The following is a 127,746-nucleotide window of genomic DNA, read 5'->3' on the forward strand; positions in this document are numbered from 1 at the left end:
TTTCTACATTCACAGGTTTTTGACTAAAGACAAAAAAATCATTTTTGTTTCCTTGCCAGCTGGCAGTAATTCCTCTGCACTGACAAAACAGATGAGTATTTTATCTTTCGCAATTTGTATGGATTTTTTTCAAGTTGTTCCAAAAATTGAATGAACACATCCATTAAATTTAATGTAGAAGCATGTTGCTGTCCATAATGATAAACTATGCAGCAAGACAGGAAGGAAGGCACCACAGGGATTCAAATCCACAATCTCTTGTATAGTAGGCAGGTGCTTTAACCAACTAAGCCACAGCATTCTCTCATCCTAGTGTTAATCCCGCATCAGCAGGGTCAGCTTGTCGGCACACCCGTCTCCATTTGGTGGTTTGAGCTGACGCTGCCATGACGTTCCCATTAAATGCGACTGAGAATACTCCAACCGGCGCGCCGCTACGCCTGCTGTCGGAGAACTAAGCCACGGCACTGGCATCAAATATCCCTTTTACAGCCACTTGGACACATCTCAATTGCTCTGAGACACCTGCATTCAGTGTGCGCTGAGCCTGCTCGCTGAGCAAGTGACGAGAAATGGCTTATGTCCAAGGAGCTCAATTTGCTTTTTATGTTCAACGGGGTGTCCACTACAGCCGGCACTGAAACGCAGCACGGGCTCTGTGGTTTGACATCTCCCAAGGTAAATGTTGAAATTGTAGGTGGAAGAGGAAAATTACCCTCGAGCATGGGGAAAGAGCCAACTCATGTCCGGAAGGCGCTAAAGTGTGTATGGAGGTGGCCTAGTGGTTAAAACAACAACTTCTTAATACATGATACTCTGCACAAGTAGGTTTGAACCCCATCCTCGTCGAGGAAGGGCTTTGACATGTTTTGACCTTTTTAAACTTGGTGTGCTTTCGTTTCGTTTGTTCGCTCCTATACTGTAACAGTAATATTTCTAGATGTGCATGAACATGGTAGGCTGACAGCAGGAACATGTGGCTCACAAGCAGTGACAATATCAGAGGTGTCTGCAGTGTGTTGGTTTGTGAGCAACAATAAAATAACTTGACGTGGAAGCAGGTGTGCCTGCATTAACACAGCTCCATCGAGCAGAAAAAGCAACACAAGAACAGACTTAAATTCAACAGCGAGTTTCTGTAGCTGAAAACAGAAACTACTCCATGTGATGATTTAACTCACAACCTCAACATAACTACGCTTTAAAAGCACCCCAACCTGACCAATTGCGCTACTGGAGCAACACAGCACAGTAGCACATTTTCCTCAGTGCACTCAAACAGTGCTTCTTCCCTAGCCTACCAGTTTCAAGACTTTTTTAAATCGATCGAAGATTCATTGGAAAAGGTTTGTCGATGGATCAGGTGGGAATCACACCCAGATTAACTGCTTTCAAGGCAGCTATGTTCAACATTATACCCAGGACTGGCGCCAGGTGAATGATCTGTAGGGGGGCATCTGAAATCCTGAGGGGGGCAGTGATATTTTGGTTTAAACGGAGCCGTTGCAACCATCCAAGTGAATTCTCACAAGCATGCCACAGATTAGTATTTCATGTTAGAAGATAACGACAAGCAATCTGGTATTTAGTGATGAAGAACAGTTCCACGTTCATCAGAACTCACGTGATTATTTTTGTCTGGAGCATCAACCATATGTGTTCATTTTTGCAACAACATCAACAGTAACGAGGTTCTGAATCATTAAGAAATCATTGTAAAACCAACAGAAAGTACAAACTTCTATAACTACAGTCCTAGTTATATAACGATTGTACTATAAGTATAAGGATAAACTACTGCAAGGCAGTGGTCCACCTGAGCAAATAAGGTCGTAATAATGTTGACACCCCAAAACATAGACACTATGTAACATGCTGTTCCTGGACGGATAGCCCTCCTGCACATCAAACAGTCCGATGTAGTAACTGTGAATTCGGGGTTAGTGTAGTTATCTGACCATTGACAAAGTACAACTATTTTTTACGGGGCAAGTTAAGTGAAAGTGTTCAAAAACTTTTTATCCAAACCTTTTATCCAAAACTGAGGGGGGTGGGACTGTTCAGTTGAGGGTGCAATTTTGGCATGCCAGTAACATTTTCACAAAACGTCCTAGAGTTACAAAAACACTTACTTTGTGTATAAAGTGCATTGTGTACACACTGTAAGTTCACAACACGATAAATACTGCTCAATATGGGATCCTGTCCAGGAATATCAGGGCTGTAGAGGGTCAGATCTACAGATGTAGTAAACACATTATTGGAGTCGATGTGTCTGCTCTCTGTGTGAGAGCCAGACAGGAAGAATAATCTGTGGTCTGGGAAGAAGAGACCCTCGTTGGAAGACCGGCATCCTCACAGGAGAGAATGAAAAAAACACTTTTTCAGGGACGCTGATTTTTCTCCTTGGGGGAATTAAAAGCACTTCTACGGAGTGACCTGGTGGTGCAATGGTAGCACATCTGACACCACCTCAGAAGGTTGTGTGTTCAAATAATGTCGAGATCGGCTGATGTGTTTTCAGGTCCAGCTGGTGCTGAACCCAGACATTACACCATGCAGTCCAGTTTTATCTGTATACCACATAGATAATCTAAATGAAATAACAGAGCAGTACAGAACACACATTCAAGAGATTGCACAGCAAGTCATTTTGAACACGACAAGAGAAAAGGCACACTGCACATCTGTGAAACATCACATACGTAAGACAGTTACATCACAGAACGGTTTCAGGCCCCTTTTTTATTACAGGTTCAAGCTAACCTGAAAGTTACAGAGTTTTAGGTCACTTTTGTATTAAATAAAATAAATATTATTTGCCCTTTTTTAAATTGTGGATGAAATCTACTCCCATGTACCAAGACCTTACAGTATATTCATGTTAATTAAAATGACCAACGCTATTGGACATTAGCTGGTGCTTTTTGTAACAATTTGCTATTTCATGCAGGAAAGAAAGGAAACCTGACCCAACGTTTGCTTTCAGGTGCGGTTCATTCACATAATGGACATCTATTTCTGAGGAGCCTGATTTAAAATCACACGAATCCGGTAGAAGTCGAACCTACAATCTCATGATGCAAAAACAGATGCGTTTTCCATTAAACCACTGGCCAATCATGTAACAGAATTGCACCATGGTGAGTTTAGCGCTGCAACTAGTAATATACCACCCCATCTAAAATTTCTTAGTGAGAAACGTGTTTTCTACATTTTTATCAGTTTTAAAATATCATATCTTTAAAACAGACAAAGGGTTTGTGTGTCATTCTGAAATTCTGATTGATTTAGAATTCAAAGAAAAAATGTTTTCTTCAACAAGGCAGTGAAATTATGACATCTTCACTCTACTTCTCTCTTGTAGTAAAGCAGACCTTGCAGTGTGAGCATTTGCTACAGTAAATTAGGTCATGTATCATGTTAAATCACTTCTTCAAAACAAAACATTTCCTGGTGCACATTTTCTCCATGAAAAAAAATACATTTTTCCCTTACATGCTTTCTCGTTTTTTTTCCATCAGAGTACAGAAAGAAGAAAAAAGGGAAAAGCAGTGTCGCAAAAGAACTCCATCACCCTTGGGAGATGTCAAGCTCATCGGATATGAAAAGTGCCCAATAAAAGCAATTTCTCTTCATTTATCTTAGCTTCGGGGCTGCTATTGTGTGTGAGGAGGCAACTTGCTCAGCCAGCAGACTCAGCGCTTACTGAATACAGGTATGTTTTGAGTGTCATGCTGATCATCTTATAAATGCAAAAGAAACTTTTAAAGCTGATGAAGTAATTTGCATGTGGCTACAACATCCCTGGAAGAGAGATTTTATCAGTTGCACATAATCTGTATTTTTTACTTTTTGTTCAGCACTGGAAATATATTTGTTTAAGTTTTCTTAAGAAGATCTCATGAAGTATTGCCAGGACCTACCTTTAACACTCAATAGCGATATTAATGGAGTAGAAATATAAGATAAATTGATGATCTGAGCTAAAATAGTCCTTATGCGCCTCATGTAACAGTGTTCGTATTCATAGCAAGTAATATTCTTTTTCAACCCCAAACGTTGCTATTGCATTAAGCTTTGTGCGACCATTAGAGGTTTCGGTAGCTTCTGGAGAGCGCACTTTTCCAAACTGAAACCTATAAGAACATTATTCAAGGTACACCATGTCCCAGAATCGTTCATCGGGACTAGGATTAATATCAATGGAAATTACTTCAAGATTTAACTGAAATATTAAAAGAGTAGGAAAGCATTTAAAATAGAAAAAATCAGTTTAGATGATATTTAATTTTTGAGAAATGGGCACATACTGTACATCAGCTCAGTGAGCAGTGCAAGGTGCTCTCCTGGAGATGATGTTAAATTAGTTAAAATCATGTGATAGTTGAAAAAGCTTAATACTTAGTGAAACAGCCAGCACAAATGGTTGCGTTTGTGATTATGTCGTTTCTCTACTATAGCAGCGTCGATAAAAGACCCTCTGAAAGCAGTAAAGCACTGCACAACTGAATTCGTTGCTATTTGGAGAAATCCACAAACTCGTGTTTTTCATGTGCTTTAAAAGACAGCCATACTCACCGACAAAATAACGACACTGCAGCTGATTTTTTCCGAAGCACAGTTGACCTTTCTGAGCCAAATGATGAAGCTCACCCAGTGAATACTATAGCAGAAGGTGGAGGAAAGTGCAACTTTGTAACTACTCCAACCACAGGAACAACTGCAAGAAGCAGAATCAATTTCCCATCGAATGGTGGTGTTGTCTGAGGTACGCGATGTGAACGTGTGCAGAGAATCCCACAATCTCTTCAAAACTTGGACAAAGTATTTCTGATGGAGCGCTGTGCGGAAAGATTGAATAAGCTTTGCTCCTGCCGATGATTCTGCGTGAAAAAGCACAGCATTCAAGTTTCACAGACAAATGCACCATGCCTACAGTACCAATTTTAAAAACAATTGCGGCACACTTCGATTCACACTGACTCAAAAGTGATCACGGCAGATGTTGTTCCCTGCATAATGCTGAAGGGACCTAAGAGCATTGCTGTTGGGAACACAAAATGAGGCTTTTTTATGCCTTGATGTTAAGTTGACAAAGACTATCTTGAAACACCTAGTTCAGTCTCTCGACAGACTGTCAAGCAAAGCTTTTACCCATTGAAGTCGCAATAGAAGGAAGGTCTTAACCCACCAACACTTAGCAGCGGCAAGATTCAAACCTAACCCAGCGAAGAAAATGGAGCACAACCCCAGCACTTAGACCACCCAGCCACACTCCCAACACCTTACTCTTTTGGAGAACGTCGGGTGTCAACAGAGAACACCGTTGAAATCGCTGAACTGCCTAGCGGACACTTTGTCGCCTTCTTCTGACCTGTATTTAATGCGGTTCTCTGAAAACTTGGCACGTTATATCTGTGCTACCTTTATGGAGGGCACACTCATAAGAATCATAGATTCGATCACAAGCATCTAAAAATGAGCATGAGAAAATGACATCACGCTATAAGGCTGAATGGCACAAATTCTCCTGTTACTTCTGCAGCAAATGTGTGTTTTTTGCTTCTTAACACTGAGATAGTTGGAGATATTTGGCAGCAGTGGGGTTCCAACTCACACCAAGAGACTAGAGCTTTAATCCAGCTCTAAATTAAAAACTGGGTGACTTGTAAGGGCTGGTAGGAGAGGAAAGGAATAAATGCTTCTTTTTTGGATAAAGTCTTTATCTACTAAAAGAAGGAAAGAAATATTTGATTATTATTTTTTCACCAGTTGTTTTGATCAAATTATTGTAACGCAGTGACATATTAGGGTATAATATGTACATGAACGTCATGTCTGAGTCGATGATGGCAGCTGAGTATCGCTGGAGTACAGTTCATCATGAGTGGGTAAGCCTGCATAATGAGGGAGAAGAGATCGGCCTCTCTGACGCAGTGTCCAGTGACACTAACCTTCTGTCCTACTGTTCTCTGCTAATGTAGAGGGTGAATGTAAGGTTTCATTCTTGTAAAATATTTCCAAGCACTTTTTTTGTTGCTGAAAATTAATCTTGTGCATTTGAATGAATTCCGATATTGTCACCTAATTCTATACATTGTTTCATCAGACTAGAACATTGCATAGTGATAGTATTTCTTTCCGTTTAAATACTTCAGTCAAAAATGTAGAGAAGGTGCTCCTGTTTTCACCATTATAAGAACTGTGATGCACCAGTAATATTTACTCTCATAAAAGTATTGTAATTGTATTGTTCTGTTCTGTAACAATCTTGAGTGACACAAACCTTCTGTTTTACTGCACTACACTTCTCCAGAGGCCAGTTCGGCACACAAGGATCCTCAGTCAAACAAACACTGCAATCGCTTGATAAACGCCATTTCTCATCCTTTCTCTTAGTGTCGGTGCTACTATTGTATGCAAAGGAGGCGACTTGACAATGAAATCTTAAAGAGAGTCTTCATGAAGGTGTGAGCCGGCAAGCTCTCCACTGGCAATTGACTGGGCTTGTGAAGAAATCAATCTCATTCAACAACCATACAAATTGCACAGCTTAAGGCACATGAAGCGAAATCTGTGAGCTGATTAACACAAAACAATGTCACTTCACATTATCTGCAAAGTTGTTTTGCTTGTCTGACCACCTCTTCCTACTTTACAGTGAGCACATATATTTCAGTTTCTTTCCCCCATGTGGAGATGTATCCACTGCCAAAACTGCTGTCTGATTATTTAAATTATCTGTAAAACTGTTACATGACTTCATCTAATTGTAAATTTATAAGACGGTCTGTGAGACATTTGTGAGAGTAGCTGAATCCCAGGGCTGGTATGGAATCACACACAGGCAGGTCTTCTGTGTGATCTGAGTCCCACTGCTCAGAGCTACAGACTGGTCAAATGGTCACTATTGTAGACATGACCATCGGACCATCGGCTACAAATAATCAATATACTGATCATAGTGTCACTACTGGTGTTTATTACATAAATACTATATATAAATAATAAAATAATTTCACACTCATATGTGTTATAAAACATTTATAAACATTTTGGGAGGCTGACATACAGTAAAGAAAGTAATACTGAAGGGCTGGAAGTCCTGGAAAGCGTTAATAGAACCTTCTTGCTTTCGACCTGGAACAGAGCCCACAGCTGCCAGATCAGTGACCCCTGAGCCCTCTCACAGAGAGGAGAACCAGGAGCTCTTTCATGTCTCTAAGAGGGCTGGGAGGAAGGATAAAATGGGGAAATGTGACATGAGTCCAGGCTGTTCTGTCTGATATTGTTCATGTAGCAGCACTGATTTTCTGAATATCTTCTGGTTCTGAATTGTGAGGATAGAGAGCAGTACGGAGTTGAGATCCTGTCTGAGTGTGAGTCTGAGCTATGAATCTGACTGAGAAGAGAATAATGATTTTTTATTCTGCCTGAGAATTTTCCTGAGAATTTTTCTTCTTTTCCAAGTGGTGTTACATCTCCTTCAGAAACTCTGCACAGACTGCCAGAGTAAGAGAAGAGGAGAGAGAGATGGACAGATAAGAGCAGACACAGCAAGAGATACATACGTCTTGATTTACTTTGAAGCAAGTGTTCATTTCTTTTCTGGAACAAGTTTTTTCTGAACTTCAAGAAATTCATACAACTTCTGAAAGATAAAATACAAAAACTTGCTTCTCAGGACAGAAGAAATGCTGCAAAAAATGCCAGTGATTTGTGAAAAGCAACGGGAATGTGTCCCTGTGCAGCTGTTAAACAAATGGCTGGTGGGTCAAACGCACTTAGGGACGTGCTTCAGATTGTGATGATGTAAACATAATCTGCGCTAATAATTGAAGTGATTTCTTCGCAAACCCTCTTGAATGTTGCAGGAAATCTTCGTGTTTTACTCGTGTGCAACTAAAACAAGTAAACAATTCAGTACCTAAGTCAATGTCCAAGAAAACCATCCTCACGTGTGGAATTTTTTTTTAACTGGCTGTTGGGAGAATTCATTTATACACCCGTTGTATCCTTAGCAAAAATATTTTAAAATTAGAACACAGATTTGTTGGAGAACTTGACAATCCTTGACAATCATTATTAAATGAGCATTATACAAATGTGCGTTGATATTTTTAATATGTACCTTAATTGTAATATATATATATATAATTGCTTTGATATGGATGTTAATTTGAAGGAATTGAGGAAACTATGAAGGATCACAGAACAACCAAAGATACATTTGGGCATCTGCTATTGGTAAAGATTAACGAATACAATTAACGAAGTGTGAAGCTTCCACACACACGAGAGAAAAAAAAAGGTTTAAATTCACTTCATTAGACTGACGGTGTGTATAGCAGAGGATGGTTTCGATCCATCGACCTCTGGGTTATGGGCCCAGCACGCTTCCGCTGCGCCACTCTGCTAACAGCTGTCGTAGTGTGATTCAACACAACTGCTCTATCTTTGCTTTCTAAAAGTGCGCCCGAGATGAAAAGTCTAAACGGTAAACGCAGACGTCACTTTGAGCACTTGGTCTTTTATAGTACAAATATCACACGCTGCACTACATGGGCGTGTCTTCAAGATCGTTGAGAACCAAACCTTCTGCTTTCCGAGGCAACTGATTCTTTCGTCGTTAATTCACGAATCTTCAATGAGAATCAGTGAAACGAAAACCAAACACATGTACACACTCGCGTCGTAGCGTGAAAGAAAAATGATGGAAGCATTTGAGAAATAACAAGAGTAGTCTGAACAGCTCCAACCTATCAACTGTTCTACAGTGATCGCTCCCTCAACACCCACTTTATAACACTGAAAATGATGCAGGAAGCACAGCAAAGTTCCAAAACCAGCGGTTGAAAAGCGTCTAGATACATAAAATGACAATTTCTCAAAAGTAAAATCTTCAGCTTTTAAATATTGTCATCCACATATTTTCGTTTTTCTCTTTTTTACATAAAACGCTTTCGAGAAATAGACTGTCTTGTAATGAAGGCTGCATTAGAAAATGTGTATCTAAATTAAAATCGGGTTTATGACTTCTGCATTTTTCAGCTTTCTTAGCGCTTGGGTCTCGATTCAGATGAAAGCAACAGGGGAGTAAGTTTTCCTTTTCTAAATCAAAGGTGATCTGCTCACAAAGAAGTATACAAACTTCAGCGTTTACTTTTTGAAGACCGTAAATTGTCGAAACACTGTTGCTTCATAAGCTAATAAGTAAGGTTTCTGAGCACGCATTGTATTACTAATGCTGTTATTAATAAAAAAAAGCTTAAATTCACATAATGGAATTTGGATGGCTCAAAGTAGTCTATTCCTTGTACAACTTTACTTGCCCGCTGAGTAGAGTTTAAAGCAACGGCAGCAGAAGTAGCAGTAAAAGCAGCAGCGTAGTGTCACAATACACTCAATGAAAGAATTGCGGCTTCAGATCGTTTTGTTCTGTTGAAGCTGCCTACAGGCTCCGAATTGTTGACATTGGCTGTGATCTTCTTTTTTCAGGTTTCATGAAATTCTTCACATATTTGAAATATTTCATTCGGGTTCGCCCAATACACGGTGCAAACCGTACCTGCAGCAGAATGCTGTGGCACATGAAGCCGTTTAGTTTATCGGTTATAAGGATTTAGGAACGTACTATAAATCGAGCAAGCGAAAAGAAAATTAAACAGGAGTCACTTTTTGGATTGCTAATTCATTGTGCTCTGCTCGTCTAGGTTCAAATCCCATCCTTGTCATGGTTAAGGCCTGAGACGTGTGTGTTTTTTCTAAACGGTGTTTGCATTTGTTTCCTCTTTTACTCCTGTAAACTCAGGATTTTTTTCCTTGGTGGGAACAATACGCTTTTGCAATACAGTAAATGGTAGACTCTGCTTTCAAATTAGCTGCACCAGGCATTCGGATACAGAAAAACACAGGGATTTAAAATTCAGGAATATGAATGGCCAATTACTTACAGCTAGGGTTTTTACGTTTTCTTATTTAGAGATTTGTATATCAATCTTTTAACAATTCATTAAAATGCTAACAATATGTAAAATCAAAACAACAGCACCGTTAAATGCTGGGGAGACAGGTAGTTTTTTTTTTTCAATCAGATGCCAATCTCCAATGCTGTGTGTGAGAGCTTACGTACCTTTCCTTTTCTCACATTTTCTGACAACTATTCCAAAGGGGCACCCTGTCAGCTCCTAATACTTTTTAAAAGTCTGCCTGCATGTTTGATTATTGTCGTTTTATTTAGAAAAAGTTAAATATTGATCATAACTAAGGAAAATAAGGATCACGAATAAAAAAAAGGCTGAAGATACGAGTCGCTCTTGAATCAGAGCTGGGCGACACGGGCTTCTGTTCTGATATGATTGTGCGAGAAGCAGGAGGAATCTCTTCTCTCCTATGGAGCATGAGCTGAATCAGGAGTGAGACATTTCGTATGCTCGTGCATATGTCAACGCATGACCTACATCGTAAAACTAAATTAAAAACTAACATTAAGTTGTCAAAGACATTCATTTACATACAAACAAAAGACAGACATAGTAATGATTCTACATTAACTTGTCCTACATACTGTAGTAATGTACCGCAGAATTCCGACTAAGTAACTCAGAATTGCGACCTAAAAACTCAGAATTTTGACTTTATCTCTCACATTTGCAACGTCGAAATAGCCCATATTTCATTGTCTGTCCTTTTGTTATTGTAACGGATTCGGGTTCTAGGGCTTGTGCCCTCGCCGCTTCTGTATCTTATTTCATATTCTAGCCAGCAAGACCTGGGTTTGAGCCAATACGGGGTTTGAGGCACGAAGTAGGGCGGGAGCGGCGAGGGCACAAGCCCTAGAACCCGAATCCGTTACAATAACAAAAGGACAGACAATGAAATAGGGGCTATTTCGAAGTCGCAAATGTGAGAGATAAAGTCAAAATTCTGAGTTTTTAGGTCGCAATTCTATGATTTTAAGTCACAATTCAGAGATACCATAGTGCGTTTTTTTTTTTACTCCCTGGCGGAAACGGGCTTCCATAGGTTCTCAGTGCTGCGAAGCAAAAGCAATCTCTGGAAAATCAGACAAATTATTATCAGATCATGTCAAAAGCTGATCAGTATTTCTTTACTGGAAAACAAAGAAATGCTTGTATTACACATTTTAATATGACATGCAATTACACATGAAAAATAGTAAAATTATTGTTGGTACATGTTGATAGAACAGCCCCCTCGATAAAAGAAAGTGTGGACGGACGTGTCGCATGTTCCGTACTCTGTCTGACAGCGAGTTTAACACACTGTCCTTGGAAATTAGAAACGAATTGAACAATAAATTAATCTGAGCACATTTTACACGTGTGGATGATTTCATTCTGTCGAAATTACGTGGAACTCCTCCGCTGGGGTCAGATACACACGGGAAAGTGTTCAGGCGGCTTCACGGAGTCCCGCCTCAGACTGGAAGCAGGTTCTAATTAGACGCTGAGAACAATTCGGGTCTCTGTGTGTAATTGATTGTGTTGATTGAGCGGTAGTGTGACCAGGTGTGTGGTAGTAGGTCCTGCCAGTATAAAAACCTATTCACCGCATTCACACTTTATGCTTTCTTGCTTCAACACAGTTTATTGGTTTACTTATTTTACTCCTGTAGCAATTTAGCGGGACGTTAATTTGGCGATGCGCTCGTTTCTCTTTATGCTGTGCCTGTGTGCTGGGGCTGGGCTCCCCGCATTGATCTCCGCCGGGCCGGCTGGCTGGGACTCTCAGGAATTAGCGCTCCAGGCCGACCTCCCGGCTCCTGAAGACGCAGCCCAGTCGGAGGATTTGAACCTGGCAGATGCGCCCTCCGAAGACCTGTCTGCAAGCGAGAACGACTCGCAGTCCTTGGCCCCCGACTTCCGCCGCCTTCCCGTATCCAGAGACGCGTACTCGCCCTACTTCGACAAGGAGAAGATGAAGCCGGCAGCCGCCCCTTACCCGCCTACATCAAGAGCGTCCTGTTTCCTCCCCAGCGAGGGCGGCAGCCGGCTCGCCCGGCCATCGGGGGCACCCGAGCAGTGGCTGTGTGGTGCGACTCCAGCAGGATGTATGTGAGGGTCAGTCGGCTCCTGTTCGGCTTCAGCTGTCGGCCATCGGAGGTGACCTTGGGCAACTGCAGCGTCAGCCGAACCACACGCAGTTACTTCTACTTCATCTACGGGCTTCACGAGTGCGGCACCGAGCGATCGGTAAGCGGGTCTTCATCTACAGGCAGTGTATCGATGTGAGCTGTAGGGCCGGTATCGGGGTTGCCTTTTCTGGGAATATCCCTTCCTCTGTGACCCTGCAGGTTGTCCAGGGCCGCCTGGTGTACTCCAACACTCTCCGCTATGCCCCGCCCTCCTCCAGTGCGCCTGTGCATCACTTCATTCCCTTCTCTGTGCCTGTCAAGTGCTCCTACAACAGGTAGGCAGGGCTCTGCTGCTGCGGAGAAGCTGCTGGGGAAAGTGTCCAGATGCCCCTCAACCCCTCTGTCCTGCAGGTTCCACTACTCCTACAAGGTTGGCTATGTCCCCACATGGGCCAGGAGAAGGACCTTCTTCAAGGACCTGAAGAACAAGCACAGCTTTGTGCTGCTCACCACCAACTGTAAGCTCCTTGAGTGAGTGGCTCCTGCCTGCAGGGGGTGCTGTGTGCAGGTGTAATGCTGCCTCTCTCTCCAGCCCACTGGGTCCGGCTCTCTCCTAAGGATGAGTACTTCCTGGGTCAGCCCATGTACTTCCAGGCCACTGCCTACTTTGCCACAGTGGAGCAGAGGCTGTACATCCACTCGTGTTACGTAACAGAGAAACCGGACCAGCACTCCCAACCCCGTTTCCCCGTGATCGACAACTTGGGGTACGGCCCCTTCTGGGAGGAGAGGTGGGCAGGAGCCCTGAGAGCCTGCAGGGGTTCATCCTTGTCCTTGTCCCCAGGTGCATGGTGGACAGCAAGGCAGATGGCTGCCTGTCCAGGTTTGTCCCCTCCAAGCAGAAGGATGTGCTCCGCTTCACGATTGATGCCTTTCTCTTCCAGAAGAAGCTGTCCAGGAAGGTACTGCTCTCAAAGGCTGCTCAGCCTTCTTGCTCTACTGATCCATGGTCTGCTTTTCCATCCATGATCTAGATGTGAACCAGACTGTGGCAGCTGTAGTGCCTAGAGTTGCCAGCTTGCCTTCACTGATGGCAGAAGGTCCTTCTCTGTCCCTCTATTGGCCTTGATCCCTTAATGCTGTGACCTTCCCTCTTGTAGCATGAAGTGACTGAGCTGTACATGCACTGTCATGGCTGTGGCTCCTGCTAAAGAAAAACCAGGGACCAAGTCCTGCACCTACAACAGGGAGGCTAAGAGGTACTTCTGCAAGGAGCCTGCTGAGGGTGCTCTGGGACATGCCAGGTGGAGGCCTCACCTGTCCTCCTCTCCTCCAGGTGGGAGGAGCTGTATGGTGACCATGAGGTCTGTGCCTGCTGTGAGTCCAGGTGTGCTGGCAGTCGGAATGAAGGTGGGTCTGGTTCTCTATCCCTTGTGGCTGCATCTCTGCCCAAGAGACAACCATGCTTGGACAACTGAGGAATGATCCTGTGCTGGACAAAAGGACTGTGTAAATGAGTAGACTGTGGGTCTCTGGGTATAGCAGATCCCTCAATCCTGGGTGTTGCTTGTCCACAGGTACCAGGAGCCTGGTGACCAGTAGTAGGGTGGCTGTGGCACCAGTAGAAGCTCCTCTGGAGGTGGGAGCTGACTGGACTGAGGATGAGGAGGGAGACCCTCAGAGCTCCAGTGAAGATGCTGAGAGCACCAGTGAGGATGTGGGGGGAGCAGAGGATTTTGGAGATGTTGGCCAGTGGACAGGTAGGGTCTGGCAGGTGGAGCCCCTATAGGGGTGGGTGTCCTGCAGTGTAGCTGGATTGTTCTCCTTCTTCGTCCCCAGGTGCCTGAATGAAGGCTCCAGCCTGGCCCTTGTGACTCTCCTGCCTCCAGTCGCCTTGTAATGGCAACATTTCAATAAAGCTTCTGCCTTCTGCCTGCCCTTGTTTCTTTATGGTTTGAATGGGGTGGAGGAATTCAAGGGACGTGAGACCCATTAATCAATGGAAGTATTTGTGGGGGTTCCCCTTTCAAGAATGCTTCCCGTATTGCTGCCAATGAGGACTGAAAATGTCTGGAGTAATAAAGCGTTGTACTGGGGGAAGGTGGCCGCACTATTCCTTGGGCAGGGCAGTGTGACACTCTTTACTGGGGGAGAGACAGAGGTGTTCAATATACTGGAAATCCTCCCATTTCCGAGAGGGGTAGTGCTCATGGAGTGTGAGTTGCTACTGTAGTGCCCAGTAAGGGTGAGATCTGGTGTCCTATTCTAGGCTGCACAAACTGTCTAAAATAAACACAAGGAAGGAATTGTCAACAGGGGCTTGGTGTAAAGTAGGCCTTCCCTTCCTTAGCAAAGGAACAATACTGGTGCGTGAACATCAGTGAATAATGGTACAGTTAGAATCTTGGAGGTCTTGTCTTATGGGCGTTGGTTTCACAGCAGTGGTAGTGGACAGTCATGAGGAGTATTAGGATTGAGACTGGAGATCCCAGCACTTGACTGGGAAGACAGGTGTTCACAACCACCTCTACCAGCAGCACAGACTGTGTGGATTGAGACTGAACACTTACTACACAAAGCCTCTCCCCTGTTTCAGTGTCCCATGGCGTGAATCCTAGTCTCCCTTTGTGACTACCTATAATTTGCACAAATCATGATGGCCCACTAACACTGTTAATTTTTAGCCCTACTGCACTGCCCTATTAAAGCTTCAAGGTTTTAGGATAAACTATTTTATATAATGGTTCCAAAGGTGGCTTCTCAAAGTACTTGACATAATTACAATAAGAATACACAGGATAACACAATTCCAATAGACAGAGGAGACCATGGATGGTGGTACTAAGGAAAGTAGAAGCAGAGGGGTAAAGATTGGAACCAGTTCAGTAAAGGCTCTTCTACAGAAGAAGGTGTTGAGTCTGAAGTTGAAGGAGTTTAGGGAAGGTGACTCTGCTATCCTTGGGCAGAGAGTTCCAGAGCCTGGGGACATAACAGGAGAAGGCCCTGTCACTCATACAGTGTAGACGGGCTTGGGGGACAGTTAGGAGACCAGAATTAGAAGAGCGAAGGTTATGAAGTGGGGAGTAGTGTGATAATAGATTAAACTGCAACTGAAATGTGAAGGCACGTTCTACAGTTTATGCAAGAAAGGGTAATGTTAGGCTTTTATGGGACGGGGGTAATGGCAGCACTTTTGGGGACCGTTGGTAAAACAGCAGTACTCAAGGATTCATTTCTAATATTGAGGACAATGGGTTATATACCCATCGTTCTTACCAAAGGCTCAGAGACCTTTTGCTATATAAAAAGACTCTTTTCCACCACTAATTTATTCAGGTTTGGTTCATTTGGGTTTTATCAGTTAAACATTTAATATTGTATTTGTCAGTTTGTTGATGCCTGTATATCACAGTGATCTGCACACACACCTTTGACTGAATATGGGCTGCCAAACCTCTCCACCTAACTTATTTATCACTGTATGTACATAAAAAGTTTATTTGTAATAACAGGGTTGTTGGTGCCAGTAGTCAGATTGGGTCAATTGCAAGGTAAGAACAGCATCACATTAACTGGAGATGATCCAGAGATTAGCATGCAGCTCTGTACGCCAGATTAGTACCGATTTGCAACTCGCTCGTCTGCTGACTTAAGTCCCCTGCTCAGTAATCACAATGTTACCAATTGCAATGAGTCCAAGGAAACAGCTGCTGCTCTCTAGAGGACACTACAGGACAGGACTAAGTACAATTCCTGCAATAGACTAAGCAGTTTAGTGCCAAACTGATGGAACACTGAATCCTATGGGACAGTTCCGAATGTAGTAGCATCTTAATACTTAAATAATATCGTAAACACCTCATGATCTTAAGAATCTGTCGCTGTTAAAAAGTATTGTAATAATAAGCTAAAATTGTACTGCAGCCACAACACAGTGGACCTGCAGCTCCTGTCCTGATCATACAGAAAGATGTCATCACTATAACACCTGTTAACAATCATAGCGCCTGCAGTCTGTGAAAGAGAGCTCTGAGGTAAATATTCCTTGCAGGGAAGTGAACTGAAAAACAGGCAAATACATCACAGATGAAGAGCAACGACTGTCGCTAAAGAAAGTGAGCGAGGGTACACCTATAGTAGTTCATCCACAGAAATTCAAACATAAATTTGTGACGCACCAGAGTACCACAAAGCTAGAAGCATGCCTTCAACTGGAGTATTGTAGCACGACTATGTATAAGTAATATTAACTTATTCCAGGCGTTCATCTGGTTTAAGAATACGAATCAATGCCTTCAAATAGACCTTTAACAGTCCTTTGATGTAGAATTAAGAAAATGGGGAATTATTTGAACCCATTCTCAATCCAGTAGTTTATGGACAGGCGCTCTCAGCAGACTGTGTGCAGGAGTGATGGGTGATGTGGAATTCTATGGGCTCAGTGGGAATCTGGGAGTCAACTCAGGGCTCTGCTGTAGATTCCTGTAGAACCGGTGTGAAATAATAATGTATCGTTGGCTGGTATTGTTAATGTAAAGTTTACTGGTACATTTTGGCCAAAACATATTTTCTTTCTTCTTTTTTTCAGCATGGAATAAACCTATTACTTGTTCCTTTGCAGCCTACGCATGCTGACGCAGCTACCCACCTGAACTACAAATTGTATGTTGGCCGTTCCGTTACACTATATTGATGAATCGTACAAGATCATAGGATCTATAAGCCTGAAGACTTGTCTTGTACAGTGCCCTGATAAAAATCAAATTAATTACACTAATTTTTATGGTAGTGAGGCTTCCATAGTACACGGATGGAATAGTGGACGGTGGGCTTTTAATTTTTTTTTTAATTTAAACACCAGAAATACAAAAACGAAGACAGAATATGAAATACGATACAGAAATAGACACTTCACATCCAGAAGAATTCACAATTATAAAAGCTGAAACTTATACTTTTAAAATATTTCCATTGTATGTCCTTTTTTACTTAAAAAAGAAACTCTTCTTTAGCTCAGCTGGCAAGGCCTGGGTTCGAGCCAATGCAGTGAGGCACGAACTAGGGTGGGAGCGGCGAGGACACAAGCCCTGGAACCCGAATCCGTTACAATAACAAAAGGACAGACAATGAAATATGGGTTATTTTGAAGTCCCAAATATGAGATATAAAGTCGCAATTACGAGATATAAAGTCGGAATTCTGAGTTTTTAAGTCGCAATTCTCAGTTAGTAAGTCGGAATTCTGAGATACCATAGCGCGTTTTTATTTTTACTCCCTGGCGGAAACGGGCTTCCATAGAAATGGTCAGATTCAGAGCCATTGCAGTTCGTGCTAATTAGAACAACGCCAGTATTGAACCCTCAGCACCGTACTGACTACTGAGCACAAGTTCAGCTGCTCGCCAACTTTGTTACGCAGTTTTGCATTACTATTGAGCTCAGAGCAGGAGCTGATCGTCAGACAGTACCGTGTTAAAAAAGCAACATGAGCCAGGCAGGAGTCAAACCTACAATCTTCTGTTCCGAAGTCAGATGCGTTATACATTATGTCACTGGCCCTAATCTTACGGTGCTCAACTGCACCATAGTGACCTCAGCGCCACTACTAGTAATGCATCGCCCCCGGCCAAAATTGCTTAGTAAAAAAAAACGTTTTCTATACTGTCTGTTTAAAAATATTATATCTTTAAAAAAGACAAAGGGTTTGTGTGTCGCACTAAAGATTCGATTCATTTCGAATGCAAAGAAAAAACATTTTCTTCCAAGAAATCATAAATTTGTCTCATCCTCCATACCATAATCCTCTCTTGTAGTAGTAAAGCATTTTGAGTCAAACCGCACAATATATTAAAGGAACAAGTAATAGGTTTATTCCATACTAAAAAGAGAAGAGAGAAAACACAACGTTTCAGCTGTGAAACCTTCTTCAGGTTTGTTTTCTCTCTTCTCTTTTCAGCATGGAATAAACCTACAATATTACTTGTTCCTTTGCAGATATGCATGCTGACGTAGCTACCCACCTGAATATATTAAACGTTTCATCTATACGATTAACATAATGTTCTCCTTAATAACTAAAGTAAATGACAAAGCCTTAGAGCCACAGAGAAAAACAAATTGCATTTAAAGTAATTTTAAAGGCTCGAGATAACATTGCACTATAAACGCAAATGTCTGTCTACTTTGTGGCGCTTACTTTTTGTTGCTTTAGCAAATTTCATGCAGTTTATTTCTGACACAAGACATAACAAGCTTGTGTATTTATGACAAAAAAGCAGGGCAACAATTTATATCGGCCTTGAAATTGAAAGTGTTAAAAAGTGAGTTAAATGCAGATATAGTAAATATATTTTCTCATATAATGGTGTGTTTTTTTGTCTAAAAATCCTTCATGAATGGTTTAACAGACACTTTGCATAATAAAAAAAATATATATTTACGAATTTTAACTTTTTATACAGTAAAGTTTTGTTGTGAACATGAGCCCTGTTTATCGATATCGCCAACACAGTTCTGGATTTTATTCTGCCTTCCTATGAACATATGAATTTTCATTCACACAACAGCTTGCATGAAGTGCGCAGTAGTTTCTACTTAATAAAAATATACAATTCACCGCTGGTATAAACAGATGTGTGCCATGTCTGCCTTTGTAAGCATTTGTTTCAAAAATAAGTTCACAATATGTTAAAAACACAAAAAGCACAAACTTAATAATACAACGATACAAAATCAAAACCAAATCATAAAGCCAATTAAGTACCTATCCTTTGAAAACAGAGAACACCTTTATATCTACAATAAAAATGTGACATTTGTATCTACTTTTGAATTGCTGTACAAAGCAGACAGAGTAGTCCCTGAATTCAAAGATCAGATCTTGGCCAAAACAAGACAATCAGATGTGAGCTGAATTCGGAACAAGAGCCTCTGCTTCGTCATTTATTGAGCTTTTGATCAAAGTCTGAGTGAAAAAAAGATCAGCTATTTTAACTGAAATACACAAAGGGCACCTTCCTTCGAGCCGGAGTCAAACCGGTGACCTAAGAATTCTCTCTTGTTTCCACTACAGTCCTCTGCTCTACCAACTGAGCTATCAACAGATGTCGGGAGTTGCTCTCTGGCACATACTGCCCAATGTAGTGAAATGTTCCTGATGATTTAAATCCCAGATCGACATCGTTTCCAACTTGTTTCCTTAGTCTTGTTTACCTTGAATTTAAGCCACAAACCAGGATTCTACTGTATAAACTTCCGGAGATATTACAAAATGTTTGATGGAGCATCAATCATTCCAGGCGGAAATTGACTCCTTTCTTTCTCGAGGGATAATATTAAACATTTCATTTAGATCGAGAAGAGGATCACCATGAGACACAAAACAAACAGTTTCATTCTGTCTTTATTAGAATCTGTATCACAGCTAATGCATGTAAAGCCTTTAGTATGCGAGAGTGAGAGTTCAGTTATGCCAGGGAGTGTGAGAAAAGAGAACTGAAATTTAGTAAATTAATATTTAAATAGAGTGTAAATCTTCAAAGTGTCACTGCAAAACTATTACAGGGGTCTACCAGCTGCCGGACGTACTTGTTTTGGGACTATTTCCAATAAGTACCACATTAGTAGTTGTGTGTCCTTACTGGTATCTTTTAAACATCCGGTTATATACAAACGGGACAGAGACACAGTAATAATCCGATTTTAATGTGTCCTGCATTTTAACTTACTGAACAGATAAATTGAAATGTTCTGATTCAGAGCCCCTGCAGTTCGTGCTAATTAGAACCACAACAATACTCCTGAGTCCTGAGCACCACACTGAGCAAAGGTTCAGCTGAACTCTGACTTTGTTCAGCACGACTTGTTGTTGCAGTTGAGCTCAGAGCTGGAGATGATCTCCATATTCTACCACACTAACTAGTCCTAAACGTAGTACACAGTACACACTTTTTTAAAACAATTTAAAATATTACACAAAGGCTGTAAAGCACACTCTAAATCGATCCGAATATTTGATTTCTGTGATCCGTTTAGGCAACATTAGGCAACGTGGCGCTTCTCCAGCAAAGCATTTCTCAGTTTTGTGAACTACTGGTGCTTTTAACACACCATCTTGCGTGCCTTGTCAGGATGGCCGAGTGGTCTAAGGCGCCAGACTCAAGGACTCCTGTCTTTCCATTGCTTGGGTGTTCTGGTCTCTGAATAGAGGCGTGGGTTCAAATCCCACTCCTGACAGCTTTTCCCTCTCCTGTCTTCTTGTGCTCGCTGACAACGACAGAAAGAAGAAAACGGAGAAACCGGCTTGCGGGCACATGATGGGCAGGGAAATGCTTCGTGAACATTTCAATGTGATTAGCAGAAAGTCAAATAGGCTTCGATTTCTCCCTTAAGAACTGTTTGGGGTGCCTGTAATCGAGTAAAGATTTACGGTCAAGGTATGCATTCAAAGGTGAAAGACCGAAATATAAATCCAGAAGAAGATGTATTAAAACATATTGTTTTCCTTGCGGTTTCCCCTGTATTTCATTAAATGTGGCATTGTGAAATCAGCCTGTAGCCCTACGGAATGCAGCCACTCTCCCAGTGACAGCGGCAGGAGCCGAGAGGATTAAATCAGAGCTCGAACAGAGAGTTAAAAATATATGGGCAACTAGAACATAGATCATAAAACATTTTAATTAAACTTTCCTATCTGCACGGCCTTACTGAAGTATTTTAGCTGCATTTTAGCTTCTATTTATATACTTTACAGTAGTTAGTGTTTAGTAAGAGAAGAGAGATACAAGCGCTAAACCCCCACAATAACCAAACCTTAACTAAAGCAGGAAGATCAGTTTCTGCTCGAGACAGCCGTTTTCTGAACTGTAAACCTTCAACACTGGCTGGAGACGCTGTGTCCGGACTCCGCGAGGTTGTATAAGAAAAGACTCGGAGAGCTGCAGGCCCGACTCATTGCTCTGCGCTCCCCGTGCAGAATGCGCGTGTCCTCCCTCCTTCATTACCTTCATACACTCCTCTCAAACCACTGCAAACTCCTGAATTATTTCGGTGAACAGATACTGGGTCTTTCTTTCCGAGATATCATAGGCAGAAACAATAAACGGTGAAAACAGGAAGGTATTCTGATCGTATAGAGAAATGCGCAAAAATACATTTCCTAAAATCCAATAAAATCTAGTTACATTCTGATGCTATTCTGATGTATCTGAATAGTTTTGGCACAGTTGTTACAGCAAAGAGACAAATAAACTTTTTTTTTAATTTCATTCGAGCTGTAGTTTTGAATGTTTTTTCAATTATCTAAATAATACAAACACAAACACCCGTTGTAAGCGTCTGACCATTGATATTCTTGAATTACAGTATAAGCCCGTACACACGCTGGCACGCAGTTCAGCGAATATGATGCCCCTGCAGGGGCCGAATATTAGACAGACGTATACATACAGTCATCGTGTGGAGTTTATTCCTCCTCTGCCGCAGTCTTTGCCTCTTGTCACATTTGCGCTTAATTGTCGATTTTTTGTATAGAACACCTAATATCTTGAGGAAGCCTGTCAAGCGAAGACTGATGGATTATTGAGGTGCAAACCCTGGTTCAAAATCAACACCCTCTGCTATTGCCGTTGTTTCTTTGATAGTTTCTTCAAATTCCTCATCTGACCTTCAATATCGAGGGATATTGAGCATAATACCATACAAATTGTAACTTTCTTTTGATTGCCAGTTTAATTAAAATGCCACCCCCTTTTACAGTTATTTTAGATGTTTGGCAAGGCGTAATATCCCCCCTCTCACCCTCAGCTAAAATATTTTAAAAGTACAACAACATTACATTATATTGAACAGCGTTTATGTTAACATTTATATTCAAATTAAGGAAAATATACGAAAATATTAAAATAGAACTCCGGCGATCTGTTGTTTTTGCTTGTCAAGTTCTCGAACAATTTTGCATTGTTTTTTAAATTACTTTAGCTGAAGATGCAACGGGAGCATAAGTGAATTCTCCCGCCACTCACTGGAACATATAATTCCATGGGTGAATACTAACTGCTTGCAAGTTGCCATTGTCAGTAATTATTGGAAATTCCCGGTAATGTTGACTCTGGTACTCAATTGTTTACTACTGCAAATATCAAAATAGTTCAGGTTTTGCGGAACAATTAAATTTTTGCGGTGATGATGTTTACTATAGGAAGAAGTGCGTCCCTGGGTGGGATCAAAAAACCCACCTGGGGGTTAATAGCTGAAAACGCTAACCGATTGCACCACAGAAATGCTTACACCTTGCTTTTTTTCATTTACATACTTTTGGTGAACAAAAAAATTCACTCGCATTTCATCTTTCGCAAGCTGTATGATTTTAAAAAAACAAGTTGTTCTGCAAAGGAAATGAATAAACGCATTAAACCAAATCAAGACCTCTTTGAGTGTCCCAAATGACATATTCTGTAAAACAAGACAGGAAAAAAAAAGGTACCGCTGGAATTCGGATCCAGGATTTCCTCTTTATGAAACAAGTGTTTTAACCAGCTTTACCACAGCACCGACAGAATACTATTCTTATACAGGTGGGTAACCACCCTCAAACCTTTGTTCTCTCACTATTTTACCTTTGCCTACTGCCCTGTCTCTCTCAAACCTGAAGAAGGCTCCACGGGCGAAACGTTTTGTTCTCGTTCTTCTTTTTTTCGGCATGGAATAAACCTATTACCTATTCTTATACAGCCGCTTGGACACACCGCTCTGAGACATCTGAGGTCGATGTGCGCTGAGCCTGGTCGCCGAGCAAAATCATGCCCAAGGGGGGTGGCGCGCGTGATGAGGTGGCCGAGTGGTTAAGGCGATGGACTGCTAATCCATTGTGCTTTGCACGCATAGGTTCAAATCCCATCCTTGTCAGTTTATGTTTTCGACTTGTGATCCGTTTCTAAGTCGGACTTGCTTTCTTTAGCTACTGTAGTAGAGCAGTAATATTTCTAGCGTTGGCTGAACATGCTTACAGCAGTAGCTGACAGATATAGTCTCTTAATATTTAGGTTAAATTTATGCTTTGTACTGCTTTCACCTGATATTAATAGTAGTCCTGATGAACGATTTAGGGACATGGCGCATCTTGAAAATGTTCTTGTTAATTTCAGTTTGGAAAAGATGCACTCACCAGAAGCAGAAACTGGTCGTATCTGCAAAATGCGCAATGCAATAGCAATGTCTTGCTATGAGTCCTTACCTATTTCAGGAGGCGTTGTAGGACTTTTTTAGTTCAGAAAAAGCTATCAATTCATCTTACATTTCTACTCCATTAATATTAGCAATGCTATCTTTACTAAGCTCTAAATATAGCTCAAAATAAATGCTAATTTTAAAATACTTTTTTAAAATAAATGCTATTCCATATGTTGTAACTTTGTGGTATTTAGAAATTTTATCTGAGGATGCAAGGGAAAGTATTATACAACTGTGAAAGAGGCTTGTATTTTAATACAATTTTCGATCAAAAGAAAACCAAAGTCCCTATGATATTACCGTCAATATCCCTTGATATCAACGTTCAGTTGAAAGATTTGAAGAAACTCTCAAACAAGCAACTGCAGTAGCAGAGAGTTTTGATTTAAACTGATGCTTGCAGCTCAATACTCCATTCATTCTTGAAAGAAGCAAAGACAGGGATATTTTGAGTGTCTCCATGATCCTCTTCTCAATCCAAAAGAAAGGTTTTATACAGTGCCTTGCGAAAGTATTCGGCCCCCTTGAACTTTTCAACCTTTTGCCACATTTCAGGCTTCAAACATAAAAATATAAATTTTTTATTTTATGTGAAGAATCACCAACAAGTGGGACACAATTGTGAAGTGGAACGAAATCTATTGGATTTTTGAAACTTTTTTAACTAGTAAAAAAATGAAAAGTGGGGCGTGCAAAATTATTCGGCCCCTTTACTTTCAGTGCAGCAAACTCACTCCAGAAGTTCAGCGAGGATCTCTGAATGATCCAATGTTGTCCTAAATGACTGATGGTGATAAATAGAATCCACCTGTGTGTAATCAAGTCTCTGTATAAATGCACCTGCTCTGTGATAGTCTCAAGGTTCTGTTGAAAGCGCAGAGAGCATCATGAAGACCAAGGAACACACCAGGCAGGTCCGTAATACTGTTGTGGAGAAGTTTAAAGCCGGATTTGGATACAAAAAGATTTCCCAAGCTTCAAACATCCCAAGGAGCACTGTGCAAGCGATCATCTTGAAATGGAAGGAGTATCAGACCACTGCAAATCTACCAAGACCTGGCCGTCCCTCTAAACTTTCAGCTCAGACAAGGAGAAGACTGATCAGAGATGCAGCCAAGAGGCCCATGATCACCCTGGATGAACTGCAGAGAACTACAGCTGAGGTGGGAGAGTCTGTCCATAGGACAACAATCAGTCTTACACTGCACAAATCTGGCCTTTATGGAAGAGTGGCAAGAAGAAAGCCATTTCTCAAAGATATCCATAAAAAGTCTCGTCTAAAGTTTGCCATAAGCCACCTGGGAGACACCCCAAACATGTGGAAGAAGGTGCTCTGGTCAGATGAAACCAAAATCGAACTTTTTGGCTACAATGCAAAACGATATGTTTGGCGTAAAAGCAACACAGCTCATCACCCTCAACACACCATCCCCACTGTCAAACATGGTGGTGGCAGCATCATGGTTTGGGCCTGCTTTTCTTCAGCAGGGACAGGGAAGATGGTTAAAATTGAGGGGAAGATGGATGCAGCCAAATACAGGACCATTCTGGATGAAAACCTGTTGGAGTCTGCAAAAGACCTGAAACTGGGACGGAGATTTATCTTCCAACAAGACAATGATCCCAAACATAAAGCAAAATCTACAAAGGAATGGTTCACAAATAAACGTATCCAGGTGTTTGAATGGCCAAGTCAAAGTCCAGACCTGAATCCAATCGAGAATCTGTGGAAAGAGCTGAAAACTGCTGTTCACAAACGCTCTCCATCCAACCTCACTGAGCTTGAGCTGTTTTGCAAGGAAGAATGGGCAAGAATTTCAGTCTCTCGATGTGCAAAACTGATAGAGACATACCCCAAGCGACTTGCAGCTGTAATCGCAGCAAAAGGTGGCTCTACAAAGTATTAACGCAAGGGGGCCGAATAATTTTGCACGCCCCACTTTTCATTTTTTTATTAGTTAAAAAAGTTTCAAAAATCCAATAGATTTCGTTCCACTTCACAATTGTGTCCCACTTGTTGGTGATTCTTCACATAAAATAAAAAAATTATATCTTTATGTTTGAAGCCTGAAATGTGGCAAAAGGTTGAAAAGTTCAAGGGGGCCGAATACTTTCGCAAGGCACTGTATGATCCTGATCCCACTAGAAAAAGGGCCAATTTCAGCCTGCACTGATGTCCCTTCAAACGTTTTATAAGAACTCTAGATGTTTATACAGTGGAAGCCTGGTCCATTTCTTCTTCTGAACGAGACTATGGGAGTGAGTATTTTGACGTCGAACTGGGATTTAAATAGAGGAACACTACACTACATTGGGCTACATGTGTGACAAAGTGTTTCCTTTCCGACCTCTCGATAGCTCAATTGCTAGATCTTAAGACTATAGACAAAAACAGTGGGCATTTCTTATGTCCCTGGTTTGAATCCAGCTCGAAGGATGGTGTTTTCTTATTCCTTAATCAAAAAGTGAAAATTGCAAATTTGTCTTTCACTTTTACGTTCACCCGAAAGCTCAGTATACAAAGAAGTAAAGGCTCCTGTTCTGGATCCTAATCCCAATCCTCAGGTCTGATTGTTTTGCTTAGACCTTTAAAATGTACACTGTGGACTGTTTGTTCTTCCTAACACAATTAAAAAGCCGTCGACAAACTTACCGATCGGGAGTTTAGTTCAGTGATAGCGCGCACTTAAGACGCTCCGTTTTCTATCGCCGGCATCTCTGTATTCTTTTTAAACGCGATATTTTTTATTCTTCGTGTGTGAAATTCAGGGAGACTCATAAACCCTTTGTCTGTTTTAAAGATACATTATTTTAAACCAGACATAATGAAAGACGTAGTAACTAGACACACTTACAAGACACATGAATAGTAGCGGCTCTGAATGCAATACAAATGCCAATGGCGCAATGGATAACGTGTCTGATTACGGATCAGAAGACTTTAGGTTTGTACTCCTTCCTGGTTCGTGAAGAAGCTTTTAAACCTCACTACTCAACACTGACATCGTAGGGTGTGCGGTCCTACACAACCTTACTATCGACTGGATGAGTCTTCTGTTCTATCTCCGATTCTTTCCACACATTCCTGCTATTTCACCACCGTTATTGTAGGATAACGGCCACAGACACGAGAAGATATACTATTCCGAACAAATGTCTTAAAAAATCACGTTGAAAAAGGTGACAATACGTTTTTGTTTCTTTAACGTAATTAGTGGGGCCAGCAGGGGGCGCTCACCCTGCGGCTCATGTGGGTCCTAAAGACCCAGTGTAGTGACGGGGACACTATACTGTAAAAAACAGGCGCCGTCCTTCGGATGAGACGTAAAACCGAGGTCCTGACTCTCTGTGGTCATTAAAAATCCCAGGGTGTTTCTCGAAAAGAGTAGGGGTGTAACCCTGGCATCCTGGCCAAATTTCCCCATCGGCTGTTATCAATTATGGCCTCCTAACAATCCCCCTCTGTGAATTGGCTTCATTACTCTGCTCTCCTCCCCACTGATAGCTGATGTGTGGTGAGTGTTCTGGCGCACTATGGCTGCCGTCGCATCATCCAGGTGGATGCTGCACATTGGTGGTGGTGGAGGGGAGTCCCCATTACCTGTAAAGCGCTTTGAGTGGAGTGTCCAGAAAAAGCGCTATATAAGTGTAAGCAATTATTATTATTATTATTATTATTATTATTACTTTTGCCTGTAAAGTTCACATTATTTTCTGTAGCCGCAAATCCCCAATATTTCTGCTGTCTCCCGAGAAACACAAGCGTGGAGTCAAATCATATAAAATAACACAACACATCTATTAATTTAACACCCAGATGTGACAGAACACATGTAAGACTTACACACAGCTTTTAATATGATATAGTGAATTTGCAGGTGTCCTGGGGAGGGAAGACAACTGATATTAAGGAAATACATATTTAAAGGGGATGTAAGTCTTAAATGTGTTTTGTCACATCTGGGTGTTAACTGAATACTTTTTTAGCATTATTTCTTGTGTTTTGACTCTATACTTGTGTTTCTCAGGAGACAGCAGAAATATTGATGTTTACATTTCTATTCACATTCCCGGTGATATTGACTGAGGTAATGCAGAAGCATGTTCTCTATAACAATAAACGGTGCGAGAAGACAGGAAAAAAGGCACCACTGGGATTTGAACCCAGAATCTCCTGTTTACTAGACAGGCGCTTTAACCAACTAAGCCACGACACCGGCAGAATTCCCCTCTTTTACTGCCACTTGGACACACCGCTCTGAGACACCTGCGATCAGTAAGCGCTGAGTCGGCTGGCTGAGCACGTTGCCTCCTTTACATTCAATAGGAGCCCCGACTGTAAGAGAAACGAAGAGAAATAGGTTTTATCCGGCACTTTTCATGTCCAATGCACTTGACATCTCCCACGGGCGACAAAGTTCATTTACGACACCTTTCTTTCTTCTTTCAGCAGGAGTACAATAATGGCAACAACATGTTTGGAGTTCGGCATTTCATTTAGTCTGCGGAAACATCGTATCGGAATGAACTGCCCGAGATAAAAGAGTAATTGCGGCTTCAGATCGTTTTTACAGAGCATTGCGTTGTTCTGTTCATGCTGACTACACGCTTTAGATATGTCATTTACTGCAAGCGTTGCTTTTCCAGGTTTTTCTGAAAAATGGGGTAAAGTTAGCTTGAAGTTCGAAAACGATTTTGGCACGCCTGTAGCGCTTTCACGAAATCTCTTAGAGTTACAAAAACACTTGCTTTGTGTATAAAATACATTGTGGATGATTTCTCAGCCTTTACTTTTTCGGTTTTATGACATTTTTTTGACCAAGCACGAATATTCTTTTGTCCATATCTCCGCAATGGAAGCACAGAACGCCTTCAAACCAAAAGCATTTTAAAGACCACGACTTGTGGATATTTCCACAGCCTTTACATCTAACTATCAGTGAGCTAATTATCTTTTTTTAAACCTCCGGTTTTTCATCAATGCGTAATTACGCACGAACTGGAACCCGGGGGACCGCTGCGTGCACACGTTCACAACGCGAGAAATACTGTTCAATACGGCTTCGTGCGAAAAAACCGTATATGACCATAGGAAGCAGAACAGCGCGGTCTCCCATTACCCAGACTGTAAGCACGGGAATAAAGCTTTGTTTGATTTCTGAAACCCTTCCTTTACATCCTGTTTTCATTCAGGTAAGGGTCAACTATATTCACAATACTACTGACAGCAGGAAGATTAAAATATTCTTTACTCAGCGGCTTATTAAAAACAGCTCCCATGATGTTCAAACCGATTTTTTACACAGAGCACTGACACAGCTTTGCATTCTGAATTGCATTCTTTTTCTCATGCTTTTATTTAATATGGCACGATGCACTGGGATAGGGGTATTCTGTTCACAAACCAATAGCATTTAAACCACAGCACCCACAATGCTGCAAGTGTTTTGCACACTAAGCAGGTCCTCTGACTTTTCCCAGCTTTGTTTTGGGTTGTGGAACCTTTCTTTATATTTTTTAAGGATTTTCTGAAGATAACACTACAGGTAATACACTGGGATAGGTGGGTCATCGACATGGCTCAATAGCATTTCAAATACAGCACCCACACTGCTGAAACCAAGTGTTTTACACACCAGACAGGCCCCCTAACTTTATATAACCTTGCTGTGGCTGTGGCCCCTTTCTTTATTTTTTATGATTTTCTGAAGATAACACTACAGGTAATACACTGGGACAGGTGGGTCATCTTCATGGCTCAATAGCATTTCAAATACAGCACCCACACTGCTGTACCCAAGTGTTTTACACACCAGACAGGCCCCCGAACCTCGTACAACCTTGCTGTGGCTGTGGCCCCTTTCTTTATTTTTTTATGATTTTCTGAAGATAACACTACAGGTAACACAGTGCGATAGGTGGGTAGTCTTCATGGCTCAATAGCATTTCAAATACAACAACCACACTGCTGAAACCAAGTGTTTTACACACCACACCTTATACAACCCTTCTGTGGTTGTGGCCCCTTTATTTATTTTTTTAATAAGAATTTTAGTTTTTCAATATGGCACCATTAGACAGGCGGTACATGGGGATTGGGGGGTGCTATTCATGAGTCAATAGCTCTTCAAGCACAACAGCCACAGTGCTGCAACCAGGTGTTTTACACCAGACATTTCCCCTAACCTTATACAACCTCGCTTTGAGTTGTGGAACATTTCTTTATTTTTTAATGGTGTTTTTGACTGTAATCAAGTGTTGTGCTCACTAGGCAGGCCTCCTGAACTTTCACAGTCATGCTTTGTTGTGTGCAACTTTAATTATCTTTTTAGGATTTTTTGAACATGGCAACTTCCACCGAGACGGGTGGGGGGTGTGGGGGTGCTCTTCAATAGCTTTTTCATCTATACACACAAACGGATGTAACCAAGACACTCAGAACCTGTCACGCAGGGGCTGACTGCTGAGGATAGGGATCCAATGCGGTGCCCTTGGTAGGGTTTGCGCGAGACGCAGGCGTAGTCGGAGTAAACAGGCAGGGGCCCGAGTCCGGGAAGGCGTAGTACAGGCGTAGGCACAGAATCGACAGGCGAAGGCGTAGTCGAGGGACTGGCAGGGGTCGGAGTCCGGGAAGGCGTAGAAGTTGCGTCGGTGTTGGTTCAGAAGGCAGAGGCGTAAACGAAGAGACAGGCTGGGGTCAGGATCCGAGAAAGCGTAAAACAGGCGAAGGTACAAAATCGAGTGGCTAAAGCGGTTGTCGGAAAAGCGGGGTCGAGGTCCAGGGGAGAAGTCATAGTAAGGCAAAGGTGTAGTTAGTAGGTAAGCTCCGGGAGAGAATCTCAATCGTGAGCAATGACCGGGGGACAGATGAGGGTTTAAGTAGAGGACTGATTGACATGTGCACGTTTGGTATGGGGAGAGCTCGAGGGAATGCGGGAGCGCTTGCCTGCGTGAGGGAGATTCATGACAGAACCAACAGAATCAACCTGAACTCATAGAAAAACAAGAATGCCCCCGAGACACCTGAATCCCCCTCCTGGACCACTCTGGTATCAACACGCCCAAACCCATCCATACCAGCTAACAAGACTCAGAATCGGTGCAACCCTCCAACCTGGACCAAGAGCAGGATGGGACAAGAACCTGCACCACACTACGTACACAGGTTTGTATTTTTGGCTGAAGATGAAAATGTCTAACATAGATTGTTTTGGTTCTAGCAAACAATAAAAATAGTTGTTAAAATCCAAACACACATAATGAGATCACTCTCTGTCAGTATGTGTAACATCCTGGGTCTGGGCTCCTCTGTATTTGGGCTAAAGAGAGTTCAACAACATTATTAAATGCACTGACATCATAATCTGACAAGATCCATTGTTTAGGGGAGACTTGACCACCCACTGTCCACCTGGTATCGTGAAGCTCATTGTCCTTTAGCTTTCCAAAACCAGAATCACTTGGGACTCCGGGGGGATCGGTGTATGCAAAATATGAATTCCTTATGCAAGAAATTGTATATGGTCAATATAGCGATCATATCTTATCAGAAGATGGTAATCTCCAAGGAACAAGTAATAGGTTTATTCCACGCTGAAAAATGATCAAATGATTGATGAACCCAAGTGATTTGAAAGAAATGTTAAATAACTCAAAGCGAGGTTGTATAAGGTTAGGGGAGCTGTCTGGTGTGTAAAACACCTGGTTGCAGCACTGTGGCTGTTGTGCTTGAAGAGCTATTGACTCGTGAAGAGCACGATGTACTATCCCCATGTAACGCCTGTCTAATGGTGCCATATTGAAAAACTCATAAAAAAATAAAGAAAGGGGCCACAACCACAGCAAGGTTGTATAAGGTTCTGGGGGCTGTCTGGTGTGTAAAACACTTGGTTTCAGCAGTGTGGCTGTTGTATTTGAAATGCTATTGAGCCATGAAGTCGACCCACCTGTCCCAGTGTATTACCTGTAGTGTTATCTTCAGAAAATCATAAACAAATAAAGAAAGGGGCCACAGCCACAGCAAGGTTGTACGAGGTTCGGGGGCCTGTCTGGTGTGTAAAACACTTGGTTTCAGCAGTGTGGGTGCTGTATTTGAAATGCTATTGAGCCATGAAGATGACCCACCTATCCCAGTGTATTACCTGTAGTGTTATCTTCAGAAAATCCTAAAAAATATAAAGAAAGGTTCCACAACCCAAAACAAAGCTGGGAAAAGCCAGAGGACCTGCTTAGTGTGCAAACCATTTGCAGCATTGTGGATGCTGTGGTTTAAATGCTATTGGTTTGTGAACAGAATACCCCTATCCCAGTGCATTGTGCCATATTAAATAAAAGCATGAGAAAAAGAATGCAATTCAGAATGCAAAGCTGTGTCAGTGCTCTGTGTAAAAAATCGGTTTGAACATCATGGGAGCTGTTTTTAATAAGCCGCTGAGTAAAGAATATTTTAATCTTCCTGCTGTCAGTAGTATTGTGAATATAGTTGACCCTTACCTGAATGAAAACAGGGCGTAAAGGAAGGGTTTCAGAAATCAAACAAAGCTTTATTCCCGTGCTTACAGTCTGGGTAATGGGAGACTGCGCTGTTCTGCTTCCTATGGTCATATACGGGTTTTTCGCATGAAGCCGTATTGAACAGTATTTCTCGCATTGTGAACGTGTGCACACAGCGGTCCCCCGGGTTCCAGTTCGTGCGTAATTACGCATCGATGAAAAACCGGAGGTTTAAAAAAAGATAATTAGCTCACTGATAGTTTGATGTTAAGGGTGTGGAAATATCCACAAGTCGTGGTCTTTAAAATGTATTTGGTTTCCATTGCGAAGATATGGACAAAAGGATATTCGTGCTTGGTCAAAAAAATGTCATAAAAACGAAAAAGTAAAGGCTGAGAAAGAATCCACAATGTATTTTATACACAAAACAAGCATTCTAGCAACTCTAAGAGGTTTCGTGAAAGCGCTTCAGGCGTGCCAAAATCGTTTTCGAACTTCGAGCTAACTTTACCCCGGTGTGCCTCACTGTATTGGCTTGAATCCAGGCCTTGCTAGCTGAGCTAAAGAACATTTTAGATATAAAGTCGGAGTTCTGAGTTACTAAGTCGCAATTTTGAGTTACTTAGTCGGAATTCTGCGATACCATAGCGCGTTTTTTAACTCCCTGGCAGAAACGGGCTTTCATACATTTCAATTAGTCTGATCAGTGTAGGACAAGTTAATGTAGAACCATTGCTATGTCTGTCTCTTGTTTGTATATAAATGAATGTCTTTGACAACTTAATGTTAGTTTTTAATTTAGTTTTACGATGTAGGTCATGCGTTAACATATGCACGAGCATACAAAATGTCTCCCTCCTGATTCAGCTCATGCCCCATAGGAGAGAAGAGATTCCTCCTGCTTCTCGTACAATCATATCAGAACAGAAGCCCGTCTCACCCGGCTCTGATTCAAGAGCAACTCACATCTCTAGCCCCTTTTTTTATTCGTGATCGTAATTTTCTTAAGTTATGATCAATATTGAACTTTTTCTAAATAAAATGACAATAATCAAACATACAAAGTATTAGGAGTTGACAGGGTGCCCCTTTGGAATAGTCGTCAGAAAATGTGAGAAAAGGAAAGTTACCTAAGCTCTCACACACAGCATTAGAGATTGGAATCTGATTGTAAAAAAAAACGACCTGTCTCCCCTTCATTTAACAGTGCTGTTGTTTTTATTTTACATATTGTTAGCATTTTAATGAATTGTTAAAAGATTGATACACAAATCGCTAAATAAGAAAACGTAAAAACCCAACTGTAAGCAATTGACCATTCATATTCCTGAATTTTAAATCCCTGTGTTTATCTGTGTCCAAGTGCCTGGTGCAGCTATTTTGAAAGCAGAGTCTATGATTTATTGCGGAAGCGCGTTGTTGCCACCCAGGAAAAAAATCTTAATTAATAAATACCAAATTATCTCCTAATTACGAGATAGCAACGATATCATATGTGTGTATGAACAACCTGTTATATTTGCAATGGCAGTACCTACAGGCTATCGAAAGGTTTGCTGGCACTGTGGGTTTAGTTTTCCTGACAATGTGCATGCTGAGAAATGCGCACGGACTGACTTTCTTCTCGCAATGAAAATGTTACCGTTTGTACCTCATGTAAACACAGTTTTAACCATTGGCACACTCATATATATCCTGAATCAATAACGAATGTGACCTAGAATCCATTGTACCGCTTCAAACTGAAAGTCAGATATTTAGTCTCAAAACTACATAACTCAGGATTTTTTTTTTCCTTGATGGCAGCATTGGCTTCTGTTATTTAGATTCAACCACTGAAGAGGTTGGTTTTGCGTTTTTAGCTATTGAACATAACTGGTAAGTTTAAGTCAGTTCTTGTTACTCTTTCCGCTCGAAAGAGCTGTATTAATACCGGCGCACCTGTCTCCACAGGAAAGTTATTGCTGTTCCAAAACCAATGTACTGCAGCTTCAGGCCACGTGTTCCTGCTGTCAGCCTGTGATACCATGTTCTTCCACCGCTAGAAATATTACTGCTCTAGTACAGTAGTAAAAGAGGAAACAAATGCAAACACCGTTTAGAAAAAACACACACGTCTCAGGCCTTAACCATGACAAGGATGGGATTTGAACCTAGACGAGCAGAGCACAATGGATTAGGAATCCAAAAAGTGACTCATGTTTAATATTATTTTCGCTTGCTCGATTTGTAGTACGCTCCTCAATCCTTACAACCGCTAAACAAAACAACTTAATGTGCCACAGCATTCTGCTGCAGGTACGGTTTGCACCGTGTATTAGGCGAACCCGAATGAAATATTTCAAATATGTGAAGAATTTTATGAAACCTGAAAAAAGATCACAGCCAATGTCAACAATTTAGAGCCTGTAGGCAGCTTCAACAGAACAAAACGATCTGAAGCCGCAATTCTTTCATAGAGTGTATTGTGACACTCTAACCACGTTGTTGCTATTACTGCTACATCTGCTGTCGTTGGTTAAAACTCTACTCAGCGGGCAAGTAAAGTTGTACAAAAGACTACTTTGAGCCGTCCAAATTCCATTATGTGAATTTAAGTTTTTTTTTTAATAATAGCATTAGTAATACAATGCGTGCTCAGAAATGTTACTTATTAGCTTATGAAGCAACAGTGTTTCGACCATTTGCGGTCTTCAAAAAGTAAACGCTGAAGTTTTTATACTTCCTTGTGAGCAGATCACCTTTGATTTAGAAAAGGAAAACTTACTCCCCTGTTGCTTTCATTGCAATATCTGAATCGAGACCCAAGCGCTAAGAAAGCTGAATAACGCAAAAGACATATTCCCGATTTTAATTTAGATACACATTTTCTAATGCAGCTTTCATTACAAGAAAGTCTATTTCTCGAAAGCGTGTTATGTAAAAAAGAGAAAAACGAAAATATATGGATGACAATCTTTCAAAGATTAAGATTTTACTTTTGAGAAATTGTCATCTTATGTATCTAGACGCTTTTCAACCGCTGGTTTTGGAACTTTGTTGTGCTTCCTGAATCATTTTCAGTGTTATAAACTGGGTGTAGAGGGAGCGATCACTGTAGAACAGTTGATAGGTTGGAGCTGTTCAGACTACTCTCGTTATTTCTCAAATGCTCATATCATTTTTCTTTCACGCTACGACGCGAGTGTGTACATGTGTTTGGTTTTCGTTTCACTGATTCTCATTGAAGATTTGGGAATTAACGACTGAAGAATCAGTTGCCTCGGAAAGCAGAAGCTTTGGTTCACAACGATCTTGAAGACACGCCCATGTAGTGCAGCGTGTGATATTTGTACTATAAAAGACCAAGTGCTCAAAGTGACGTCTGCGTTTACCGTTTAAACTTTTCATCTCGGGCGCACTTTTAGAAAGCAAAGATAGAGCAGTTGTGTTGAATCACACTATGACAGTCGTCAGCAGAGTGGCGCAGCGGGAGCGTGCTGGGCCCATAACCCAGAGGTCGATGGATCGAAACCATCCTCTGCTATACACACCGTCAGTTTAATGATGATGATGATGATTTTTGATTTTTTTGTCTCTCGTGTGTGTGCAAGCTTCACACTTACTGTATTCGTTAATCTTTACCAATAGCAGATGCCCAAATGTATCTTTGGTTGTTCTGAGATCCTTGATAGTTTCCTCAAATCCTTCAAATGAACATCCATATCAAATCAATTATGTTTATATTTATTACAATTAAGGTACATATACAAAATATCAACGCACATTTGTATAATGCTCATTTAATGATTGTCAAGGATTGTCAAGTTCTCCAACAAATCTGTGATCTAATTTTAAAATATTTTTGCTAAGGATACAACGGGTGTATAAATGAATTCTCCTGACAGCCAGTTGAAGATAGAATTCCACACATGAAAATGGTTCTCTTGAACATTGACTTAGGTACTTAATTGTTTACATGTAGTTCCACACGAGTAAAATGCACATTTCCTGCAAAGATCAAGAGGGTTTACAAAGAAATCCCATCAAGTTTAAGAAGAGATTATGGTTATAGCAGAACAATTTGAAGCACATCCCTGAGTGGGTTTGAACCACCAGCCCTTTGTTTAATAGCTGCACAGAAACACACTCCCGTTGTTTTTTGACATTCACACGTTTGTAGCTAAAATAAAATACTGACATTTTCCTGCCAGCCAGCAGTATTTCTCCTGCACTGACCATGAATAACCAATAACTTTATTTCATCTTTCGCAGGCTGTAATCTACAGAAAAGGAAGTGAATACTTGTATTAAGCTAAATCAAGCCGAAGGAAATGCACTGCCGTTGTTTTTCTCCACTTTTCGTTAAAAGGAGAAAAATCACTGGCATTTTCCTGCGGTATTTCTTCGGTCCTGATAAGCAAGACTTGTATTTTATCTTTCATAAGTTGTTTGAATTTCTTGAAGTTCAGAAACAACTTGTTCCAGCAAAGAAATGAACACTTGCTTCAAAATAAATCAAGACGTATGTCTCACTCGCTGCGTGTGCTCTTATCTGTCCATCTCTCTCTCCTCTTCTCTCTGGCAGTCTGTGCAGAGTATCTGAAGGGGATGTAACACCCCTTGGCAAATAAGAAAAATTCTGAGGCAGAATAAAAAAAAAAAACATTATTCTCTTCTCAGTCAGATTCACAGCTTAGACTCACACTCAGACAGAAGCTCAACTCCGTACTGCTCTCTATCCTAACAATCCAGAACCAGACGATATTCAGACAATCAGTGCTGCTACATGAACAATATCAGACAAAACAGCCTGGACTCATGTCACATTTCCCCCTTTTATCCTTCCTCCCAGCCCTCTTAGAGACATAAAAGAGCTCCTGGTTCTCCTCTCTGTGAACTGGGCTCAGGGGTCACTGATCTGGCAGCTGTGGGCTCTGTTCCAGGTCAGAAGCAAGAAGCTTCTATTAACCCTTTCCAGGACTTCCTTCCCTTCAGTATTACTTTCTTTACTGTATATCAGCCTCCAAACATGTTTTTTAAGTGTTTTATAACACAAGTGAGTGTGGAATTATATTAGTATTTATGTAATAAACAGCAGTATTGACACTCTGATCAGTATATTGATTGTTAGTAGCCAATGGGCCGATGGTCGTGACTACAATAGTGACCAGTTGACCAGTCTGTATCTCTGAGCAGTGCTCTGGTGATTCTACACCAGACCTGGGAATCAGCTGCTCTCACAAGTGTCTCACAGACAGTCTTATAAATGTGCAATTAGATGAAGTCTTGTAACAGTTATACAGTTAATTTAAATCATCAGACTACCTATAGAGCTGAGAGCTGGGTGGAAATGAAACCAGGATACACATTTTAACCTCCAGGAACATGAGTCTGATCCTCCTAGGTTCTATACTCTGATGATTCGTGTAAAACCCCTAAAAGCGCTTATTTCAGGGACTCGTGCTCGTTCTCTACTGCTCCACGTGGGTACGCTTTGTAACGCATTAATCTGTGAAGTAAACTTTTTTTTTCTGTTTAATGAATTTCATTCCTCGGTTTGTCGCTCTCCTCCTCCAACTGTTATAAATTGCCTCTCTTCACAGCCCATTTTTTTGGGGGGGAGATGTTATATTTGTATGAAAAGCCCTCCGGGCTCCGGACAGGAGTCTCCTCCAGCAGAGACGCGCTCTTTTTTTAATTAAACGTATGGAATTTACAAATATAACTACAACCAGAGGAACAGAAACAGGTACAAGAGAAAAAAAACACAACAGAAAAAAACAGGTAATGGAGTAAATTATGTGATCAAATTGTATTTTTACATATATGTTTTCCTGGCTTTATTATTTCTCAATTATTTATAGAATTTAGTGTTTCAACATGCATGCATTTCCTGTTTAAAATAAAAATCAGCACTCACTTTTTTACAAAACGAAAAAGACGCTTTTCTTTTTGCAACATTTCGAGTACCTCTGGCATTCCTGAAAAAGACACACAAAAACAGCAGAGACGCACTATGCTCTGTCAGAATAAGTGCTGTGACGTCACAGAATCCAGCCAGAGAGCGGGGATCAGAGAGAGAAAGAGTGCGGGAGGCGCACGGAGCGCACGGAGAAGAGTTATTGATCACTTATCTATCGACAACCAATTATTTCAACTGAAGAACCGTAGAAAAATCGATTAACTTCACCGATTGGTGAGTACTGATTCTTTTCTTGATCCTGTTTAAATATCTAAAAAACAGTTAATAAATAATAATTGCTTACACTTATATAGCGCTTTCTGGACACTCCACTCAAAGCGCTTTACAGGTAATGGGATTCCCCTCCACCACCACCAATGTGCAGCATCCACCTGGATGATGCGACGGCAGCCATAGTGCGCCAGAACGCTCACCACACATCAGCTATCAGTGGGGAGGAGAGCAGAGTAATGTAGCCAATTCATAGATAGATAGGGTTAATAATGTTCAATCTGAAAATAAACAATGATTATTCATATTATTATTTAGGTAACTGTATCCTAGAGCTAGAAAATTATATTTCAAGTTCATAAATGTATGTAGGTAACAGTTTAAATGCATTTTTCCAGTGTTTATAAATCATAAGAATGGTAACCAAGGCGACAGGCGCTCCGTCACTGCACGCGTTTAAGTGTCTCGCATTTGTCACAGAGAGCGGTGTGACCTCACGGGCAGCAACTAATACTAATATCAGTGTCTTCATGTTAATATTAGTGAGAGTACAACTGGTAGTTTTAATGCTAGTGTTCATGTGAGTATTAATGACAGTGGCACTACTGATTGTTTTAGTTTTAATGTTCATATTCATGTTAATATTAATTATAATTATCGTGTTACTGTTAGAGTATTAACACTAGTAGTAATGTTAGTTTTAGTAACAACATTACTGTTATTATTAGTAGTTTGTGTCAGTTTTAGTGATAGTGTTACTGTTGTAGTATTAGTAGTATTTATATTTGTTTTAGTTATTGTGTATCTGTGGATAAGTGTGTTTGTGGTATCTGTGCGTGTGTGGGTGCATGTCTGTGCATGTGTGGTGTCTATGCGTGTGTGGGCTGTTAGTTTGTGAGCGTGTGAGGTCTCTGAGTGTTTGGTGTCTATAAGTGTGTGTCTGTGTGTCTGTGAGTATGCGTAGTGTCTGTTTCTGGGAATGCATGCCTTTGAATGTGTGTGTATGGTGTGTGTCTGTGAGTGTGTGGTTTCTGTCAGTGGGTAGTTTTATATTTGTAAGTGTATGTGTTGGTATGTCTGTTAGTGTGTGTAGTGCCTGCGTCTATGTGAGTATTAATGATAATAGCATGTGTGAGTGTATATATGTGAGTGTGTAAGTGTCTGATTGTGTGTATAAATGTGTGATGTGTCTGTGAGTGTAAATGTGTGTGAGAGTGTAGGTGTACAGTATATCTATCAGTGTGTGTGAATGTGTGTGTAGGTGGGCTTGGGTTCCACTGGTGTGTCTGACAGAAGTGACCCATCAACAGGTGTTGAGTTCCAGAGCCGCTTGCAAATAAAAACACTTTCTAGAGTCCAGACCAACATCCAGAGAGCTGTGAGTTCTCTGTTTTTATCAGTATTAGTAATAATGTCAGAAGTAATTCCCACGCAAATGATTATTAACCAAGACAGACATCAGAAAATATCGCCTTTGCAGTGATGTCACACCTCTTCTTCATAAATTTTCTTTAATAACAGGACATTTCTGTGTCTGAGTGTCTGCTGCAAATAGCGCAACAAGCCATTTCTCTCCAATATTTTCTGGTGCGGTTATTTATCGCATACAAAATATTATTCTCATTAAGAATATTTTACCTGCAAAGTTACAGTGAAACTGCTACGGCGAATGAACTTTTTATGAGTGAAAAACATCCAGAAGACTTAATGGCTCCAGGGGAGGCTTGAACTTATAACCTCAGCATGACTCCACTGTACACAGCTATATAAGTAACACAGACTGACTGATTGTACCACTAGACCTGTGTAAGGCAGGCTTTTACCCAGATTGTAAAACTGGCACAAATGCAGGGTGAAACATGGGGTTTTGGATGTGGATTCATCTCCACATGGGGGAAAGGGATAGTAAAATATCAAGGAAAATATAAGAGAAGAAAATAAAATATATGTGCTCACTTCAAAGTAGGAAGAGGTGGTTAGACAAGCAAAACAGCTTTGCAAATAATGTGAAGCGACATTGTTTTGTGTCTATCTGCTCATGAATTTCGCTTCATGTGCCTTAAGCTGTGCAATTTGTATGGTTGTTGGATGAGATTGGTTTCTTCAAAAGCCCGGTCAATTGCCAGTGGAGAGCTTGCCATTAACACCTTCATGAAGACTCCTTTAATTGTCAAGGCACCTCCTTTGCATAGAATAGTAGCACCAACACTAAGAGAAAGGATGAGAAGTGTCTTTTATCAAGCTATTGCAGTGTCTGTTTGACTGAGGATCCTCTTGTGCTGAACTGGCTCCTGGAGAAGTGTAGTGCAGTAAAAGAGAAGGATTGTGTCACTCAAGACTGTCACAGAACAGAACAATACAATTACAATACTTTTATGAGAGTAAATATTACCGGTGAAACACAGTTTTTATAATGGTGAAAACAGGAGCACCTTCTCTGCATTTTTGACTGAAATATTTAAACGACAAGAAATACTATCACTATGCAATTCATGAATGCAATTGAGCTCCTCTAAATGTTCTAGTCTGATGAAACAATGTATAGAATTAGGTGACAATATTGGAATTAATTCAAATGCACAAGATAAAGTTTCAGCAACAAAAATGTGCTCGAAAATATTTTACAAAAAAGAAACCTTACATTCACCTTAAACAACATTCACCCTCTACGTTAGCAGAGAACAGTAGAACAGATAGTTAGTGTCACTGGACACTGCGTCACAGAGGCCAATCTCTTCTCCCTCATTATGCAGGCTTACCCACTCATGATGAACTGTCCTCCAGTGATAGTCAGTTTCCATCACCGACTCAGATTTCAGACTCAGTTCATGTACATATTATACCTTAATTGTACCTGCCACTGCATTACAATAATTTGATCAAAACAACTGCTAGACAATTATCAAATATTTCCTTTCTTCTTTTAGCAGATAAAAAATAAGTATTTATTCCTTTCCTCTCCTACCAGTCTTTGCAAGCCACCCAGTTTTCTCTGAGCCAGTGTGAGGTATGAGGCAGTCAGGGCTAATGCAGCCGAGCACTCTAAAGAGCTGGATTAAAGGTCCAGACTCTTTGGGGACGTAAGTTGGAATCCCACTGCTGCCAAATATCTCCAACTATCTCTGTGTTAAGAAGCACTTAATTTTTTGTTGTTACATCCCTTTGATTTAAACCAATTTCATACCAATACATTTAAATAACCACACTGTTCTTACGGCATGGCTTTGTCTGGCAAAAAAATAACATGACATCTCCTTTAAAACACACATTTTCTACAGAGGGAAAAGGAGAACTCGTGCCATTCAACCTTATAGCGTGATGTCATTTTCTCACGCTAAGTTTTAGATGCTTGTGATCAAATCTATGATCCTTATGAGTGCGCTCACGCTCCATAAAGGTACCACAGATATAATGTGCCACGTTTTTAGAGAATTGCTTTAAATACAGGTCAGAAGAAGGCGACAAAATGTCCGCTAGGCAGTTCAGCGATGTCAACTGTGTTCTCTGTTGTTTAGGTGTAGAGTGCCAGCCGTTACAACCAAGAACCACACAGTTTCAGGCATCAAAAAGACTTCCCCGAACCCTGATCCTGTCCTTACTCCGATGATGGCATTCAGACATTTCCTGCAACAAAGTGATGATATGGTCTTCAACAACACACGTGAAAAGCTTGTTCCCTACCCCTGCAGTCCTTCTCAAAGAAGGACCAAGTGTGCTCAGTGTTAAATGCACTGTTCATTATTAATAATAATAATAATAAACTTTACTTTATATAGCACCTTTAAAGGTGGCTTCTCAAAGCACTTTGCAGAATTAGAACAATACAATGAAAAAATACACAAGATAAGCAGGATGAGAATACACAGTTAAAGGAGACAGTACAGATGCAGCCATTCAAAGTGCGCGGTACAGACACCGCGGTACAGATACCGCAGGTATGATGACACGGGGTACCGCGGTGCGTGATTGGTTGACCGACAGGGGCACTCGTGGTCCGTTGGTCTGTCGTAGAAAGACTTACTGTAAACGTCTTTACTGTGCCCGTTGTAGATATTGAATTTTACCACTGAAGGGAAATCTTAGTAGCTGAGCATAAAAAGAATAGGAGCATACTGTAACGCGTGTGAAGGCCTTAAACGATATTAATTTTGGAACGTAAACATACAGTATATAGCTGGTCTTGGTACTTTAAAGAAAAAAATACACACCAGTATTCCATTTCTCCTTAAACATTGTAAGCTTCGAAGTCTTTAACTAACGTGATACCGGAGTCAACAAGCATACTTTTAGAATTTGATTAAAAGGGAATATAATATGGAATCGCGTATCTAAAGAATTTAATAACGGTATGATTATATCCGTGTACTGCGGCAGAGCTGTGTAGGGCTGTTTCGCCTGCTTGATCACGTGAGCTGTCTTGTAGCCTACTGGTCTAGGTGCGTGACTACCAACTGGCAGGTTGTGTGTTCAAATCCAGCTGGTGCTGGACTTTTCATTTTTATTTATTTATTTTTTAATCGCGTAACATAAACATATTACCGTATGCAAACTGTACTGTATACAGTATGTATATGTATATTTAATGTCTTAACTGTGCCCGTTTAATTGAATTAAAAAAAATTATTTAACACGAACATTAAGCTGTTTACATCTTCCGCCTGAGAACAGTCACCCGTTGCTACCCAACGCAGAATGGTGATTGGCTGACACTATCTGACACCCCTCTGATTGGAGAAAAAAGACGTGCTGGTTTGCTATACACACTGTGCCAGGAAGAGGATTTCTTTCTATTCAAAACGTGTATTTTAAAAGTTTAAGAAGTAAAAACCTTACAGCGTACACAGATTTCTAAACTGATCAGGATTGTTATCTTTGTCTTATGCATAATAATGTTCACCGCTCTGTCCAGCAAATTAATAATAAACTTTATTTTATATAGCGTTTTAAACGAATATGTAATTAGATTGTTCATAAACCTAATCACTTGCTTTTTCTTTTTATTTAGGCTCAGATTTCAACTATAGATCGTATTATTAATAACCATAATAACAACCAACCAACAAAAACAACCATATAAACATAATGGTGGTGCTGGACCTTCCAGTTTTATTTTTTTTTTAATCGCGTAACATAAACATATTACCGTATGCAAACTGTACTGTATACAATATGTATATGTATATTTAATGTCTTAACTGTGCCCGTTTAAGTATTGAATATTCATATCTAATTTTACCACTGAAGGGAAATCTTAACATAAACAACTTCTTTGGCAGCTCTGAATATAGTTCTTCTTTGGAGCAGACTTCAGACCTTTTATTTAATTTATAAAGGAGGGCGCATTCCAAAATGTGTAATTCCTGTTTTAGAAAAGCTCTGGGCGGTGTGTCTTCTTTTAACGCACAAACAGTTTTCTAACTTTATACTGTAGATCAGTGCAGCTATCGTACTGGATTTAGCCGGGATTCTCACATTTTTCTTAAGAAGGTATTCAGGGTTGCTTAAAACTTGAATAAAAAAGTGATCTGAAACTACCTACTGTACCTTCCAATCTCTGATGTTGCTGTAACTAAACTCGGATGTGGTCTTTTGCAGATGTGCAGTGTGCCTTTACTCTTGTCGTATTAAACATTACCTCTGTTGTTGGGCAGAGTTGAAGGGGAACAAACTGCACAGAAAATTACGGAACGATAAAATGTTTCTACACTTCAAAATGTCCCTTTAAAACCCTCCTCACACACGTCGGTGTGGGGAGTGGGCAGGTAGGTAGAGAGGTTTTACAGATGCTCATGATATTTCTCATGGGGTGTTACCTGTCGTAGTATCTCTCTCTGCGCCTCTGTGGCTGAAGTGTGAGGTAACGTTTTGAACAGCCTCTTTGTCTTACAAAACAAGAAATGAAAATCAACTGGTAAATTGAACAGTGCAGTAATCAGCAAAGTATACATTAGGAAGCAATTAAACAAAAGATTAGCAAAAATTGAAGTTGAGTAGATTGGAGAAAAAAATTAATTCTATTTGTAAGCAAACGAGAACCCACGCTGGGCATGAATCACACCAATCTTTCCGCATTTCTGAAACGTTTGATTGAATTGACAAAGAAATCCTCTCCCGATCTTCATCTTTGAAAAGGTTAACCTTTTGAGCCAGCAGGTGTAACACTGCAAAGCTGCCTGTTTCTCACAGATGTTTGAAGCTGTAGATAACATTTTGCATGTTTGGTGCCATGGCTTAGCTGGTTAGTGTGCCTGACTAAAAAACAAAAGATCCTGGGTGTGAATCGCAGTGGTATCTATTCATAAACAGCAGGCCAATCACTGCCAATATTTATGGAGCTCAATTTAAGGATGAAAGGATATGCATGTGTTACAGCTTTCTGCAGGTGTTTTATGTTTTAGCACAAGTGTTTGCTCTGTGGCACAATGGAGGGCGTGTTGGACTTCTAGATGTTAATAGAATTAAGTCATTCAAAGGTTGTGGGTTGGAGTCCACCCAGAGTCACATGTTATTTTGATTCAGCTTTCGAAATCCTCTAGGGATTGGTGTTGATCAAGTCAAATAAAGGACTTCTTCTGAGTCGACAGTCGAAAATGAACAAGCGGCCACAAGGGAGAAATTAGCACTGGACAAGGTCGGTGATCGCATTATTCCTATCCTGTAGTCCTTGCACTGGTTCCCTGTCAAGTTTCATGTCGACTTTAAAATCCTCATGCTCACCTATGAGCCTCTCCATGGCTTGGCACCTCAGTACCTGTCTGAGCTCTTATTGCCCTACTCCCCTAATCGCAACCTTGGCTCTTCTAATTCTGGTCTCCTATCTGTCCCCCAAGCCCGTCTACACTCTACGGGTGACAGGGCCTTCTCCGGTTATTCCCCCAACCTCTGGATCTCTATCCCCAAGGATATCAGAGAGTCACCTTGTCTAAACTCCTTCAAATCCAGACTCAGAGCCTCCTTCTTTAGAAGAGCCTTTAATTAACTATTCTTTACCCCTTTGCTCCTACTGTATTTAGTACCACAATCTACAGATGCAGCCATTCAAAATGGGTGAGGTATTTCGCGGCATACCCCGGTGGGCGTGTCACGGTATCACGCGTTTCACGCATTTCACGTGTGTCACGTGACTAACTATCCGGCGTCGCCTTGTAAAACCGCCAGGGGGAGCTTAACCTCTCATGTACAGCATTTGAGCGTTTAATTTTGAACTGTGTATTACAGCATGTTAATCATCAGTCATTAAAATGTTGGTATATTTTATGAAAGCAAGATTGCTCAGTTGGACAAAAGTACACAACCTACCTTTATCAGAAATATTTATGCATCAAAGCCTTTACTGAAGATATTACTAATAGTATTAATAATGGATGGCTTTGGACAAGCTGTATACTCAAAGTATAATTTCTTTAGCACATTTGTACAAGCACTTGGAATCTGTCCAAGCCATACTTTGTCAGGCATTTTGTTTTACTTCAACGGGCATAAAAACTTCCTTGCTTTTAACAGGGCGTTTCATAATTTCTAACTACGAAAATGATTTAAAATGCGACACCTATCATTCAACTAGAGCTTAAAATATCACAAGGAAAAATACACACCGGTATTCCATTTCTCCCTAAACATTGTAAGCTTCGAAGTCTTTAACTAACGTGATACCGGAGTCAACAAGCATACTTTTAGAATTTGATTAAAAGGGAATATAATATGGAATCGCGTATCTAAAGAATTTAATAACGGTATGATTATATCTGTGTACTGCGGCAGGGCTGTGTAGGGCTGTTTCGCCTGCCTGATCATGCGAGCTGTCTTGTAGCCTACTGGTCTAGGTGCATGACTACCAACTAGCAGGTTGTGTGTTCGAATCCAGCTGGTGCTGGACTTTTCATTTTTATTTATTTATTTTTTAATCGCGTAACATAAACATATTACCGTATGCAAACTGTACTGTATACAATATGTATATGTATATTTAATGTCTTAACTGTGCCCGTTTAAGTATTGAATATTCATATCTAATTTTACCACTGAAGGGAAATCTTAACATAAACATACGGTATATGGCTGGTCTCGGTACTTTAAAGAAAAAAATACACACCGGTATTCCATTTCTCCCTAAACATTGTAAGCTTCGAAGTCATTAACTAACGTGATACCGGAGTCAACAAGCATACTTTTAGAATTTGATTAAAAGGGAATATAATATGGAATCGCGTATCTCAAGAATTTAAAGACCAGACAATCGCAAACTCGTTTTCAATAAAATTATTTTATTCATTCAGCAGTTTGTGAGAGGGACATCCAGCAGGGAGAGACACACACACCGGTTTTCATTGACAAAATTGTTTTTTTTTCAATTCCTCTTGTCTAACAGGAATGTTTTGTTTGTGGACAGACTGTTAGACAAGAGGAAAAGACCGCCTCTTCCTACGAAGCATTTCGTTGATCCGATCACGAATTATTTTTCAGTCGTACGCAGCAAGGGTTGAGAATCTCCGATTCACCATCGTACTAATGGTTTCCCGGAGATTGCAAGGCAAGGCACTTTTGCCTCTGGACCCATCGAAATTTACAGACGTGGTCCACCCCCAGTAAATTTCAAAAGTCACAAGATTTCGAAACACGAGGGCGGCGTAGCGGTCGGCTCTTGCTTTCCCGTCTATGCCAATGCACTGCAAGTACAACCCCCCCTCCATCTCCTGGGTGATGGGTAGCAGTTGGACATCTGGGAGAATTATTCGTCCCACTGGCATCTGTGAATTCCGCTGTGCTTCCTGGGGGGAGATAGCCGGCGGGGACAGCATCAACAGATTCCTGCGCGGTGGTGAACTGAGAGGCCGGGATGGAGTGTCCTGAGGCGGTGTGTGCTCTGCGGGGGGCAGAGCTTCCGCCAGGCATTGCAGCCTGCGCGGCGGGGAGAGGCACTTTTCAGGAGACAGCTGCTCAACTGTTTGACTGCTGGAACTCTAGCCTCCCAATCCTCCCCAGTAATGCATCGTAATGCTCCCGCTGCTGCCGAAATGTCTCCATACAGGTGCTGCTTCTACAGGTTGGCACCCTGGCCAGTGGCCGAGAGCAGAGACCCACGGCCTGTGGCAAAATAACATAATTCATGTAAGAAATAAAGTCACACAGTAGTATTCATCAGTCGTGGAACAGAAGTCAAAATAAACTTTTCTTTTTTTCCGTCTTACCGCTTTCTTTTTTACTGTCCTGGTGGTAGATCGTTTCGCCCGTGCGGTGTTTTCTTGAAGAACAGGCTACGAAGAAATAATTATAATTGAATTTAAAATTCAAAACGGCAATAATACCTTGTAATATGCGCTGTAATCGCGTATTTCAGATGAAGTCTGCTGTATTTGCTTACCCTTCGCTCTTTGGAAGCTGGGGCGGCAGAAGCACCCCGTCTCTTCCCGTAAAACGCCTTGGTCTCCATACTGTACTATGGTCGCTGTAGTGCAGGTTTGCAGTTTTTTTTTTGTGATGGGAGCTCACCCAATCCCTTGGTGTCTTTTATGCGTCACACATACTGTATTTCAGCGCCATATATTTCATGGATATTATGGAATATAATGGATGGATATCTTAGTTATCTTTCTAGTTCACAGATTTGCATGCATAATTTAATTTTGAAAGCCACTGAGACATCAGGTACTACTGTTGTATTTAAGAAAAAGAAACAAAACAAAAAACATACTAACAACTGTGCCATCCTACTCCTTAGTTAATACATTTTATTATTCATAAACAGTTAACATTGTTAGCAAAATATTTTGAATTATATTTAACCCTATTTTTTCTTTAGTTTTGTATTTAACTTATTATATGATAGTCAGACTTAATGTATATTAATGTATATTTGAACAATGAAAATATATTTTTACAAGATTTTACATTAAGCACTTAAAATTAATATGGTTAATAATAGTAAACTGTAACATGCTGTAACAAGATCGGTTAAACTGCGAAGAAAATCCTTTCAGAGAAAATGTTTCAGGTGTGAAGAACATAGATCTCCAATGCAGGGTGTTCCCACACACCCTGCCCCCACTACCATTAGAATATACACAAACATTTTAGCGTTTCATTCTGAGCAGAAGACCCTCACACCTGAAGAGTGCTGGCTGTGACGAATTAAACCGGTTTTACAGGTTTCAATCACAGACCATGTGACATGGGACTCAGTAAACTACAGTAACACCGTATTTGATAACGCTTTAAAAACGCTATAAAATAATGTGACTTGGCACAGAACAAGTCACATCAAGTCAATTTAAACACAAGCTGTCTTTAGCCCTCTAAGCTGGTTCATACAGAAATGTAGAGATCCAGGCTCAGAACACACAGCTTCATTAGCGAATACATATGCAGGACAACTAGAGAAGACGTTTTACAGAGGATGGATTTTTAGAAACATCCCATCAGACATCCCATCATATTCACAACGTGAAATCTAGAAAATAATATTAAGTAACCAAAATCCGCAATATGGAAACAGAACCTGTGTAATTGTTGATAGATGATGTACTCGTAACATATTTTCAAGACGAACTACAACATTTAAAAAATGACTTGTATGTACAGTACTTGATATCTCTAATCAATCCACGGGTCCCAGCACAAAACGAAAGTAAAACGCATACCGTTTCGCGCTTCTTATTAGTTGCTCAAAAGTAATTTGACCGTATGAAATGCATAATATAAACCTAGAAACATATACATGAGCAGTACTTAAGCACTGTAGTATCGGTGTTAAGACATACCTCTCAAATACTGTAAATCAATTTAAAAATATCTCAAGACCGATTCTGGTCGTAATGAAACCATGCAAGGGAGTTTTTATGTCCGTTGCAGTTCTTTTGCAACATGAATATATTTATATCGTTATTAATTTCTTGAGATACGCGATTCCATATTATATTCCCTTTTAATCAAATTCTAAAAGTATGCTTGTTGACTCCGGTATCACGTTAGTTAAAGACTTCGAAGCTTACAATGTTTAGGGAGAAATGGAATACCGGTGTGTATTTTTTTCTTTAAAGTACCGAGACCAGCCATATACCGTATGTTTATGTTAAGATTTCCCTTCAGTGGTAAAATTAGATATGAATATTCAATACTTAAACGGGCACAGTTAAGACATTAAATATACATATACATATTGTATACAGTACAGTTTGCATACGGTAATATGTTTATGTTACGCGATTAAAAAATAAATAAATAAAAATGAAAAGTCCAGCACCAGCTGGATTCGAACACACAACCTGCTAGTTGGTAGTCATGCACCTAGACCAGTAGGCTACAAGACAGCTCGCATGATCAGGCAGGCGAAACAGCCCTACACAGCCCTGCCGCAGTACACAGATATAATCATACCGTTATTAAATTCTTTAGATACGCGATTCCATATTATATTCCCTTTTAATCAAATTCTAAAAGTATGCTTGTTGACTCCGGTATCACGTTAGTTAAAGACTTCGAAGCTTACAATGTTTAGGGAGAAATGGAATACCGGTGTGTATTTTTCCTTGTGATATTTTAAGCTCTAGTTGAATGATAGGTGTCGCATTTTAAATCATTTTCGTAGTTAGAAATTATGAAACGCCCTGTTAAAAGCAAGGAAGTTTTTATGCCCGTTGAAGTAAAACAAAATGCCTGACAAAGTATGGCTTGGACAGATTCCAAGTGCTTGTACAAATGTGCTAAAGAAATTATACTTTGAGTATACAGCTTGTCCAAAGCCATCCATTATTAATACTATTAGTAATATCTTCAGTAAAGGCTTTGATGCATAAATATTTCTGATAAAGGTAGGTTGTGTACTTTTGTCCAACTGAGCAATCTTGCTTTCATAAAATATACCAACATTTTAATGACTGATGATTAACATGCTGTAATACACAGTTCAAAATTAAACGCTCAAATGCTGTACATGAGAGGTTAAGCTCCCCCTGGCGGTTTTACAAGGCGACGCCGGATAGTTAGTCACGTGACACACATGAAATGCGTGAAACGCATGATACCGTGACACGCCCACCGGGGTATGCCGCGAAATACCTCACCCATTTTGAATGGCTGCATCTGTAGATTGTGGTACTAAATACAGTAGGAGCAAAGGGGTAAAGAATAGTTAATTAAAGGCTCTTCTAAAGAAGGAGGCTCTGAGTCTGGATTTGAAGGAGTTTAGACAAGGTGACTCTCTGATATCCTTGGGGATAGAGATCCAGAGGTTGGGGGAATAACCGGAGAAGGCCCTGTCACCCGTAGAGTGTAGACGGGCTTGGGGGACAGATAGGAGACCAGAATTAGAAGAGCCAAGGTTGCGATTAGGGGAGTAGGGCAATAAGAGCTCAGACAGGTACTGAGGTGCCAAGCCATGGAGAGGCTCATAGGTGAGCATGAGGATTTTAAAGTCGACATGAAACTTGACAGGGAACCAGTGCAAGGACTACAGGATAGGAATAATGCGATCACCGACCTTGTCCAGTGCTAATTTCTCCCTTGTGGCCGCTTGTTCATTTTCGACTGTCGACTCAGAAGAAGTCCTTTATTTGACTTGATCAACACCAATCCCTAGAGGATTTCGAAAGCTGAATCAAAATAACATGTGACTCTGGGTGGACTCCAACCCACAACCTTTGAATGACTTAATTCTATTAACATCTAGAAGTCCAACACGCCCTCCATTGTGCCACAGAGCAAACACTTGTGCTAAAACATAAAACACCTGCAGAAAGCTGTAACACATGCATATCCTTTCATCCTTAAATTGAGCTCCATAAATATTGGCAGTGATTGGCCTGCTGTTTATGAATAGATACCACTGCGATTCACACCCAGGATCTTTTGTTTTTTAGTCAGGCACACTAACCAGCTAAGCCATGGCACCAAACATGCAAAATGTTATCTACAGCTTCAAACATCTGTGAGAAACAGGCAGCTTTGCAGTGTTACACCTGCTGGCTCAAAAGGTTAACCTTTTCAAAGATGAAGATCGGGAGAGGATTTCTTTGTCAATTCAATCAAACATTTCAGAAATGCGGAAAGATTGGTGTGATTCATGCCCAGCGTGGGTTCTCGTTTGCTTACAAATAGAATTAATTTCTTTCTCCAATCTACTCAACTTCAATTTTTGCTAATCTTTTGTTTAATTGCTTCCTAATGTATACTTTGCTGATTACTGCACTGTTCAATTTACCAGTTGATTTTCATTTCTTGTTTTGTAAGACAAAGAGGCTGTTCAAAACGTTACCTCACACTTCAGCCGCAGAGGCGCAGAGAGAGATACTACGACAGGTAACACCCCATGAGAAATATCATGAGCATCTGTAAAACCTCTCTACCTGCCCACTCCCCACACCGACGTGTGTGAGGAGGGTTTTAAAGGGACATTTTGAAGTGTAGAAACATTTTATCGTTCCGTAATTTTCTGTGCAGTTTGTTCCCCTTCAACTCTGCCCAACAACAGAGGTAATGTTTAATACGACAAGAGTAAAGGCACACTGCACATCTGCAAAAGACCACATCCGAGTTTAGTTACAGCAACATCAGAGATTGGAAGGTACAGTAGGTAGTTTCAGATCACTTTTTTATTCAAGTTTTAAGCAACCCTGAATACCTTCTTAAGAAAAATGTGAGAATCCCAGCTAAATCCAGTACGATAGCTGCACTGATCTACAGTATAAAGTTAGAAAACTGTTTGTGCGTTAAAAGAAGACACACCGCCCAGAGCTTTTCTAAAACAGGAATTACACATTTTGGAATGCACCCTCCTTTATAAATTAAATAAAAGGTCTGAAGTCTGCTCCAAAGAAGAACTATATTCAGAGCTGCCAAAGAAGTTGAGATTTCACCAAGTGACAGGAAATATCTCATAAAACGAAGGTACAGTCATTTCCATGTTGGACAAGAGCTAAAGCCCAGTGTTCTTTAATTGAGTAATGTGAGGAAGGCATGTGCTGCAGAAGGTAGTGTGGCTGAGCGGTCTAAGGTGTTGGGTTTTAGGCTACAGTCTTTTTGGAGTCATGGGTTCAAATTCCGCTGCTGCCAGTTTCTTCTATGTTAAGACCTTGCTTCCGATGAGAATATGATCAGTTAAGAATTTATTCGACAGTCTGTCGAGAGATTGGGATATCTTTCAAGATAGTCTTTGTCAGCTCAACATCAAGGCAAAAAAAAGCTTTAATTTGTCTTCTCAACAGAAATGCTCATTGACCCTTTCAGCTTCATGCAGGGAACAACAGCTGCCGAGATAACTTTTCAGTCAGTGCGAATCGTAGTGTGCTGTCAATTCCATTTAATATTGCTTTTGGCTTGCATTCAGCTTTTTTCAGTGAAACTCGAATGCTCTGCTTTTTCACACCGAATTGTCAGCAGGAGTACAGTTTATGAAATCTTTGCACACAGCGCTCCATCAGGAATACTTTATCAAGATTAGAAGAAATTGTGGGATTCTCTGCATGCGTTCACAACGCCTACCTCAAACAACAGCACCATTCAATGGGAAATTGATTCTGCTTCTTGCTGTTGTTCCTGTGGTTGCGGTAGTTATAAAGTTGAACGCTCTTCCACCTTCTGCCATAGTATTCACAGGGTCGGCTTCATCAATTGGCTCACAAAGGTCAACTGTGATTCGGCTCCGGAAAAAATCAGCAGCAGTGTCGTTATTTTGTCAGTGGGTATGGCTGTCTTTTAAAACACAAGAAAAACACGAGTTTGTGGATTTCTCCAAATAGCAACAGCAAGTTTTAAACCTGCGATAAACATTCTTCCAGTTGAATAGTTTTCCTTCAAGGAAAAGGCAGCACAACAGGGAGAGTCAATATTTAAAGACTTCAGCATCTGTATTGGATTGCTTGTATGCAGACATCGCTCAGAATCCCTAATATTATTCTCCCGAATTCAGTTGTGCAGTGCTTTAGTGGTTTCAGAGTTTCTTTTATCGACACTGCTGTAGTAGAGAAGTGACATAATCACAAACGCAACCATTTGTGCTGGCTGTTTCACTATTAAGCTTTGTTAACTATCACATGATTTTAACTAATTTAACGTCATCTTCAGGAAGGCAAGAGAGCACTGCACACTGAGCTGAAAGCTGTGTGAGCTCCTAACTGGGTGTCCTGTGCTGTTACATGCGCTCTCATATAGCTTGCCACCTTTAAAGGTGCAATATAAAATAAAGTTATTTATTATAATTATTATATAAACTCAACCCCTGCCAATGATTCGGTGTGAAGAAGCAGAACATTCAAGTTTCACAGACAGAAGCAGCACGCAAGCACAACCAACATTAAAATGGAGGGCATTAAAACTGAGTTTCTTGAGAGACTGTGAAAAAGCAATTCATTCCCTTTCATATGAAGTCAGCTGAAAACAATAAAACTACATACAATACAAACAAGAGCACATATAAAATATCAATAACATCGGCAGGGGCACATGCTATAACACAATTACACTTTATGAAAAAAGATTACACAAGGTAAATAAAGATAAGGTCCGCACAGCTTGTTCTTACATTTCGAAAGAGTCCATAAATACCCCTTTACGTCTATTTTGAACTGTTCAAACGTAGGACTCTTCCCAGACCATTTCACTTTATCTCACATTCCTAAACGAGAATGCATCTCCTGTTTTAGAACTATTTTGGGCAGTATGGCTTATGCAACGCACCCACAGTATTCTAACCATGGACTGCAGATCTGTGCTGTAGTTCAGCTGAATTTGAGGGATCCAGCAAACGTACTGGGTTTGACTGGGATTCTGAAATTTCTCTTGCAAAGGTATTCGGGTTTGTTTGAACCTTTGATAAAAAAGTGATCTGATCTGAAACTACCCAGCTTCCAATCTCTGAGGTAGTTGTCACTAAACTCGGTCGTGATGTGGCACACATGTGCCATGTGCCTTTACTTTTGTAAAAAACTGGTATGGGGAAAAGTTTCTTAATATTTATTTTGATTAGCATGCAAGAAAATGTGATCATTACCTATGGAATTTCCCGCCAGCGTGGAGCTTGAATTCACAATCTTGAGATTGAGTGTTCAAGAGTCACAGAAGAGGTCGGCCTGGTCTTCAGTTTGCCAACCATAAGCTCCGGCAGTGCTCCTCTGTAAAGCAGATTGTTCGGATCGGTTATGTGGGACGGCACTTCGATATTAAGATCGTTTGCAGCACATGCATGGTTTCCCCCCTACATGCAAAAAACATAGACGAAGGAAGCTCTCTTGTCTTGGGCTGCTGACTCCCGGATTTAAAGCGCTCTGGGTGCCAGCTAAGTCTCTAACAAGCACACTATAAAGACAGGAATTACACTTTGCTCACATCACGCATGGAATGGCGAGGCTACTTGTTCCAATATTATCTAGTGTCACCTCATATGGTGCCGATTCCTGGTTTTCATTTAAGAAAGAGCACTGCAAACACCGTAAACAGTGCAAAACGTGTGATAAAAGAAGTCTTTTCCCCCCTTTTGTCTAAAGCAGAACACAGCGGAGTCATGCCGAGGGTTGTGAGATCAAGATTTCAGTGGAGCACTGTCGTCTACGTCTTTAGCTACATGAGTTGGACATCCTCTTGTACACGGAAAGCAGATTGAGATCCTCTGACATGAAAAGTGCCAGATAAAAGCCATTTCTCATCCTTTCTCTTAGTGGTGGAGCTATCGCATGTAAATGAGGCAACTTGCAAGGCGAGCAGGCTCGGTGCACACCGAACGCAGATGTCTCAGAGCAGTTGAGACGTGTCCAAGTGGCTGTCAAAGGACAGCACTTTGCTGGCGCCGTGGCTTAGTTGGCTAAAGCGCCTATCTAGCAAACAGGAGATCCTGGGTCCGATTCCCAGCGGTGCCTTTCCTCCTGTCTTACTGTACAGAATGTATCCTTACGGGCAAAACCCATGCCTTTTAATCCAGGTGAATGCAAGTGTTCGTTTCCTTTCTGGAACAACCTGTATGAAAGAAATCTATACAGCTTGCGAAAGATGAAACACAAATCTTGCTTATCAGTGAAGAAGAGGTGCTCCCAGCAGGCCAGCTAATACCAGCAAAGTTTTTTTTTCACCCTGACCCAGAGAATGGAGAAAAGTGAGGCGCCTGTGGCTCTGCAGTGTAATCAGTTTGCGTGTTCGGCGGTTCCCAGTGGGCAAAAGACGTATAATATACGTCTATTAAACGCATACCTTAGACGTCTAAATGTGGTCTACAATTCGTCTAGAATGAAATTCTAATATATGTCTAAAGTTATACGTCAATTATACGTCTATGTTTAGACGTTCATTATACATAGATGGTTGGAGTTCTATTATAAGGATAAATTTAGAGGACTATTATACATATATGGTTGGAGTTCCGGATAACTTTAGAGGTATATTATACGGATAACTTTAGAGGACTATTATACGTATATGGTTAGAGGTCTATTATACGTATAACTTTAGACGTCTATTATATGTATATGGTTAGAGGTCTATTATACGGATAACTTTAGACGTCTATTATACGTATATGGTTAGAGGTCTATTATACGGATAACATTAGAGGTCTATTATACGTATATGGGTAGAGGTCTATTATACATCAAAGATAGATTTTATAGGTGTAGAAACAAGTAAACCAAGCCAATGATTAGGTTTAGAAATGTATTCTGAAAATACACATTCACACCTGAAACATACGTATTTCAAATTATACATTGTATACAATCAATCAACAATCAACATATGGGCAATAATCATAAAAAACACAACTAGTCTTAAACTTCAGCTACAAATTCTGGTAACATGGCAATATACAGTATAGTAATGACAAACACAAAACTAATTACATTAACACACTAACTCAAAACCACATTTTGATTCAAATATACATTTTAGAATGTACAACTTCTATATTTCCAAGAAAAAAAAATATTACAATGGAAGTTAAGACGATTTTTGTCCACTATTTGCAAACCCTGTCTAATTGTCCTAACAGAACCAAAAACCTATTATTTTCAGAGTCCAGATCTCCTGGCCCCCTGCCTTGCATATGCATTCTTCAAGTAACACATTGCGTGCTCCTTTATTTCTTTTTCTGTTGATGTAGGGTGGGACTTCAGCACCGCAGCTAGAAGAAAATTATATAATATTACTTCCCAAATAAATGATGATTAATATCTTCTTTAGTATAATCTAAAAAATGAACGGTTTACTAAGCTCAAAGCTGAAATAAATGTATAAAATTTGGCTTGCATCATAGCAGTTGAGCAATAAAGTCTGTCCTAATTAAAGAGTACCCAAAGTTTGAAAGGACAACATAGAATAAGAATAAGAGAAACGGCAAAACGATTTTGTGTCATCTTCCCCATTCACACTATTTTATGTGCCATTTTTTTGCTTATTCACGTACTATTTTAATCAAAATAATATTAAGAAAGATCTGTATGTATTCAGATAGTATTATTATTGTTCATACTTACTCGTCAAAAGAGGATTGCTGAGATATTTGCGGATATACTTCTACGTTTGAAAAACGTGTCCAAAATGGTGACCAACGAATACTAGCAATGCATTGTGGTATATAACCGGAAAATATGCTGGGTTCGATATTTTCTCAACGTATGCGTTTATTAATGTTGTCGATATTATGGTTGAAATTTAACATTGATAATACATCGCGGCTATGTGCCCCCTGCTATGAGCTGATGTGCAATTTTAACGCATGCAGTTAGTAAGGATCGGTCACTGTTGTATGGTATTATATATAATGACATTATGGAATAGGATGGGGACAGGCCTGGCAACACGGGGGGAGGGGGGAATGTCGCCCGTTCAGTTTTGGGCAAAAAGATTTACCTAACTTAATTTGCGCCCTAAAAAAATAGTTGTACTTTGTCAATGGTCAGACAACACTAAATGACACGAACAGTCACTCAGTCTGTTTGATGGACAGGAGGGCTATCCATCCAGGAACTGCACATATCAGTGTCGTTATTGAGTGTCAACATTACGATCCTGTTTGCTCAGGTGGACCGATTCCTTGCAGTAGTTTATCATTATACTTAAAATCGTTATATAACTAGGACTAGTTATAGCAGTCTGTGCTTTCTGTTGGTTTTACGACATTTTTTTCTTAACGATTCAGAACGTCCATGTAGCTGCAAAAATGAACGCTTATGGTACTTTTCGCTCCAGGCAATACAAACCGTGAGAGTGACGAAAAATGTGAAACTGAACTTCATCGCAAATACCAGATTGCTAGTCGTTATCTTCTATCATGAAGCACTAATCAATGGCATAGCTGTGAGATTTCATTTGGGTTGCTGCACCGTACAGCTCAGTTTCAACCGAAATATCACTCCCCCCTCAGAATTTCAGACGCCCCCCTACAGATTTTTCCCCCACTGACGGGGTGTCCAGGAAATGGTGTATACGGCACTCTGCACAGTGCACGAAGTAAATTATTTTGGCAGTAATTAATTTATTATATTTACTATATTTATTATACACGTGTAAATTAATTACTGCCAAAATAATTTACTTCGTGCACTGTGCAGAGTGCCGTATACTCCTAGTTGCGGCACACACGATACATACAGTAAAAAGCCTCAGGCACTGTGTTAGATGTGTATTCGACGTTATATATGCGTTTATTCATGTCGTCGATTTTACGGTTGCAATTCGACGTTGATTATACGTCGAGGCGACGTATATATACGTATAGACGTAATTTCGCCGTAAATATACGTATATTCGACGAATCAATGCCCACTGGGAATGTATCTTTGGTTGTTCTGAGATCCTTGATAGTTTCCTCAAATCCTTCAAATGAACATCCATATCAAAGCAATTATGTTTATATTTATTACAATTAAGGTACATATACAAAATATCAACGCACATTTGTATAATGCTCATTTAATGATTGTCAAGGATTGTCAAGTTCTCCAACAAATCTGTGTTCTAATTTTAAAATATTTTTGCTAAGGATACAACGGGTGTATAAATGAATTCTCCTGACAGCCAGTTGAAGATAAAATTCCACGCGTGAAAATGGTTCTCTTGAACATTGACTTAGGTACTTAATTGTTTACATGTAGTTCCACACGAGTAAAATGCACATTTCCTGCAAAGATCAAGAGGGTTTACAAAGAAATCCCATCAAGTTTAAGAAGAGATTATGGTTATAGCAGAACAATCTGAAGCACATCCCTGAGTGGGTTTGAACCACCAGCCCTTTGTTTAACAACTGCACAGAAACACACTCACGTTGCTTTTTGCCGTTCGCACGTTTGTAGTTAAAATAAAATACTGACATTTTCCTGCCAGCCAGCAGTATTTCTCCTGCACTGACCATGAATAACCAATAACTTTATTTCATCTTTTGCAGGCTGTAATCTACAGAAAAGGAAGTGAATACTTGTATTAAGTTAAATCAAGCCGACGGAAATGTACTGCCGTTGTTTTTCTCCACTTTTCGTTTAAAGGAGAAAAATCACTGTCATTTTACTGCGGTATTTCTTCTGTCCTGATAAGCAAGACTTGTATTTTATCTTTCATAAGTTGTTTGAATTTCTTGAAGTTCAGAAACAACTTGTTCCAGAAGGGAAATGAACACTTGCTTCAAAGTAAATCAAGACATATGTCTCTCTCGCTGCGTGTGCTCTTATCTGTCCATCTCTCTCTCCTCTTCTCTCTGGCAGTCTGTGCAGAGTTTCTGAAGGGGATGTAAGACCACTTGGCAAAGAAGAAAAATTCTGAGGCAGAATAAAAAAAAAACATTATTCTCTTCTCAGTCAGATTCACAGCTTAGACACACTCAGACAGAAGCTCAACTCCGTTCTGCTCCCTATCCTCACAATCCAGAACCAGAAGATATTCAGACAATCAGTGCTGCTACATGAACAATATCAGACAGAACAGCCTGGACTCAAGTCACATCTCCCCCTTTTCTCCTTTCTCCCAGCCCTCTTAGAGACATAAAAGAGCTCGTGGTTCTCCTCTCTGTGAACTGGGCTCAGGGGTCACTGATCTGGCAGCTGTGGGCTCTGTTCCAGGGCAGAAGCAAGAGGCTTCTATTAACCCTTTTCAGGACTTCCAGCCCTTCAGTATTACTTTCTTTACTGTACTGTAAATGATATCTCCCGCCAGCCCTTCAAAGATACGTTTCCATGGGTGAATATGGTTGTCTGGGGAGTTGCGGTGTTGATCACTATTGGACTTCCCCGAGTGTTCAAGTGTTGTTCTTGGACACGGGCAAAAGACTCGCATTTTCGGTAAATATAAAGAGGGTTAAGGTTTCGGCTTTAGCGGAGGCAGTGTTTACATTGACAATAATAAGAAGAACGTCCCTGGGTGGGCTTGAACCACCAACCTTTCAGTTAACAGCTGAACACGCTCACCGATTGCGCCACAGAGACTGACAGGAAGGCTCTACTCCATTCGCACCTTTCCGGTCAAAAAATAAACATAGCTTGCATTTTCTTGCCAGTCTGCAATATTCCTTCTGCTCTGATAGCCAAGAATTAAATTTCATTTTTCACAAGCTGCATTAATTTCTTGAAAAACAAGTTGTTGCAGAAAGGAAATGCATTCATGCATTAAACTAAATCAAGCCCTGTGCGGTTGTCCAAGATGGTAGTTTCTGCACAAAAAGACAGGAAGAAATTCACAGCTGGGATGTGGAGCCAGGATCTCCAGTTAACGAGACAGGTACTTAAACCGACTCAGCCACGGTGCCGGCAGAATTCTCCTCTTTTACAGCAGCTTGGACACACCGCTCTGAGCCATTTGCGTTCAGTAAGCCCTGAGTCTGCCGGCTGAGCAAGCTGCCTCCTTTACATGGAACAGGAGCCCTGACCGTAAGAGAAATGGCTTTTATTGGGCACTTTTCATGTCCAATGCGCTTGACATCTCCCAAGGGCGACAGAGTTCATTTATGACACTTTTCCTTTCTTTCTTCTTTCTGTACTCTTTGAAGAAACTAAATGAGAAATCATCTAAGGGAAAATGTATTTTTTCATGGAGAAAACATGCACCAGGAAATGTTGTTTAGAAGAAGTGAGTTAACATGAAAAGTTACCTAATTTACCGGAGCAAATGCTCACCTAGCAAGATAAGCTTTACTACTAGAGAGAAGTAGAGTGAAAGACATGATCATTTCACGCCGTTGTGGAACAAAACACTTTTTTTTGGGAATTCTAAATCAATTAGAAATTCAGAGCGACACATAAAGGCTTTGTCTGCTTAAAAGTACTGATTTTTTAAAACTGATAAAAATGTAGAAAACACGGTTCTCACTTAGAAATTTAAGATGGGGGTGGGGTATTACTAGTAGCGGCGCTGAACTCACCATGGTACAATTCATTTACGTGACGGGCTAGTGGTTTAATGGATAACGCGGCTGATTTCGGTTTATAAGATTGTCGATTCGACTTCTACAGGGGTTGTGTGATTTAAATCAGGCTCCTCAGAAATAGATGTCCGTTATGTAAATGAACCGCACCTGAAAGCAAACGTTGGGTCTGGGTTCCTTTCTTTCCTGCATGAAATAGCAAATCGTTACAAAAAAAAACACCAACTAATGTCCAATAGTCCAATAGTTAGTAATTTAAGTAAACATGAATATACTGTAAGGTCTTGGTACAAGGGAGTGGATTTCAACCACAATTAAAAAAGGGCAAATTATAATTACAGGCTTCAGACACTTTTTCATACAAAAGTGACCAAACACTCCCTAACTTTCAAAAGCAACCACATCAGCTGACCTCGACATGATTTGAACACCCAACCTTTTGATCAGGAGTCAGATACGCTACCATTGCACCACGAGGTCACTCATGGTGAGTGTTTTTAATTCACCCAAAGAGAAAAATCAGCGTCCCTGAAAAAGATTGTTTTCATTCTCTCCTGTGAGGAGCGCCGCTCTTCCAACGAGGGTCTCTTCTTCCCAGACCACAGATTATTCTTCCAGCCCGGCTCTCTCACGGAGAGCAGACACACCATCTCCACTAATGTGTTTACTACATCTATAGATCTGACCCCCTACAGCCTCGATATTCCTGGACAGGATATTTACCACCAGCCCCGTGAACGTCTCATCTTGACCTCTCCCAGGAGGAGCACAATTAACACAGAATCCTCTCTCCATTTAGCAAATAACACAAAACACTGTTTACCTGCAAGACAGAAAACCAGGCTGCTCCAGGTGAGGCTTAAACTCACAACTTTGGCATGACTCCACTGAATATGTCATTTTACATGGCCTGAACCAAGAAAGAGATTGGAAGTCAAGAAGTTATGGTGTTGTTTTAATACTTGCCTACTCTTTTAATTTTTCGGTCAAATCTTTTATTTGGGAGTACTTTCAATGGATGTTAATCCTTGTCCCGATGCACGATTCTGGGCCATGGTGTGTCTTGAATAATGTTCTTATAGGCTTCAGTTTGGAAAAGTGCGCTCTTCAGAAGCTACCGAAACCGCTAATGGTTACATAACACTTAATGCAAAAGCAACGTTCGGGTTTGAAAAAGAATATTACTTGCTATAAATACAAACACTGTTACAGGAAGCGTGTTAGGGCTATTTTAGCTTAGATCATCAATTCATCTTAAATTCTTGTCCATCTATAGCAACAGCGTCATTGCTACTAAGCGCTAAAGGCAGGTCCTGGCAATACAATCTTCTTTAGAAAACATTTTTAAAACTATTTCCACTACCATACGTGAAGTAAAAGATTCCGATTGCATGCAACTAATAAATTATCTTTGCCAGGGACGTTGTAGCTAGATACAAATTACAATCAAACATTTGTCAGCTTTAACATTTTCTTTTGGATCCACAGAACGATCAGCATGAGCCATCAAAGAGCCTGTAGCAGCAAGAAGTTTAAAAGCACACAAGTGATCTGTCTTTGGTCAAAGGAATTGCTGGAGCAGTAGGACGCAGAGCAATATCTAGCAGCTGTAGACGATGTTCGGGGAAGAGAGATTCTGTTTTCAGCACAGGGAGTGAGAATGAGCTCAGTCCGGCTCCCAGAAGAATCCATTCTGGTTTGGTTACTGTCAGACTGTGCGTCTGAGGCTCTTTGGATCACAATGTGAAAAAAAAAGAACAAAAAGCATTTGCTCACATCTTGTGATTTCCATGAGAGGAAGAGAAGATATCACTTTAAAAAAAATCAGAACTGAAGATTTGGATCCGGGACCTCATACTTGTCAAATGATTAAAATAATAATTATGAAAATATCAGGTTGTGTTTCTGCAACATATCGTGCACAGTATGCCATTTTTTTCTAAAAATACAGTAGATTGTACTTAATAAAAATGTACAATTCACCGCTGGTATAAACAGATGTGTGCTGTGTTTGCCTTTGTTTAAAAAAGTAGTTCACAATACGATGGAAAACACAGAAAGCACAAACTTAATAATATAACGATACAAAATCAATACCAAATCATAAAGCCAATAAAGTACCTATCCTTTGAAAACAGTGACATTTGTATCTACTTTTGAATTACAAATCAGACAGAGTAGTCCCTTAATTCAAAGATCAGATCTTGGCCAAAACAAGACAATCAGATTTTGGCTGAAATCGTAACAAGAGCCTCTGCTTCATCGTTTATTGAGCTTTTGATCAACGTCTGAGTGAAAAAGATTAACTATTTTAACTCTTTGATTAAAGTTCACAAAAAGCACCTTCCTTCCAGCCGGAGTCAAAACAGCGACTTAAGGATTCCCTACTGTTCCCACTACAGTTTTCCGCTCTACCAACTGAGCTGTCAAACGGATCTAAAGAACTCCACTCTGGCACATACTACCCAAAGTAGTGAAATATTCCGGGTGATTAAATTCCAGTTCGACATCAAGTTTCCAACTTGTTTCCTTAGTCTTGGTTACCTTGAATTTAAGCCACAAACCAGGATTCTACTTTATAAACTTCCGGGGATGTTACAAAATGTTTGATAGGGCATCAATCATTAGAGGCGGAAATTCACTCCTTTTTTTTTCTTGAGGCATCATATTAAACATTTCATTTGGATCGAGAAGAGGATCACCATGAGAAACAGAACAAACTGTTTGATTCTGGCTTTACTGGGAGCTGTATCACAGCTAATGCATGTAAAGCCTTCAGTATGCGATAGTGAGAGTTCAGTTATGCCAGGGAGTGGGAGTGAAGAGAACTGAACTGAAATTTAGTAAATTCATATTTAAATAGAGTGTTCTGTCACTTAAAACTTACGGCAACACTACCAGGAGTGGGGATTGAACCCACATGGACATTTGTCCATTGGATCTTAAGTCCAACACCTTAACCACTCGGCCATCCTGATCTACAGCTAGATGCTGATCAGTTGTTTAACATTTAAATATGATTCAACAATTAAAAAAAATTAAACCGGCAACCTGTCACAGAAACGTACCCCGGTCACCCGCGCAACAAGCAGGGGTACTCAGCACTATACTAACGAGGAGCACTTGTCCGTGAGCTGAGCGTGAGCTCTGTTTACGGTCAGCAGTCATTTCCTCTTTTCCAAAGACATTTTCGCCTGCTCTCAGTAATTAATGTCGGTTTGAAGTCTGTTCCTGTTGTCTCCACTCTTGACAAAGAGCAGCCTTACGTAGGAGACTCCCTCTCTCAAGAAGTTTGCCATCACCCAGCAAGAAAGAAGAGCCAACCGGGGTTAACAGCTTGAAGTTCGAAAAAGATGTTGGCACGCCTGTAGTGTTTACACGAAACCTCTTAAAGTTGCGAGAATACTTCCTTTGTGTATAAAATACATTGTGAATGCTTTCTCAGCCTTTACTTTTTCGTTTTTATGACATTTTTTTACCAAGCATGTATATTCTTTTGTCCATATCTCCGCAATGGAAGCACAGAACGCCTTCAAACCAAATGCATTTTAAAGACCACGCCTTGTGGATATTTCCACAGCCTTTACATCAAACTATCAGTGAGCTAATTATCTTTTTTTAAACCTCCAGTTTTTCATCGATGCGTAATAACGCACGAACTGGAACCTGGGGGACCGCTGTGTGCACACGTTCACAACGCGAGAAATACTGTTCAATATGGCTTCGTGTGAAAAACCCATATATGACCATAGGAAGCAGAACAGTGCAGTCTCCAATTACCCAGACTGTAAGCATGGGAATAAAGCTTTGTTTGATTTCTAAAACCCTTCCTTTATGTCCTGTTTTCATTCAGTTAAGGGTCAACTATATTCACAATCTACTGACAGCAGCAAGATTAAAATATTCTTTACTCAGCGGCTAATTAAAAACAGCTCCCATGATGTTCATACCGACTTTTTACACAGAACACTAACACAGCTTTGTGTTCAGAATCTCTTTTTCTCATGCTTTTATTTAATGTGGCACAATGCACTGGGATAGGGGTATTCTGTTCACAAACCAATAGCATTTAAACCAAAGCACCCACAATGCTGAAAGTAAGTGTTTTGCACACTAAGGAGGTCCTCTGACTTTTCCCAGCTTTGTTTTGGGTTGTGGAACCTTTATTTTTTTATGATTTTCTGAAGATAACACTACAGGTAATACACTGGGGTAGGTGGGTTGACTTCATGGCTCAATAGCAATTCAAATACAACAGCCACACTGCTGAAACTAAGTGTTTTCCACACCAGACAGGCCCCCGAACCTCATACAACCTTGCTGTGGCTGTGACCCCTTTCTTTATTTTTTTATGATTTTTTGAAGATAACACTACAGGTAATACACTGGGACAGGTGGGTCGACTTCATGGCTCAATAGCATTTCAAATACAACAGCCACACTGCTGAAACCAAGTGTTTTACACACCAGACAGCCCCCAGAACCTTATACAACCTTGCTGTGGTTGTGGCCCCTTTCTTTATTTTTTTATGAGTTTTTCAATATGGCACCATTAGACAGGCGGTACATGGGGATAGTACATTGTGCTCTTCACGAGTCAATAGCTCTTCAAGCACAACAGCCACAGTGCTGCAACCAGGTGTTTTACACACCAGACAGCTCCCCTAACCTTATACAACCTCGCTTTGAGTTGTGGAACATTTCTTTCAAATCACTTGGGTTCATCAATCATTTGATCATTTTTCAGCATGGAATAAACCTATTACTTGTGAACTTGAACTTGAACTTGAACTTTATTGCCATATGTAACCGGTACTGGTACAATGGAATTCTTACTTACAGAAAGTCTCTCGATTGTAAAACAAGTGTAAAAAACAAAACAAAGTGCAAACAGTGCATCAAGACAATGTACAAACAAACAATAGACAATGTGCAAGTAAACATGTAGACAGTTTGAATGTAAACAACACAGACGTGTAAACAATGACTGGAGATGTGCAATAGATAAGAAATCATAAAGAGGTAGATGGTCATGGTGTAGGTGTGGTCCGAGGGGGATGGCTAAATGTGTTCGCCAGTCTCACTGCTTGTGGATAGAAGCTATTGAAGAATCTTGTGGTAAGTGTCCGTATGCTCTTATATCTCTTGCCTGAGGGCAGTGGGGTGAAGAGCCGAGGCAACTTCTACGCCTTCCCGGACTCCGACCCCTGCCAGTCCCTTGACTACGCCTTCGCCTGTCGATTCTGTGCCTACGCCTGTACTACGCCTTCCCGGACTCGGACCCCTGCCTGTTTACTCCGACTACGCCTGCGTCTCGCGCCAACCCTACGAAGGGCACCGCATTGGATCCCTATCCTCAGCAGTCTGCCCCTGCGTGACAGGTTCTGAGTGTCTTGGTCACATCCGTTTGTGTGTATAGATGAAAAAGCTATTGAAGAGCACCCCTATACCCTCCCCATCTCGGTGGAAGTTGCCATGTTAAAAAAATCCTAAAAAGATAATTAAAGTTGCACACAACAAAGCATGACTGTGAAAGGTCAGGAGGCCTGCCTAGTGAGCACAAAAGAGAAGAAAGGAAACACAGTGTTTCAGTTGTGGCACCTTCTTTGGGTTAACTTTAACTAACCATTTACTTTTAATTAACCCAAAGAAAGCTCCTTAGCCGAAACGCTGTGTTTATTTTCTCTCTTTTCTCCCCCCCGATATGCAGCCCACCACCAGCTGTTGAATCTCTCTCTCAATCCTCTCGGGAAGAGGCATCCAGATAGAGGGTACCACAGGGTGGACAGGCACAGCATTTTGACCAACACGACCCTTCCCTTCGAGATCAGGGACCTGCGTCTCCACCTGCCAAGTCTGACTCTTATCTTAACGAGCTTCTCCTTCCACAGCAGAAGCCCAGTGGCCTACTCATCAGTAGTAATATAGACTCCGAGGACCTTCAGGTGACCCGTCTCCACCTTGAAGGGTAGCCAAGAAGCAGGGCAGTGTCTGCCTTCCCTACCAGCAAGACCTCAGGCTTCTCCAGGTTTACCCTGGTGTCAGAGGCAGCACAGTAGGCCTGAACCACCTCCAAGGTGGAATGGATCTCCGCCACCTCTGTCAACATTATTGTGGTGTCATTGGCATACTAATAGATCAGTGAGGTGGCAGCGCCCCAAGGCAAGGTGACCCCGCGCACCCCCTCCTTCCTGCGGATCGCCAGGCCCAAGGGCTCAGTCACCAAGGAGAAGAGCAGGGCAGACAGAGGGCAACCCTGCCACACTCACCTGGTCACGGGAAAGAAGATCATGAGGGAACTGTTCACCCTGACACACCTCAGTATCCCCCTGTACATGAGCTTCATGTCCTCTCCCTTTCCCGTCATGTCCTCCACAGGAAGACAGATGAAGGGAAATCCATGTGCTGATTGACAACAAAAAAGTCGCTTGAAATTATTCACCAATCTGTTTTATGTCTGACCACATCTCCCCTTCCTCTTTTCCAGTGAGCACATTACTTTCAGTGTCTTCTCCTGTCTTTTCCTTGCTGTATTACTGTCCCCTTCCCTCATGTGGAGATGGATCCACAGCCAAAACCCTGCTTGTTTCACCCTGTTTGTGCAGCATCAGTCTGTGTGAGGAGAGGGACTCACGCTGCTCCGGTGGTGCAATAGGTCAGCATACTTATACAGCAGAGTCATGCTGAGATTGTGAGTTCCAGCAGCTCCTGGAGCATCATTACTTCTAGTTTTAGCGACTGAAACTAATTGTTAAGTTTAGGTCTGTTCATGTTTCTCTGTCCATTTAGAAGAACTGTATTAACACAGGTAAATATGTTTCCACAAGCCAATACACTGCAGCTACATCTGATACTGTTGCTGTTTGTAGGCCAAGTGTTCCTGGTGTCAGCCTACTATACCATCTTCAATTGGCCCAAGTTTTTTTCTGCCACTTGACGATTCTGCTTCTGTATTTTTGCCAGTCTTTTTTGCATTTTATACAAACAGCTAACATGCATATTCTTTGTTGTATATATATGGTTCATTCACAGAAATAGGAGAGACTGCCTTCTTCTTATTATTATTATTGTTTTGTTTTTGTTTCTGAGAGATCTTGGTACAAAGTATATACAGTATAAAACAATTTTACGTTGTACTTCAAGGCTATGGATCATAAAAAATTCACTTTTCCTTGCTGAAAGTCTAACGCACAAGAGAGAATGGTGATAAACTTCCTGAATATTTGTCCCACAATAGACACTTTTTGGGGAAAATTTTTTTTTAATTTGATGTGTTATCATGTGAACTCTTGCTCTTATGATGGAAAAATATTGTATTTGGTATTGCATGTAATTAGATGGTAATTCTTTTATTTGTCCTGTCCTCTTGTTAAGATGTGTTGTAACGTTGCCATAGCCAAAATGTAATGTAGTGGCTCTCTGAAGGCACCAGTTCTGTAGGGTTTGGGCATTTACTGGGACAATTATTAATTGTAGCAGTAAATCACAAAATTGATTCTTTTGATGGCTTTAGAATCCAACCATGCGACATAACTCAAACAACGCACACACACAGGTACTAATACACAAGGATACATTTATTAATACATAGAATATGCATATAAACCTAACAGATCTTATCGAGAGGGTTATCAGAAGACAAAAGGTATATATTCATTCAGTTACAAAGAGTTACATATATCAAGAGGACATACGTTCAGTATATCATTCATTTAGACCGTTTCGTAAATGAACCTGGTTATAACTTCTACATTAGATGCTCAAAACAAGTACATAACTCTTAGGAATTAAATTGATATCAACTGTAATGGAGTGAAGTTGAATACTCATCCAATCTCTGGGGATTCAGATCTCCTGCGGGCACAAAGAAACAGTTGCAGGCTGTTGCTGTCCAATCCGCGCTCTCTGGCTCGGTGCCAGGCTGTGCTGTGCGGCTTGCGACGGTGCGCTGCTGATGCTGCTGATGCTCACTGACCGGCTAGTTAGTGTTGGCTTTAACTAGCAAAGTTTGCGCACAGGAGAAAAGATGACTGTGGGTCCCAGCAAGTCAGGAAGAGGACCGGTTCGTTCCTGATGAAGAGCTAGTTCTGAATAGTGATTCAGCTGTCCACAGTTCCGACCTGTTCACAAGGCTTGCTGCTGGTGCTCACCTCGGGTGGATCCTCTGATTACTCCCTGGCAACCTCCGCTCTAGACTCTTAGAACAAAGGAAAGCTCTGGCACTCGGACACACTGGCCGTTCCGTGGTTGTCCGGGCTGAGTCTCAGGATGGTCAGGAGGCGCGCTGCGAGAATGTCCTGCCCTAGGGAGCCTTCTGCTCCTGGGCCGTCCTGCCCTGGAATTCTCCTTTGAATTCCCTTTAGAATAGTCTCAGAAGTCCACTGAATCTCTTGAATCTCACTGAATCTCTGTGTTACCTGTTTTAACCTGGAGGAACTTCAGCTCGTTGATTGGCTGAAAGTTCCATGGGCATCAGAGTCCCACGTGGGTTACTCGGCCCTACCAGTCCCTGATTGGTTGATCAAGGTGAGATATGAGTCACTTACTCCTGACACTTAGGAATGCAGTCCAGATGTCCATCTGGCACTCCCTAGACAGATAGGCGCCAATGGATGACCATTGATCATGATAGCCAGGCTTAGCTAAGTGCATCCCCCTTTGGGAGCTGTCCTAGGAAACCTTATCACAGGTTCACAGGCTGCACCACAGAGATGAAAAGAGAAATGGGGCCTCATTTGGGAAGGCTCAGAACACTTAATTCTTTCTTATTAATAAGCCTCGCCGCTACAGTGTTATTTCAGGAAAATAAAGTATATGCTCAGTAGAGGGGGTATAATATTTTGTCTGTTAATCAAACATAATCAGCAATTATGGACAACCTTTTTTTTTGCCAAGGTTGTGAATATTGTAATGCCTCTGAAGTCACATTAAAACTTCCTGTAGAATTAAAAAAACACAGAAATACAAGCGGGCATGATTTGTGTCCTGGATACTTGAATGCAACAAATCCTGCCCCGGAAAGTGCCCCTTCTCTCCTTTTGAGCCACTGCCCACCAAAAGGTCTCTGCACGGCTCTGTTTGGGAGATGTCAAGATGCTGAGCGTGTGCTGTGTTTCAGTGGCGGATGTAGAGCACACGCTGTTGTACACGGAAAGCACATTGAGCTCCTTGGACATGAAAATTGCCAGATGGTTAAAACTTCTCTCAGTAAACAGGAGATCCTGTGTTCAAAATCCCGAGGTGCCTTTCTTCCTGTCTTGTCATACAGAATGTATTGTAACCAACGGGGTTCATGTGGGTTCCCTCGCCGCCACCACATTAGGTCGGCCCCCAACCGTTGGGGACTCGAACCTGGGCCTCTGGCGTCACTCAACAGGGACCCAGCCTGTTGAGCTAAAGAGAAATCTCCCTTTAGCCCAGCGGCTGCAGCCCCTGGTATCACAGGGAAGGGCGGAGATGTCACCGCAGCGGTAAGCCGGCTCTTACACGCTTCTGGTGGCCGTAAACATTACACTCTCCCCCGCTTAACTCGCCGTCCTTGGCGAAGGGCTATCCCATCCTACTGCTGACACCAATGTAACACTACGGGGTTCACGTGGGTGCCCTTCCCGCTGCCACATCAGGTCGGCCCCCCACTGTTGGGGACTCGAACCTGGGACTCTGGCGTCACTCAACAGGGACCCAGCCAGTTGAGCTAAAGAGAGATCTCCCTTCAGCCCAGTGTCTGCAGCCCCTGCTATCCACAGGGGAGGGCGTAGACATCACCACTCTGGTAAGCCGGCTTTCACACTCATTGGTGGCTGTTAGCGTTACAGTATCATTAAGGACAATCACATAGGGCTTGATTTAGTTTCATGCAAATATTTACTTCCTTCCTTGGAATAACTTGTTTTTCAACAACATTCATACAATTTGCGAAATATGAAATACAAATCTTGCTTATCAGTGCAGAAGAAATACTGCCAGATGGCAAGAAAATGACGGATTTTTTTTTCTTTAACCATAGAGATGTAGAACAAAAATCCGCTTGAGACGTTTTCGTTGGGGAGGAGGGTTGTGGAAGGGCAAAAAAATAAATCTGTTGCGTTTCATAAAATTCAGTTACGAACGGCGCAAGTTGTAGGTGATTGACTCCTGTTCACTAGGTGGCGATAGGAGGTGCAGTGAAGTTTATATCCGGCTGCAGAGACTCCTCTTTCTCAGCTCCGCTTCTCGATTGTCTTGAAGTCGCCGCCACGTTAACGAATGACGTCATCATACTACGCAACACTGCATATATTTCACCCACGTGTAGGTGATTGAATCATTTTCTTTAGGTAAAGAAGGAAGTTGTTTTTTTAATAACTTCAGTTTCTTAAAACGTAGCGTCTTGTCGGTTGTGTTTATGCTTGAACAGAGCACAGACCTGACAACAGAATCTGTGAAGAATAAAAATAAAGAAGTTGTTCTGTTTAAATCGCAAGTCAGCCTTTGTTTCTGACCGACTCTGAAGAAGGATGGCGGAGTGCTTGTTAAATCTGCAAACCCAGCTTGACTCTTTCATGCAGGTTTTGCTCAAATCGATCGTGTATGAAGTGTCAGAAGTTTTCCGAAACAGGATGTCTGACTCTGAGGACGAGTTTCAAGACAAACTCCGCAGCGTCTCCCAGGTCCTGGTGAGACGTGCCGTGTTTAAAATCACACAGTGTGTGGAGGACAGTGTCGGGAGTGAAATGGCGCATCTGAAGAAGGAGAACGAGAGCCTGAAGTGGAGATTACAGCTGTGGGAGAAGGAGTCGGGAGCAAGAGGAGATCAGGAACAGACAGATCGTGTTGGACACACGCTTCCCTGTGAAGTCACTGCAGAAATAAAAGAAGAAATGGACACGGAACTGCAGCTCTCAGGTCAGTGTGGTGACTTGTATGAAGTCAGTGTGTTTAAAACCAGTGTCTATAACTTTCTCACTGGTGAGTTTTTTTTAACTAAACTTTATTTTAAAGAAAACATCTCGCAAGAGTAAACATTCTCGTTATCTAACAAACTATCAAAGTGTCATAAAAAAAGCTTTCCTCAGTGGTGAGAATATAGTGGCGAGATGCAGAGTGACGTGGGAAAGACTTGTGTGATGTAGCAACGGGATTATTTACTGGAAACTGAATTGTTTTGTCCGGTTACGGCGCTGAAAATACCTCGTTCACATTCAACAATTGTTTCACTGAATCAATTTGTACTCTGACGTCATTAGGAAACAACATTTATAAATGAACAAGTAATAGGTTTATTCCATGCTGAAAAAAAGAAGAGAGAAAACACAACGTTTCGGCCGTGGAGCCGTGTTTTTCCTCTCCTTTTTTCAGCATGGAATGAACCTATTACTTGTTCCTTGGAAGCCTACGCATGCTGACGCAACTATCCACATGAACATTTATAAATATTGTATTTACGTTGTATTGGTCTAAATTTTTACTAAGTATACTAATGATTGTGTATATAAACATTATTTAATTGGTTTAAGTATTACTGTCGTCCAAGGTCTGTGTCTGTATTGAGTCCTTGAATATTAATCCTGTGTGTCTATATTAACCCCTCTCTTTCTCAATGCAGTGTTAGTGTACTGTAGTGTCCAGAAAGTGTCTGTATTAACCTCTCACTCAGTGCAGTGTTAATGACCTGTAGTGTGCAGTCAGTGTGTCTGTATTAACCCATTTCTTTGATTGCAGTGTTAATGTCCTATAGTGTCCAGTCAGTCTGTGTTAACCCCTCTCTCAGTGCAGTGTTAATGAACTGTAGTGTCCAGTCTGTATGTATCTATTAACCCCTCTCTCTCAGTGCAGTGTTAATGTACTGTTATGTTCAGTCATTGTGTCTGTATTAACCACTCTTTCAGTGCGATGTTCATGTACTGGAGTGTCCAGTCAGTGTGTCTGTATTAACCCCTCTCTCTGTGCAGTGTGTATGTGCTGTTATGTCCATTCAATGTGTCTGTATTAACCCCTCTCTCAGTGCAGTACTAATATCCTGCTGTGTGCAGACAGTGTGTCTGTATTAACCCCTCTCTCTCAGTACAGTGTTAATGCACTGTAGTGCCCAGTCAGTCACCGTGTCTGTATTAACCCCTTTCTCTGATTGCAGTGTTAATGTCCTGCAGTGTCCAGTCAGTGTCTGTATTAACCTGCCTCTCTCTGTGCAGTTTTAAAGTAATGTAATGTGCAGTCAGTGTGTCTATTAACCCATTTCTCTCAATGCAGTGTTAATGTACTGTGTTGTGCAGTCAATGTGTCTGTATTAACCCCTCTCTCAGTGCAGTGGTAATATGCTCTTAGTTCCAGTTTGTCCATGTCTGTATTAACCCCTCTCTCTTTCAGTGCAGTGTTAATGTACTGGAATGTCCAGTCAGTCAGTGTGTCTGCATTAACCCCTCTCTTTCTCAATGCAGTGTTAATCTACTGTAGTGTGCAGTCAGTGTGTCTGTATTAACCCCTCTCTCTCTGTGCAGTGTCAATGTAAATGTAATGTAATAGTGATATTATTACAGTAGTCTTACTTTTTACATGGTAGTTAGGTTTCTGACTAAGCTAAATCAGAACATGCCCTTATACCCACATATTCCGCTATGTTAAAACAACCCAAATTGATTGTGATTGTGAGTGTACTAGTATGCGTGTGTGTAGTTTAAAGCTTTTTAGATCACATGGCCTCAGCTATCACTACTATGCTGATGATACTCAAATATACATCCATACCAAACCTGACGCTGATGTGGCTGTCTCTGATGTGCAAATTCTATTTGCATCCCCGATATAAAAACTTGGGTGACTCAAAATTTCCTTCATTTAACTCTGACAAGACTGAAGTCATGCTTATTGGCACCACCCATCACCTTTGTACAACCAATGTGTAACCCCATCTGTAGATGGTCTTGTACTTGAGCTTCAGTCTAAATTGAATAACTTGGGGATGATATTTGACATTCGACCCACATGTGCAGCATGTTGTCAGAACATCTTTCATTCACCTCATAAATATTGCTCGACTACGCCCTATGTTATCACAAACTGTGGCTGAAAAGTGTTGTCTAATCTTGAATCGACTACTGTAACGCTCTACTCTCTGGGGTTTCTAAATCCACATTGAACAAACTTCAGTATGTCCAAAATTCAGCAGCCAGAACCCTGACCACGTCTAGTACAAATGATCACATTACTCCTATCCTGGAGTCCTAGCACTGGCTTCCTGTCAAGTTTCATATCGACTTAAAAATCCTCCTGCTCACCTATAAGACTCTTCATGTCTTGGCTTGGCACCTCCATACTGGTCTGATATTATCACCCTACTCCCTACCTTGCAATCTTCGCTCTTCTAATTGTGTTCAACTATTTGTCCCCCAGTCTGTCTACACTCTATGGGTGACATGGCCTTCTCCTGTTTTGCCCCAAGCTCTGGAACTCTCTCCCCAAGGATATCAGAGAGTCACCTTCTCTAAACTCTAAATCCAGACTTAAAAACTTTTTCTTCAGAAGAGCCTTTATTGAACTGTTCTGTACCCCTCTGCTCCTACTGTACTTAGTACCACTGTCTACTGTCTCCTCTAACTGCGTATTCTCATCGTGTTAATTTTGTGTATTTTTTGTTGTTGGCATTCTGTAAAATGCTTTGAGAAGCCACTTCTAAAGGTATAAAACTATAAAATAAAGTTTATTCTTATAAAGGTCGTGTCTTCTTGGCCTGTGTTTACAGGCTCAGAGGCCAGTGTTCTCTCCAACGCTGGGGAAAGGGCTCTTGAACAGCAGCACAGTGAGGAGGAGTGGGGCTCCAGTCTGATGCAAGAGACAGAGCTCACTTCCGCAGAAGGGAAAGAGGCACTTAGTGAGCAGCACACAGACAGCAGACAGAGTGTCAAGGATCTGGACTCTGTGGCCATGATGAAGACAGAGCCTGAGAGTGAGACACCTGGGCTCTTAGTATGTGATGATTTTACAGAGAAGATGAATAATCTGGACACAATCAATATTACACAAGGTTGTAATGAACTGGGCTGTGTCTCTGTACAAGAGCACAGTGAAGAACTGGATGTTTTAAATCTTACAGAGCAGGATATGGATCCCAAGTTGATTGACCCTGCAGAGCAGCAGACTGATGTACCTGGTGAAGAGAACATTACTCATATACAGCACACAGAGGAGAGTCAGTACAGGGAGGAGCAACAGCAGCTCCTACAGGGCTTGATAATAATTAGGCCTTGTTCTGTTCAAGTGGAGAGACTGTCACTGCAGAGTCTCAAACAATCATACGATCCCTTAGTATCTGATGACTTTACACACAGGTTTAATAATCTGGTTACTGGGAAAATTGTTGAACTGGAGAGTATGACTGTTCTTGGCCAAAGAGAGGAACAGCTGAATGAACTGGATTGTTTAAGACGCAGAGAGCTGGAGAACGAGCCCCAGATGATTCACACTGCTGAGCAGCACACTGAAGGACACGGTGGAGAAAACACAGCTCTGTTTCAGCACATGGAGCAAGACCATTCCATGGAGCATTTGCAGAATAAGAGACCCCAGCACGATCAGAGATTGTGGAAGAATAACTCAAGGCCTTGCTCAGATGGAGTGGACAAACTGCAATTATGGCACGGGGAGAAACCGCGTTTCTGTCAGTCTAGCATTTCACAACCCTACCAGCACCTTCACACAGGAGAGAGACCTTTCAGCTGTAGTCATTGTGGGAAGAGTTTTAGTCGGTCAGGTGACTTAAAAACCCACCAGCGCATTCACACAGGAGAGAGACCATTCATCTGCAGTCAGTGTGGGAAGAGTTTTAGTCAATCAAGTAACTTTAAAACCCACCAGCGCATTCACACAGGAGAGAGACCGTTCAGCTGCAGTCAGTGTGGGAAGAGTTTTAGTCGGTCAAGTATCTTAATAGCCCACCAACACATTCATACAGGAGAGAGACCATTCAGCTGCAGCCAGTGTGGCAAGAGTTTTAGTCAGTCAAGTGACTTAAAAACCCACCGGCGCATTCACACAGGAGAGAGACCTTTCAGCTGCAGTCAGTGTGGGAAGAGTTTTAATCAGTCAAGTGCCTTAAAAACCCACCAGCGCATTCACACAGGAGAGAGACCGTTCAGCTGCAGTCAGTGTGGCAAGAGTTTTAGTCAGTCAGGTGGCTTAAAAACCCACCGGCGCATTCACACAGGAGAGAGACCGTTCAGCTGCAGTCAGTGTGGGAAGAGTTTTAGTCGGTCAAGTGACTTAAAAACCCACCAGCGCATTCACACAGGAGAGAGACCATTGTAGCGGCAAGGTTTATTAAAATACAGGAATTAAGTTTACTGCTCCCTTGCCAGTCTCTCTCTCCCTCATCTCAAGTGGTGCTTGATAGAGAGAGGTCATTCCATTTGGTTCACATTTAAGGTGTTTTTCTAGCTGATAAGAGTGTTCTGGTAAGGAACAACTCCCAAAGCTGAGACACGTGAATGGTCATAGCTGGTGCCTCACTGTCTGGGAGATTGCAAGGGAGAGTCTCATCCCAAGTGGTTTACAACCCCAAGGTCAGAGTGCATGGTTACTCATCCTCTCACGAGGCACCAATAAATGTAGGGGTTTGTGCATTTACTGGGACAATTGTTAATTGTTCCAGTTAGTCACAAAATGATTCTCGAATGCCCATGGATCTTCCAACCAATGAGCGACCGTAGTTCCTCCAGGCACAACTCCAGCTCCTCCTGGACATCCTCAGACTCAGCTCAGACAGTCACGTAACGGCCAGTGCCAGGACTTTTCCTTGTTCTAAGAGTTGAGAACAGAGGTTACCAGCATGTAACCAAAGGATCCACCCAAGGTTAGCCCAGCAGCAAGCCTCGTGAACCCACCGCGAACGATCACCTGATCAACGAATAAACTACGGTTGGAACTGTGGACAGCTGAATATCAGTACTCAGGACTCGCGCTACATCGGGAACGAACCGGTCTTCTTCCTGTCTAAAGATTGTGACTTTTCTGTGTGCAAACTCTGCTAGTTTCAGCCAACACTAACTAGCCGGTCTTCAGAGAGCATCAGCAGCGCACCACAGCAGAAATCTCTTCTTCCTTCTCCTTCTCTCACGTCGAACCAACACTGCCTTGCACCGGGCCAGAGAGCGCCGATTGGACACGGCAACAGCCTGCCACTGCTTCTTTGCGTCCGCGGGAGATCTGAATCCCCACAGAGCGGATGAGTATTCCACATTCTGCATTAAAGCTCGAGAATTCAATTGTTACCTCAACCTGAGTTGATATCAATTTAATTCCTATGAGTCATGTACTTGCTTTTGAGTATCTAATGTACAAGTTGTGACAAAGTTCATTTACAAAACGGTCTAAATGAATGATATACGGAATGTATGTCCCTCTTGGTTTGTAACTCTTCGTGATGGAATGTATACCTTTTGTATTCTGCTAACCCTCACAATAAGATCTGTTATGTTTAAATGCACATTTTATGCATTAATAAATGTATTAGTATCCGAGTGTGTGTGTTGCTGAGTTATCCCGCAAAGTCGGTTTTCTAATAGCCATCAAAGCCATTTTCTGACTTAATGCTACAATTAATAATTGTCCCTGTAAATGCACAAACCCCTACATTTACTGGAGCCTCGTGAGAGGATGCCTATAAGCTCCTCCAGTCAGAACAGGAGGTTCTACTGTACACAGAGGGGTGGGACGGGGGAACAAGCTGATACCCTGGCTTCTCTCCAGACACAGCTGGATGAATTCCTCCAGTTTGGACAGGAGGATCTACTGTACACAGAGAGGGGTGGGGGTGTGGAACAAGCTGATAACCTGGCTCTCTCTCCAGGCACAGCTGGATCAGCTCCTCAAGTCAGGACGGGAGGCTCTACTGTACACAGTGAGGTGTGGGGGTGTGGAACAAGCCGATACCCTGGTTTCTCTCCAGACACAGCTGGGTGAGCTCCTCCACTCAGGACAGGTGGCTCTACTGTACACAGAGAGAGGTGGGAGAGGGTAACAAGCCGATACCCTGGCTTCCCAGTGGGCAGTGATTCGTCAAATATACGAATATATCACAGCAATAATATAGCTATACGTGTATATATACGTTGCCGCGATGTATAATCAATGTTGAATTGCAACCGTAAAATTGACGACATTAATAAATGCATATATAATGTAAAAAACACATCTAACACAGTGCCAAAGGCTTTTTATACATTGTTTGTGCCGCATCTAGGAGTATACGGCAATCTGCATAGTGTACGAAGTAAATTATTTTCGCAGTAATTAATTTATTTACACAGCTTTGCATACAAGGGTTTTGCGGAGGGGTCTTCCCCCTGCCTGAAAAAAAAGTAAAATGTTTGAGTGCCTATAGATTTTCTATTTTTATTTTCTCAAGAAAAGTTGATACCATATCCTGGACACCCCGTCCCCCATCAGAGCCGGTGCCCAGGGAAAAATCTGTAGGGGGGCGTCTGAAATTCTGAGGGGGGGTGATATTTCAGTTGAAATGGAGCTGTACGGTGCAGCTACCCAAATGAAATCTTGCAGCTATGCCATTGATTAGTGCTTCATGATAGAAGATAACGACTAGCGATCTGGTATTTGCGATGAAGTTCAGTTTCACATTTTTCGTCACTCTCGCGGTTTGGATTGCCTGGACCGAAAAGTACCACAAGCGTTCATTTTTGCAGCTACATCAACGGAGGTTCTGAATTGTTAAGAAAAAATAGTTGTAAAAACCAACAGAAAGCACAGACTGCTAGAACTAGTCCTAGTTATATAACGATTTTAAGTATAATGATAAACTACTGCAAGGAATCGGTCCACCTGAGCAAACAGGATCGTAATGTTGACACTAACGACACTGATACAGTACTTGCCCTTCCTGGACGGAGAGTCCTCCTGCACATCAAACAGTCCGAGTGACTGTTAGTGTCAATTAGTGTTGTCTGACCATTGACAAAGTACAACTATTTTATTAGGGCGCAAGTTAAGTAAATCCTTTTGCCCAAAACTGAAGGGGCGACACTCCTCCCTCCCCCCGTGATGCCAGGCCTGTCCCCATCCTATTCCATAATGTCATTATATATAATACCTTACAACAGTGACCGATCCTTACTAACTGCATGCGTTAAAATTGCACATCAGGGGGGCACATAACCGCAATGTATTATCAATGTTAAATTTCAACCATAATATCGACAACATTAATAAATGCATACGTTGAGAAAATATCTAACCCAGCATATTTTCCGGTTATATACCACAATGCATTGCTAGTATTCGTTGGTCACCATTTTGGACACGTTTTTCAAACGTAGAAGATTGAAGTATTCGCAAATATCTCAGCAGTCCTCTTTTGACGAGTAAGTATGAATAATAATAATACTATCTGAATACATACAGATCTTTCTTAATATTATTTTGATTAAAATAGTACGTGAATAAGCAAAAAATGGCACATAAAAATAGTGTGAATGGGGAAGATGACACAAAATCTTTTTGCTCTAATTATTCTTATTCTATGTTGTACTTTCAAACTTTGGGTACTCTTTAATTAGGACAGACTTTATTGCTCAACTGCTATGATGCAAGCCAAATTTTATACATTTATTTCAGCTTTGAGCTTAGTAAACCATTCATTTTTTAGATTATACTAAAGAAGATATTAATCATCATTTATTTGGGAAGTAATATTTTATAAGTTTCTCCTAGCTGCGGTGCTGAAGTCCCACCCTACATCAACAGAAAAAGAAATAAAGGAGCACGCAATACGTTACTTGAAGAATGCATATGCAAGGCAGGGGGCCAGGAGATCTGGACACTGAAAATAATAGGTTTCTTGTTCTGTTAGGACAGTTAGACAGGGTTTGCAAATAGTGGACAAAAATCGTCTTAACTTCCATTGCAATATTTTTTTTCTTGGAAATATAGAAGTTGTACATTTTAAAATTTATATTTGAATCAAAATGAGGTTTTGAGTTAGTGTGTTAATGTAATTAGTTTGTGTTTGTCATTACTATACTGTATATTGCCATGTTACCAGAATTTGTAGCTGAAGTTTAAGACTAGTTGTGTTTTTTATGATTATTGCCCATATGTTGATTGTTGATTGAATGTATACAATGTATAATTTGAAATACATATGTTTCAGGTGTGAATGTGTATTTTCAGAATAAATTTAATCATTGGCTTGGTTTACTTGTTTCTACACCTATAAAACCTATCTTTGATGTATAATAAACCTCTACCCATATACGTATAATAGACCTCTAACCATATACGTATAATAGACCTCTAAAGTTATCCGTATAATAGACCTCTAACCATATACGTATAATAGACCTCTAAAGTTATCCGTATAATAGACTTCTAACCATATACGTATAATAGACCTCTAAAGTTATCCGTATAATAGACTTCTAACCATATACGTATAATAGTCCTCTAAAGTTATCCAGAACTCCAACCATATATGTATAATAGTCCTCTAAATTTATCCGTATAATAGAACTCCAAACATTTACGTATAATGAACATCTAATCATAGACGTATAATTGACGTATAACAATAGACGTATATTAGAATTTCATTCTAGACGAATTGCGGACCACATTTAGACGTCTAAGGTATGCATTTAATAGACGTATATTATACGTCTTTTGCCCACTGGGGTGTTTTTGTATCCACGCAAAACCTCGCATGAAAGTGAAGTTGATAAATTTTACTTGTAAAATATTTAACACGTTACAAACTATTAAAATACATCAGAAAAGTACCCGAACTCATCCAATTTATGCATTTGAAACGAACGGATGGGGGACTTTAACATGACTTTAAGGAATCTGGAAATTCACTTTTAGGAGTCTTCGGAAGTCTGGACCCAGATGTGCTCGTACAGTGAGGAGGAGTGTTTTGACTTCCTGCTTTCAGCTCGTGCATTGTTTCTTCTTGTGACCACCAACAGAGAGAGCTTTACCGGTTCACAGAAACGTCCCGGGAGTTTTCTGGGTTAAGAGGGAAGAATAAATGTAATAAATGGAGATGTTATTGCCGCTGGGGAGTATGAAGGCGGTTTAGCGAGGCGGTGGCGTGTGGAGGGAGGAGACGCGCATTCCGCACGGGCAGCGTAGGGCAATGAGTCGCACCTGCTGCGCGCTGAGTCCTGTCCTATATAACCGCTGAGCCCGGACACCCACAGCCTCTCCAGTCAGTGCTGGAGTTTTTTTTTTAAATAATACTTCAGAAGGTGCAGAAACGGACTCTTTTGCTCAGTTGAGGCTATAGGAATCTTTGTTTCTTTTCAGGCTGTCAGGAATAGCGCTTATTATATTTTTTTTTCTCAGACTAAACAGTATCATTGGGCTGAATTTCAGTTAAACGCCTAGTTTAGGAAGATCAAGAATGAGTTAGGGAAGACAGAGGTGGAGACTAATGGAAGTTATGAAAGCCATTAATGGGTTGTCTCTGCTTGAGCTTGATTTACACCTTCGTAGTGCAAAGTCTAAGGGTTAATTGCAACAAACTGAAAGTGAAGTACTAACAGGTGTTCAACCCGTGTTTAGTACGCAGCTGTGGTCTGAAGTTGTGCTCCACTTTAAGTCCAATTGCAACGAACGTTGCTGCTGTGCTTAGTCCACAGCACTGTACTTAACCTGTTCTCAATTGCAACGAACACAGAGTAATATTTGTTGCCCTCTAGAAGTGACTAAACTAGTTAATTATTTTAAACCACCTTTTAATATGGCTTGAGCAACTTAATACCATACTTGGTGTAACGATGAATTGCATTAGAAGGCTCTAGAATATAGTGGAAATGATAGTTACCACGTACTGAATTTATGCATCTGCTTGAAAACATTGTAATATTTAATTAAAATTGCTTAACACTCATACCACATTTATTCATAATGAAGTTGATTAATGTGTGTTTTTACAAAAGTGACATTTACTAATTATGTTGAATGTTAATCATTACTAGTAGCTGTGAAGTTTAAGGTGCTAGGGAGTGAAGAGAACAGAACTTAAACTATTATTTATATAAATGTAGCGTGAGGCTTTAATGTGTTCTATAAAATCGAGGAGTCAACTGGATAGATTTGTTAAATATTTTAGTGATGGTTCTCTGTGTTTGTGGTTATCAGAGGAAAGCAGGGATGAGGAGGAAATAGGTTGCACCCAAGCATGTTAAAGGAAAAAAACTCAGCATCTTAAGTGATATATGATGGTTTACAGTCCCTTTTCTGTCCTGTGGCTGTGATCCAATGACTGTGTTAAAACAGCCAGGGTTGTGCTAGCTCTTGATGGACTGGTATGCAAACCAAATGACAGACAAGCAAAGCGTTGTTTTACAATTCTGAAAGCTTGTTCAATGTGGCTTCTTGTGGTTTTATGACTCCTGTTATAGTGCTGGTCTTCTAATGTTGTTGGATTGTGCGCAGGTGTTAGAAGATACCATCATAAAGGATAAGCAAGACTTAGCAAGACAACACGCCAGCAAGCACTTCCCCCCTTCGAAAGGAAGATGTTGGAACTGATTAAAGAGCTTAATCTGAACTGACACAGGAGAGAGAGAAAATCAAAGTTCTGAAAAGTAAACACAAGGCACACCCTGCTAAAGAAATGTATTGCCTTTAAAAAAATGCTTAGAAGGTCAGAGGAACAATTGTTTTGTTGTTTGTTTTTTGCTCAAGTATTTTTATTAGTCTAATTTCCAGTTCTGTTAAAAATAAAACTTAACTTTACTGATTATTAGTCGGTGTCTTTTGTAATGATTTAGGTATAATGATGTCTGCTTATTCATCTGGAGTGTTAAACAAAATTAATGTTGCAATAATACAGTAGTGTTTAATTTCAAATGCAAAGCTGTGGTTCTCATTTGTTTCATGACTAAATATAATTGTGTATCTCATTAATAACTATGTCACCTCATCAGGTGAATTGTCGTCTAAATGCAATTCTTAAATTAAAAACTAACTGATTTGTCAGGAAATTTAGTTTGAATATAAACAAGATACAGAAAAGTAATTGTATATTAACGTGGCCTACCTATTATTCTACTAGTCAGAAGTGTTCTGATGTACAGTCCCCTGCAGTTCAGGCTAATTATTACAACAACGCCGAGCCCTCGGAACCGGATTAAGCACAAGTTAAGCTGAGCTCCAACTTTGTTCCACATGTTTTTTGCCGCAATTGAACTCAGAGCGGGAGATGATCTCCAGAATGTACCATACTAACCTAGTACGCGGCTGTGTTTTAACTGGGGAAGTCGATTGCATTTGACCCTATGGGTTTATATACATGGGTTTCTCTGCATACACTACCATAAGGGAGGAATGGTGAGTTAGAGGGAGGGCACCAGTTTGGTTTATCAAGAATTCACCAAACTGAGTAGAACTACAGATCCAACCATTCAAAATGTGCAAGGTATGCTGCAGTAAATCGCAGTGCTTGTTCCGCAAAGAACTGTAGGATACCGCATGATGTATCAAAGTAGGGTGGAATATCTTGTAAAACCACCAGGTGGAGCTATGAAAGCTCTCATGTGCAGCATTTGGTCTGTTGCCAGAAAACACTTGGTTTTGAATCCCTGTCAATGCTGAGGGACAATTGTTTGTCAATTACAGAATTTAACAGTCTAAACGGTATATACAATTTAATAAGTTTAAGCTTTGTATTACATTGTTAAACATTAAACTGATTAAAAAGTACACTGAAGTGTTATAGAGGACACAAATTGTGTATTGTCTCTTACATTAAAAAAAACATTCATTTTAATGTGATATGAAAGATTAATAATGAATAACATTTGGATAGGCTGTAAGTTCAAAATATTACTGTAGTCCACTTTCTTTCTAAACATCTGCATCAATTTGTCTTGTTCACCCATGATTACTTAAACATTTTGCCTGCCCTTTTCAGCTATAGCTTTGTTTGAACCCAGCTCCTGGCATGAGTTTTCCTTTAACAAAAACATTTCTTTGAAAAACTAAAATAGTAAATTATATTGATTTGTTGCTATTTCTAAATATCACAAGATGTTCAAAATTAAGTGATTTATTAATAACAACTAATAATTTCAAACTGCTTGTATTCTAAAATTGTATTTTGTTTGGGGTATTTTGTAACTGTTTTCACAAACTAATAAAACAAAATTTATTAAACATCTGAGATAGGGTGTTCTATACCTCCGTTTACTTTCTGAAACTCCATCGATATTTCCTGTTTTCACACAGATAAGAATAAACTGCACGTGCAAATCTTTTCACAAGTGTAAAGATGTTCTGTGCTCAATAGCTCTTTAACACAGTGCGCATTATGTCATATCTTTAAGCATCAGTTGAAGCATTCTGAAGTCTGACAATCGTAAAAAGTTACCAAATAGTATTGGTGAAACTGTTACCTGTCCTGGATAAAGCGATTAGAAAATAGTTGGATTTACACGTGTAAGAAACTTTCTGATTTTAATGGGATACGGAAGATATTAATAATAAATGACATTGGATGGTCTAAATGGAAAATATATAGAGGGGACATGTTGAGTCTTTTCTTTTCAGCTTGAAATTAACTTTTGCCTACTACTGTATATTCCATTGCAGCCATTTTAATGCAACGCAGCTCCATACTTCTCACAAAGTCTAGGCTAGGTGTTACATCCCACTGTGTTTATGTAGATTAGACAGTTCTACTGGGGGAGGGGAAGGAACTTTCAGTTTTCTGGTGTCATTGTTGGCCTTTAACATAAGGCAACCAGCAATCAAATGTCCTGTTTTTTCTCAAGTTGAACAAAGACGTGCCACATGCATATGGTGTGATATTGTATACTTTTAAAGCTACTACAGTATAGCTTGTGGGAAATACATTTGTCCTGTATCAAAGTTTAACTTGTTCAGAGCACCCTACATTACAAACTGAGTGAATTCAACAGTATCGACGGCTAAAAGCAACATGTCAAAATGTTCCCAAAATAACAAAAAGTGAACGAGTTGAGGATTCGTTAATAGAGTAATCATAACAATAACTCCCGAGTTGTTTCATACAATCCAAATGAAAGAAGGACACTTAAATAAACATGAAAAGACTATTTTTTCATTGACGAAAAGTAACGTCGCACTCTCTCTTGTTTAATCTGATTGTTTTATTGCTACACAGACTAAAACCAGAGAGAAAGAGCACCTCTTTCTTTGAAGCATTTTGTTTATCCTATCATGTATCGGTTTCCAATCACACAATCCCAGTCACAAAATTACAAAACAGAAGAGCGGTGTAGCGGTCGGCTCTGGCTGTCCCCTCTGTGCCGACACACTGCACATTCAATCCCCCCTCCTTCTCTTGACTGATGGACAAAAGATGGACATCTGTGAGAACTGTACATGGCATTGGCATCTGTGAATTCTGCTGTGTAGATAGTGCTTCCTGAGGGGAGAGAGACAGTGGGGATGGCATCAGCCAATTCCTGGGTGGTGGTGAGCAGAGAGGACAGGACGGAGTGTCCTGAGGCGGTGTGTGCTCTGCTGGGGGTGGAGGGCTGTGTGGAGATATGCATTGCACCAGGCACAGCAACCTGTGTGGCAGGGAGGGGCACTTTTCAGGAGATTAAGTTCTGTTTGGAGACCCGCTGCTGTCGTAAACACTCCAAACAGGTGCTCTTGCTCTTTTTACAGACTGGAACCTTGGCCAGTGGCTGAAAACAGAGACCCACAGCCTGTGGCAAAAAAACAGAATCTATTTAAGAAATAACGTCACACAGGAGTATTCATCAGTTGCAGAAGAGACGTCAAAATATTTTATTTTCATCCATCTTACTGCTTTCTTTTTTACTGTTCCTATAGTCTTTGAAGAATGTTTAGTGTGTGCGAGGTTTCCTGAAGAAGAGGCTGTGAAAGAAACATTTATAATAAATTATACATTCTAGCACAGCAAAAGTACCTTGGATTTTGAAATATAATCGGGTATTTCAAATGAAGCCCCTTCGCACTTTGCAGGCCAGAGCAGCTGAAGCACGACATCTCTTCCTGTAAAAAGTCTTTACCAAGTCTCTAAATATCTGACTTTCAGTTTGAAGCGGTACAATGGATTCCAGGGCACATTAATTCTTGATTCAGGATATATATGAGTGTGCTAACGGTTAAAACTGTGTTAACATGAGGTACAAGCGGTAACATTTTCATTCCGAGAAGAAAGCCAGTCTGTGCGCATTTCTCAGCATGCACATTGTCAGGAACAACAAACCCACAGTGCCAGCAAACCTATCGATAGCCTGTAGGTACTGTCATTGACCGGGGTAAAGTAAGCATTCAAAAACGATTTTGGCTCACCTGTATCATTTTGACAAAACCTCTTAGGTTTAAGAAAACACTTGCTTTATGTGCAAACTACATTGTGACTGTTTTCACAGCCTTCACTATGTCATTTTTAAGACATTTTTTTTACCACGCACGGATATTATTTTGACCATATCTTAGCAATGGAAACACAGAAAGCCTTCAAACTAAATGCATTTTAAAAACCATGGGGTGAATCACACCCTCTACATCAAACTATAAGTGAGCTAATTATCTTTTTAAACCTCTGGTTTTTCATTGATGTGTAACTACGCACTAACTGGAACCTGGGGGACTGCTGTGTACACACGTTCACAATGCAAGAAATACTGCTCAATACGGCTTTGTGTGAAAAACCAGTATATCACCATAGGAAGCAGGACAGCGCAGTCTCCAATTACCCAGACTGTATGCACAGGAATAAAGCTTTGTTTGATTTCTGAAACCCTTTCTTAATGTCCTGTTTTCATTCAGGTAAGGGTCAACTATATATACACTATAGTGCTGACAGCGGGAAAATTAAAAATATTCTTTACTCAGCAGCTTAATTCAAACAGCTCCAATGATGTTCAAACCGATTTTTTACACAGAAGACTAATACAGCTTTGCATTCTGAATCTCATTTTCTCATGCTTTTAATTATTGTGGCATTCTGCGCTGGGATAGGGGTATGCTGTTCACAAACCAATAGCATTTAAACTACAGCACCCACAATGCTGCAACCAAGTGTTTTACACACCAGACAGCCCCCCCCCCCCCCCCCTCACCTTATACAACCTTGCTTGGGGTTGTGAAACCTTTTTTTAAATTATTTTTTCAATACAGCACCATTAAACATGCATTACACTGGGATGGGGGGTGCTATTCATGAGTCAAAAGCTTCATCACAACATCTGAAAATTTTAGATTTGACATTCTTTTTATTTCATGCTTTTTTAGTTTTTCCTAATTTCACATTTTAAATAAGCTGTATCTGTAGCAAATCACAATGAAGGTGTGGTATGCAGATGTGACTGTGTAACCATCAGGCACGAAGGAGAGAAACAAAAAAACTCCAAAGGAGAAAAAAAATCTCTGGGGGACCAAGGCCTGATGATTGACCTCCCCTCCAGGTATGACAAGTAGTTACTAGAAACAGTTCACATGCACCACCATGCAGATTGACACAGTGAATTCTATTCCCTGTATTATGTCAGGCTAGATATTAATGTTGAGTATGTCCCATCCACTGGGTTGAGCAGTACAGGATCTTGAGTTTTGTAGGGACTCATATCGGCTGGGTTCCTTGCTTCAGAAATCCAGGAGGATCCCTTGTCATGGGGGACGGAGCTCGATATCAACCAAAGGCACCGAAGAGTGGCAGGCTTGGTGTGGAGAAAAAAAAAGGGTTAGACACAGAAAAAACAATTGCAATGTGGTTGTCTACTTACCCACTTGATATCTGTTTCTGCACCTCCTAAAGAATTAGATCACTCAGGATCAATAAGACTACAGAGATGATGTAGAAGACTACAGCATTGTTAAATATGCTTGTAGGTATGGGGCATCCTTAATAAGGTCTGACATATTTCTACAATTTAGGGGCTGTGTGTCTAAATGCTATGCTACCTGCTCGCTATTATTAACGTAAGCTGTTCATTGATCTAGACAGCATCCTGCAAATGCCATAATCTTACTGGAAGAAAAGGATCACTTTGGTGTCTAGGTTGTTCTTTTTTGATGAGTCTCCAAGCCTGGAGATGTACACGGTATGATATTGAAAGTCAGTGGGGTTCAGACTTCGATGATGTGATTGTGTTTTATTGTTTCGGTTAGAATCCTTTTAGTAGTGTGTCCTGTCTGAAAGGTACTGTAGAGATGGTAATATTTGGTTAACCTAATAAGGAATCACGTTGGATACACCTCTATTTGACAGAAGCCAGTTTTCTTTGATCTTTCTTACAGCAAAGTGGAATAAATCATGTCATGGTGACATACTGTTGATTTAGAATTCTTTGCACTACTACTTTGATGTTAACACTGTGTAGTGATCATATATAAAAGGGACTGTGTTGTGTTATGATGAACTTTTTTACTGTTTTCATACATACTTTGTTTGGTTTCTGGCAAAAGATAACAAATAATTAATAATAATAATTGCTTACACTTACAGTATGAACAGACTGTAGCTGCCTTAGACACTTACTTTACACTGCAGAGAAATGTGGTTTTGGAATGGCATAAATTTAGACAAGGATCTGTAAAGAATCCCCCACGAATAGGTATGCAGATCGTATGCAGACGCAGGACCAGGTAGATATCAAAACAGGAGTACAATCCAAAACGTCAAAAATCCTGGAGATCCGAAGAGAATATTACAATCCAAATCAGTAGGCAAGGTTCAAGGTCAAGGGCCAAAAGGATAGTTCAGGAACCAGGAGAAGTATAGTAAGCGAGGTACAAAGAAAGGCGAGGTAGAGCTCTCTAAGAGAAGACTCAATTGTTATTTTCAAACTGCTGCTGGCACTGGTTAGTTTATCTGGGCTGGCTGGCGGTTGTGACAAGATCTCAGTCTCAGGACGAGTCTGTTGATGCTTTTGTAAATGCACTAAGAGAACTGGCCAAATCATGTGACTTTGAAGGATTTGAAGCTGACATGTTAAGAGATCGACTTTAGAAAGAGCTCTTACAGTTGCTAGAATTTATGAAGCAGCTCAAGCAGAATCAAAAAAATGCTTTCTAACCACAGTGACAAAGCTAGAGAGAGTCATGTTTACTTCAAAAGAAACATTGAACGGGTTGCTCTCTCAAACTTTAGAAACAAAAGCTGAGCAGCAGGACGCAGTCAAGTTACAGACATAGAAGAACAGGGGACGGCTGACATTACATAACTGACATTACAGGTGCGGACTACCAACGCACAAAGCAGATGAATGCGGAGCACAAGTAACAAAATGTCTACACTGTAAGAAAACAGGTCATTATGCACCAGAGTGTGTAGAAAGAAAATCAGTTTCCAAAAAGAAAAGAAAGTTAATACAAATAAGGAAGGGACAAAGCTTAAAAAAACGGATAAACCAGTGAGCGCAGTTCAAGAACCTTCTTCAGACTCAGATGAATTTGTTTATTCCATTGACCCTGAAGGTAAAGAAACTGTTCAAATAAATGGCCAAGAGATAAAAATGTTGATAGATACAGGAAGTGGAAGAAACCTCATTGGAGTAGAACGTTTCAAGAAAGTGTTTGCACACAGAACTAAACTTAAGCAGACTAATAAGAAATGCTATGCCTATGCACAAATTAGTCCACTTCAGTGTGTTGGCTACTTTGAGGCACAGCTGAAATGGTAGGAAAATGTAATAAAGGACAAAGCCTATGGAATTGAAGGAAATGTAGAACAATTGTTGGGAAGAAAAGCATGTTTCGATCTGAAGATTCTGAATGTAGGAGACACTGTCAATGTGGTTGACCAGTCCTCACAGAAGTTTCAGCAGTTAGCACAGGAATATGAGTCACTCTTTAAAGGTTTAGGACAGATCAAGGTTACAGTAGATGAGAAAGTTTTGCCAGTAGCTCAAAGTCTGAGACGAGTACCCTGTCCAGTGATAGAAGCTGTTAATCAGGAGTTAGATAAAATCCTGGATGATGGAATTATTGAAGAAGTGAATCAAGGTGCAGATGGATCTAAAATATTCTGATAATACCTAAAAAGACACCAAGGATGTGTGGATCTGTGAGAAGTGAATAAAGCAGTAATCAGAGAGAGACATCTAGTACCAACGGTTGACAGCATATTGCAAGCAGTGCAAAGAGCCAAAGTTTTTGCAAAGTTAGATGTTCGAAAAGGATTCTGGTAAGTTAAGTTGGCCCTGGCATCAAGACACCTTACTACTTTCACCACACACAGGGGTTGTTACCATTTCAGAGTAGTTCCTTATGGCTTGTCTAGTGCCCCAGAGGCCTATCAGAAGGCTATGGACTCGATGTTGTGTGAAATGCCTGGTGTTGTATGGTATATGGATGATGTTGTAGTACATGCGGAAAATGAAGAACAACTTGAACAGAGGCTCAGGCAAGTATTCCAAAGATTCCAAGACAGAGGCTTAACTTTAAATAAAGATAAGTGCATCTTTGGCCTAAAAGAGATCGAGATACTGGGACATTTGGTCACTGCAGAAGGAATAAAACCAGACCCGAAAAAGGTGAGAGCTGTTTGCAGTGCACCGAGACCTGAGAATGTTGCGCTTCTGCACTTGTTCTTAGGCACTTGTGGATTTTTGATGAAATTAATTCCTAATTATGCAGATATATCAGAACCCTTAGAAAACTAATGAGGAAAGGACAGAAGTGGGAATGGATATCGAAAACTGAGAAAGCCATTGCCGAGTTGAAAAGAGCACTTGTAACTGAACCATGTCTGGCATACTTCAAACTAGATGCATCAACAGTAGTGATCAGTGACGCGAATCCTGTAGGACTTGGAGCAGTATTGCTACAAAGACAAGAAGATGGACAGAACAAACCAGTGGCATATGCAAGTCGCTCACTTACCCCAACAGAAAGGCATTACTCACAAATAGAGCGTGAAGCCTTGGGTTGTGTTTGGGCAGTGGAACATTTTAGGACATATTTATGGGGAGGCAAGTTCACACTTCAAATGGATCATAAACCCCTCATTTATATGTTCAATCCCAAAAAGGCAACATTGTTACCACCCAAGATACAAAGACTTGGATTGAGATTATGGCCTTATGATTACAAAATTGAACACATAGTAGGGAAAACCAATGTCGCAGACTCATTGTCACGTCTTCCTTTACCAGACACAGAAGACACTGGTTATGTAGACACCTATGTTGATGGAGTGCTTTCAATCAGCACTTATGATATGCATGCACTGACACTTGAGGAACTTAAACAAGCAACAAACGAAGATGACACATTGAAATTGTTGATGTCCATAGTGGAAAAAGGACAATGGCCTAATCCAATTCCAGACGAACTGCAGCCATACCACAGGTGTAGGTTGGAGTTATCTACATATGATGGACTGCTTTTAAGAGGACAGAGGATTGTGTTACCGAAAACAAAAATCAGACAAGCACTGAAAATAGCACATGAGACACATCACGGTGTAGTTTGTACAAAACAGTACCTGAGAAGCAACTTTTACTGGCCCAACATGGACAGTGATGTTGAAAGACTAATCAGGAATTGTTCCACTTGTGTGTTGAATCAGCCATTGCAGGAGGATCAACCTCTCCAACCACTTGAATTACCACCAAGGCCTTGGACAAAATTGGGCATTGCCCTGGTAGGTCCCATTCAGAATGAATACATATTGACTGTCATAGACTATTATACTTCTTACCCTGAGGCGGTTGTTGTATCAGACATATCTTCAGCCACAGTTATTAGAGAGATGATGAACATCTTTGCACGATTTGGTTATCCACTAGAGGTAGTAACAGATAATGGCAGGCAATTCATAGGACAGTTGTTTGAATCATTTCTGACTAATTGTGGAATTAAACACATCTGTGCATCACCTTACTATCTGAGATGTAATGGCAAAATTGAAAGATTTCACAGATACCTGAAAAAGGCCTTAAGAGCAGCTGTGACAGAAGGAAAAAAGAGAGAGAGGAACTCCCTAAGATTCTGCTGACTTATAGATCAACACCACACAGGGCATCTGGAGAAACCCCAGCCAATCTTATCTTTGGGCGTGATATCCGGACTAAACTACCAAACATGGAAAAGAAAGAAGAAGAGCCAAGGGACATTCAAAAGACAAAAGATATCCATAGACATCATGAGGAGTATGCACACAAAATGAAATTATATGCAGACCAGACACATCGAGCAAGGGATCATAACTTCAAGGTCGGTGACGTAGTGTTTGTGGCTGGCCTAGACACCGGTAAATTGGATGCCAAGTTCAAAGACACTCGCTATGTGTTATTGAGAAACACCTCTTGTAACTCTTTTGAGTTAGTGAATGTGGAAGATGGCTCAAAAATAATGAGAAATGTAAAACATCTTTGACACGCTCCTCCATTGGATCTTGATTTTGAATCTGCAGAAACAGAAAATGCTGAGAATACAGGACTTTCTGACGTGCAGGAAGTGCCGAGTCCTCAGACAGTGGAGAGTACATCCGTAGGAGAGCCAGTAACTTTACCCAGAAGTAAAGTAACAACCATTAGTGGCAGGGTTATCAGGAAACCGGCTCATTACAGAGACATTTAAAAATACAGGACTTGCATAGCTCTCCAAATGTTAAATTGCCCTATTTTGTTTGTGTTATCTATGTAGATGTTGCTTAGACTGCTAGAAATGAGGTGATATTTAGAAGTGACTTAAGTAGAAATTGAACTAAAATTTGAGTTGGTACATATAGAAATTGTTGTAAAAAAAGATGAATGTATTGAATAGAAATGAAAGGCTTTATGTACATTTTGTTGTAATAGTTAATAACAGTTTACTGTGTGTTGATATAAAATTGTTACAATTGTATGGTAAAGCTATAGACTTTAAAAATAACAAAGGAAGGGATGTCGTATAGTGAATAGACATCGCGAGACAACAGACCGAGAGAGTAGAAGGCGGGAACATATGGTGTGAGACCGTGATTTGTGTAGTTAATAAAATAGTCTAAATCATATAAGAAAGGCTCTTTATTAAGATACACAACATGCTCGATAAGCTACTGGACACACCCACCCCTCCTCACACAGACCGTGGAAAAGCCCCCGAGTGGGAGGGCTCTCTCTTCCTCCCAGGACCTCTTGGACACGACGCACAGACAGAGCGCGGGGAGCCGCTGCCTGCAAACACGGCTCCAGGCAGGACTCCACTCCGCAGGAGGAGATGGGGGCAGCTTAGCTCCTGTGCAGAGACCTGAGCTGTTGTTGCTGCGGACGCTGTCTTTTCTGTTCTCGGGGTAGGAGTGAATGTTGAGTTGCCCTTAGAAATGAAGCAGAGCACTTCAACGGCACGGGTGTGTGTGTGCGTGCGCCCTGGTGATTCTGGGAGACAGATCGAACCTGGGCTAAAAGAAAGGGGGCTTAGCCCTCTTGCATTTGCTAGATCGAAGTTGTACAACCCATTTGTATCTGCTAGGCAGCGCAGTCGTTGTGCACAAAGAACGCTTTGAAAAGTGTCAAAAGCAAGTCATTCCGAGTTGGTCGTTTGTGTTTTCCGTTCAGACGCGAAATGCTGAAATGATCTCTCGGCTCCTCGGTTGTCATTTCTGCTCTGTAAAGGAATCACAGTACGCGTCGGCTTCCAGCACGGTGGGTCAAGACACGATGCCTGGGGTCAGAGAGGGCGATGTCTTCCTTGTTAGTATAGTGGTGAGTATCCCTGCCTGTCATGTGGGAGACCGGGGTTTGATTCCCCGACGGGGAATCGCTCTTCTTCTACCTCCTTAGAGAAAGGACTGCCTTTCACTTCTCTGTATTTTCTTTCACAGCGCTGTGCAGCTTTTCATTGCTCTTGCTTTCCTGTTCCTGATGGTAGCGGTTTACAGAACAGAAAGTCCTCATGAGACATACCCTCAAACTCATATCTAACATAAACGAGTGAATTGGCCAAATCGATTACAGACTCACCTAATTGCAATGAAAAGCATCTGCTCATCTTAACGCGCTCTACCAGTGTACTTTTGAAACCATCCGCCATTTCAATAATTCTATGAGTGACTGTGTCTTTCAGAGGGGGCAGCAGGTCGAGCTGTTTAGCAGCTTTTTTTCACACATAATACGTGTCAGCTCTTTTGTTAACAGTAAATAAGGGTGTTCAAAAAAAGTGTCTGTTTATTAGGTGTAAAAATTCCTTGACGTCTTTGATTCTGTCATCAAAGATAAACTGCAATCAGCAAAGATAAAAGGATAATAATCTTTGCATACTGCCCTGTCTTTCTCACACCTGAAGAAGGCTCCACAGCCGAAACAGTGTGTTTCCTTTCTTCTCTTTTCAACATGGAATAATCCTTTACTTGTTCCTTTGCAGCCTACGCATGCTGACGCAGCTACCCACCTGATATATAACATTCCTATAATCACAACTATGAATTTCCACTGTGGGTATTACATGTCACAACGCAGAAATGCAACAGTGACGTGTCGTAATTACAAATGTACATGATAAGTGATTTTGTCTCTCCTACCTTAGTGTCGGAATATTAAGATGTTCTGGTGACAAGGAAGGAGGGAAAAAGTAAATCAGCAGAAGGGGTGCTATTTTGTTGACTGTTAATCCTTACATGTTCATAAGGTCATATTTAAAAAATGGTACAGTAAATTTTCTTATACTTAATGATTTTCATAATTTGTCACATTACCTCAGTGGCAGAATTGTGAGACTATTTAATAATCAGGAGGGAGGGTCATAGCAATAAGCAGAAAGTGCCATCACCCTTTGCTCATCTTTGGTTAACCATATTCTCACAAGCCATGTTCTAAATGTCCCATTGTAGACTGCTATATTAACATTTCTTGCAAAATGCAAGATTTTGAGACTTTTAATAATCAGAAGGCAAGGTCGTGGTAAATATGCAGAAAATGCCAGTGAATGAATGGTTTGCTTTTGTCTTATTTACTTGTCGTCTAACATGCCAGTTTGTGTTATTGTGAGTTTTGAAAATTGGTTTTCGATTTTCTTAAATGTGTTTCATACAAAAATGCAATTTGGATAATCATTATGTACATATTCCCCTTTACTGAGGCTATGTCCAGTAATCCACTCGGATTAGTATTTTTAAAAATAACTATAGAGAGCCATCTACAAGCGAAAGGCGGCATAACATCACAGTAGCATCTTATAAGGTGGAACGAAAAACGCGAATAAGAAGCTGGCGAATAAGAAGCCAACTTCAGCTTCGTTAATGCAGCAGGATTGGGTGAGGTAAGGTGGAAAATATTTCTTCCTCTGCATCCTAACATTTTTGTAGTTGTTCCAGGACTTCTCGCCCCAGATAAAGCTGCCAATACATCACTTGTTTCTACTCCATCAATATCAGCAGTGTTATCGGTACTAAGCTCCACAGCCGAAACATTGTGTTTCCTTTCTTCTCTCCGTGAAAGTCGATTCGATTTGTCAGCGAAACCGAAACTTAACCCTTTTTATAATTGCAGGAAATGCGAGTGTTTAACACGTGTCAGAATCACCAGGAATGTCCAATAAAGACCAACATTGCAACCCCCCATGAAAAATGATCGTCGAATGGCTGGCGGGATACATCATTTATACTCCCGTTGCATTGTGTGGCGGGGGCTCCGTGTCCCCTGAGCGGGGCTGGAGGATCGTTTATTTGCAATACTTTGGAAAGGAGCTTCTTTCGAAATCAATGCGTGCCTGGATGTTCGCGAACGTGCTCCCTTGTGTTGGCTTGTCCCGCACTGGAAGAGCACAAGGCAAGTCTTCACAAGACAAAAACCTCCAGTGCACAGCACACTGAAAACATTTTTTGGCTGGCGCGTTTTATTTCAAAACAGAAACAGCACCAGTCGAACAAGTCGGCCAGATGCACAGAGCCTCCGCCCTCTTGTGGCTCCTTCTTGCTGCCTTTCCGCTGCCCCGGCGGGCGGCGAGGAGGAAGCGCCGTTTCCTACACATCTGCAGTCGCCATGCGCATTCGCAGCATGTCCCGGGACGCAATTCGGCCTCATTTGCATAACACCAGACCGGCTACGCAAGCTCGCATCGTGCGCCTGCCACACACCGAACAAACACCGGAGCCTTTTCAGCAATTTCCAAAAAACGGGCCTGCTCGCCTGCCCACAAGGCTCCATCTCTTACCCGCTCTCCAGAGCCTGCTGTCTTCTGTGCTGTTCTCTCGGCACCGCTGCAGCGCACACAACTCCTGCAGCGCGGGGAGAGAGTTTCCACGCTCCGCCGCAGGGAAGGCTCGCTCCGTGCGCACACGTCCTTTCAATGCCAGTTCAACAAGTGCTCCGCATTAGCAGCGTCGGGGCTCCGGCGTGTCGCACCTCACCTCACCTCGCACAGCCCCCTCCTTGAATGTCTGGCGCTGGGCATGCCCCGCTCTCCTCCATCTTATCTTATCGCGTGTGACCACCGACAATGGCCACAATGCCGGGGAATGGCACCTGTAAAGTGTTAATTGGGGCACAGGACAGCCCGTCTCGTCTCGGGGTCTGGCTTCAAAGACAATACAGCAAACACAGCGGGGCGGGGGAAGAAGACGACATGACACATGCAGGTACATTCAGCTCCAGCGGGAAAGAGTCATTTGTCGGTCTTTTCAAGTGCTGGGAGCCGAGTAATCCTTCGCTTGTATCGTTTCTCCCCGGTGACTAGATCTCACCCTGCGACTCTCGACTGGGCTCACCCACGGCAGCCCAGCGGATGGGAGATTCCCCCCGGAAAAGCTCAGGTTGCTACTGCTCCTGCAAGAGGTGTGACTGGGACCAGTAGGGAGCGCTCACCCTGCGGTCTGTGTGGCTTTCTTATGCCCCAGCATCCTGATGGCGACACTCTGCTGCACAAACAGGCGCCGTCCTTCGGGGAAGGCGTAAAACTGAGGTCCCGACCCTCCATGGCCATTAAGAAATCTCTCAAAAAGAGACGTCGGGGGTGTCACTCTGGTGTTAGTGTTCCCCTTTACCAATCAGTCGGAGTCTCCTCCTAATCCCCGTCTCATATGTAACAATCAATGACAAGGCCCCCCTGTCCCGCGATATTGTACTTGTCTCCTGGCCGCTTGCTGGCGCCGTGAGATTTAGTACTCGCGCAAGAGACCGGGGGCAGAGCGCGAACGCGGTCCCCCGCCCCCCACAAAGTGTGCGCTCCAGGTTCCCTCTCGGGGCTCTGCAACACAGCGGAAAGGCAGCGAGAAGGAGCCTCTTGCTCTGACGCCGCAAGGCCACAAGAGGGCGGAGGCGCCGCGCGCCCGGCCGACGTGTTGGACTGTTGCGCTTTATGTGCTGAAATAAACACGCGACAGCCCAGAAATGTTTTCAGAGTGCTGTGCACTGGAGGTTTTTGTCTTGTGAAGACTTGCCTTGTGCTCCTCCTTGCAGTTTGTTTGTTCTCCTCCAGTGCGGGACAAGCCAACACAAGGGAGCACATTCGCCAACATCCAGGTACGCAATGCGATTTGGAAAGAAGCTCCTTTCCAAAGAGTTGCACACGAACGATCCTTCAGTCCCGCTCGGGGGGCACAGAGCCCCAGCCACACACAGCTTCTAGTAGCGAGTCAGGCGCCATGGCTTTCGCTTGCGGCCACACCACCCTGAATGTGCCTGATTTCGTCTGATCTCGAAAGCTAAGCGGAGTTGGGCCTGGTTAGTACTTGGATGGGAGACTGTCTGGGATTACCAGGTGCTGCAAGCTTTTGCTCTCTCGGCCAGCAGGGGTCGCCGTTGGTGCCGTAGGCTTTGGGAGGAAAACCTGGAGGATGGAAAGGTGATCTATAGCCTCATCTCTAGAGATGTTTTGTTGCTATGGCATGTGTTTGACCCATATAAAAAAAAACCCGTTTGTAAAACGAATATCGAAGCTGCCTCTAAATCTGCAAATGAAGATGAGTCGATAAACCACTTGTTTTTCGTGTAACTATACATATATTCATTTATTACTGATTTCATTCATTGAACACGGATACAATAGAGGTACAGCCATTCACTGTTTGACATGTCTGCACTGGTACAGAACCTAGCAATCAGAAAACGGGTGAAACTGTCTTGAGAATTAGCATACAGTACCGAGGCCCCCATGACCAAATAAATTGGCCTTAATAATGCAGACTACAGCAAAACGACTGACTTTGAAAAGGGAATGAATGTCCGGAAGGAGTAGTGTAACCAGCTTGAAATGCTTCTCCGGACCTCTAACTAAAAGAAACTGGGAACCAGCAGTGGCTTTCGAACTGGGATCCCATCGCAGCACGTGGTGTCATAGCTCTTCCGTATCCGATATTGGACCAAGCACATCAGGGGAGAGCGCGAACGCAGTCCCCCACTACCAGAAATAATGCAGTCGAGATTCCCACATTTGGGGAATTCGCAGGGGTCAGCACAGCCAGAGTGCAATGGCCGAGCCTCGCCCTGGGTGAATCGATTTTTTAAGAACTTTATTTTCTTTTCACAAAAAAATACAGGACATCACAAATTAGAAAGCTTTACATTAATATACATACTTAAAACAGTATATATGATCACATCTCATTACATTTTGACACGGTACCAGTTACATAGCAACAATTTTTTTTTCTGGTGTAAATCACATTCTTTACTTAAACATGATAATGTTTTTCACAGTTTCTTGAGATATTGACCTATGCTCTCTATTTCCCACAGATTTTCTGCTTCCTCCCTCCTCCCTCTCCACAGATCTCTGAGGTAATAGTTCTCTTGGGTGATGAACAGGGCCAGGCTACCTGCTGCCTTGACTGGGACCTCGATGCCTTTGAACAGCCCCATGTTCCTCACTCTCCACAGGGCGTCTTTCCCACTGTTCACCACGGCCCAGATCCTGTCAAACACGTCAGGAGGAAGTTTGACAGGAGAGATGCCGTTGTAGTGGCAATGCTTGTTAATAAGACAGAATTAAGCGGTGGTATGCTGTCCTAAATGAGGCCCCATCTCACCTTCCATCTCTGTGGTGCAGCCACAGAGAAAGTATTCATGCAGGCTGATTTAAGATGTTTTCTTTTGATAAGGGACAGCTCCCAGATAGGGATGCACTTAGCTAAGCCTGGCTATCATGATCAATGGTCATCCATTGGCGCCTATCTGTCTAGGGAGTGCCAAATGGACATCTGGACTGCATTCCTAAGTGTCAAGAGTAAGTGACTCATATCTCACGCAGGGCGTGGTAATACCACGTGGGTCTCCAATGCCCGCCAAACTCTCAACCAATCAGCACACACCTGTGTCTTGGTCAAAAAGTGAGCGCAAGCTCAGATCGGGGCTCTCCTTGGCCATTGTCGCACATCCTCAGAGACAATCATGTGACAACTGCTGTTGTCTGCAAAGGGACTTGGACTTTGTTATAAGCGCAAGGCCGAGGATCCCGTACGTACTCAGAATTCAGAAAGCTTTTAAGCGCAGGAGGCGCCCTATCCCCGCTCGCTCGCTCACTCCCCTGTTCACACGTGCAGTGCGGCTTGTCCGTCTGTTTATTTGTCAGCTTTGGCGAGACACGGGTGCTTGTGTATTAGCGTGAGCGTTTTTTATTCTGATCAGGAACAGTTTTACAAGTCCGTAAAGGATCGAGGAAAGGTTTATCGCCAGCTGAAAAGAGACACAGCGCTTCGGCTGTGGAGACTTGTTCGGCTGGCGTTCGGAGAGTCGCGTTTTTCAGAATTGTATTGAGATCGTTTTCCACAGAGCTCAGATGTCAAAGCACAGCAGCAGCTCTCCACAGCAATCCTCTATAGCGCCCTTTCTCCCGCAGCTCCGTCCTCATTGGAAGGAAGCAAGAGTGAAAGGCTGAAGTGAAATAGAGCGGGGACGAAGGCAGTGAAGAGACAGAACGTGGAAAGAAGAGAAAAACGCAAGGGAAAAAAGCAGCGTCGTAAAAGAGGTGACGGAGCTGTCCTCTCAATAAGAAGGGTGCCAGCGAGCCTTGCTCTCGCTTACGGCCACACCCCCTTGAGCACTCCTGATCTCGTCTGATCTCGGAAGCTAAACAGGGATGGGCCTGGTTAGTACTTGGATGGGAGACCGCCTGGGAATACCAGGTGCTGTAAGCTTTTAAGCGCAGGAGGCGCCCTATCCCCGCTCGCTCGCTCATTCCCCTGTTCACACGTGCAGTGCGGCTTGTCCGTCTGTTTATTTGTCAGCTTTGGCGAGACACGGTTGCTTGTGTATTAGCGTGAGCGTTTTTTATTCTGATCATGAACAGTTTAACAAGTCCGCAAAGGATCGAGGAAAGGTTTATCGCCAGCTGAAAAGAGACACAGCGCTTCGGCTGTGGAGACTTGTTCGGCTGGCGTTCGGAGAGTCGCGTTTTTCAGAATTGTATTGAGATCGTTTTCCACAGAGCTCAGATGTCAAAGCACAGCAGCAGCTCTCCACAGCGATCCTCTATAGCGCCCTTTCTCCCGCAGCTCCGTCCTCATTGGAAGGAAGCAAGAGTGAAAGGCTGAAGTGAAATAGAGCGGGGACGAAGGCAGTGAAGAGAGAGAACGTGGGAAGAAGAGAAAAACGCAAGGGAAAAAAAGCAGCGTCGTAAAAGAGGTGACGGAGCTGTCCTCTCAATAAGAAGGGTGCCAGCGAGCCTTGCTCTCGCTTACGGCCACACCCCCTTGAGCACGCCTGATCTCATCTGATCTCGGAAGCTAAACAGGGATGGGCCTGGTTAGTACTTGGATGGGAGACCGCCTGGGAATACCAGGTGCTGTAAGCTTTTAAGCGCAGGAGGCGCCCTATCCCCGCTCGCTCGCTCATTCCCCTGTTCACACGTGCAGTGCGGCTTGTCCGTCTGTTTATTTGTCAGCTTTGGCGAGACACGGGTGCTTGTGTATTAGCGTGAGCGTTTTTTATTCTGATCAGGAACAGTTTAACAAGTCCGCAAAGGATCGAGGAAAGGTTTATCGCCAGCTGAAAAGAGACACAGCGCTTCGGCTGTGGAGACTTGTTCGGCTGGCGTTCGGAGAGTCGCGTTTTTCAGAATTGTATTGAGATCGTTTTCCACAGAGCTCAGATGTCAAAGCACAGCAGCAGCTCTCCACAGCGATCCTCTATAGCGCCCTTTCTCCCGCAGCTCCGTCCTCATTGGAAGGAAGCAAGAGTGAAAGGCTGAAGTGAAGTAGAGCGGGGACGAAGGCAGTGAAGAGAGAGAACGTGGGAAGAAGAGAAAAACGCAAGGGAAAAAAAGCAGCGTCGTAAAAGAGGTGACGGAGCTGTCCTCTCAATAAGAAGGGTGCCAGCGAGCCTTGCTCTCGCTTACGGCCACACCCCCTTGAGCACGCCTGATCTCGTCTGATCTTGGAAGCTAAACAGGGATGGGCCTGGTTAGTACTTGGATGGGAGACCGCCTGGGAATACCAGGTGCTGTAAGCTTTTAAGCGCAGGAGGCGCCCTATCCCCGCTCGCTCGCTCATTCCCCTGTTCACACGTGCAGTGCGGCTTGTCCGTCTGTTTATTTGTCAGCTTTGGCGAGACACGGGTGCTTGTGTATTAGCGTGAGCGTTTTTTATTCTGATCATGAACAGTTTTACAAGTCCGCAAAGGATCGAGGAAAGGTTTATCGCCAGCTGAAAAGAGACACAGCGCTTCGGCTGTGGAGACAAGCCGCCCAGCCCTGTGGTTGAAGCCGATACCCCGGCTTCTCTCCAGACACAGCTGGGTGAGCTCCTCCAGTCAGTACAGGGGGCTCTACTGTACACAGAGGGTGGCGGGGGTGTGGAACAACTCCTTTGTTCGGGGCCTTGGGGCATTCTTGTTGTGAAAGGCGCTATATAAAAAAAACTGAATTGAAATTGAATCTTACAGGTTTGGGTTTTTCAGAGATCTTGTCAGAGATCTTGTCTGACGTGCCCGTTTCAAAAACGTAACGACACTCCTCACGTCCGAGCGCCGCCGGTCTGTGACGTAACGTATCCTTACACAACCATGACGGTTTCATCATGGACAGCACGAAAGCCCGAAAAGTGGTTGACGTTTTAATTTGGCAACGCCACGATGGATCCCAGTTTTTTTTATATTTTGGAGGCCAAAAAGGACAAAAAAGGAAACGTCCGGAGTGGATCGATGGTCATCTCTGCGGTTGTTCTGATGTTCTGAAAAAACAAAACAAAAAAAAAAACGGCTCATTTGCCCGGTCGTGTCGTGTTTCCACACCCCACGCAAATCAACTTCTCTTCGCCCCCGGGGGCTTGTCGCCCGCCGCACCCCTCTCACGTGATAGGGGCTTCCCCCGGCTGTGACGTACTTACCCTACCCCCTTCCGCCAACGTCATACCGAAGGTCGCGCTTCGGGCCGCGGCGATGTTGACGGACTGTCTTGTAGCGTGAGAAGGGTTTAAATTTCGACTTAAGGAGTTGGCCATCGTTATATTTCGCGAGGTATCATACGGGGGGAAAAAGAACATTTATATTTATCAACCTACTAGTAATACTGGGTGGATGTCACGTTCCCCAAAGTTCAGTGCCTCTCTCTAATAAAGTAGAAACGTGACATTGAACTCCGTTCGAAACGGGAGAAATCACCAGGACACGATACAACTGACGTCCGGAAAAGAAAAAAAGAACTCCTATTCCCATTTGTAATGACCCCGTAGTGTTTTTCCCGGTGTGCGCTCATCTTTCGGAGACCCGTTTCTCTCTGGTGTTTTGCTGTTGGAATAAATGCCGAGGTGACCCTTCTGTGTGGAGTCTGCGTGTTCTCTCCAGCGGGTCGTTTCCTACACCGCAGGGGCTGATCGAACCGGGGTCTCCCAATCGTCACAGAAGTGTGTGTCGTTTTGGGTGGTGGTGGGGGGGTGCATCGGGGATACTGCGCCCCGAGGGGATAACCTCTCACCTTGCTCCAGACGAAGGGAGAAGAGCTGTACCTTCACGAGTCCGGGTTGTGAAAACTTCTTCTGGCAGTTCAAAACGTTTCGAAGAGACTACAGCGCTACCCTGTTTTCCATTTCTATCGTGTATTATTATACAGTCATAAGTATCTGTACTGATCACAGATCCCCCTCTCACTACCAGGACTGAAGCCCAGTGCAGCACGAATAATAATAATAATTAATAAGTCTGGACTCTCCACTCAGAGCTCCTCCCAGGTCAGGGGGATCCCCTCCAGCCCCCCCAGTGTGCAGCCCCCACCTGGATGATGCTCCAGTCCGCTCAGCACACAGCAGCTCTCATTGGGGAGGAGAGCAGAGGGATGGAGCCAGTTCAGAGAGGGGGGGTGATAAGGAGGCCATGATGGGTCAAGACCAGGGGGGGAATCAGGCCAGGACACTGGGGTAAAACCCCTACTCCTCTCCAGAAACACCCCGGGATTGTTAATGAGCACAGAGAGTCAGGACCTCGGTTTGACGTCTTATCCGAAGGACGGCGCCTGTTTACAGTCCAGTGTCCCCCGTCACTATACTGGGGCATCAGGACCCACACAGACCGCAGGGTGAAAGCGCCCCCTGCTGGCCCCACTCACACCTCTCCCAGCAGCAACCTCAGTTTTTCCCAGGAGTCTCCCCTCCAGGTACTGACCAGGCTTCTACCTGCTGGGCTCCAGTGGGGAGGGGGCTGCTAGCTGGGAGCTGCAGGGTGAGATGGCTGCTGGGCAAACGATGGCTAAAGAGCTTCCTAGGACACCCTGGAGTTCGTGGTCAACTTCCTTCTCTTCAGACGGAGGTGGCTTGAAATCTGTCTTGTTTCAAGGAGTATTGGACACGATGCTCCCCCTGCTATATCCCCGCCAACTGGTGGCACGCCGACAACGAGGGCTCTCGGCCTCAATCCATCAACCACAAACTCTCCGGGATGAAAGAGAAAGACAGACTCTGTTCGTTCGTTTCGGGGGGGGGAGGGAAAAAAACAAAAGCTTTTTTTAAAAAACATTTTAATGATGCTTAACAAAAGAACAAAAATTACAATACAGATTAATGTCAAGGGACACCCCCCCCCCCCCATCTTACGATCATCACAGGACCTTAAAATAATACTTAATAACACCTCAGCTTCGGCCCAGCACAGACTGGGGTCCCTCAGCTTCGGTCCAGCACAGTCTGGGGTCCCTCAGCTTCAGTCCAGACTGGTGTCCCTCAGCTTCGGCCCAGCACAGACTGGGGTCCCTCAGCTTCGGTTCAGACTTGGGTCCCTCAGCTCCAGTGCAGTCCAGACTGGGGCCCCTCAGCTCCAGTCCAGTCCAGTCTGGGGCCCCTCAGCTTTGGTCCAGCACAGTCTGGGGTCCCTCAGCTTCGGTCCAGCACAGACTGGGGTCCCTCAGCTCCAGTCCAGTCCAGTCTGGTGTCTCTCAGCTCCGGTCCAGTGCAGTCTGGGGTCCCTCAGCTTCGGTCCAGCACAGTCTGGGGTCCCTTGGCTCCAGTCCAGTCCAGTCTGGTGTCCCTCAGCTCCAGTCCAGTCCAGTCCAGTCCAGTCCTTGGTGGGGAAGGCGACTCCGATCTTAGCTGGCACAGAACCAGGAAAGGAACCTGGAAAGAATATTGTTATTGCAGGTGTGAGGGACACAGACACGGACATCACCATGACATCAAACAGCAAGAGGAGACTCCTCCTTGAATCACAGACACGACCGGGCGGCGTCCCCCTGTCTGCTCACCTGCACCTCCTCTTCTTCTTCTTGTCCTTCCCGGCAGCCTGCTCCTCCTCTCCCTCTCTCTTCCTCTCCTGACACACGGTCTCCGCCGCCTCCATCGGCTCGTCCTTATCATCTGTCTCCACCGACATGCAGCTCAGGGACTTTAAAAAGACGCACCAGCACTTCTGAAGCAGAGACAGGAGAGTCACGTTAAGAGTCGGACTGGACACTCCAGGACATGAACACTGCACTGAGAGAGAGAGGGGTTCATACACACACACTGACTGGACACTCCAGTACATGAACACTGCACTGAGAGAGAGAGGGGTTCATACACACACACTGACTGGACACTGGACAGGAGTAAAGAGAGGATCAGAGCATTACCCACCTTCTTTTTCTTCTGTCTCACAGGAGGTGGTGATTGGACCTCCTCCAGCTGGAGTCCGAGGAGGGAGAGAGGGGGCAGGAGAGGGACAGCACAGGGAGAGAAAGAGAGAGACAGGTGAGTCAAGTGTCCCAAGAGTACAGAGACTCTGCTGAGATCACACTCGCAGTGAGTGAGCCTGGGTGTAGCCCACTAATACTGACCCACTGTACACCATAGGACAGAGAAGAGGAGGAGGAGAGAGACACACTGCCTGGACACCACAGGACAGAGAGGAGGAGGAGAGAGACACACTGACTGGACACCACAGCACAGAGAGGAGGAGGAGAGAGACACTGACAGACAGGGCTGACAAGACAGACAAGATGGCGAAACTCCACCACAGACAGGACAGGAGGCAGGGTGGGACCAGCACTGACCTTCTTCCTCTCTCCTGCCGGAGGAGCTGTCTCCACCTCCTCTTCCTCCTGCAAGTCAAGAGACAGGCTGAGAGAGAGACGGGCTGGTGGGACATCGGCGAACAGAGCTGAAGGCAGAGAGCCGGGGAGACAGGCCCAGCTGGGACAACGCAGGACAGACAGAGAGACAGACAGAAAGGAAGGAGAGAGAGACACAAAGATGAAGGCACAGAAAGACAGCAGGCAAAGAGAAAGATTGAGATTGAGGGACAAACAAACCGAGAGAGAGAGCGGAAGGAGAGAGAAGGACAGACAGACTGACAGACGGGGCTGAAAGAGAGAGAGACAGAGAGGCAGGGACAGACAGACAGCAGGACGAGAGAGAGACAGAGATCGAGGGACAATAATTTGGTTTCGAAATTTATTCTGAAAATATACAATCATTCACTCCTGAAAAATATCGAGTTCAAATTATACATTATGTACAATATTGTAATCAACATATGGCTAATCATCAAAAAAAAAAAAAAAAACTGTACTGGGGGACACAGCTGGCTGTGCTGTTCTGGACAGAACACACTGAGGTCCAGTTTCCACCTCCTGCAGGATCAAACAGCACCTCCACTGGCTCTCCAGTGAACAGAGGGACAGACAGAGAGGCTTCAGGCTGCAGGGTGACATTGTCTCTGTGAGCTGAAAGACAATCAGGACAGAGGATGATATAAGAACACACTCTGTCAAGAATATAGAGCCCTCTAGTGATCCTACTGTAGACCTGCTCACCACCCACAGTGACGATCACAGTGCTGATACTGCTTCCATTAAGGTCCCTCACTGTGTAGTTGCCCTGATCAGCTGGAGTGAGGGAGCGGAGTGTCAGAGAGCTGTTCTGCACTGACACTCACTGTTCGTACCGGGGGCCAGGGAGCCCTGCGCTGCTCAGTAAGACTATACGATTCTGGACAGATCGTGCAGGATCAAACAGCACCTCCGCTGGACCAGCAGTGTGGAGGGGGGAGACAGAGAGGCACCAGGCTGCAGGCTGTGGACTTCTGAGTGAGCTGAAAAGGGACAGGTAGAAACATGTTGAATATTTAGTTTTACAACAATACCTTGAGTTTGGACTGCGATCAGCTTCATTTTGTATTTCAGCTGTGAAAATGCAATTTCAAAAATGCACGCCACAGTCATGTTAGGTTCAAGTTACAGTTGCATCACAACTCAATACATTTGCAATTCACTTCTGAGATAATTGTTCCTGGTGTTTGTGTTGTGTATGCCTTGCAATGGAGGGGTGAGAAATAATGGACTTATTACATTATAATGAATAATAATTGCTTACACTTATATAGTGCTTTTCTGGACACTCCACTCAAAGCGCTTTGCAGGACATGGGGACTCCCCTCCACCACCACCAATGTGCAGCATCCACCTGGATGATGGGACGGCAGCCATAGTGCACCAGAACGCTCCCCACACACCAGCTATGAGTGGGGAGGAGAGCAGAGTAATGAAGCCAATTCATAAATGGGGGTTATTAGGAGGCCATGATTGGTAAGGGTCAATGGGAAATTTGGCCAGGACACTGGGGTAAAACCCCTACTCTTTTCGAGAAACACCCCGGGATTTTTAATGACCACAGAGAGTCAGGACCTCGGTTTTACGTCTCATCTGAAGGACGGCACCTGTTTACAGTTTTTCCAGTGTCCCCGTCACTATACTGGGGCATTAGGACCCACATGGACCACAGGGTGAGAGTTCCCCCTGCTGGCCCCACTAACACCTCTTCCAGCAGCAACCTTAGTTATTATTGTGAAGAATGAAAGAATATTAGGAACATGAAAAGGTTGAATGTTTTAAATGCGTTTTTTTACTGAAACATCCGCTACAGAGATGCGCACACACGTCATTACAAACGCACACCCGCACAGAGACGTCCTCAAGCGCCTTGTTCACAATTATGGGCTCCAATAGGAACAAAAAACGCCAGCTTGACAACTCGAGCATTCAAACCAAGAACCCAACACGTACTTACGTTGGCAGCCTGTGCAGAAAAGCAGAAAGAACCACAAGCCTTCTCTATTGGGAGGAAAAACACACACTCCCTCTCTCACACTCCTGATTTCCTTAAATAGCTCATTCTTCATCTCTGGCTCCTACATACAGTATAGCAGCGCTCAGTCTGCTTTGAATAAGCCATAAATCTAAGATTTGTTTTATCTGTTCCTCTTGTCTAGGCCTAGAGCTGCTTTTCATAAAAGAGCTGTTTGCATAAATAGCTAGGGTTACAGCTGAAGACACCAGCTTCATCCCCCAGTGTGTTATACGTCGGGAGCAAGAGAAGAGGGCCAGGCCGTGCCTTTTCATAGATTTTTCTTCTGAAAAGTCAGTTTCTCAGAGGCAGATTTAGCCCCTCATGCATTGTAGAGAGATAGACACGCCCGCGTGCGCACAGTTAGAGCTGCACCCTCACACAGAGTCAGACCCGCACAGACACGTCCTCTTGTTTAAACAAATACACAAACCTGACGGCGCTCACAATGATCCAGACACACACACACACACACACACACACACACACACACACACGACATCAGTAGTCACTCTCGCACACTGGACCCCAGCTCAGTCCTCACCTCCAGCTCCTGCGAACCGCTTCGAACAAACTGCATTAAGAAAATTAGGTTGCGTTCCGGTAGCAGGCCATCCTGGGCACCAGTGTGAGTTACACACTCATTTGTAAAAGCCCTTCCGCATCGTCGGGCATGCTTCACAGTGCTGGACCTGGGGTGTGGGTGCTGTCTGTGTGGAGTTTGCATGTTCTCTCCCTGGTCTGTGGGGGTTTCCTCCAGGTGCTCCAGTTTCCACCCACAGTCCAGGGACAGGCTGCCACTTTCACTGGGCAGTGCACCGTCGCCATGGCAGCATGGTGGGTCAGATCTGATTTCAGTCTTTATTTCCTTTTTTAGAGATCCTGTAACCAGGACCTGTTCACTGCCATGACGGACACAAGGAACAATAAAGCCGAAGTCTTGTTTCCCACAAGAAACAACAAAACCGAAGTATTGTTCGATGTGCCGGTACAAACTTTTAGGTTATATAGTCCTTCCTTGCTGCTTCAGACGTCATTCGGTGTTATGGTAAGGGGTGGGGGGGGGGGGTCGTGGTATTTGGCCAGTTAAGAGACCCTGGCCAAATGGTCAGTTTAAGATTATGCCCCCTCGCATCTGGAATCCTTATCAGTTAACCCCCTTTCCTGCCATAAACCCCTGTTGCTTAGAAGTCTAATTTTCAGGCAGAACTGACTTAAGTTAACCCTATTTACATCTTGTCTCTTACTTCAGCCCTCTTCCATTTGCTAGTTAAAAGTTGTACAACCCATTTGTATGCGACAAAAGAAGCCAGTCTGTTTCCGCCCGGTTTCGAACCGAGGGCCTTTCGCATGCGAGGCGAACATGATAACCACTACACTACGGAAACGGTGGTAAGATGTGCCCAGCACCCCAGTGCTGAGCTTCGCCAATGCGTTTCAGCTGCTTCCAGTGCCTTTATTGGAGTGCGTGATGGACCGTGCTCTCTCTCCAGAGACCAGCACGCCTGTCATGGACGGAGCAGGAAAGGCGGTGCCACATTCTACAGCCCTCTCCACGCAATCGGGCTACTGAAGTGGAGAAAATCGCCTCTCCAGAAAGTGCAAATATCATAGAGGTAGAGGTAAGGAGAGAGGAGGAGTACAAATTCAAGCAGAGGCCTGAGTGGAGCACTGTCGTATGGCCCTGACATCAATCCCTCAACTTTCTGCATAAAGCAGTGTCTTATGGCCATAACATCCCACCCCCACCACTCTCAATGGAAAACACTGTCGTATAACCATGACATCCCACCCCCACCACTCTCTGCATAAAGAAGTGTCGTATGGCCCTGACGCCCACCCCTCCACTCTCTGCGTTAAGCTGTGTTGTCAGGCCCTGACATCCCACCTCCGCCACTCTCTGCGTAAAGCAGTATCTTCAGGCTCTGACATCCCACCCCCGCCACTCTCTGTATAAAGCAGTGTCATATGGCCCTGACATCCCACCCCCACCACTCTCTGTGTAAAGAAGTGTCGTATGGCCCTGACACCCCTCCACTCTCTGCGTTAAGCTGTGTTTTCAGGCCCTGACATCCCACCTCCTCCATTCTCTGTGTAAAGCAGTGTCATATGGCCCTGACATCCCACCCCCACCACTCTCTGCGAAAAGCACTGTCATATAGCCCTGACACCCACCCCTCCACTCTTTGAATAAAGCAGTGTCGTCAAGCCCTGACATCCCACCCCCGCCATTCTCTACGTAAAGAAGTGTCATATGGCCCTGACACCCACCCATCCACTCTCTGCGTTAAGCTGTGTTGTCAGGCCCTGACATCCCACCCCCGCCACTCTCTGTGTAAAGCAGTGTCATATGGCCCTGACACCAATCCCACCACTCTCTACGTAAAGAAGTGTTGTATGGCCCTGACACCCACCCATCCACTCTCTGCGTTAAGCTGTGTTGTCAGGCTCTGACATCCCACCTCCGCCACTCTCTGTGTAAAGCACTGTCGTATGGCCCTGACATCACACCCCCACCACTCTCTGCGTGAAGCACAGTCATATAGCCCTGACGACCACCCCTCCATTCTTTGCATAAAGCAGTGACGTCAAGCCCTGACATCCCACCTCCGCCACTCTCTACGTTAACCCCTGTTAACTCGCTTGCTGAATGATCTCTCAAGAAATCCCTGGTGAGATTAAACAGGTGTTTTCTTCAACAGCCACTAAAAGTCTGATGACCTTCTCTGGATTTCCTGAATATGATGTAAAATTAGTTCAAATCATTTGGTAGTTAACAGAACAAAATGCTTTGGAGGTACATTTAAAACAGCAGAGCAACACTGTAGCACTTCGTGTGTGACTGAGTTTAATTGTGTAAACCTGTCTCTCTATGAACACGAGCAAAGAGTTCTCACTCAACAGAAGATTGCGATGTGAGCACAATAATGTAAGACATCTGGTGATGCCAGGGATTGAACTTGGAACTTCATACATGAAAAGCATGCACTCTACCACTGAACTACATCCCCTATGGCACAGATGGTGGAACTGACTTAAAGATGTGCATATGTTCACTGACCACAATCCACCCTTCATGAATAATTGAAATGAATAATTTATTTTTATATCCAGTCACATGGGCGACGGTGGTTGATTCTTCAACGGGGGAGAGCGTTTTTCTACCTTCTTTGAAATCTTTTTGCATCTTTTAAGTGCTTGCGATTAAATTACGCATAGAAAAACAGCAGTACAGTTGATGTTCATGGACCGATGCACACAACTCCAGTGATAAAGCCCTGTCTGTAAATATTGTAGAAGAACGTTAAAGGGCGAAACAACGCTCCAACCACGGGAATGGTAACAAGAAGGATCGTGTTCTTATTTAATATGTGCTTTTGAATTGCCTTGTCAATACACACAGGCTTTAGAGATGGACAAATAATTTACAGTGGTGTTTGTAAACAAAGATGGAACATGTTTTTTCTATACCAGGAAGAAAGGAGCAGACTCTTAAACTTTAAGAGACAGAAACAATACCTCATCACAGCTAACACTAATTAAAACAACATCACAACAGAAGAGTGAAGCCTTGGGTGAATCAAATTAGTTTTCATTGGTCGTCTGTGTCTTCATAACTTTGTAGGTGAGAGAGAGGATTGCGAAAATGTGCGGGTGCTTCTTAGAAGTGTGTTGGTAGTACAGGTGACTTCCAAATAATTGAGCCGGGTTTTAATCCCGGCCAGTGCATCCCCAAACCTTTTCAAGATAATCATTTATCCGGTAGCACATCTCCTGAAACTAACATTCGAGGTAGGAAGCGTGCTCTTAAACACCAAAACACTCAAAAAGGAAGAAGCAGATCTCTGTACACAAGACAGTAGTGCGATATTAGAATTTCTGAGTTCTTGATGGATTCAGGCTCCTTCTCAGAGGTCCTTGCTCGCCAAATAACTTTACATCTGAGGAAGAGCACCACGGAAAAAAAACCCAACTCAGCAAGCGAGCGTGTTGGTTGCTCTTGCTCTTAATGCAAGGAGCTGTTTTTTTTCCTTGCAATAATCATTATTAACCAAAAACAGCAGCACAGGTAAGTCGCATTTGTGATTATGTCACTTCTCTGCTTCAGCAAGGTCAATAAAAGACTCTGAAAGTAGTAAAGCAAAACTGAACTCAAAATCATATTAGGAATTCTGAGCGATATCTCCATACAGGTAATCCAATAAGAACGTTGAAATATTTGAATATAATCTCTCTATATATTTCGCTGCTTTTTACCCGGAGTAAAACTATTGGATTGAAGGAATGCTAACCGCTGGGTTAAAATGTATAGTTGTTATTTGGAGAAATCTGTAAACTCGTGATCTTATATGTTTTAAAAGACAGCACAGGGAAAAACGACAGTGCTGATTATTTTCCAGAGACAGAGCACTGATGACCTCTCCGAGCTGATTGATAAAGCCCACCCAGTGGATACTCTAGCAGAACGTCAAAGAACATTCACCTTTGTATCCAAAGAAATGACAGGAACAACATCAGGAAGCACAATCAATTCCCCTTTTAAATCTTTCCTGTAAGGTATGCTATGTGAATCCATGAAGTTAATCCTCTGATCTCTTTTGATCACGAACAAAGTATTTTTGATGGAGCGCTATGTTCAAAGATTTAATAAGCTTTACCCCTGCCAACGATTCGGCGTGAAGAATTAAAAGTTTCACAGACAAAAGCAGCTCACCACCACAGCCAATATTAAATGTATTTGCCGGTACACTATCATGTGCACTGCCTCAAAAGTGATCTCGGCAGACGTTGTTCCCTACATAAAGCTGAACGTGCCAAAGAGAATTTCTGTTGAGAAAACAAAATATTTTTTCTGCCTTGATGTTAAGCCTGTCTTTTAGAAAGTCTATCTCTAAACACCTCCCGCAGCCTAACAAAAAGCGCTTTTACTGATTGTATTGCAGGTCTTAAAACACTAATATTTGGCAGCAGTGGGATTCAAACCCACGCCCCCAGAGAGACTGGAGCCTAAAATCCAGTGCCTTAGACCACTCAGCCACGCTACCTTCCTCCATACCCATCTTCACATTGCTGGCTTGGACTAGGGGGGGCTTCAGCTCTTGTCGTCAGATCTAATGATATCATGACATGTGGAAGTGACTGCACCTTCATCTTCCGAGATGCTTTCAATAACACAAACGCTACTTTCACTGGCACAAACACAGCAATAATGAAGGTGGTGGGATTCATCCTTTGTGCTGTTTGTAGGGGTGCAACTCTACGGTGATCTGCTGACTTGAAGAGCAAAAATCAAAATCCTCTGCTATTACTGTTGCTTTTTTCATAGTTTCTTCAAATCCTTCATTTGAACGTAGATTTTGAAGGATATTGATGATAATACCACATAAATTGTGGTTTTCTTGTGATCGCCAATTTTATTCAAATAACAGCCTTTTTTACAGTTCCTTGCGTGTTTCACAAGGTATAATAGCCCCCTTCGCATCCTCAGCTAACATATTTTAAAATTACAATAGCTTATACAAACAAGAGACAGACCAAGTAATAATTCTACATTAGTTCAGGTGGGTAAACCTGAACTAACTAACTAATAAACCTTTTAATAATTCTACATTAACGTGTCCTACATTGATCAGACTAATTGACATGGTCTGATTCAGAGCCTGTGCAGTTCGTGCTAATTACAACAAGGACAGTTCTGATCCCTCATCACCGAACTGAACACAAGTTCCAGCTCCAGTTTTGTTACGCATGGTTTTTCATTGCAATTGAGTTCAGAGCTGGAGCTGATCTCCAGACAGTACAGTGTTTTGGGTAAGTTGTCGAAATTCGCATGAGGCTGCAGACAACTTACCCAAAGTGTTTTCTATAGCTTTCAGGTGGAGTTCATTTATATAAAACAACGTAAGTGGTATAAACGCAACAAGCCAGACGGCAGTCCAACTTATAATTTTCTGACGCGAGGCCTGACGCGTTATTCATTATGCCACTGACCCTGCTATTGTAGTGCTAAAAAACACGTTTTCTACATTTATGTCTGTTCACTCTAAAAACTCTAAAAAGGACAAAGGGTTTGTGTGTCCCGCTAAAATTCCGCTTCATTTCGAATGCAAATAAAAACCGTTTTGTTCCAAGAAATCATAGATTTGTCACATCCTTCATACTATACTTCTCTCTTGTATTAGTAAAGCATTTTGATTTAAACTGAACAATATATGAAAGGTTTCATCTATACACTTACACATAATAAGTATACGAATAAATACTCGGGAGAAGCCGCAGCTCAGGTATTAGAGAGATTTAAAATCGGAGGATCGGAGGATTTAGAGTCCAGACTGCAAACCAACAGCTTACACAGGTCTTTTATAGAACCCTTTTGATTTCCTCTACTTTGTCCCTGTGATGTCATTGTCCTGCTCGCAGCCGAGCCCGACACACGTCTGGTTTCTGTCGCTTGACGCACACCCTGCGGTCCATGCGGGTCCTAATACCCCAGTACAATGAAGGGGACACTAAACTGTAAACAGGTGCCGTCCTTCGGCTGAGACGTAAAACCGAGGTCCTGACTCTCTGTGATCATTCAGGAGAATGGTGGTGGTGGAGGGGAGTCCCCATTACCTGTAAAGCGCATTGAGTGGAGTATCCAGAACAGCGCTATATAAGTGTGCGTAATAATAATAATAATTATTATTATTATAATTGTAATGTAAAATGCAATAAAAAATAAAAAAATATCAAACTTTGATTCAAAATAGATTAATGTAAAAACTGATAAAGCTAATGCTTTTTTCAGGGCTATAGCTGTAGCTGCGAGAAGGTTAAAAGCGCACAAGTGATCTGTCTTTCGTCAAAGTAATTGCCGGAGCAGTAAGACGCAGAGCACCATCCAGCAGCTGTAGACGATGTTCGGGGAAGAGCTAATTCTGTTTTTAGCACAGGGAGTGAGAATGAGCTCAGTCCGGCTCCGAGCAGAATCCATCCTGGTTTGGTTACAGTGCGCCTGAGGATCTTTGGATCGCAACGTAAAAAAAACAATTGCTCACATCGTGTGACTTCCACGACAGGAAGGAAAGATATCACTTAAAAAAATCAGAACTGAAGATTTGGATCCTGGGCCTCAATTTGATCAAATTATTAAAATAATAATTATTAAAATATCAAATTGTGTTTCTGCAACATTTCGTGCACAGTACGCCATTTTTATCTAAAAATAAAACAACAGTCACAACGAGAGCTTATACGCAGTCTGGGGTATATTCCCCTTTTATATTTTTGCCACTTTATATCGAACCTGTTATACTCCCAGAAGTGCACAGTAGCTTGTACAAATGTACAATTCACCACTGGTATAAACAGATGTGTGCCGTGTTTGCCTTTGTAAGCATTTGTTTAAAAAATAAGTTCACAATACGATAAAAACACAGAAAGCACAAACTTCATAATACAACGATACAAAATCAATACCAAATCATTATGCCAATTAAGTACCTATCCTTTGAAAACAGAGAACACCTTTATATCTACAAAAAACTTGACATTTGTATGTATTTTTGAATTACAAAGCAGACAGAGTAGTCCCTTAATTCAAAGATCGGATCTTGGCCAAAACAAGACAATCAGACGTGGGCTGAATTCGGAACAGGAACCTCTACTTCGTCGTTTATTGAACTTTTGATAAATGTCTGAATGAAACACATTCGCTTTTTTAACTCTTTGATTAAAGTACACAAAAAGCACCTTCCTTCGAGCCGGAATCGAACCAGCGACCTAAGGATTCCCTACTGACTCCACTACAGTCCTCCGCTCTACCAACTGAGCTATCGAAGGGATGTCACGCAATGCTCCCTAGCACATACTGGCCAATGTAGTGAAATGTTCCGGGTGATTTAAATTCCACTTCGACATCAAGTTTCCAACTCGTTTCCTTAGTCTTGTTTACCTTGAATTTAAGCCACGAACCAGGATTCTACTGTATAAACTTCCAGGGATATTACAAAATGTTTGATGGGGCATCAATCATTCCAGGCGGAAATTGATTCCTTTTTTTTCTCGAGGGATCATATTAAACATTTCATTAGTATCGAGAGGAGGATCACCATGAGACACAAAACAAACAGTTTCTTTCTGTCTTTATTAGAAAGTAGCGTTTGTGCTACATTAATAATATTTTCGTGGAAATAAAGAAGTTTCGAAATGTGGTTTTGAGTTAAATATTAGCGTGTTCATGTAATTAGTTTGTGTTTGTCATTACTATATATATATATTGCCATGTTACTAGAATTTGTAACTGAAGTTTACTAGTTGTGTTTTTTTATGATGGTTAGACATTTGTTGATTACAATATTGTATATAATGTATAATTTGAACTACATATTTTTCAGGTGTGAATAATTGTATATTTTAAGAATAAATTTCTAAAATAAATCATTGGCTTTATTTACTAGTTTCTACACCTATAAAAATCTTTCTTTGATGTATAATAGACCTTTAACTATATATGTATAGTAGTCTTCTAAATTTATCCGTATAATAGAACTACAACCATTTATGTATAATAAACATATAATCATAGATGTCTAATTGACGTATAACGATATACGTATATTAGAATTTCATTCTAGACCAGTTACGGAGCACAGTTACACGTCTGGTATGCGTTCAATAGTCGTATATTCTACATCTTTTGCCCACTGGGATGTGCCGATTTTAACTTGGCAAACCAAGATACACATTTTCTAATGAAACCTTAATTAAAAGAGTTTGTTTCTCGAAAGCGTGTTATGTAAAAAAAGAGAAAAACGAAAATATATGGATGGTAATCTTTCAAAGCTGAAGATTTTACTTTTGAAAAATTGACATTTTATGTACTGTATGCAGATGCATTCGCTGGTTTTAGAACTTTGCTGTACTTCCTGAATCATTTTCAGTATTATAAAGTGGGTGTAGATTTTTCTTTCAGGTTAGGACGCGAGTGTGTACATGTGTTTGATTTTCGTTTCACTGATTCTCATTGAAGATTTGGGAATTAACGACGAAAGAATCAGTTGCCTCGGAAAGCAGAAGATTTGGTTCTCAACGATATTGAAGACACGCCCATGTAGAGCAGCAGGTGATGATTTGTGCTATAAAAGACCAAGTGCTCAAAGTGACGTCTGCGTTTACCGTTTAGACTTTTCATCTCGGGCGCACTTTTAGAAAGCAAAGATAGAGCAGTTGTGTTGAATCACATTATAACAGCTGTCAGCAGAGTGGCGCAGCGGAAGCGTGCTGGGCCCATAACCCAGAGGTCGATGGATCGAAACCATCCTCTGCTATGTACACTTTATGCACGATTGATAAGCATACCATCAGTTTAATGAAGTGCATTAAAACTGTTTTTTTCTCTCGTGTGTATGAAAGCTTCACACTTAAGGTACTCTTTCATCTTTACCAATAGCAGATGCCCAAATGTATCTTTGGTTGTTCTGCGATCCTTCATAGTTTCCTCAATTCCTTCAAATGAACATCCATATCAAAGCAATTATGTATATATATATATTACAATTAAGGTACATATTAAAAATATCAACGCACATTTGTATAATGCTCATTTAATAATGATTGTCAAGGATTGTCAAGTTCTCCAACAAATCTGTGTTCTAATTTTAAAATATTTTTGCTAAGGATACAACTGGTGTATAAATGAATTCTCCCAACAGCCAGTTAAAGAAAAATTCCACACGTGAAGATGGTTTTCTTGGACATTGACTTAGGTACTTATTTGTTTACTTGTTGTAGTTGCACACGAGTAAAACACGAAGATTTCCTGCCACATTCAAGAGGGTTTGCGAAGAAATCCCTTCAATTTTTAGCGGAGATTTTGTTTACATCATCACAATCTGAAGCACGTCCCTGAGTACGTTTGACCCACCAGCCCTTTGTTTAACAGCTGCACAGGGACGCATTCCCGTTGCTTTTCACAACTCACATGTTTGTAGTTAAAGAAAATAAAATACTGTCATTTTCCTGCCAGCTGGCAGTATTTCTTCTGCACTGACCAAGAGTAACCAAGAACTTCATTTCATCTTTCGCAGGCTGTAATCTACAGAAAAGGAAGTGAATACTTGTATTAAGCTAAATCAAGCCGACGGAGTTGCACTGCTGTTGTTTTTCTCCACTTTTCGTTAAAAGGAGAAAAAAATCACTGGCATTTTTTGGAATAATTTCTTCTGTCCTGAGAAGCAAGATTTGTATTTTATCTTTCAGAAGTTGTATGAATTTCTTGAAGTTCAGAAACAACTTGTTCCAGAAAAGAAATTAACACTTGCTTCAAAGTAAATCAAGATGTCGGTGTCTCTTGCTGTGTGTGCTCTTATCTGTCCATCTCTATCCTCTTCTCTCTGGCAGTCTGTGTAGAGTATCTGAAGGGGATGTAACACCACTTGGAAAAGAAAAAAATTCTCAGGAAAATTCTCAGGCAGAATAAAAAATCATTATTCTCTTCTCAGTCAGATTCACAGCTCAGACTCACACTCAGACAGGATCTCAACTCCGTACTGCTCTCTATCCTCACAATCCAGAACCAGAAGATATTCAGACAATCAGTGCTGCTACATGAACAATATCAGACAGAACAGCCTGGACTCATGTCACATTTCCCCCTTTTATCCTTCCTCCCAGCCCTCTTAGAGACATAAAAGAGCTCCTGGTTCTCCTCTCTGTGAACTGGGCTCAGGGGTCACTGATCTGGCAGTTGTGGGCTCTGTTCCAGGTCGAAAGCAAGAAGGATCTATTAACGCTTTCCAGGACTTCCAGCCCTTCAGTATTACTTTCTTTACTGTATGTCAGCCTCCCAAAATGTTTATAAATGTTTTATGAGTGTGGAATTATCTTATTATTTATATACAGTATTTATGTAATAAACACCAGTAGTGACACTATGATCGGTATATTGATTATTTGTAGCCGATGGTCCGATGGTCGTGTCTACAATAGTGACCATTTGACCAGTCTGTAGCTCTGAGCAGTGGGACTCAGATCACACAGAAGACCTGTCTGTGTGATTCCATACCAGCCCTGGGATTCAGCTACTCTCACAAATGTCTCACAGACCGTCTTATAAATTTACAATTAGATGAAGTCATGTAACAGTTTTACAGATAATTTAAATAATCAGACAGCAGTTTTGGCAGTGGATACATCTCCACATGGGGGAAAGAAACTGAAATATATGTGCTCACTGTAAAGTAGGAAGAGGTGGTCAGACAAGCAAAACAACTTTGCAGATAATGTGAAGTGACATTGTTTTGTGTCAATCAGCTCACAGATTTCGCTTCATGTGCCTTAAGCTGTGCAATTTGTATGGTTGTTGAATGAGATTGATTTCTTCACAAGCCCAGTCAATTGCCAGGTGGAGAGCTTGTCGACACACACCTTCATGAAGACTCTCTTTAAGATTTCATTGTCAAGTCGCCTCCTTTGCATACAATAGTAGCACCGACACTAAGAGAAAGGATGAGAAATAGCGTTTATCAAGCGATTGCAGTGTTTGTTTGACTGAGGATCCTTGTGTGCTGAACTGGCCTCTGGAGAAGTGTAGTGCAGTAAAACAGAAGGTTTGTGTCACTCAAGATTGTTACAGAACAGAACAATACAATTACAATACTTTTATGAGAGTAAATATTACTGGTGCATCACAGTTCTTATAATGGTGAAAACAGGAGCACCTTCTCTACATTTTTGACTGAAGTATTTAAATGGAAAGAAATACTATCACTATGCAATTCATAAATGCAATTGACCTCCTCTAAATGTTCTAGTTTGATGAAACAATGCATGGAATGAAATGTAAGGTGACAATATCGGAATTCATTCAAATGCACAGGATTAATTTTCAGCAACAAAAAAAGTGCTCGGAAATATTTTACAAGAATGAAACCTTACATTCACCTAAATAAACATTCACCATCTACATTAGCAGAGAACAGTAGGACAGAAGGTTAGTGTCACTGGACACTGCGTCAGAGAGGCCGATCTCTTCTCCCTCATTATGCAGGCTTACCCACTCATGATGAACTGTCCTCCAGCGATACTCAGCTGCCATCATCGACTCAGACATGACGTTCATGTACATATTATACCTTAATATGGTACTGCGTTACAATAATTTGATCAAAACAACTGGTGAAAAAAAAGATAAAGACTTTGTCCAAAAAAGAAGCATTTATACCTTTCCTCTCCTACCAGCCATTACAAGTCACCTAGTTTTTAATTTAGAGGTGGATTAAAGCTCTAGTCTCTTTGGGGGTGTGAGTTGGAATCCCACTGCTGCCAAATATCTCCAACTATCTCAGTGTTAAGAAGCAAAAAACACACATTTGCTGCAGAAGTAACAGGAGAATTTGTGCCATTCAGCCTCATAGCGTGATGTCATTTTCTCATGCTCATTTTTAGATGCTTGTGATCGAATCTATGATTCTTATGAGTGTGCCCTCCATAAAGGTAGCACAGATATAATGTGCCAAGTTTTCAGAGAATCGCATTAAATACAGGTCAGAAGAAGGCGACAAAGTGTCCGCTAGGCAGTTCAGCTATTTCAACGGTGTTCTCTGTTGTTTAGGTCCAGAATGACACCCGTTACAACCAGGAAACACACAGTGTCAGGCATCAAAAAGACTTCCCAAAACCCTGATCCTCTCCTTGATCCGGTGATGGCATCCAGACATTTCCTGCAACAAAGCCAGGATACGGTCTTCAACAACACGAGTGAAAGGCTAATTCCCAACCTTTGCAATCCTTTGCAAAGAAGGACCGCATGTGCTCAGTGTTAAATGCGCTGTTCATTATTATTATTAATAATAATAATCTATACATTATATAGTGCCTTTAAAGGTGGCTTTTCAAAGTGCTTTACAGAATGAAACCAATAAAGTTAAAAAATACACAAGATAAGCAGGATGAGAATACACAGTTAGAGGAGACAATAGATGGTGGTATTAAATACAGTAGGAACAGAGGGGTAAAGAATAGTTCATTAAAGGCTCTTCTAAAGAAGAGGGTTTTGAGTCTGGATTTGAAGGAGTTTAGAGAAGGTGACTCTCTGATATCCTTGGGAATAAAGATCCAGAGCTTTGGTGCAAAACAGGAGAAGGCCCTGTCACCCATAGAGTGTAGATGGACTGGGGGACAGATAGGAGACCAGAATTAGAAGAGCAAGGTTGTGAGGTGGGGAGTAGGGCGATAACCCAGACAGGTACTGTGGTGTCAAGCCATGGAGAGCCTTATAGGTGAGCATGAGGATTTTGAAGTTGACAGGAAGCCAGTGCAAGGAGTCCAGGACAGGAGTAATGTGATCACAGTCCAGTGCTAATTTCTTTCTTGTGGCTGCTGGTTCATTTTCAACTGTGGACTCTTAAGAAGTCCTTTATTTGACTTGATCAACACTAATCCCTAGAGGATTTTGAAAGGTTGAATCAAAATGACACATGACTCTGGTGGGACTCAAACCCACAACCTTTGAATGACTTCATTCTATCAAAGCCTAGAAGTCCAACGCGCTCTCCATTGCGCCACAGAGCCAACCAATACATCGCTATATAAAACAGCTACAGAAAGCTGTAACTCATGCTTCTCCCGTTGTCTTTAAATTAAGCTCCATAAATATTGACAATGAGTGGCCTGTTGTCTACGAATAGATACCACTGGGATTCACACCCAGGGTCTCCTGGTTTTTAGTGAGGCGGCTTAACCAGCTAAGCCATGGTGCCAAACCTGCTAAATGTTATCCACAACTTCAAACACCTGTGAGAAACGGGCAACTGCAGTGTTACGCCTGCTGGCTCAACAGATAATCCTTTTCGAAGTTTAAGGAGAGGATTTCTTTGTCAATTCAATTAAACATTTTAGAAATGCTGAACGATTGATGTGTTTCACGCGCAGAAATATTTTATCGTTACGTACTTTTTCTGTGCAGTTAGTTCTCCTTCAACTCCGCCCAACAACAGAGGTCGTTTTTAATACAGGAGTAAAGGCACATTGCACATCAGCAAAACATCCCGTACAGGTTTAGGGAGAGCGACATCAGTGATTGGAAGGTTGGAAGTTTCGGGTCACTTTTTTATTATAGATTCAAGCAGCCCTGAATACCTTTTCAAGAAACATTTCAGAATCCCAGTCACGTCCAGTATGATTGCTACACAGGTCTACAGTATACAATCAGAATACTGTTTGTGCATTATATAAAACACACCGCCCAAAGCATTTCTAAAACAGGAATTACATGTTTCTGAATGGCCCTCCTTTATAAATAAAATAAAAGGTCTGAAGCCTGCTCCAAAGAAGCACTATATTCAGAGCTGACAAAGATGTGATAGGAAACATCTCGGAAAACGAAGATGCAGTCATTTCCACGCGTCGCACAACAAGAGCTGAACCCACCCGACTTTCTCCAAAAGAGTAAGGTGTAAGGAGTGTGGCTGGGTGGTCTAAGTGCTGGGTTTGTGCTCCATTTTCTTCACTGGGTTAGGTTTGAATCTTGCCGCTGCTAAGTGTTGGTGGGTTAAGACCTTCCTTCTATTGCGACGTCAATGGGTAAAAGCTTTGCTTGGCAGTCTGTCGAGAGACTGAACTAGGTGTTTCAAGATAGTCTTTGTCAGCTTAACATCAAGGCATAAAAAAGCATCAGCAATGCTCTTTGGTCCCTTCAGCATTGTGCAGGGAACAACATCTGCCGTGATCACTTTTGAGTCAGTGTGAATCGTAGTGTGCCGCAATTGTTTTTAAAATTGGTTCTGTAGTGTAAGAAAAACCGGCCGTTCAGGGACACCAAATATGTAACTGTAGTGGCTCTCTGAAGGCACCAGTTCTGTAGGGTTTGGGCATTTACTGAGACAATTATTAATTGTAGCAGTAAATCACAAAGTTGATTCTTTTGATGGCTTTAGAGTCCAACCATGCGACATAACTCAAACAACGCACACACACAGGTGCTAATACACGAGGATACATTTATTAATACATAGAATATGCATGTAAACCTAACAGATCTTATCGAGAGGGTTATCAAAATACAAAAGATATATATTCAATCAGTTACAAAGTGTTACACATATCAAGAGGACATACGTTCAGTATATCATTCATTAAGACTGTTTCGTAAAGTGAACTTGGTTACAACTTCTACATTAGATACTCAAAACAAGTACATAACTCTTAGGAATTAAATTGATATCAACTGGTTTGGATAACAATTGAATTCTCAAGCTGTAATGCAGTGAAGTTGAATACTCATCCAATTTCTGGGGATTCAGATCTTCTGCGGGCACAAAGAAACAGTTGCAGGCTGTTGCTGTCCAATCCGCGCTCTCTGGCTCGGTGCCAGGCTGTGCTGTGCGGCTTGTGACGGTGCACTGCTGATGCTCACTGTTGGCTTTAACTAGCAAAGTTTGTGCACAGGAGAAAATATGACTGTGGGTCCCAGAAAGTCAGGAAGAGGACCGGTTCATTCCTGATGAAGAGCTAGTTCTGAATAGTGATTCAGCTGTCCACAGTTCCGACCTGTTCACGAGGCCTGCTGCTGGTTACTCTCTGGCAACCTCCACTCTAGACTCTAAGAACAAAGGAAAGTTCTGGCACTCGGACACACTGGCCGTTCCGTGGTTGTCCGGGCTGAGTCTCAGGATGGTCAGGAGGCACGCTGCGAGAATGTCCTGCCCTTGGGAGCCTTCTGCTCCTGGGCCGTCCTGCCCTGGAATTCTCCTTTGAATTCCCTTTAGAACAGTCCACAGAATCCTCTCCAGAATCTTACTGATCTCACTGAATCTCCCTGAATCTCTGTGTTGCCTGTTTTTACCTGGAGGAACTTCAGCTCGTTGATTGGCTGAAAGTTCCATGGGCATCAGAGTCCCATGTGGGTTACTCGGCCCTACCAGCCCCTGATTGGTTGATCAAGGTGAGATATGAGTCACTTACTCCTGACACTTAGGAATGCAGTCCAGATGTCCAACTGGCACTCCCTAGACAGATAGGCACCAATGGATGACCATTGATCATGATAGCCAGGCTTAGCTAAGTGCATCCCCCTTTGGGAGCTGTCCTTATCAGGAACCTTAAATCAGCCTGCATGAATAGTTTCTCTGTGGCTGCACCACAGAGATGAACAGAGAAATGGGGCCTCATTTGGGAAGGCTCAGAACACTTAATTCTTTCTTATTAATAAGCCTCGCCGCTACAGTAGGCATGGTGCATTTGTCTGTGAAACTTGAATGCTGTGCTTTTTCACGCAGAATCATTGGCAGGAGCAAAGCTTATTCAATCTTTGCGCACAGCGCTCTATCAGAAATACTTTGTCCAAGTTTTGAAGAGATTGTGGGATTCTCTGCACACGTTCACATCGCGTACCTCAAACAACACCACCATTCGATGGGAAATTGATTCTACTTCTTGCAGTTGTTCCTGTGGTTGCGATAGTTACAAAGTTGCACTTTCCTCCACCTTCTGCTATAGTATTCATTGGGTGAGCTTCATCAATTGGCTCAGAAAGGTCAACTGTGCTTCGGAAAAAAACAGCAGCAGTGTCTTTATTTTGTCGGTGAGTATGGCTGTCTTTTAAAGCACATGAAAAACACGAGTTTGTGGATTTCTCCAAATAGCAACGAATTCAGTTGTGCAGAGCTTTACTGCTTTCAGAGGGTCTTTTACCGACGTTGCTGTAGTAGAGAAGTGACATAATCACAAACGCAACCATTTGTGCTGGCTGTTTAACTAAGTATTAAGCTTTTTTAACTATCACATGATTTTAACTAATTTAACATCATCTCCAGAAGAGCACCTCGCACTGCTCACTGAGCTGATGTATGTGCCCATTTCTCAAAAAATTAAATATCATCTGAACTGATTTTTTTCTACTTTAAATGCTTTCCTACTCTTTTAATATTTCAGTTAAATCTTTTATTTTGAAGTACTTTCCATTGATATTAATCCTAGTCCCGATGAATGATTCGGGGACATGGTGCGTCTTGAATAATGTTCTTATAGGTTTCAGTTTGGAAAAGTGCACTCTCCAGAAGCTATCGAAACCTCTAATGGTCACACAAAGCTTAATGCAATAGCAACGTTTGGGGTTGAAAAAGAATATAACTTGCTATGAATACGAACACTGTTCCAGGAGGCGTGTAAGGACTATTTTGGCTCAGATCACCAATTTACCTTACATTTCTACTCCATTAATATCGCTATTGAGTGCTAAAGGTAGGTCCTGGCAATACTTCTTGAGATCTTCTTTAGAAAAATTTAAAAAATATATATTTCCAGTACTAAACAAAAAGTAAAAAATACTGATTACGTGCAACTGATAAAATCTCTCGTTGTAGCTACATGCAAATTACAATGGAAAACTTTATCAGCTTTAAAAGTTTCTTTTGCATTTATAAGACGATCAGCATGACACTCAAAACATACCTGTATTCAGTAAGCGGTGAGTCTGCTGGCTGAGCAAGTTGCCTCCTCTACACACAATAGCAGCCCCGACGCTAAGATAAATGAAAAGAAATTGCTTTTAGTGGGCACTTTTCATATCCGATGAGCTTGACATCTCCCAAGGGCGATGGAGTTTTTTTGCGACACTGCTTTTCCCTTTTTTCTTCTTTCTGTACTCTGATGGAAAAAAAAAAAGAAATCATGTAAGGGAAAAATGTATTTTTTTCATGGAGAAAACGTGCACCAGGAAATGTTTTGTTTTGAAGAAGTGATTTAACATGATATATGACCTAATTTACTAGAGTAAATGCTCACACTGCAAGGTCTGCTTTACTACAAGAGAGAAGTAGAGTGAAAGATGTCATAATTTCACTGCGTTGTTGAAGAAAACATCTTTTTCTTTGAATTCTAAATCAATCAGAATTTCAAAGTGACACACAAACCCTTTGTCTGTATTAAAGAGATGATATTTTAAAACTGATAAAAATGTAGAAAACACGTTTCTCACTTAGAAATTTAGGATGGGATTATTACTATTACTAGTAATTACTAGTTGCAGTACTGAACTCACCATGGTGCAATTCAGTTACATGATTTGCCAGTGGTTTCATGGATAACGCGTCTGATTTTGCATCATGAGATTGTAGGTTCGACTTCTACTGGGTTCGTGTGTTTTTAAATCAGGCTACTCAGAAATAGATGTCCATTATGTGAATGAACCGCACCTGAAAGCAAACGTTGGTTGGGTTTCCTTCTTTCCAGCATGAAATAGCAAATCGTTACAAAAAGCACCAGCTAATGTCCAATAGCATTAGTCATTTTAATTAACATGAATATACTGTAAGGTCTTGGTACATGGGATTGGATTTCATCCACAATTTAAAAAAGGGCAAATTATATTTATAGGCTTCAGACACTTTTTAATACAAAAGTTACCTAAAACTCTGTAACTTTCAGGTTAGTTTGAACCTGTAATGAAAAAGGGGCCTGAAACTTCCATTCTGTGATGTAACTGTCTCTAAAGTGCAGTGTGCCTTTTCTCTTGTCATGTTCAAAATGACTTGCTGTGTAATTTCCTGAATGCGTGTCCTGTACTGCTCTGTTATTTCATTTAGATTATCTATGTGGTGTACAGATAAAACCAAACTGCATGGTCTAATTCCTGGGTTCGGCACCAGCTGAACCTGAACATACATCATCCGATCTCAACATGATTTGAACACACAACCTTTTGATGTGGTATCAGATGCACTACCATCACACCACTCCCCATAAGTGCTTTTAATTCCCCCAAGGAGAAAAATATTTTTTTTTCATTCTCTCCTGTGAGAAGCACCGCTCTTCCAACGAGGGTCTCTTCTTCCCAGACCACAGATTATTTTTCCTGTCCGGCTCTCACACAGAGAGCAGACACACTGTCTCCACTAATGTGTTTACTACATCTATAGATCTGACCCCCTTACAGCCCTGATATTCCTGGACAGGATCCCATATTGAGCAGTATTTCTCGCGTTCTGAACTTACAGTGTGTACACAATGTACTTTATACACAAAGTAAGTGTTTTCGTAACTCTTGGACGTTTTGTCAAAATGTTACTGGCATGCCAAAATCGCCCCCTCAACTGAACAGTCCCACCCCCCTCAGTTTTGGATAAAAGGTTTGGATAAAAAGTTTTTGAACACTTTCACTTACTTAACTTGAGCCGTAAAAAATAGTTGTACTTTGTCAATGGTCAGATAACTACACTAACCCCGAATTCACAGTTACTACATCAGACTGTTTGATGTGCAGGAGGGCTATCTGTCCAGGAACAGCACGTTACATAGTGTCTATGTTTTGGGGTGTCAACATTATTATGACCTTATTTGCTCAGGTGGACCAATGCCTTGCAGTAGTTTATCCTTATACTTACAATCGTTATATAACTAGGACTGTAGTTATAGAAGTTTGTACTTTCTGTTGGTTTTACAATGATTTCTTAATGATTCAGAACCTCGTTACCGTTGATGTTGTTGCAAAAATGAACACATATGGTTGATGCTCCAGGCAAAAATAATCACGTGAGTTCTGATGAACGTGGAACTGTTCTTCATCACTAAGAACAGTTCCACGTTCACCTCCTGGGAAAAACTAAGGTTGCTGCTGGAAGAGGTGTTAGTGGGGCCAGCAGGGGGCGCTCACCCTGTGGTCCATGTGGGTCCTAATGCCCCAGTATAGTGACGGGGACACTATACTGTAAACAGGTGCCGTCCTTCGGATGAGACGTAAAACCGAGGTCCTGACTCTCTGTGGTCATTAAAAATCCCAGGGCGCTCCTCGAAAAGAGTAGGGGTGTAACCCCGGTGTCCTGGCCAAATTTCCCCCCTGGACTTTACCCCATCATGGCCTCCTAATAATCCCCCTCTATGAATTGGCTACATTACTCTGCTCTCCTCCCCACTAATAGCTGATGTGTGGTGAGCGTTCTGGCGCACTATGGCTGCCGTCGCATCATCCAGGTGGATGCTGCACATTGGTGGTGGTGGAGGGGAGTCCCCATTACCTGTAAAGCGCTTTGAGTGGAGTGTCCAGAAAAGCGCTATATAAGTGTAAGCAATTATTATTATTATTATTATAAATACCAGATTGCTTGTCGTTATCTTCTAACATGAAATACTAATCAGTGGCATGCTTGCGAGAATTCACTTGGATGGTTGCAATGGCTCCGTTTAAACCGAAATATCACTACCCCCCTCAGGATTTCAGACCCCCCCCCCCCTACAGATCATTCCCCTGGCGCCAGTCCTGGGTATAATGATGAACATAGCTGCCTTGCAAGCAGTGAATCTGGGTGTGATTCCCACCTGACCCATCGACAAACCTTTTCCAATGAATCTTTGATCAATTTAAAAAAGTCTTGAAGCTGGTAGGCTAGGGAAGAAGCACAGTTTGAGTTTGAGTTTGAGTGCACTGAGGAAAATGTGCTACTGTGCTGTGCTGCTCCAGTAGCGCAATTGGTCAGGTTGTAGTGCTTTTATAGTGGAGTTATACCGAGGTTGTGAGCTCAATCATCACGTGGAGTAGGTTCCGTTTTCAGCTGCAGAAATGTGCTGTTGAATTTATGTCGGTTCTTGTGTTACTTTTTCCTCTCGATGGAGCTGTATTAATGCAGGCACACCTGCTTCCATGTCAAGTTATTTTATCGTTGCTTACAAACCAACACACTGCAGACACATCTGATATTGTCACTGCTTGTGGGCCACGTGTTCCTGCTGTCAGCCTACCATGATCATACACCTATAGAAATATTACTGCTGTAGTACAGGAGCGAAGAAACAAAACGAAAGCACACCAAGTTTAAAAAGGTCAAAATGTGTCAAAGCCCTTCCTCGAGGAGAATGGGGTTCAAACCTACTTGTGCAGAGTATCATGTATTAAGAGGAGATTGCCTAACCACTAGGCCACCTCCATACACACTTCAGCCCCCTCCGGACATGAGTTGCCTCTTTCCCCATACTCAAGGGTAATTTTCCTCTTCCACCTACAATTTCAACATTTACCTTGGGAGATGTCAAACCACAGAGCCTGTGCTGCGCTTCAGT

At 42.0% G+C, this 127,746-nt stretch overlaps 2 protein-coding genes, 13 non-coding genes and 2 pseudogenes across 15 annotated transcripts; 10 read left to right on the forward strand and 7 right to left on the reverse strand.

Annotated features, from left to right (window-relative positions):
* Positions 1-8,348: 8,348 nt before the first annotated feature.
* trnam-cau (transfer RNA methionine (anticodon CAU)) lies at positions 8,349-8,420 on the reverse strand. The gene has a single exon. It is a non-coding gene; the product is annotated as a tRNA-Met (tRNA).
* Positions 8,421-11,604: 3,184 nt separating this feature from the next.
* Positions 11,605-12,520, forward strand: LOC148668117 (zona pellucida sperm-binding protein 3-like). Its single transcript, XM_088632672.1, has 2 exons — positions 11,605-12,218; positions 12,320-12,520. Exons 1-2 carry the CDS (start codon positions 12,075-12,077, stop codon positions 12,437-12,439), a joined length of 264 nt encoding a protein of 87 aa, XP_088488798.1. The 5' UTR covers positions 11,605-12,074; the 3' UTR covers positions 12,440-12,520.
* A 439-nt stretch (positions 12,521-12,959) lies between these two features.
* LOC148668118 (uncharacterized) lies at positions 12,960-14,032 on the forward strand. The gene is made up of 5 exons (XM_088632653.1): positions 12,960-13,062; positions 13,261-13,359; positions 13,437-13,510; positions 13,678-13,860; positions 13,940-14,032. The coding sequence occupies exons 2-5, from the start codon at positions 13,292-13,294 to the stop codon at positions 13,945-13,947; spliced, it is 333 nt and encodes a 110-aa protein (XP_088488779.1). The 5' UTR covers positions 12,960-13,062; positions 13,261-13,291; the 3' UTR covers positions 13,948-14,032.
* Positions 14,033-20,223: 6,191 nt separating this feature from the next.
* On the forward strand, positions 20,224-20,334 carry trnal-caa (transfer RNA leucine (anticodon CAA)). Its single transcript has 2 exons — positions 20,224-20,261; positions 20,289-20,334. It is a non-coding gene; the product is annotated as a tRNA-Leu (tRNA).
* A 2,588-nt stretch (positions 20,335-22,922) lies between these two features.
* On the forward strand, positions 22,923-23,004 carry trnas-gcu (transfer RNA serine (anticodon GCU)). Its single transcript has one exon. It is a non-coding gene; the product is annotated as a tRNA-Ser (tRNA).
* Positions 23,005-54,766: 31,762 nt separating this feature from the next.
* On the forward strand, positions 54,767-54,840 carry trnaa-agc (transfer RNA alanine (anticodon AGC)). The gene has a single exon. It is a non-coding gene; the product is annotated as a tRNA-Ala (tRNA).
* A 4,471-nt stretch (positions 54,841-59,311) lies between these two features.
* On the reverse strand, positions 59,312-59,385 carry trnan-guu (transfer RNA asparagine (anticodon GUU)). Its single transcript has one exon. It is a non-coding gene; the product is annotated as a tRNA-Asn (tRNA).
* Positions 59,386-63,215: 3,830 nt separating this feature from the next.
* Positions 63,216-63,298, reverse strand: trnal-uaa (transfer RNA leucine (anticodon UAA)). The gene has a single exon. It is a non-coding gene; the product is annotated as a tRNA-Leu (tRNA).
* A 33,548-nt stretch (positions 63,299-96,846) lies between these two features.
* Positions 96,847-96,965, forward strand: LOC148668124 (5S ribosomal RNA; annotated as a pseudogene).
* A 599-nt stretch (positions 96,966-97,564) lies between these two features.
* LOC148668125 (U1 spliceosomal RNA) lies at positions 97,565-97,729 on the reverse strand. The gene has a single exon (XR_015937778.1). It is a non-coding gene; the product is annotated as a U1 spliceosomal RNA (small nuclear RNA).
* Positions 97,730-99,208: 1,479 nt separating this feature from the next.
* LOC148668126 (5S ribosomal RNA) lies at positions 99,209-99,327 on the forward strand. The gene has a single exon (XR_015938030.1). It is a non-coding gene; the product is annotated as a 5S ribosomal RNA (ribosomal RNA).
* Positions 99,328-99,864: 537 nt separating this feature from the next.
* On the forward strand, positions 99,865-99,983 carry LOC148668127 (5S ribosomal RNA). The gene has a single exon (XR_015939101.1). It is a non-coding gene; the product is annotated as a 5S ribosomal RNA (ribosomal RNA).
* Positions 99,984-100,520: 537 nt separating this feature from the next.
* LOC148668128 (5S ribosomal RNA) lies at positions 100,521-100,639 on the forward strand (annotated as a pseudogene).
* A 7,389-nt stretch (positions 100,640-108,028) lies between these two features.
* On the reverse strand, positions 108,029-108,101 carry trnaa-cgc (transfer RNA alanine (anticodon CGC)). The gene has a single exon. It is a non-coding gene; the product is annotated as a tRNA-Ala (tRNA).
* Positions 108,102-114,449: 6,348 nt separating this feature from the next.
* Positions 114,450-114,537, reverse strand: trnay-gua (transfer RNA tyrosine (anticodon GUA)). The gene is given in 2 exon segments: positions 114,450-114,485; positions 114,501-114,537. It is a non-coding gene; the product is annotated as a tRNA-Tyr (tRNA).
* A 1,415-nt stretch (positions 114,538-115,952) lies between these two features.
* Positions 115,953-116,024, forward strand: trnam-cau (transfer RNA methionine (anticodon CAU)). The gene has a single exon. It is a non-coding gene; the product is annotated as a tRNA-Met (tRNA).
* A 4,150-nt stretch (positions 116,025-120,174) lies between these two features.
* On the reverse strand, positions 120,175-120,267 carry trnar-ucu (transfer RNA arginine (anticodon UCU)). The gene is made up of 2 exons: positions 120,231-120,267; positions 120,175-120,210 (listed from the first exon to the last, which is right to left on the reverse strand). It is a non-coding gene; the product is annotated as a tRNA-Arg (tRNA).
* Between the last annotated feature and the right edge of the window lie 7,479 nt (positions 120,268-127,746).

Source organism: Lepisosteus platostomus, chromosome 5 (assembly GCF_059453375.1).
Source record: "Lepisosteus platostomus isolate fLepPlt1 chromosome 5, fLepPlt1.hap1, whole genome shotgun sequence".
NCBI classification, from domain to species: Eukaryota; Metazoa; Chordata; class Actinopteri; order Semionotiformes; family Lepisosteidae; genus Lepisosteus; species Lepisosteus platostomus.

What these genes read in the sequence shown, in the direction of transcription:
- LOC148668118 (XM_088632653.1), top strand. Translation starts at nt 13,292, where the DNA reads ATGGCTGTGGCTCCTGCTAAAGAAAAACCAGGGACCAAGTCCTGCACC. An exon ending in TACAACAGGGAGGCTAAGAG is followed by an intron (nt 13,360 to 13,436) that starts GTACTTCTGCAA and finishes CCTCTCCTCCAG; the next exon opens with GTGGGAGGAGCTGTATGGTG. An exon ending in TGCTGGCAGTCGGAATGAAG is followed by an intron (nt 13,511 to 13,677) that starts GTGGGTCTGGTT and finishes GCTTGTCCACAG; the next exon opens with GTACCAGGAGCCTGGTGACC.
- LOC148668117 (XM_088632672.1), top strand. Translation starts at nt 12,075, where the DNA reads ATGTATGTGAGGGTCAGTCGGCTCCTGTTCGGCTTCAGCTGTCGGCCA. An exon ending in AGTGCGGCACCGAGCGATCG is followed by an intron (nt 12,219 to 12,319) that starts GTAAGCGGGTCT and finishes GTGACCCTGCAG; the next exon opens with GTTGTCCAGGGCCGCCTGGT.